Here is a 144179-nt window from a genome sequence, read left to right on the forward strand (position 1 = left end):
CATGCTACAACAGGCTCGCTGATTCCCGACATTGTGGCACCAAGAGGTGCTCAGGAGGGAACAGACAGCTATGCTGCATGAAAATAATTAACATGGTAAAAGTTATGTAAGAAAATGAAAAAAAAAAATAATCGGGTAGGTTTAATACATTTATTTAAAAGTCAGAACACATTACAGAACTAATATAACAATTTAAAACAAAAACATTTATTGTCCATTAATTATGTCCAACATACTTTTTTAAATTTTTGGAATTTCATTGCATACAATCAGGCGAACATCCGCAGTATTCAGGGTCGTTGGTTCGAAACCGAAAAAATTACTTGTTATTTTCAAATTGTTTTTAGCAGGTCTGCGAGGATTCTTTTCTTTCTGGTACATTTTTCGCTTGTTTGAAGTTTGTTCTTTCGTGGTTTGAATACCCACTTCCGTCGGAGTTATGGAGTTTGTTGCAGGATTGTAGAACTGAATATTATCACATTCAGGCGAATGAAGAGGTAGTCTTTCCTGATTCTTGGCGAACTCAACTACTTGATCGACTGAACTCGGTAGCACTGTTTCCTCCCTCATACAATAAACAGGGCACTGTCTGTAGACTTGTACTGCTTGAAAATTTCATGTTGTGCCTTGGCTAGGATGCCCGTCGAAGGTACTTAGGAGGTTGGAGCGAGTGGCTACAGGCTCGGGCTATTAAGGTCGGGGAGGGCAGGGGTGTAGGAGGTAGGTACGTCAGAGGTTGTACGTTACGGGGAAGCGCGCTGGGACACGGCTGTCAGGAGGGGAGTGGGGGGAAGGGATATCATAAATACCGTAGATGGCTGGAAGCACGCTTCAGTTTGTTGCAGGACACTGAAATCTTTATTGAAAATGCTATGTCTTTCTGTGAAAGCGACTTCGCGCATGGCTGGTCGAGTGCGGAGGAGGGTGAAATAATCACCATTTCTAGTGACGGGGAGGTGGACTACGGCACCATATGCGAGGAGACCTATCTCCACAACTGGTCGGAGATCGAGCGGTGTCGTCGCCAAGGCCGTCGTTGGACGCGGGAGGATCCGTGGGGGCGGGCTCCTGAGCGGGACCGCGCGCTGCTGGACCTCTCGTCGACGCGGACGGCGCAGCAGGTTTATGGGGTCTGCGGACCACCACCACTCATCCCCAATGCTGCTGTCCGGCATCAGTCTGCTACAAGTCGGACTGTAACACGCGGACCGCTGGAAGAGGTTGGGTAGGCCTCCACCGGACCGCGGGTTCGCTGGGTGATTGAGGAGTCCCAGTGTGAGGCGGGAGACTGGGGTAGGCGCCAGAAGTGATGACAACTCCAGAGGGCTAAGGGAGCATCCAACTTGCTGGTGAGCTGAGTGGAGTAGGGGGCCGGAGGTGGTGCATAAGCTGGGATGGGTAGCCTCAGTCTCTTTGCATAGCCAAAAGCTCTAACGCTCTTCCTGGTTGCGTATGCGGCGTATCCGCATCCATGCCCATGGGGGTCCCAGGGCGGTAGGGCCTAACAGCTAAGAGCGCTGGGTCAAAAAAGAAAAAGGGGGGAAACCCCTGTGACAGATTATATATGTAACACGCGGACCGCCACCGCCCCTCATCCCGATTGTCGTTGGGCGGCAGATGCCTCCTGCGGATGGGATAGCTCCATCGGCTACACCACGCCTGGATGGGTGGCTGACGCCGCTGATGGAGCTTGCGGGTCGCCGCAACGCCACCGACATCAGCGGTGTCAACACCGTCGACGCCATCACCACTGCCCACACCCAGTTCGGCTGCATCCCCTAACCCACTGTTGCAGTTTGGGTGGGACACACCATCGGAAGGGGACAGCAGGCAAGTGTGTGGGTGTGCCGGGCTGGGCGAGAGACTACGAATGTTGGAAGAGGGCATCAACGCTCGGTACGACAGCCTAGAGTATGTGCTCGATGGGTTGAGTGTTGAGGTGCGGCACTTGAATATGTTTTTACGTGGGCGATTTAGTGGCTGATGATGTAAATATTTTGAGGGGGTTTGTTGATTATGTGATTTTTTTGTTAATAAATGACTTTTTTTAAATTTATTTCTTTGAATTTATGTTTCAAGGTAACTGGCTATAGTTTCGAAGGTTTTTTTTATGTGGAAGAGTTAGTGAAAACATGTACGCAAACATTAAAATATCTGCTTCCATGCAGCTTTAGAACACGAGTACACAAACACGGATTTGTGAGAACTCTAAAAAATTTCTGGTCCGCTAAGATGGAGTAAAAAATTATCATTATTAAAACCATCGCATCCACAATGATAGTATTGATGACATATATTTAGTTTAAACCTATAAATGAATATGTCATTAAGAAAAAATGGTGGTCACAGCAAAAAATGAATGTGGATTTTGTGGATTTTGTGATTTATTTTAACAAAATTTGTGAATTTTTTGGTCTATTAGGGCCATAACAACACTGGTAGGAAATATAAACTCGACCTTACATACACTAACATACTTTAGAAACCTATACTCGATGACGACATCCATCAGATGAAATCAAGATGACGGTCTCCACTAAACAAGATGGCTGCTTCCAGTAGACTATAATGGTATAATTTTTATTTTGATAATAAATTTATTTTTAATGTCACGAAGTAACGAAAATTGCAATGGGTAGGAGTGGGGAGCTTGATGATGATGGCATCGTAACGAAAAGTGCAACGCACAGGAGTGAGGAGCTCGATGGCCAAGTCATCAAGTTTTTAATTTAAAATTTTATTAATACTTTAATAATTTTTTCCTGATTTTCTAAGTTAATATTTGAAGATTTTTAAGATGGTGTACATGAGATCATAATTCGGTGGAATGTTCTAGAAAACAAAATGGCAGAATCCAATATGGCTGCCGGGGTCGAAGGTGAAAGTTAAATCCAAGATGGCCGCAGGAAGTTACGTCATCCAAGATGGCCGGAGGAAGTGACGTCATCCAAAATGTCCACCAGAAGTGACGTATTCCAAGATGGCCACCGCGGATCCCCCTGATCCCGACCCCTCACCACCTGCCCCAGAACATACTATAATTACCTACTAGTGTTTTGTTAGCGATTGCCAAACACATGTCTTCAATGAAAACCAGTGCCTCATTATAAACGTTTGATGAGAATTGAATGTACGAATTTTGATTCGTTTCACGCAAAAGATGTCTTCGCTCATATATGTCAGCACACGAATCACACCCAACCAGTTCTGCGTGGCTCGGCCAATTAGGGCAATGGCTTCTCTTGTAGAAGGCCAGATAGTACAAGAAATGGTGACGTGTGCATACACTGTAAATAAATTTGTAAATTTACACATATGGTGATAGTAATTTTTTTTGTGTATTTTTACACACATTCATCTTTAAAATTACTACTACAGCATGTCAGTTTACAAGAATTGTTGGCTGATATTCAAAAATTCAATATTGGTGTAATGATACACATTTGCGGTGTAAATAAAGGATTCTTCTGATCGTTTTACACCCATAATTTCTTATTAAAATATCATTAATATAAAGTAAAATTACACTTTATGTTGTGATATTAACAAACCTACGGTTTATATTTTTACCCAAGCAGTATATAATTTAAAACACTATTAGCAACTGTAAATTTACTCACTTCTTTTGTCTGTGTGTCTTATCAGGTAACTCGAGCAAAACTACAACATCGAGTAATTTTGCATGAAATATATGTTGACTTTCTAAAAACTCAACATTTGTGTAAATATTCACAGTTGCCGTATAAGTTAAATTTTTTTTATAAAAAAAAATATTTCGTAAAATTACAAATAGAAATGTTTAGTAATTTTACATTACTATAGTGCAACTTTTAAAAACAAGTACACTTTGTGTGATTTTAAACTAGTTGTTCTAGATAACAAAATTAATTGTGCTATAGGCTTCGGTAAAAAATACACAATTTTAAATACTTTGTTTCAATAACTTATTTGTAAAATAACACATTTTTAGTATACGTAAAATTATACATACAAGTGTAAATATTAATCAAAGTTCTTATTTTTGTCAGAACATTGCATTTGTGTATACAAACTAACATCACTGTAAAATGTATAAAATTTATCCATTAAATTTACAACGAAAAAGGAATTTCAAAAATATAATCTATTTTTCAATTCATACTGATCAAAACCCATTTAGTTTACATTACGTTACAAACATCGTATTTTCGTTTATTCATGATTGTGTTTGTGCACGATGAGCGTGAGATTAAGATGCTCTATGCCTATTAATCAGAGGTTGTGGGTTCGATCCTCAGCTCGGTCACTAAGCATATAGAAAGTTATAATAAATGAATCATTAAAATTAATTAAAATTAAATCTAAACTACACATATTTCAATAACAGCTTTAGCCTACAAGAAGTTAAAATATTTTTTTGAAGTCTTACAAACTAACATGTTCAGTGTTAGTGAAAATTTAGTAAATGATGCAGTGAAATTTGGTTATGGTAAGATGACAAAAAAGGTGTATTGGTTATTTTTTTAACACGGAGTTAAAAAAGACCGATAGCTATGGCTTATTTATCAACCATAGCAACTGTAATTTTGCACCAAATGCATGTGGCAATAGAGTCTCCACAGATGTTAGTGTTATTTTACACCTACACGTGTTTTTTTGTATTTTTACTCTTGTGTTTAAGTAAAAATACACCAACACATGTGTATGTAAACTAACTCTAATATCTGTGGAGACTCTAGTGCCACATACATCTCGAGTAAAGCTACATATTTTTTTTTTACAATGTTTCTTATTGCAGTCTTAAGATGGTTCAGATTTTTTCGCCCCTAGATATTTGTAAAAAATTTTAAAACCTACTTAGCTGTGCACATATTAAATTTACACAATTTAAAGTAGCACGAAATGATTAAACATGGGTGTAATTTGCATTCTCATTATTTATTCATTAAAGTTTTTACACGTCAAATGCGCCACAGTTTGTTTTCGAGAGCTGTCACTTGCTGGCCTTTGCGGTGTTAGTCATCGCAGCCGCCGTCTAGAAAGGGAGCTCTAGGTTGGGCAGGGAGATGTTTAAACATAATTGTGGGAATTGTAAAATCCTTGGAGAGCAAATCAACCGGCTCTCGCACATGAAAACTGCGAAACACGCCGCGAGCAGAATAGTCGTCAGGACCTGAAACAATCACGAACAGCCTTTTATTAGAGACTGCAAGCAATATGTGCGATAAATATCACCGTGTTAAATATTTGTCATATTTGCTTACGTATACATGTGAATCAATGAATCAATCGTGTAGAATATTATGGCTTAAAGTTAAAAAAAATAAGGTTCAACGTGTTCAGTAGAACCACGCAAGATCTTGGGACTGGTGGTGTCAATATTTATGTTACCATGAGCATATTTCTAGCAAAATTGTTATCTTATTTCAGCACATACAACTTTTTGATTAGAGGGTCTGATATCAAAGTGAACCAAGTAAAAATTCTTTAATGTTGGTAAATTTAAATGGAATGATATCGTGATTCGGGATTTTGGTCTAAAATTAAAACTTGATTGGCCAACATTAAAAATTTTTACTTTATTCTTTAGGGCATCTGAACCTCCAATTATGATAAGTAACAAGTATAAAAAAGTTTGATATCATTTTATTTTGAAATATATTTAAACCATCGGAGCTATGGCTATGCAAAATATTTACACGATCATTTTAGAAGACATGAACACTTGGGTTCAGTTTAGTTTGGTCAAAATAAATATTGTGAAGTAAGGTATTCAAATTTTACAACTGATGAAAACTTTCAAATATATGTGTTTGGCACGCTAGATGCATCGACAGAACTGCAAACGACTATCCTGCGCCCACATGTGAGCATCATTATTCATGATAGATTTAGTAGACTGCCGGTCCTCAGCTATGGGATATTTAACCATCACCTGCATCCAACGTGTACACACTGTAATTTTTGTTAATAGAACAGAGTTATTTATGTAAAATTAGATATATTTGTACATTTACAAGTTTAAATGAATACAACTGTATCACAACAAAATAATGTTGTGTTGTCCCAGTACCTCTAATAGTTAACGTTATTTGTAAACCGTTCCCTGAATAGCTTTCCAGTATTAACTGCGCATATTAGTAAGCATTACTAAACAAAATAAAGTCTTATTATTGAATATTTGATTATATTTTCCCATGGTTAAAAACAATCACGCTTGAAAGAAACATCAATTAAACATATAAAATTATGCGCCAATTTTTGTAAGAAATACTCAGTTTTATACCGAAAAAAACGTATTCCACATAATGTAGAAATAACTGTAGCCATTTGTTGTACAATGTTACAATATATTTCTAGTAGTATAACAAACTATTTCTTGACAACTAGTTTCCAAAGGTTTGTAATGGTACAGAAAATATATTTTCCTGTGTAGTCGCGCTAACGCGCCGCTCTTATAAAGTGAGGGTCGTTGGTTCGATCTCGTGACCACGGTACATGTCCCACATTCATGAGCGCTGAGTTTGTAGCCAGGTGGTTTGGATTACACAATAATATTATAGTACCCGTCACCGTAAGCCTCCGAGACAGCCATGAAACGTTAAATCCTATCAAATAGGAAGGAAAGTCTAATCGACCATATTTTTTATATTTTTGTTTAAATTTTATGTCATATATTACGAAAATACCACCTATAAGTGGCAACTATATATTTATATATATACATATATGGTAAAGTCCAAGCTAATACCACTTCTTTTTTAAAATCTTATTCGCCTGTGATGAAGTTTTTTAAGAGTTTTTTATAGCTAAAAGCAAGCTCCCTCTCTGAAATATATCAAAACTTAATGCAATCACCAGTTGAATGATTACATTATTTAGAAACGTAATAATTTTTCAAATCTTAGCAAGTTATAGTCCTGATGGTAAAACAATAATATTAATTTAAATCTTAACGTTTATAGATATAAATAAGACAATACTTAATATTTTTTTTAAAATAGTTTCTACTTAATGTGATGACGTTAATATCAAAACAAGCCACCATCAGCTATTCGATGTTAACCTCAAGCATCAGTGTTAGCAGAATAGACAAAATTGGGTACATGTTTATGTAATTTATTCGTTATGATGATAATTGTGGATAAAACAACCTTTGGAGTACCGAAATGAAACGAACAGTTAAAGGCTCATTTGGCGAGAAATACCTTAGAGTGCTTTAAAGTCTTTCAATTTAAATGTTTTTTCCTTAATATAAGGTAATGCGGGCCTAAGATTCATTATGTGAACTTGAAAATTACCTTTACATGATAAAAAATCACACATCAACCTGAAAAAATTTGTAAAACGATGTTCCAAAAGACTAAAAACAATCTAACATTTTAAAAAACATATTTTCTGTTTGCAAGTTCAATTTTCTCTCTTACATAGAGGACATTTCGAATATATACAATAATTTTAAATGCTAACTCACCTGCATTTTTTCTCGACGTAGGAGCGTGTTTTACCTTCTCACGAACCTGCTAACGTAAATGGTCAAATTTGCTGGCATCTTATATACAAAACCATTGTGGAATTTTTTTTCCGCATTGTCAAAAACGTATCTGTAGGACATGATAAGGCTTTAGACAGTTAAGAGATGGAAAACGCCCAGCTTTAAAGGTGCCATACATTTGCGTGTCTTATGACATGCTGTGTGTGATGCAACATTACTTACACTTTTACATTGAGTAAGACTGTGCTTAGACGTATTTTTTAAAGCCTGGCCAGTTAAATCTTTGTTCCTTAAAAAAAAACTTATTTTCAGAAAGTTTTTGTATTATTTCTAACATGTCTGGCTTTATAAATAATGAAAAAATTAAACAAATATTATATTAGTTAAGTATTGTGGTTTACTTATCAGAATTATTTATATTAGTGATTTCATTCGGATTCTCTGTATTTCATTTCTGTTATTAGTAATTTTTTTCCATTTAGTGTAAATAAAATATAACAAACAATATGAAGTAAGAGACTCTGACACCAAACCAGGAACATCCTTTGTTTTTTTTTCTTTCTAAACATGAACATCCAATGCCACCAATTTTGCATTGCGAAAGTCACATACCAAACTAAGGATTTCGGCCTGGGCTGGTATTAAGTTCATCTGTAGCTACAACTGCATCCTGGGGACTGATTAATTATTATTTTTTTTAACAAGAGACATTCGTATGATTTAAACTTCTCGACAAACGTTTTGCTGCTGCTGTAACTTAACGCTTATCTCCTATATGTCTCATCCTTAGTTTGATGTGTGCAATTAAATAGGCATTTAATCTCAGTTCCCAATGCACGATTTATGCTTTTAAGGCTGTTTTGATAGCTCTGTTGGAAGATATACGTCATAGAGCACAGAGATTTAGACACAACATTGTGTTGTGCTAAATAAAATTTCTAATAATAATTTTCGAGTTACATTTTCCTTGTATTTCGCCAAGAGAAATATTTCATAATATTGTATTTTTTTATTTCTAAGGAGATGTAAAAGTCAAATGCCATGTTGGTTTTAACTGTTTTTGCCAAAGTGTTTAATATAATTTAATATTAAAACGTTGGGCTATCTTGAACATAGCACATAATTTTATAAAAAGCCTTTTTTTATTAGGTAACGGTAACTGACAGCTACAAATAGTTTCTCCCCTGAAATAATAATTAATTGTTGTTTAACATTGCATAATTTTTTTTCTGTCTGAATGACTACGACTGTAATGATACTGCCAATAGACACAATTTTATGGTAATATAAAAATTAAAACAATAAAATTTAAATATATTAATTTGTTCATAGTAAACTATGGTATATGAAAAAAAGACTTTTAATGTTAACAAGCCGGGGAGTATAAATCTGGCAACATACTCTTATAAATTACAGTAAATGTTCGTACTTTGAAGAGTTTAACTCAAAAAACGAAGATGTCTTTATAATTTCGAATAACAGAATCTTCGTGGAAACTACGCCGTATTTCGACTTCCAAGATGTATGTTTCGATCTAAAAAAACACGCGGACAAAATAAGACTGTTATTACTGTGGAATTAATTTGTTTTTTAAATGTACTGTTAATATGCCAGAACTATTCCTTCGGATTCATGTTTAACGTAAGTGAACTTAGTGTTTGTAAATTTACGAATACAACCGTAAATTTTCGAAGATCTCTGGATAATTTATAACCAGTATCCTTTGTAAACTGAAGGTGAACATTTTTAACATTGCAGTGGTCACCAATTACTCTGTATTGCATCTAAGCGTGATACAGACTAAATCGAATCTCGTGGATTACCTATGAAGTATGATGCAGCCTGATGCAATGCCTGAACTAATCAAATACAGGCAAATGTTCACCTTTGAAAAAAAAAACACTTGTTCACTCCTGCAACATTGCAGGAGAGAAACTCTAGTGACTATCATTGGAGAGGAGCACTCATAATGTACCTGGGAATCTACCACCAAGTGACATGCTATCGTTTACTCTTCTCCAGCTTCGTTTTATTTTTGGGCTTATTAAAATTTAACTTCACGCGCCATGATGAATTTTTTTAATTTTTATTTTGCTTAAAACATTTTAATGAAGAAATATTTTAGAATCAGATTATAGAAACAAATTATTTTTTGCGTCACGTGAATTTGTCTGCGTAGACTTCAGGATTATATCCAAAGGCGAATTAATAAATAATGAAAAAGAATTTTAAAAAAAAGGATAGATGAGTCTGATTTGTACTGTAGTTTTGCGCTTCATGGACAGAATTTATATTGTTTCTTGACACTCATAGTTTAATACTATAGCTATATTTTTGTAGACAACATTATATGGTTTTATTGTTTTTTCTTCAGTATGTATAAGTTGAACAACCGACACAGAGCTGACCATGCGAGAACCACGAAGAGCTTAAATGAAATCCTGCCACTTTAAATGTTTAATCTTGTAAATACTAACTTTAGCGGGAATTGCAGCCACTTTATTTGTAATGGGAAATTATTGAGAATTATTGGGATGAGAGGAATCAACACGCTATTTTCCTTTAGCTGCTCCGGTGAGAATAGTTGCCTTTTTAATGTCAATCCCCAGTTATGTGATGCGCGGCCTGGTATCGGTGCATCAAGGTTTCGCATCAGCAAAACCGGGACGTCTACCTTCAGGTCCAGTTTGTAGGAAGGCAGGTAACCCCTAGGCAAGGCGTGACGGACGCACCAAACGATGTCGCGTTTTCAAGTCAAGACAACGCCATCTATTGATGAAGTTCAAAACTAAACCGTTATTAGCGCCGTTATTTCGTTAGATGCCACGAGATTCACTAAGCGGACGGATCGCACCAAGGAGAAGGCTCAGACGTTAACTATATGACCGTGTAGCGGACACAGTGAAATAACACATACTCACTGTCTATCTGCCTATTGACTTACCTCTTATGATTTTTTTAATATAAAACTGAATAAATATGTGCTATTGTTTATCCTACCGTATATATTAACCATATAAATCACATTAATACATGACTACTATAATTTGTCTGTGTGCGCAAGAGAATACTTTTTTTTTTAGAGAATGAAATGATTTAAGATTTCATATTTTAATGAATTACGGGATTTTTATTAAACGCTTAAGCATGAAAATCTAAGGACTATTGGAGTGATATTTAATCAATTACAAATATGTCAGATAAACAAAGTACCATAATTTATGGTCGTAAATTTAAATATGAAATTTAATACAAAAGTAGGCTTTTTTTTTTTAATATTTTCTGAAAAATTTAAAATTTTTAATAACTGGGAATAACAGGAAATTGAACTTTTTTTTCGTGAAATTGTGATGGTGTGAATTATTGGTATAATTATATAATGATCACATATATTATTTTAGAGACTTTAGATATTGAGGTATAGTAAATAATGATAAATTTAATATGTTTGTTTAAGTAGCATTTATTGTATGTATATTGATGTGCTTTAAAATCATTTTCAAAGTCACAGAACAAATTACACATAGTGTATTAAAATAAATAACCAAAGGATTTTTGTGTTTGTTTTGGCACATAGAAGGAGATGTGACAACGGTTAAAGTTTAATTTCCTTTGCGTATATTTTCTAATTAATGTAAGATACCGTGGCTACGTAAATACAAAGAATTAATTTGAGACTATATATTTTACTGAATATGACTGATTAAAAATTAATTTATCAAAATTATTTTATTTTGAGATAAATTCAATTGACTAATAGCGAAAAAAATCGGACTGCCACCACTTAGCCTAAAATCGTTCAGCCTAATACCCTCTCTGAAACACTATTCAGCCTAAAGTCACACAGCCTAAAGTCATTAAGCCTAAAATCACTCAGCCTAAAGTCATTCAGCCTAAAGTCATTCAGCCTAAAGTCATTCAGCCTAAAATCATTCAGCCTAAAGTCACACAGCCTAAAATCGTTCAGCCTAAAGTCACTTAGCCTAAAATCATTCAGCCTAAAGTCGTAGAGCCTAAAATCATTCAGCATAAAGTCGCTCAGCCTAAAGTCACTCAGCCTAAAGTCGTTCAGCCTAAAGTCACTCAGCCTAAAGTCACTCAGCCTAACGTCGTTCAGCCTAAAGTTGTTCAGCCTAAAATGTTTAAGTCTTATGTTTTAAGTATCAGACTGCTGTAAAACCGTTATTTTTTATTACAATCGCTCAGTGATTGTAGTGCTATCTAGGAAGCAGTGTTGGAACTATTCTCGAAACCTAACTCTCGAGATGCAAAGCAAAATGTCTGACATCTGGTAAGGGATTGGGGAACCCACAGAATGATGATAAGCAGCATGTGCTCATATGTTTGCATGCATGAAATAGGATTAAATTCGAGCCGAAGAAAAATGACAGGAGAAACTTCAGTATAATATACCATATATAAAAATCACTAAACATTTGTATTTAGCAGCTATATTTTCTTAAACCTAAAATAATAACGTTGGAAGCAGTCAATATCGAACTGTGAACACAAGCTTTGCACAATTTATTTGTGAAATTTTTCCACGTTTTTACACATACATAATAATATAGGGGTGACTCAATAAAAGAACGTGTAAATATTAAATTTTATTATAAAGGAATTATAAACATAATCGTAACACACTAACAAATATTAAAGTTTATCACAAATTCGGTAACAAAGTAAAGATCATGACAGCGTATATACTGTACGAAAACTTTGGTACGTGGACGAGTTTTTATGGTATTGGCCATTGTTCTATTTTAGTACGACTGTACACTTAAATTTTTAAAACAATATTATTTGTCGTACTGTTATCTTTTAGGCATTACTATTATACTTATCGTAGCCTACTGTACGGGTACATGGTACCGCGTACAGTAACATAAGACTATTTATTAATTGTTTTATTATCATATATGTATTTCTTTATTAGTTATGATACTATGTTGTTGTTTAACCTTCTAATGTAATACGTCGAACCTTCAAACTACGGAACTGTCATGCTACAGCTTAGCATTCATAAACATTGAACTGACCATACTATCATCAAACCTAACCTGATTCCATATTTAACTCATTGTTGTAATTTCACTTCTGTTATTTATTGTAATTTTTGTCTCACCACAAGTATTTTATATTTAATTGTGTTTACATTGTGTTTTGAGGTGATTGTTAATCACCCACATTATTTTGTCTGTTCTTGGATGCATTGTTTACAGCCGCAGGCTATCTTGTAAAATAGCATACCGCCGTGGGCGGAAATGCGTCCGTGAATTATGTTATGTAAAAAAAAGTAAGAATAGGCGTCTCTTCGTCAGGGCCTATCCCGACGCCGGCCTTATCTAAATTAGCATTTTTGGCATAATCTTAAAAGATCAAGTAAATTCAGTGACTTAATATTAATTGGTATGGTGATAGCTACGAACGTGAGTGTTTGCAGTAATATCAGGCAGTAAAAAGATAAGTTACCAACAAATTAAGTTGAGGCTTATGCTATAAGCCAAAGGTAGCCATCTTGATCTTAGTAGCGTCCTTGGTACGGACTTTTATGCGATGTTAATGTTGAGACTGATGATTATTGCAAAGCTAATTACCCATATTAAGTACATTTTTAACATCTGATGGAACAGTATTATAAATTAATATTTTTATTTCAGTGTCCTTTACAGTTCATTCTACTCAGTGGTCTTAGAGCAGAACTCCTGCAAACCCTGAGCTAATAGCCGAGATGAACACAATATATCATAAATAAATTCTAAGATATTTATTTATTGCACTTAGATTGTTTTAAACACTGAGCTACGATAATTTTAAATAAGTTGAAGAGTTTGAACACTGAATTGTTTATCATACACGAACTTTTGGAGTGATGATAATTTTAAATTGACGAACTTTTGGTTGAATATAAATCTGTGCCTACGTATATCCTGAAAATTAAACTACATAAAAATAACCAGGAAAGCCACAATAATCCATATCAACCCAGAATTTTACTACTATACATCTACACCATATTTACTTCCCTTTAATAACACATTTAATTACCGATTATTTGCAGTTGAAGTGTTATGTTTTTTGTATGTATTTGTTTATAGTTAAGTGTATGTGTTATCGTTGTTGTCATTCTGTATTTAATTAATATGTGTTATGTTCCCATCACAATCCGCACACATCTGAATCATTAAAATTAATTATTATTCTCTAATTCATTTTTTTATGTACGTGTTCAATACTCCTAATCAACATAATAGATCCCTTTGGATAGTATAGCAACGGCGCCCAATTCATCACAGTTATATGTATTTAGCTATATTACTACCATTGGGAAACTGATATTATTGTAGCACCCTTCTACTTATATAAGTACTATAGTAATTATTATAATACTTTTAGCATTACATTACTACAAAAAAGTGGCCCACAACGTGGTGGCTCGAAGAGGAATTTCACTGTAAACACTGAAATATTATTACAAAAATGTCTTCGGGAAAAGGGTACGAACTTCGTAATCGAGCTGCTAGCCAGTCTGCTGCCATGGAGGAAGTTAGGGAGCTGGAGGAGTCAGAAGCCCCTCCATTAGACAATTACCCTGTCCCTGTTCAGGAGCAGGATGATCACAGATATGCTGCCACCTACAGTAGCAGTTTTAATGTACCAAAGGAACAGGTAGAACCTGCTGTTACCCCCATTCCTGCCAAGTCACCAAGCGACTCAGATGAGGAACAATCTGAGGAGGAGGAATTTCAGGTAGTCGTGACAGCTGAAACCAGCATGCCAACCGCTGGGACAGCAGCAACCACAGGTCCTGCAGTGAACTCCATGACTACTCAGCCCCCTAGGATAACAGATATGTCACAGTTGCTGCAACAGCTGAGATTGATAATACAAATCGAAGGACAGCAAACAGCTAGCCAGCTGAACAACTTAGTCAGTCATCAGCAAGAAATGCAGAGCAACTTAGTCAGTCAGCAGCAGGAGGTGCAGTCCAACCTGAGCAACTTATCAATTCAGCAGCAGGAGGTGCAGTCCAACCTGAGCAACTTAGCCAGCCAGCAGCAAGATTTGCAGGCTAAACTGATTAGCCAACAGCAGGACATGCAGGCTAACCTAACCAGCCAGAATGCAGAGATACGTCAACACATTGACAGCAAGATGGATCTGCTCAACTCCAGGTTGCAAGAGGGACTGACAGAGTTGGAAGAGAGGATAGAGACCAGATTGCAGGACCAGTCTCAATCAATGACTCAACTGTCAGAGCAGGTCCAGACTCAGGCATCCAGAGTTGACAATTTAGAAACCCACACTACCACCTTGGTGAGGGTAGTAGATAGGGCCAGACTGGAACAGCAAGGCCATGCCCAAGTATTGAGTGAGAGGTTAGAGGAGGTGGAGAACACAACCGCCCTACTAAAATCAAGATGGGACAGTGTGGAAGCAGAACTCAGAGCTGCGGCAGAAAAGAATTCACAGAGTGGTGATGCAGCCATGCAGCTACAGGCCACTCAGCAGAAAGGTGGGCTGCCTAGCAATGTGACTTCTGTCACATCACTCACCACTACCATGCCTGCCCCTACTACAGCAACTACACCTGCCGTCAACCACTCTCCTCAACCACGTTCATGCTCACCTACACACTTGGACCAGGTCACACTTATGCACCACCCCGCCAAACACTGGTCGGAGTCTATTCCCACATTCTCTGGCAAGTCACAAGAAAATCCCATTCGCTTCCTGAAGAAGTTTGAGGATTATGCCAGAACGTTTGCCTTGACAGACACAGAAAAATTAAAGTGTCTGAATTTTGCCCTCAAGAGCACGGCATTCTATTGGTGGGAGCTTCAAAGCACTCAGACTACTTCATTCGACCAATTCAAGGACCAATTCAAGAGCCAGTACTGGAGCTTGAAAGTACAAGGCAATCTGCGTGCTCAGCTACATGCTGACCGTTTTGACAGCAAGAGAGGTGGTTCTCTGGAGGCGCACATAGTCACCATGTACGAACGCACCAGGTACTTGGACATCGTCATGTCAGACGAAGAGTTCATCGCCACCATGCTAACACAGTTACCTGTCGCCTACCAAATACAAATGTCTGGCCATGCCTACAAAGATGTCACAGAGTTTCGTGATCACGTGTTGGCAGTAGACAAGTTACAACGCCTTCAGAAGGGTCAAGCCAGCAAGGAGGAGTATGAGAAGCCATCTCAGCCGGCCTACCAAAAGCAAGGACCAGTTAACACGTACTGGCAAGGTAGAAACAAAGACGACAGACAAGCAAATGTACATCTCATAAACTGTGAGAAGAGTACCAGATACTCTGAGTCAGAGCCGACTAACAACAGTTTCAAGTATGGATACAAGAAGGGTAGGAAATCATACCAGAACAAGCCCTATCCGAAGAAGAAGTGGTGGAACCAGCGGCCCAGGAGCAACAGTGAAGGTGAGGATGAGGACCGGCGGCAACAGAACAGGAAGGCGATGGAACGGCCTCCCAGGAAGTCAAGCTATAGGCATAGAGCTGCTGAATCAGATGGAGAAGCTGATTACCGCCCTGTAAACCAGAAGCGCAGCTACCCATCAACAGCTTACTACCAGCATGACTACCGAATGCCACACACCAGAGTCCCGACTGAACAGGAAGAAGGCTGCGGAAACAGAAGAAGTACCGGCCCACCTGCCAGTCATCAATATTCATTTCCCTATCCACCGCCATCACATCATTCACCCAGCCAGCAGAGCGTGGGATATTTCCAGCGTAACACGCCTATCAACCCCATTGCTACTGAGTTCCGGACTGCTGTGGCCAATGCAGCCCATGGTCCATCGAGCAGCTGGACCGCACCAAGTGGAAACCACCCTGCTACATCATCAAGTAGCAACAACCAACGGGACAGCCCGTTAAACTAGAGTGGGTCCAGGTTAAATCGCCCCGAACCACGACCCATTATCCAGACGAGGGGGAACATGCACACACGCCAGTAACCATTGACACACGACATGGTTACATTAACTATCACAAATTTATTTGCACTGTATTAATGAAGGAGAATGAGAGAGAGTTTCTCTTCAGAGAGATACATGAGGACGATCTACCTCAGATCAAAACTGTCTGTCCAGAGATACCGCTAGAGGTAAACGGCATCAGTGTACCAGCACTAATTGATAGTGGTGCTGAGGTCACCTGTGTGAGTGAGGAGCTTGTGAGACAGCTCGAGCAAACAGGTGTAAGGGTACCTGTCATGCCTGTGCCAGCATTGAAAATACTGGGAGTAACTTCAAGAGCCAGCCCAGTTGTCAATCGACAAGTGTTGCTGCACATTGAAGGTCTGGGACAGCCAAAACAAGTTTCAGCTTTAGTGGTGAAAGGCCTCGCTAAACAACTGATTTTAGGGACAGATTTCCTAACACAATTTGGAATAATTATTAATTTTCAATTATGGACTATAACTGCCAGTGACAGTCAGCACTCCATCCCATTGTCAGATCAATGGAGTGTGAAAGAAAATTTGGTAGGACTGTTAGCTAACATGCCTATGCTTAGGCAGATTAACAGTTGCAATGTCAACTCTAGCCTAACAGCCTCATTGGAAGACATTTCTACTGCCATCTGTGGTGTAAACACAGTACCACATGAGCAGATGAATGTGTTATATCACTTGCTAGCCAGTTATCAAGAGATTTTCTCTGATAAACCAGGTCTCAATAACATGTACAAAGCCAAGATCTGTATTAAAGAGGATGAACCGTTTCACCGTAAGTCCTATCCAATACCAGCAAAGTACCTACTGGAGGCTACGGAGTATCTGAAGCTTATGATAGAATGGAAGGTCATCAAGAGAGAGGCTAGCCCATATGCTAATCCAATAGTATGTGTTGGCAAGAAAGATGGTACAGTAAGGCTTTGCCTTGACGCCAGAGAATTGAATCATATTACCATCAAGGATAGAGAGAGCCCAGTGCAAACCAGTGATATACTAAGGTTGTATCAGGGTGTAAAATATCTCACCACCCTAGATTTGTCATCTGGATATTGGCAAATTCCCCTAGAACCCCAGTCTCAACAGTATACTGCATTCCTGTTTAGGAATCAGCAGTACATGTTCCAGGTCATGCCCTTTGAACTGTGTAATGCAGTTGCAGAATTCACCAGGTGCCTAGCAGCCACCTTAGGCCCTGAGTGCAGTGGTTTTGCACGAGCGTATGTTGATGACATACTGATTACGTCAACTACGTTTGAGGAGCATGTCCAGCACATAGGAACGGTACTACAGAAGTTGCAATCTGCTGGGATGACGGTGAAACTAAAAAAGTCAGTGTTTTGTAGGGATGAACTGCCATTTCTGGGACATATACTAACACCAGAAGGCATCAAAACAGCCCCTGACAAGCTTCAGGCAATTCAGGAGTTCTCTGCACCCAGAAATGTCAAACAACTCAGAGCATTTCTTGGGATAATTGGTTTCTACAGAAACTACTCAGACCGAGTAGCACAACTGGCATCACCTCTGTTTGAGTTATTGAAAAAGAACAAGATCTGGGAATGGACACGCAAGCATACAGAAGCTTTTCAAAATTTGAAACAATTATTTTTGGCGGAACATGTGATTTATCATCCGGTACAAAACAAAGAATTTTTCCTGTATACCGATGCTTCAGACATTGCATTAGGGTGCAAGCTAGCCCAGTGTAATAATGCAGGACAAGAGAGAACTGTTGCTATGGCCAGCCGCACACTCAACAAGGCTGAGCGTAACTACACAGTTACAGAGAGGGAAGCCTTGGCAATAGTATGGTCCCTGCAGAAATTCAGAGACTTGTTGATAGGTGAGAAAATCAACCTACTGACAGACCATCAAGCCCTCACTTGTCTGAAAGCAGGAAAATTATTTGGCAGCCGTTTGACAAGATGGTGTCTATTACTGAAAGAATACGACATACATATTCAACACATCAAAGGCACAGCTAATGTCACAGCTGATTGCTTAAGTAGACTGGCAGAATTAAATTCAGACACCCATCCAGTTGCAAGCAGACCAAAGGAATTTCTTGTGGCAATCAATCAGCCTAGCTCATTTCAAAATAATTCTAATTTGAAATTAATATTACAAGATTTAAAGGAGAAGCAAAACACAGATGAGTTCTGCTGCAAGATGAAGCAAGGATTAACTGATAAGCCTGCTGATCATCGAATACATCAACATTTCAGCATGTCAGCTGCAGGTGTTTTGTTTGCTCATCCTAAACAGAAACATATATTTTCTGAAAACTGGAAACCAGTAGTGCCCAGTTGCATGATTTTTCCTATAGTGAAGGAAATACATGAAACCCTAGGTCACATGGGAGGTAAGAAAGTATTGGAAGCTGTCAGCAGACAGTTGTACTGGCCGAACATGCCACGTACAATTACCTCTTATACTAAATCCTGTGACCTGTGTCAGAAATCAAAGGCACCCCCTGAGAACCTGCATGGAACTCTAGAGGCAATTCTACCCAGCCAACCTATGCAGCTAGTGTCAGTAGATTTGTTTGGTCCACTGCCACCATCTAAAGCAGGTGTACAGTATATTTTTGTGATAATGGATGTGTATACTAAGTATACCAGGTTGTTTCCAATTAAGCACGCAACTGCAAAAACAGTTTTGAGGTACCTGCAAAAATTTTGTAAGGAAGTGCAAACACCTAGGATGGTACTATCAGACCATGGTACCCAGTTCCAGAGTGAACTGTGGCAGACAGGCCTAAGGAAGATGAATGTGATACCTACTATGTCATCTATAAGGCACCCTCAAAGTAACCCTGTTGAGAGAGTTATGAAGTCTTTGGGGAATACTCTACGTGTTATGTGCCATGGTGCACAACAGTCATGGCGTGATCGCATACCTGCGATTGAGTGCATATTAAACCATACAGTGCATAGTTCCACCGGTTTTACCCCTCATGAAGCCCTAAGTCTGGATCGGTCGGTGGCGATTAACCCACTCTATTTACCTGAAAGAGACATTGATACGGATGTGACGGAATGGCCAACCGGTCAAGAGGTTGAGCACCTAATCAGTAAGCGACTACAAGCAGAAGCTTTAGCCAGGAGACAACGCAAGAGTTCATCTAGAGTGAAGCAGTTCCAAGTTGGAGACCGAGTGCTTCTAAGAACAGCTCCGGTGAGCAAGAAATGGGAACGAGTGACGAAGAAGCTGTTTCTGCTCTTCGAAGGCCCATATGTGGTAAGCAAGATCATACGTGGAAATTGCTACGAGCTGCAAGACCCTGTTACCAACCAAGTTGTGGGAAGGTATAATCTAACACATTTAAGGGCCTACAACCAGCCCAGTAATCTGTAAAAATGTGTTTGGTCAGAGCTCATTAGAACTCATCATGTATACTACTGTGGAAGATAGCCTGAATGTACAGTTGTTGTATAGAATACATTGGATGGTCCTATGTAAATAGAGGACAGGACATCCTATAGTGCAAATGTGTGATGTTTCACATGTTATGCCAGCAATGGTAGTGCCAGCCATGAGATGTTATTTTTGCTGTTATTGTGTTTTGTAGTGTCTATTGATACACTACACTGGCAGCCTACGAGTGTAAGGCCAGTTTGTCCAGTGATGAGGTATGGTGAAATAGTCCACCCACACTAGGATGTTATTGTGTGTAACAGTGTATAGCCAAAGAGCTATTTATACAGCATTGCATGGCGCTAGCACCACAGAGTTGGTGTCAACATTACAACATGTACACACGAGCATGACCAGGTGTCAGCTGTGGAATTAAAAACAACTGTGTATCCTGTATGAATACCCACTGACATGTGTGAGAATAGCTATCATGACCAAGTGTAACAGAATGTGTTAGAATTCGCTGACCAGCTGATTGTCCACATAAGCAAGCATGCACACAGCATATCAAATAAGCCACATATCACTCTTGCAACTACGAAGCCATGCAAACCCTCTATGAACTAATTACCTTGTTTGCGTTATCCATATGCTGAAATTATTGTCGCACTGATTGATGATTTTTAAGCTCACTTCAGAAAAATAAAATAAAATGAAAATTGCCATGAATTTGACTGTGTAATATCATGTGTAAAAAATTGCACAAATTTTGGTTATAATGAGTATTATGTTTGGCATTGTATCTTATATATTTATTTATAGTGAGCCATTTAAAAACACTTTGCTTTGAATGAAAAAAAAAAAACACTTGAATTTAAATTTGAATATTAAGCAGTAGCTTAATTTATTTTAAATTTGCCACTGAAAGAAATACAACATGGTTGTATATACTTCACACACCAATTTTGTTGTTGTCACACGAAAGTTATCATTTCTTGAAGTTTCAAACGACCTACTTGTTGGGGTCTAGTCTTCTGGCTGTGATACAGAACATGGAACACTGGTGTCGCGAGCAAGAGGAAATGATTTTCTGTGCTACCCAGTTGTTGCCTGTGGCCAAAGTGTGTAACAAGTGTCAACAAAGTGTGATGAAATCAGTGAGACTAATATCCTGAAATTATAATTTCACATCAACAGTGAAATGGAAAAAAAAAAATTATTGAACACTGCAAGACATGTGTTATGTGAAAACACAGTATGTACTGATGGTACAAAAACATATTAATACACTATTATTGTCTGCAAGTCTGCAGCATTTGAATTTAATTAAGTATGTTATAAGATGAAATAACATGAGATGAATTTTTATGAAATGAACTATCATTATTACTGTAATAATAAGTCATTTAATTACATTGCAATTATTTATGTAGTCATAGTGACATGAAATGTGTAAATGATAATAGTATATGATGTGTTAGAATATTCTTGTATATAATTCCTAAGTCCAAAAGCAAAATGTAAATAAGCCTTATTAGTTGTAATCAAATTAATTAGTTTACCAGAAAATAACTGAAAATAATTGCTATGTCTATGAGCAAATATGTAAACAAAAGAAATATAATCTAATATTTATAGCATGAATCTACTGTATGTTAGTACCGATACAATAACAATGGTACAAGATTACCCTGTGGCTCATGGTAAATTAAATATTAATAGGTTTAGGTTATAAACAAAACACCTAAACCCTCATAATTTATATATATATTTTTTTTATTGTTGTAATTAAATACTTTTCCTAGTATTTTAAATGGTTATTTGTGGTTGAATGGTTATGATCGAGGTGACCCGAGGCTACGACTGGAAAGCACAGATAGGACATTGTTGTTTTGAAGAAGTGAAATTTGCGAGTTACGCCCGAGCTATAGTTAAGGACGCCCGTGTAAGTGCGCCTTGAAAATGTGTGTGAACTAACCGCATACGCAACGACTGTGTAAGGACCCAACTCCGACGTCCCACGCTAGTCGTGAAACGCCCCGATGTCGGACCAGGAACACCGCCGTCGCCGTCAGCAGGCACTGTCTCGCCGAGACGCCGCCTCCCGCCAGCTGAGAGTGGTGTGGATTACGCCGCCCTTGTAGCTGTGCAGTCTACAGCTGGGATCTCGCGGCAGGTGGCCGTGAGACGGTTCGCCGTCCCCGCCACCATGTCCCCTCCCGTGGCGCTGTCAAGGTCGCCACGACTCGTTCCAGGGTGCTGTGCAGTAGCGCCTGACGCCGTGCTGGACCTGTACACAACAATGCAGGGCTTGCAATTGTTCTTTACATTGCATATTTTCGCTATCTTCACAATCGTAAGTACACTTACCGGTGTCTGAAATGTGTCCGTGCCTCGTAAGCCCTTCCAGACTGCCATCAACGACGGAGCAACGGAGAAAAACGTTGGAGTTTCGCGGAGCTGCGTGACGCAGGTCTTGACTGTACGACCGTTCAGCGAGAAGTGATCGCGCGACACAGTGTCGTCGCTGATTGGGTGTCGCGTTGGCGCGAAATTTTCCCTCCCTCCACTCCTGTTCCTAGTTCAACCACCGTGCGCTTTGTTTTTTTTAGCTCGCACCTGCTGAGGGAAAAATAAAATATAAAAAAGACGTTTGCTCGCCAACCGCCAATTTATCGCGTGACCAGAATTGACTGAAAGAAAGGGTTAAGATGAACTTTTGAAAACCCCTAGACTTATTAGAAGGATCTTTCACAAAACTTCATCTGGGACAGCATTCTGTACGGGTACATGGTACCGCGTACAGTAACATAAGACTATTTATTAATTGTTTTATTATCATATATGTATTTCTTTATTAGTTATGATACTATGTTGTTGTTTAACCTTCTAATGTAATACGTCGAACCTTCAAACTACGGAACTGTCATGCTACAGCTTAGCATTCATAAACATTGAACTGACCATACTATCATCAAACCTAACCTGATTCCATATTTAACTCATTGTTGTAATTTCACTTCTGTTATTTATTGTAATTTTTGTCTCACCACAAGTATTTTATATTTAATTGTGTTTACATTGTGTTTTGAGGTGATTGTTAATCACCCACATTATTTTGTCTGTTCTTGGATGCATTGTTTACAGCCGCAGGCTATCTTGTAAAATAGCATACCGCCGTGGGCGGAAATGCGTCCGTGAATTATGTTATGTAAAAAAAAGTAAGAATATGCGTCTCTTCGTCAGGGCCTATCCCGACGCCGGCCTTATCTAAATTAGCATTTTTGGCATAATCTTAAAAGATCAAGTAAATTCAGTGACTTAATATTAATTGGTATGGTGATAGCTACGAACGTGAGTGTTTGCAGTAATATCAGGCAGTAAAAAGATAAGTTACCAACAAATTAAGTTGAGGCTTATGCTATAAGCCAAAGGTAGCCATCTTGATCTTAGTAGCGTCCTTGGTACGGACTTTTATGCGATGTTAATGTTGAGACTGATGATTATTGCAAAGCTAATTACCCATATTAAGTACATTTTTAACATCTGATGGAACAGTATTATAAATTAATATTTTTATTTCAGTGTCCTTTACAGTTCATTCTACTCAGTGGTCTTAGAGCAGAACTCCTGCAAACCCTGAGCTAATAGCCGAGGTGAACACAATATATCATAAATAAATTCTAAGATATTTATTTATTGCACTTAGATTGTTTTAAACACTGAGCTACGATAATTTTAAATAAGTTGAAGAGTTTGAACACTGAATTGTTTATCATACACGAACTTTTGGAGTGATGATAATTTTAAATTGACGAACTTTTGGTTGAATATAAATCTGTGCCTACGTATATCCTGAAAATTAAACTACATAAAAATAACCAGGAAAGCCACAATAATCCATATCAACCCAGAATTTTACTACTATACATCTACACCATATTTACTTCCCTTTAATAACACATTTAATTACCGATTATTTGCAGTTGAAGTGTTATGTTTTTTGTATGTATTTGTTTATAGTTAAGTGTATGTGTTATCGTTGTTGTCATTCTGTATTTAATTAATATGTGTTATGTTCCCATCACAATCCGCACACATCTGAATCATTAAAATTAATTATTATTCTCTAATTCATTTTTTTATGTACGTGTTCAATACTCCTAATCAACATAATAGATCCCTTTGGATAGTATAGCAACGGCGCCCAATTCATCACAGTTATATGTATTTAGCTATATTACTACCATTGGGAAGCTGATATTATTGTAGCACCCTTCTACTTATATAAGTACTATAGTAATTATTATAATACTTTTAGCATTACATTACTACACTACATATAAAAATTCCGACATGATAGCAAGTGAGTACCTTGGGCGACAGACTGTGTTCCTCTTTAATATGGCAAACGATGGACCGCATAGAAGTGAAATTTCTTTGTTTTTCTTCTCTTAACAGAATCTCTAAATGAAGAACATCAAAAATGAACAGTAGAACAAAGAATGTGTTGCCTGCAAATGCATTTAATATAAACTTCTTATTGTAAGCACTGATTAATTGCTTACATATCACATATCTGTTTCTCAGTTTTTCGAGTAAGTTTTCATTTGTATAATTGCGGATTTTTTGACACTTTATATTGGGGTTTTTATTGTAAAAATATGTTGTATTTATATCGCTATTAATAGAATTACTCAAACGAAACCATGACTTAGATCGTACGCTCTGAAATATTTATTTTTATGAACGTAATGCAACATGTAAAATTTACATGCTCAGGTTTCTACGACATTTATTCATCGTACAGAGCACTCTGGCCGTCTCGATAATGCGCTGAGAGAGTGCGAAAGAGCGAGAGTACCAGAGAAAGCGATGCTATATACTTGCTGCACTCTCTCGTACTCTCTGCCATCCGCTATATTGTTTATATTTGTAGAACGTGGTTATTGCAAACGGTGGATATGTTAAAAATGGTGCTGAGACATCACAATATTTCAATGCAACAAAGCATTGCAGCTGTAATTTATTTTAATTTGTGCATACATTTTTTGCGCGTATCATGTGTTTTAAATACATACTAACATTGCTTAGATATCGCATTGTCCCAATTCAGAATGCGAGAGCACGAAATAAGGAAATAGCACTCTTGCCATCAAATAATGCGAAATGATGCCAGGGGATGGATAGAAAGAAGTCAAGGCTAATCTTGGCTTCGCTCTCTGAGGAATGTTAACAAAGGAAGGGGAAGAAAGGTTAACGCTTACCATAGCTGTGGATTTTCCGAGAAACGAGAGGGTGGCGTGAGGAAGCAATTTTGTTTACCTGATTCAAGAAAGAACTGCAATGTCCGATTGCAACGCATTTCAATAACCGGGATTCGCGCCTAGGACAGTTAGGGCGGAATTCATAGTGAACTGCGTTGTTTTCATTTCACAGTACAATAAATAAGTATTACTTATTCGAATGCTTTAAAGTAATACTTCATGAAGTAATACTTGTTGAAGTACAACTTATTGTGATTTCATAGTCACTATAAGACATAAGTACTTATTTCTCAAGTATTCATAAACAAATAAGCAATACTTACTGTATAAACCGTTCTTCGTCAAGTTTGTTTATTATGCATATGTTGTTAAATGCATAAGCCGATTGTAATTGTTCAGTTATTATTTCTATAGACATAGCCCATTTTTAAATTTCAGATTTCACATTTTTAGAACAGTTTGTTCATGAAAACTTAATTAAAAAGATAACTTTGCAGCTAGTTTGTAATCAGAACATCACCCTACATAACCTTTTTCATGTCTGCTTTGCGATGGATGTTGGCAAGTGCAACGATTTTGAACGACTTGTGGAGCACAAAATCTCCATTATTTGAACCAAAGCTGTGGAGTATTGAACGCTCCAGAATGCCGGAAAGCACGCAAAACCTACAAAAACATTTAAAAAAAAATAATAAAAACTTATAATAGTTAAATTTTTAATTTGAAATGAAAATATCTTTTAAAACAATATGTGAATATTAAAACACCGAAAAAGCTTGTTTCTATCATTTAAATTACAAAAGTATGGACAATTCACGACGCGAACAAAATGCATTAATTTTTTCGAAAACGGTAGCGTGTACGGCAAAAATGCTGTACGATTTTTTGTGTATTTCAGAATTAAGTTAATGACCACATCGCAACCATCGCTGAACCAATGACGATATAGGCCTGTGACTTCCCAATTGAACGCTTCTAAATATGAATGTACTAGTCTACAAAAATAATAATTCAAACACGGTGTGTGTTTTAAATGATGATAGTTTCAATGTGTATCTGACCGGAGTATGTAATGATAACTTGGCATCAGCCGAGTGAAAGTTTAAAGTAATTTTAATAAAGTAAGGGTTTGTTTTTTTACTATGTCCATGTATGAAATAATCACATGACAGCAATAAGTAACTATAGTGTCACAACATTTGGGAATTTCTGGTGATACGAGTAGTATTTGGTTGAAATCATCTAAAAAAGCCTAGATTTATTGGCATTTTTAGTGTACGCTGATTTCCGATTTCATCTAATTATATCAACCACTTGGAAAGGTAATATTAATGGGCTGCTTTTCAGATCCAGACGAACAATATGTTATGTGAAATCACTTGAGATCAATATTCATTCGACAATCTTATTTTGTGGTTATTGTTTCCTTTAATTAAATATATATATATATACAAATATATAGTCTATATATATCAAACTAATAAAAAAATAAAAAAATGCATAAATTTCTGGCTTGTACAAGAACTCTATCTTTGCTCAACAATGATAAGTTTACAAGCTAGCAGAAACTGTTTATGCATTTTTTTTATTTTTTTATTTTTTTATTAATTTATTTTTATTTTTAAATATTTTTTCTTGTAATTTTATGATATCAAAGAAAACATGTGGTGGTTTTCTCTGTGTGCTTCCGATTAATCTGGTCAATATTATGATGGTTTTCTCCGTGTGCTTCCGATTATTATTGTTAATATTATGGTGGTTTTCTCAGTGTGCTCCTGATTATTCTTGACAATATTTTGATGGTTTTTCCCGTGTTCTTGCAATCATTCCTGTGGTTTCTTCAAGTGTTTCTGACTATTCTGAGAAACCGCTCTCTGCATGGATTTTTTTTGGTCTAATGAGACATGTCATTTTATTTGGAGTTACATTTAATTCGATAATTTCTGCTACTAAATCAAAACTTGCAATATTTTTATCAGGTGGAATTAACAAATATCATTACTCAGTCAAATTAATATTACGCCATGAGACTTCTGTGGAGCACCAACATGCAAGACGAACTTCCTTTTCCTTGGAGTCTAGCAAAGCCATCCTTCTTTTGCGATCGTTAGTGAGCATCCCGCATCCCGCATAAAAGAACTAAATATTATTTACCTGCAAGCAACATGTGGCGACATCTGTTGTTGAAAAGCAGAACTATATGCATAAAGTACTTTTGCATGAGATATATTAATTCTCGCTGATGAAATATGAAAAAATTTCTATTTAAGTATTGAATCTAATTTAAAACACTCAATTGGTATCTGCCATTAGTCTCAGTAACTAATATGAATTCCGATTTGGGATCTGTCGCTGTATCGAAAGAACATAGGTGTAAGTTTTGCAGTAAAGAGTTTATCTTGAGAAAGAATAAAAGACAACACGAGAAGAATGACTGTGTTAAAAATCCACTGCGCAATATGATAAGTTGTGTTCGATGTAGCAAGTCTTTTACGCGGAGAGAGAGCCTAAAAAGACATGGCAGAACTTGTAGCGCCAAGCCTGCGTACAAGCTAGAGGACAACGATGAATCTACTAGCCTAAGGAAGAGTGATCTGCATTACGACAATAATTTTCTTGGCTCTTCCGATCTCGACAAAGAACTTAAATTGAAGAAGGTTGATGATTTACGGAAGAATGAAGACAATGGAAGAATCCTTAACGTGAAAAGTGAGAATATATATTCCAGCCGAATTCAAGTAGATCTTTCCTACTTTGTAAAAATGATGGACTCCTAAAAAGGAAGCATGAAGATGATGAAGACACTTCAACATCATCAACATCGAATTATTACGGTAAATTGGGTGAAACCGATTCCTTCTACGGTGATTGTTACAGTGACTCTGAGGCTGTTGACAAAGACATAGACTATGATGAAGCACCTAAAGCTGCCAAGATCGAAGAATGTGGCGGTGTCCTGAGACCGAAACGATGGAAACGACGTGATATATTAAATAAATCTGATCAAGCTTGTGATGATCACCATCTCAAACATGAAAGTTATCCTGAGGTTGGTGGTAAAACGGAAGACACCAGAGATCATAATATTTATTATAAACGTGCAAGGAAGATGGTGGTAGAAGAGAATGATTACACTTCATGGAAAGATCCAAACATATTGGTTGACCGGCTAAGACTTCTACATGGTTCGCTTTGTGCAGGAAACTATTCGTGCATCAAAGAAATATCCTTCATACTCAAGGAACTGAGGAATGCTGGCTACATACAATAATGGCTTTTTTTACTTGCATTTGTATAATGTAAAGCAATAAAATAAATAATTTAAATTATAAGAATTTAATGTTTTTATTTTTGTATTCTGATTTCTAACTAAGACTTAGATCTCGTAACTTGTGCTTCCTTTTAGCCTTTTTTTGTTGATAGAGCTTCCAAATGTGTTGCCTTTTCGATGATGGTGCTTCCAAATGTGCTGCCTTTTCGTTGTCGGTGCTTCCAAATGTGCTGCCTTTTCGTTGTCGGTGCTTCCAAATGTGCTGCCTTTTCGTTGTCGGTGCTTCCAAGTATGCTGCCTTTTCGTAGTCGGTGCTTCCAAATGTGCTGCCTTTTCGTTGTCGGTGCTTCCAAATGTGCTGCCTTTTCGTTGTCGGTGCGTCCAAAATGTGCTGCCTTTTCGTTGTCGGTGCTTCCAAATGTGCTGCCTTTTCGTTGTCGGTGCTTCCAAATGTGCTGCCTTTTCGTTTTCGGTGCTTCCAAATGTGCTGCCTTTTCGTTGTCGGTGCTTCCAAATGTGCTGCCGTTTCGTTGTCGGTGCTTCCAAATGTGCTGCCTTTTCGTAGTCGTTGCTGCCAAATGTGCTGCCTTTTCGTTGTCGGTGCTTCCAAATGTGCTGCCTTTTCGTTGTCGGTGCTTCCAAATGTGCTGCCTTTTCGTAGTCGGTGCTTCCAAATGTGCTGCCTTTTCGTTGTCGGTGCTTCCAAATGTGCTGCCGTTTCGTTGTCGGTGCTTCCAAATGTGCTGCCTTTTCGTAGTCGGTGCTGCCAAATGTGCTGCCTTTTCGTTGTCGGTGCTTCCAAATGTGCTGCCTTTTCGTTGTCGGTGCTTCCAAATGTGCTGCCTTTTCGTTGTCGGTGCTTCCAAGTATGCTGCCTTTTCGTAGTCGGTGCTTCCAAATGTGCTGCCTTTTCGTTGTCGGTGCTTCCAAATGTGCTGCCTTTTCGTTGTCGGTGCGTCCAAAATGTGCTGCCTTTTCGTTGTCGGTGCTTCCAAATGTGCTGCCTTTTCGTTGTCGGTGCTTCCAAATGTGCTGCCTTTTCGTTTTCGGTGCTTCCAAATGTGCTGCCTTTTCGTTGTCGGTGCTTCCAAATGTGCTGCCGTTTCGTTGTCGGTGCTTCCAAATGTGCTGCCTTTTCGTAGTCGTTGCTGCCAAATGTGCTGCCTTTTCGTTGTCGGTGCTTCCAAATGTGCTGCCTTTTCGTTGTCGGTGCTTCCAAATGTGCTGCCTTTTCGTAGTCGGTGCTTCCAAATGTGCTGCCTTTTCGTTGTCGGTGCTTCCAAATGTGCTGCCGTTTCGTTGTCGGTGCTTCCAAATGTGCTGCCTTTTCGTAGTCGGTGCTGCCAAATGTGCTGCCTTTTCGTTGTCGGTGCTTCCAAATGTGCTGCCTTTTCGTTGTCGGTGCTTCCAAATGTGCTGCCTTTTCGTAGTCGGTGCTTCCAAATGTGCTGCCTTTTCGTTGTCGGTGCTTCCAAATGTGCTGCCTTATCGTTGTCGGTGCTTCCAAATGTGCTGCCTTTTCGTTGTCGGTGCTTCCAAATGTGCTGCCTTTTCGTTGTCGGTGCTTCCAAATGTGCCGCCGTTTCGTTGTCGGTGCTTCCAAATGTGCTGCCTTTTCGTTGTCGGTGCTTCCAAATGTGCTGCCTTTTCTTTGTCGGTGCTTCCAAATGTGCTTCCTTTTCGTTGGCGGTGCTGCCTTTTCTTTGTCGGTGCTTCCAAATGTGCTGCCTTTTCGTTGCCAGTGCTTCCAAATGTGCTGTCTTTTCGTTGATGGTTCTTCTATTTTTAATGTTGTTTTGACTCTAGTATTATTGTAAATGGTTCTTGATTTGACTAGCGTATTATTCCATACGGTGCATGTATATAAGCGAGTCCTAGACAACAGGACGCTCAGTTTGTTACTGACGTCGTCGGTGTAAATATCACCTAGTTTGTTTCATCTGGTGCATTAATCACGTAATTACCTGTTCTTGCGAACTCGATGGCATCTTTACCGACTTTAACGACAAACTCGATGGAGGTTGTACCATCGACTGCGGGAACCATGACGTCAGCGTCGACGATGGTGGAGCAGATTCCGTTGGCAACGTCGATGTCAACACTGGAGTAGACTTCAACAGACGTGGTACCGCCAGCAGAAGAGACTTTAATGCTGCTAGTGCTGGCTGCACAGGGAAACTCAACGAACGCTGGTTCGTCATCAATGGAGACTTTAATGGATGCCGAATCGACAACATCTAACGAACATCGGTGCTGTTACTGCGACAAGATTTTCTCAAACAACAGCAATGCTCGACGACATGAGAATAGAGAATGTGCCAAGAACCTATATCGTAAAATGTTTGATTGTGAGAAATGTCATAAGCAGTTTGCCAGAAAAGATAATATGAAAACGCACATAAAGGCATGTAAAGGTCCTTCTGTTCGGTAGAAAGTAAAGGTTTCAGCGCAACAACGATGCATTGATGTTCATAAGAGTATGCCTGGAGATGGTGCAACTGCGGCAACGTCAGTATCTGGATCGGGTCTGAAAGGTTCGTCTTCATCACCACGGTATCCTTGCAGCTACTGTGATACGTCGTTCGCATTTCCTCATGATGCACGAAGACATGAGCGGAGCAAATGCACGAAGAATCTATCTCGCATGAAGTTTCGATGTGATGAGTGTCATGAATGGTTTACTCGAATTGATAATTTGCGATGGCATGCGAAAAACTGTAAAGGTGAAGTCCGTGTGCCTACTGCTGAACTACCTGCAGAAATTTCGACTCCTCGGTTTAGGTTTAAGGCTCGTGAGCGTACAAGCAAGAAAACCGATGTGCAGCAACCGATTGGTATGACGTCTGAACAGGAAAATAAACCTAAGACTGTGTTCGGCGCATTACAAGTGAACGATAATGGCTTCTACTTGGCGCAGTCTGCATTTCGTGGAACATTGAAGGACTACTATTATTTAAATACGTTAGGTGAGTCGAAAGACATTTGTAATTTTCTTGATGATATCAGAGAGTACATAATCAATCAGCTTACTGATGATGTAGCAACAACGGGCCTTTGAAATATAACTTGTGGTTGGACTGTATATATGGAAAGCCATATTCGTTCGATGACAAAGTGAAGAAGTGTGTATTCAAGGCATCGGCTGCAGTAATTTACAGTTCTAACGATGTGAAGCAAACTGTTAAAAACGGTATCCAGAAACTCTGTCAAGAAGAGGTGGACTATGTCTGTAAAGGTTCTGGCTGGACTCTGTCTAGTATAAACCGATTGGAGCTAAGAATTAGTCATTTCACACCGCTGCGGAACTAAATGATTATAAGATTGCTGGTTTTCGCAAATGATCCTGTAGTAGAATAGAAATTATGTAATAAATATTATGTTTGTAAAAGAACTTGTGGTGTTTAATTCCTCGAACCTGTTACTATTATGTTAAATTGATGTTATATTTAATTTTTTTTGCATCGTCCTAGATCGTACCAAGGACCTTAGTCGACCTAATCGATCAGTATATAGATTACAAATTTATTTAATGAATTTTGGAATTTTTCCCGAATTTCTAGCTAAATAATTATGGATTTTCAAGATGGCGGCCAAATGACAATATGTCGGGTGTCACAGCAATAATAAATGATTACTGCACTCTAGCGGATAAGAATTAAACTAACATGGCGTCAGCGCACTCTCGCCGACGATACACTGATGATGGCTTCCAGCAGATGAGGACAAGATGGCGGACATGACGTCATACTACCTGACGATATATATATGCTTTGAAAAAAAAAGTGGAGGGAGTCAGTATGCCTGCAGCTACCGCGGGGGAAGGATCGGTCGTCATTTTTATTTTTTTTGCACTCGTCGGGTTCGAACCGAGGACTCCGAGCTCCGTGTCGTAAATGTATGATTTTTATTAATAATTTATTAAAAAATTTTTATTTAAATTTTTTTATAAATTTTTAATTTTTTTCATTAAAATCGGATAATAAATTTGAAGATGGCGGCCGTAACGGAAATTGCAACGGTGACGTCATAATTCAAAATGGCGGATAACACAATGCCGGAATGTTCGAGAAAACGAAATGATGTCAACCAAGATGGTGGATCCAAGATGGCCGTCGGGGTCAAGGTCAAAGGTCAAGGTCACATCCTGATAGAGGCTTAACTGAGACTTGAGTTAAGGATGCTTAAGCCTCTATCAGGACATTTCTAGCCGCTGGGATTTTTAAGGACTAAAACGGGAAATTTTCCCTCGAAACGGGAATTTTTCCCTCGAAAACGGGAATTTTTTTCTTAAAACGGGAAATTTTGAGTCATTTTTGAGGAATTTTAAGGAATTTTTGCCGCCGTGACGTCACAAATCCAAGATGGCGGAGCCGGCTCTCGGCTCCACCGCCTGAGGCCTGATCTCGGACATACTATTATATACTACTCATATTATTTTGTCTTTATATTGGCCTCATACGTACAAGTTTCTCTGCGAAACCGATTTTCACTAAAACTTATAGTTTTCTCATAACAGGCACTTAAAGTTGAAATATATGACATTTCTTGTAGGTATTATTTTAGTAGCCGATCGATGTAATTTAGTCATTTTTGGTAGTTTACAAGTTCATTATGCATACTATTGAGAGATATATTTTTAAATTTTTAAAAATAATAAGTTATTCGTGTGCTTGAGCCAGAATATGAGAAATTTTCACTTTTTTCTGGAACCAAAAAAATTTGTATAAAACATATAAATACAATATTACGAAATACCTATCTGAATATACATTCATCTAAAATAAAATATGTGACTCTTACTGTATCAAAATCGTAAGCTCCAACGGAAGTAATGTATCCCCTGAAATTCCAAATATATCAAATGCAACCCGCCACTCTAGTGGTGCCGTGTTGTCTCACTCAACTGAAAATTTCAGGTAAGAAGACGACAGTATAAGTTCTTTGTAAAGGGGGGGGGGGGGGGACTAGCAGGTGATTTGGACCGGAAAGGATAAGGCATTTAGGAACACATTAGTGACACTGGAATTTCCCCAGCCTGTTTCATGCTACAGACAGGCAATAGCTCGTGTACCACTAGTTTTGAGAAGGGGTGCGGGAAACTTAAATATGATTAACTGTGGGGAAGGGAGAGACCAGCAAAGGAAAAACGATGCTGAAGCTGATGTTATATCCGTTTGAGTGGCCTAGCATCCACAGTACTGGATGTAAACAAAACCTTCTTAATGGTAATGGGACCAGATATTTGTTGCATTTGGTTTTTGTACGCCATATTTAGTTGGAAGAAACAAGGTTAAGTTACTTTTTAATGCTTCGCTGAAATCATAATATTCCTAGGGAAACGTGCACAATGTTTCGCTTTGCATACCAATCGCATGACAAGTTGTTATTGATGCACATTGTGCATTAATGTCTACCGAAATTGCATATTATTATTTCTATCTCGTCTATCAACTATAGAAAATGTAAGCTATCAACTACCTGACTAATGAACCTCAATATGGAAATATGAGTTAAATACAGTTTTCTTAAACCTACTCAATTAAACATTGTGTTTGATTTTTTTTTTTTTTCACGTTTTCATTTATGTATTTTATTATAGATGGATGGAAAAAGTAGGGCTACTGAAAGCAAGGGCAACATGAATTTAAAATTACTAAACGTCCACTAGACCTATATACTGTTCACTTTAAAGGCAGCCGCCTGGCTGGGGCTCCGAGGCTCGCAATAGATGGGGCGATAAGGTTGATCCGGCTATGAGTACCGAGTGCACTAGCACTTTTGAGTGTTATCAATGCTCCCAACTGGCGTGTATGCGGAATGACCGACACATTTTGTAATGGGACATTCAGTCGTTAACGTAAAATGTTATTGGTGAAAAATTTGTAGCAAAATTTAACGCATACTCAATCTAAGTTTTGTTTGTGCCCGGTTGGTATTTATGAAATATACTTCAGTGTGAAGAAGCCCTGTTTGACTATGTTGCAGCGCTCCAAAATGATATTTCTAGCATGCGTGTCGTCTTCAAAGTTACATTCTGCCCTCGTCTTGAGTGCGTTTTCTTTTTGTATAGGTAAACAAAATGTAGGCACGTGAAATAGTTCTGTCGAACAAAACGTGTTTTCAATTACGTTGCAATGAGTATTTGTCTTCATGCCAAGCGGCTCCCTTAAAAACAAATTATTATTATTATCGTGGAAAACAAACTTGCATACAGACAATTGTTGTTTGTAACTGCCGAAGAGAAACTTTGAACAAACAATTATGTCAGTTTGCTTATACGTAGCTCTCGTTTTGAGAAAATAGCTCAAAGAAAATACTAGGTAATCACCACACAATTGACTATCCTAATATATAGTATTACAATACAATTTTTTTGCCTCCTGAGCCGATAGAAACCAATTATATGTTTGTATAGGGCAAGGTATTTCCCAGGAATATTTAAGGGCCAATCTAAGGGAAATTGTGAATTACATTTTAATATGGGGCTTTACGAAATATATTGTAATCATGTCTACAATAGCCATTATGTTATAAATGTTTCGGTAAAATTACGTTTACAACTTTACTGTTCATGAAACTTTACAAGCTGAATGTGATGACCCTACAAATGTAACCTTCGAGTCGAATCTGGGGGAAAATGCTGGATGGAATATGACAATGCGACTTTTCGCGAAATGTATCGTCATAAGGCCTAATTAGATATTACATTGTAAGTTTTCTCGTTGCGTTCATATCTGCGTAGCTAATCAAACTTTATAAATTTAAATTAATTTTCTAGTAATAAAATCGTTTCTTGTAAACTTTAATGCTGTTCGGCACTTCAAACATTATAACAATAACAGCCATTGAAGTAATGAACGGTAGCTGTAAAATGTAATTTATAATACTTTGACTTTATAGTTGTTAATAATTCACGTCTGCTGTGTGCACACTGTTGTACGAAACGCATTGATTGACAGCAGTAATGAGGCTCATAACATACCTTTCTGTGATTATAATTTTTTCCTTGTTATTTGCGGGGGGAAGGTAAGAGACAGATGCTACTACGATCTTAGAAATATAAAATATAATATTCACAAAACCGTCTTCCTTAACTGTGGTCAATTCGTAATATAAGCAAAGTGGAGATGTTTATGCGTTACCCAAAACAGCAAATACCCACGATATTTTTGAGTAATTTTACGTATAGCCTTCTTCTAATAAGTTATCATATAACAAAAAATTTTTTTGCGATAAAGGTAAATTAAAAAAGTCTACGAAAACGTCTTTCAACGAAGCACAGTACTATTTTACCATAGCAACTGCATAGGAACGAGTTGTTTAGCTCCGAAATTTCTGTGCACTGGAATACCTCGTGCAGACGACTTCAGTAGCGTATGGTTCGCTTTACCTGTACGACGATGTCACTGATCCCTAGTCTCTGAAAATAGGAAGCGAAAGCTGCGAATTGAACTTACATTTGTATTATACACTTGCTCTTGTGCCGTGTATTAGGGATTTAGGCACGTTTTATTTAAAAATTTTGTAATCTTAAATATTTTTGGAAATATTATTTTTTTTTCTCATCTTATTTTCTTTACGTCCAGGCCCTCAGCCTCTGTTCTCAGAGGCGAGCTGATTTTCTTTCCCAGCCTCATGCTAGGCTAGCATTCTGGCTAATATTTCTCCCGCCTCCAGGCACGTGGGGGCCGGTAACTTTATTTCTTCGCGTGACTACCTTTTGCCTAGAGCAGCTTGTGAAGCAGTGCTGAGCCCTGCTAACTCTGTCACGAATCGGTATAAGGTTCACTAGCAGCAAGACACGACAGGAGGATCCCGTGGGCCTTGCGTCCCACAGACCATGCGTTTTTTGAAGCCATCCCCCTCCTGCTCTCCCACCCTTGCTTCTCAGAAGAGAAGCCAGGAGCGACGACCGCTCGGGTACGTTAACCGAAGTCAAGGCCATCTCAGGCTTGACAGCCGCAGTTACGATTCTGCACCTTAACGACATCTAGTGACGGCTGTGGTAACAAATGCCACTCGTGGGCGTCGGCGGCGCCGACACTACCGCGCTCGCGCGGAGGTAACGACAACCTCTCTCCCCTCCTTATGTCTCAGGCCGCTAGGTGGCACCACTGGTTACTCCATTACCCCCTAGCTTGACACTCTCGTCGGTCACAAGTCGATTTATTAGTACTTCCTCTCGCCACCAAAAGATAGCGCCTCAGTCGCGCAGTCACTCCAGTAAGATCTATTTTTTTTTATGCCGGACACCTTCGGGTGGACTCGGTCATTTTCGGCTCAGAGCCTACCCCCCCTCCCATTCTCTAGAGAACCCGCGCTTATGATATCCTGGTGATATCCCGCTCTGAACTTACTTCGGTGCGCGCCTCCTGACTGACTGGTACCGTTTGTATCTGCGATCTTCGGCGAATCATCGACACCGTATATTATGTAGTCTGCTCAGACTAGAGGGATGGAGTCCCTATCAAAAAAAATTATTAACCAGTCAGTAGTTTAGTTGAAAGTACCTAGAGAAATTTAGTATTTTTTTTATATTTTAACAGTACTATATAATGCCCGCAACACGTTTGCTTCATTTTAAAATACTCTCCTACTTGTTGTGCCTACCATCTGATTCTGTTAAGTTTGCAAACGAACTTGGTAACTTTAACAATGCTATACTATGCCCGCAACATATTTGCCTCTATTTGAATTACTTTTATATTTGTTGTGCTTACCATTTGTTTCTGTTTCAAACTTTCAAAGCAGTGCCAATATTCGAACCTCCGGTCCTGAAATTAATATGCAGGCATGCTAACAGTGAACAATAATTTAAAAAAAAAAAGTTTGTGATTAGTTTATAGATGTAGTTGTGGGCATTCCCATTTTGTACATAGCTTTGTAGTTAAAATAAATATAATCTTACTTTGCATTCATACATAGCATCGTAATAGTATTTTGTGAGTGGTGATAGTAGTGTCAGTGTGGTCAGACCACTTGACACCCACAAAGGCGATTCACGTTCGATCTCCGGTGGAGTCAGCCCCCGATTTTTCGCAAGTGGGAACCGTGGTGGACGTTGCCGTTGGCGGGCTAGTTTTCTAGAGAATATTCTGTTTCCGTCAACTCTCCGCTGTACGGCCTAATTTAATATCATCCTTCAAGGCACGTAGTTGCGTCCGGGCTCCCAGACAGAAATCTGCATTCGGTGTACAATACCTTCCCTCGGGTACCCTCCCCATTTCATAATGTTTGGTAGTATCATGTGAGATGATAGAACTTTGTAATATGCACGTACACTAAATTTAAATTAAAGCAACCTTGAACAAGTTCAATGAACAATATTCACACGAGTGTGCTGGCCACGTAACTCAAATTCAAGTTCAACACGAACCTGATTTAGGCCTGCAGCTGTGTAATCGGTTAAAATGATTTTACTACATTGGAGAGCTAATGAAAAAATTAGGCAGGGTAAGTAAATATATATTCATGAGTACACACAAAAAAAAATGGACCACTTATAACATGATGCGTAGCATGTGGGCCATCACCGATGCAGCAGCTCACAGCCACAGCGATCTGAGTTCTACCAATGGGTCATGAATGAAATTTCGAGTGTTGTATTTTAGAAAGTCGGCCATAGCTAACAAGCTAGCAGAGCCATTATTTATCATAGCCAGAAGCTACCCAGCATTGCCAGCAGTAAACGTGCAAACGGACAACTGTAGTTTGCTGCATGGGAACTTAGATAAACTCGGTTCCTATTTTAGAATACTACCTGCGCGTGCACGTCCACCCACGGCTTTGCTGGCGTTAAATATTCGTAGCAATTTGTAATAATGTTTTGCCTTGGAATAATATCTTAAAATTTGATTTTAAATGCCCCACGTTTAATCGGTACGAACTTCAGACCGTAGATTAAAATGACTAGTAGTTTCACTTCCTAATACGTTAAATTTCGAAAAAAAACTCATAAAACTAACTGATCTTATGACATTATTTGGAGTGACCAATTTAAGTTTAAATCACGTATCGATAACGCGTCAAAAATATTGAACCAGTTATTGAAAACATATTTCATCCAACTCCCATACCTTTGGAGATGAAATTTCTTATTTTTGCGTGAACAGCTTATTCATAACTGACTAGTACTCTACTTAATGTGCAAACGCTATAGTTTCATAAACCAACACTTAAAAAAAAGATTTATATGTTCATCATCTTTGCCATAATATGTTAATTTTCCGGGGGAAAACATGTCAGTTTGGAAATCTTGATTTGATACAATCTTATTCGACTATCTCTGTATGTACCACAAATGGCATATAATCATGCACTTCAAGTGCTATATGTAGTGTTAAAACTTATGCTACTCAATTAAATTATTGTGAAAGAATCAATTCACACAAGTTGTTTATTTATCCGGTTTAGTAATATTGATATTTGTCTAGTTAAAATTATCTGTTTAAGATTTTGTTTATTTACTTATAGCCTAATTACCCACTGACCAATATTAACATATTTTTGTTTGTTTATTAATTGATTTATTTCTTTAAAATAACGCTATTTATTTCATTTAATATTTTATTTGTTTTTCTCTATGCTAGAACATTCTCATATTACTATGCCAGTTGAATTATTACTGCTTTGTGAAATATTTCCTTACTGAGTGTCACCTATATTTTTATATCTTTGGTGCATAGTTTAAATGAGATTTTGGCTTTGTTAGCAAAAATTCCGTGCTGCTGATTCGAACCTTGTCCGATGAAGACGTGACTGAGGCGTAGTCATGTCTCAATTCATCCTAATTAATAGTTTAGAAACTTAGGGCCGTAATTATAAACGTCATTCGAATGACAACCAAACCAACTGCCCTCCAGCGCAATCGATGGTTTCGTAGATTATAGTCCTCTTCCGGAGGTCGGTTGACCGCCGGCGAACAACCGACCTCCACTCCAGGGTGGATGAGGTCTGGCGCTCTGCCAGCGATCCTCCAGCGGACATCCGACATCTCTATTTGTGAAAATGGCAACATATCTAATGAGGTTAGGTGGCATATGCAAAATGTTTTCAGCTTATACAAACAAATCGAGTAAACGGAATAATTGCTGGTACGAAAAAGATACTTTTGGGACATGGCAGACCCGTTTGATTACTGCTACGTGATAAATTTAAATAGTCGTACAGTTTGTAAATATGTGTGTATCGGTATTTGTAAACAAAACCTAACATCAGAGTGCAATATTTAAAAGAAGATGTTAATCCTACTTTCACAAAACCATATAACATGGTGTGATAATACTAAGTATCACAGAACACTGAAACTTTAGTTTAAATTGTTTATTTATATTTTTCAGTGTTTGTTTACTTTAATTCACGTAATTTTATTTATGTCAAATTTATATGTCTTTCAATTGTAATAAGTAATCTCTAGAGTTTGTTTTGTTTATTGCTCAGAGCAGTAGCAATGTCTCTATGTTTTGACAAAATTTTCTAATGTTTGAAAAAGATACGTGATTAAGAGAAGGTGATTGGTCTATGGATTGGTGGACCTTTAAAATGGAAAATTTAGGCATTGTTGGAATTTTGACGATATAATTTTGGAGAGAATAATGAAGAAGAAGGTTTTGTGTGCCATTTTTGTGGCTGGTGTGTGTGGCCGCGTCGGGCATTTACGACGCGGAATTCAGCTATATTTTCAGCAGATATTTCACTGAATAAGTGAGCTGTTGCGCCCTTGAGCCGGGGCGAATGTTACGGTAATATTTAATTACCGGGGCTACCTTTATCTATGGAAATATAAGGTACGAAAGTTTAATGTATTTAGGCCTGAAGTTTTGTGTTCCGCGAACCCCTTATATTAACTGTTTCGGCCTAGTAACTGATTGTTCCTGTTAATGCCTCTGGTTTTCGTCATGGCACAACATAATTATCTTAACTTTCACCCAGTAGTCTCGACTTAAAGATTCTTGTGTGATCCAAGGGAACTGAGTTAGTTGATTTTTAATTCACTTTAAGTATTATTATTTACCATACATGAACTTTTGCTTTCGGTTGTGCCCAACATAACTATGTAGATAACTTATATTTTATTTTATTTTATATGAGTTATGTGTAAGCAACCTTGTTTCCCAGTGTTAATCACCTTATGTGTGTCAAACTAAGCTTTAATGTTATTGTGTTTACACTTATTCATAATTTTAATAAATAAAAGTGATAATTTTCAGTTGTATTAATATTTGAAATGGGTAACATTGGGCATAAGCCGCAAATGAAAAACCACTTATAGCAGTGGAAATATTTATGAGTAATATAGTAATATTAAAGTGTGGCGCCCGTATAAAAATAATAATAATAGTTGTCCTATTACCTATAGCAACTACAATTCATTCATGAAATAATAGTAATTATATACAGACTAGTCATAGAAGTTATACATATATGATAGGTATAACACATGATCAGATGATTTAATTACAGAGTACAATTATAGAGTGGCTAACCCAACTTGGAGACAGTCAAACTGCGATTAATATAACTGTGGTAACGAGCAAGTAATTGTACAATGGATGTGATGTTTTCTTGGTGGTGTTTTGCAAATCAGTAGTGTTTGCAAAACTCGAATACAACAACCATGTGATTAAATACATGACTAATATAAAAACCATCATTTTCCAAATGCCACTTTCGCTCAGTAGGACAAAACAAAAATGGTACAAGAAGAATTATTAGGAAAGGTTAATGAATCACACTTTATTGGGAGGATCCAATCCTCTCCTAAACCATCCTACCCCGTTACTATAACTAGGTTATTATGTACACTACCTACTGACATTATTGCTTAGTTTTGGTGCTACAGTTGATAGAAAGCACGTTTTTTTTGTTTTAATTTTAGGTCTACTGTGCAAGATTTCCAACATGCAACCATAAGTTGAACTACAATTCTTTATGGAGTAGTTGACCTAAGTTGTGTAGTTGTTTGTGCTAATGGCATGTTCAGAGTTAACAGAGCTTTGTACTGTGAGTGGCCTATGGATAATATTTTCTGATACACTCTGAACTGACATTGCCACTATGCTTGGTTTTTGCTGGGAAAAAAAACGCAGGGTAGTAGTTTTTTGATTTTCCCTCCCCATCTTAAAGATCAGAAAATCAATTTTGTTTTAGAACAGTTAAAGATACAACTGCTGTTAGATCTCTAGTCAACATGGTTTTAAATTCATTTAACACTAACAACTTTATCCAAGCAAATATGCGTGAGTTGAGTAAGTCATTTGACTGTGTACCATAATATTTTACTATCCAAACTACAATTTTATTGTATATGTGTTGTTGAATTAAATTTTTTTAGGACATATATAATAGGACGAAAGCAATTTGTAGAAATATGACAAATCCTAATGCACCCTAACCTTTTTACATGTTTAAATTTCTTAATTCAAATTGCCTCAAGTTTCTGGTATTCCGTCACGTCGCGCTTATTTATATTCAAGTAAATAGCATTATTTCTTCAAAATGACAGTATGTTTAACACATACTCTAGTATTTACATTTTATAACCTTAAAACTATTTTCCGACTTTTGAGCCAACTAGCTCACAGTCAAAAACAATAACAAGCTAAATGCAAATGATTTTCGAAGGCGTTTTCCAAAATATCGAAAAAGTGTGGTTCGGAAGTATTTCAAACACAAAAATTCACAGCAACGTTGCCACATTTCAAGGTGAAGATCCATCCAACTCTCATTCTTCGGGCGGTCAAATGGCAGATGTTTATAACTAGAAAAGGTTGGATTGCCGCCAGTAAGCCGCTGGGTGGGTGACAGCCGGCGGCTTGCCGGCAGTCATTCGAATGTCGTTTATAAATTCGGCCCTTAATCTTCTATTATCAGCATAGTTTTGGCAGTAAACAAGTTTTCTACAGTTTGAGGTAAAAATACAGTGTTAATTGGTTTAAAATTCAGTTTTAAATTGTTTCTTTAGTGCACGATGTCAAGCGTCACCACAAGAGAAGCCTACGAGGGAGTCATGAAAAATTCGTTTAGTCAAATTGTCGACCCATACTTTTCGGAAGTGTATTTTGTACTAAAATATGTGAGTTAATTCACGTCATCGCTCAAACGTTACTGGTATTCTTGAATTCGTGCTTGACGTATAATCGAATATATCTTAAAATGTACTAGCCCAGAGGTCCCGAGAAATGAATTTCAGTTGATCTATTTACTGATTTACCCAGGGAATAATTCAAGTACTATTCACAAAAGTAAAAGTCCTAGTGAAGAATTTATTGTAAAGCTCTACAAAGCTATGCAATTTTAATGGTAATTGTGTCTGTTATATGTGTGGTTTATGATAGCCAATGTTCATTCCTTGGACGTAAAGTCTTTCATTATTTTATTTTCACATTATGTGATATGGTGACAAGAACATTGTTATTGAATTTTCTTGCCACAAGCCTTATTAAATTTATTATTAAATGTGTCTAATTGTTAATTATTTCGTATTGCAGTGATTATTGTACCGTATTAAGTTGTATTCTTAGGCTGACGCTCAGTGATGTGTACTCAAAAAATCTCACAGATAACAAATTTTCTGACATTGTTGAACTTGAACTGCAAAAAACCATGCAAAATGCACACACTTCACAATTATTCAAAAGAATTTAATATTATTGTAATATGACACACATATCGCGTCGCAAGAAAGTTACATCTTCCTACAATATACCAATGCGAACCCTAAAACTTATTAGTGCAATTCTTCAAGAAAAATTGTTGTTAAACATGTCATAGAATAATTACAAAACTTTGAATTATAGGTACACATACAAAACATATTAAGAAAGAAAAGGACGCCAGTGTCAAATGGTAGCGTGGTGGATATAACGTCCACAATTTATTCTAAATGTGTCTGTTAACACAATTTCAAGCCGTTCAGTATGGTTTTAATTTTTTGGCACAAAATAGCACTGAGTCTACAAATAACTGACCTGCCAAAATGTTTTTTTTTATTTATTAAAAATAGGTTATAGATTATTTTTGTAATTAATGCACACATTCATTTAGAATTGACCTCTACCAATTAAGTGAAATGTTTTGTATATTATTATTACATTTTCATAATGCTATGGCAATTCTCAACGTATTACTACTATTATTCTTTTTAGTATTTGCAACATATTTGTTGTGTTCGCCTTGCCAATTCATTATACATTTAAGTTTAATTTCTGTGGCTTTAGCTGTTATTGCCGCTGAATGAAAAGGTCGAAAATGTAGTGCTCATGGCACCATCTTCAGGTGAAATCTGACACTACCGTCCTCTACGATATATCGTATCAGTGCTGCCACCTAGGAATAAAATATGTTACTACATGAGATGCGAAGCGCACAAAACTTAAACTTTTATGCCATTGCGTATCAGAACCGTCACTCAGCCTAAATTTATTCAGCCTAAAATCGTTCAGCCTAAAAATACAACCGCTCACATACATTAACAGCCAAGATCAGAATTTCGTTCTGCCTAAAGTCATTCAGCATAAAGTCGCTCAGCCTAAAGTCACTCAGCCTAAAGTCGTACACCCTAAAGTCATTCAGCCTAAAATAACTCAGCCTACAGTCACACAGCCTAAAATCGTTCAGCCTAAAGTCACTCAGCCTAAAGACGTACAGCCTAAAGTCATTCAGCCTAAAATACATCCAGCCTAAAGTAACATAGCCTATAGTCACTCAGCCTACAGTCACTCAGCCTAAAATACATCCAGCCTAATTTTAGGCTGAAAAATTTTAGGTTCTGTGACGTGTACTCAAAAAATCCATAATAAGCCACGTTATACCTCAGTGTTGTGTAGTTAGATAACAGTATCCCTATTTAACATGGATAAATAAAATTTAATTTTTTTATAGTTTTTGTTCTTAAAATTAAGTATTATAAACGAGGCAAAATAATTCTAAAAATAAACGTATTTAATATTCTGCTTGTTTATTTAAAGGCGTTTCAGAAATTGATGTACCCTATGAGCAACAATGTCAGTCAGCAACAGGAACTATTTGCGTGACTAATGCTGATCGAACGTTCTGTGTCCTAACTTGTGCAGATATCAAAATGTGTTTACTTATTTGCGGTTAAAAGCAGATGAAACAGATTACTGACCACTTACTGTAGTCAGTTGCAACGTTGGCATTCGAGTAAATTATCTGCTGTCGTCAGTTCGTTAAGAAAGAAATACCAAAATCGAGAATGATAATTCACGTCAGAAAATTTAAATCGATAGGTTACGAGGTGCTCAATTTCGTATTCTCGAAATTGGCGACTATTCCTTATCATGTTGATACATGGCTAGAGCGAATAAAATGCAGCTATGAACCGTTTGATTTTTGTAATAATAAAAGCTCCGTTTACTTCCCAAAGACATCAAGGATTGAATTTCGTAACTACGTAAAAGCGTTTCTTAAATCTAACACTACTCAAGAATGTAATAGAAATGGAAAATTATTTAATTTAGAACTACGCCTACCATTTGAACAATTAATTAATAACATTTTTTTACCTTTAACATTTGTATTTAAAGACACTGGAACAGCTATACATTTATATTAAATACATATTCTGAAAGAAAAAAAAAATAATGACGTACGTTGTAATGTAAATGTCGCTGGATTTCTAGGCCATTTTTCGAATACGTCAAGTGTGTGGGTTGTAGCCCAGTTAAAGTTGTGGATTTACTCTTCAACGTTTCCGTCTACGTTACAGTCGCCACTTAAGGGTGGCTGTTTCTTCACTTTTAACTGAGTATATTCAGGAGTATGGCCTTCTAAGCGCTGTCTCGGTTGTATAATGTTTAGCGTGCCTATTCATACGCATGTGGTTTGTGTGTTGGTCTCTAACCTCGGACTTGCTTTATTAAAGATGAGTTAGACTACAAGCAATTTCAAATTAAGTTCTGTGTCATAAAATGGTGATTTACATAACGCCTTAAAGGATCATTATTTATAGAATTTACTTTTATATTACCGTTAATTTAAAGAAAATCATTTATATAACTATAGTTGATAGTTTATGAGTGGTTTTATCACTTCAATAAGTGTTTTTAAATAGTACTGAGAACCTAAAAGACCAAGATATATTTAAATATAGCATTACATGATAGTAAATCATTTATTTAAAATAAAATACTAATATTTTCTAATCCAAAACTCTTGTAATATCACATTTCTAGGCTTTTTGGAAAACGAATTTTTCTTAAAAAATTAAATAGAGTTTTATTGCAAAGACTAAATATTGAACGTTCAATTTAAATGTGTGTTTACCTCGAAGACATATGACACTATGTCCACTTTTGGGCAAAATGCAGTTTTAATCATAAACTTGACCACCGTAAAATCTACGAGACGTCACAAATTCACATATTTTGGATATAAAATAGTTTAGTTTATAGGTGAGGCACTATTTAAAATTGCTTTCTTGAAAAAAAAAATATGTTGTTTTTTTTTGTGACATAGTGTCTTATGCCTCCGAGGTGGAGATATAAACTTAAATAAAAAATCAAATCGCAATACGGCGGACGAGACCGTGCGTTTGAAGAGAGCACGTAGACTTGGCACTCGCGCCGTGTGAGCGGCGAGCGAGCGTGGGAGAGTTCACACACGCCGGCCATCAGCCCGCGAGGTTCCTCCAGCCCAATTACCGAGTGCGGTCGAGAGCAACAAAGCGCAGGATTTTGGCCCAGCGGGGCCCTAATTTTTTTTTTTTTTTTTTTTTTTTTGGCCCAGCGGGGCCCTAATGAATACACCAACACACAAATTCCCCACTCTCATAGGAATGTTTATTCTTAATTATTAAGTGAGCAGACTCACTATCGCAGAATAGGTGTCCGACCATGTGCCTGACCACGTCCTGCGGTGCAAATATTCAACATTGGACTAGCCAATGATTGACATGCCCAGGCTGGCAGCACAATGTGTCGGGCATACATGGCCGTGGTAACTGGGGCAGCCTGGGTGCTGCGGCCATATAACTTATAGTTGTAAGATGTACCTTTCTTTCTTTCAGCTCACCTGGCTGGCTGGCAGCCTGGGGGAAACGACGAAGTCGCCCCCTAAAAACCAGTCATGACCAAACACCCAAATGCGGACAAAAATGTCCAAGTGCCCGCCCTTGCTTAGTAGATATTTTCTACTCTTCCAACTCTTCTTCCTGAGCCATCCTTCTATTCCCGTAGCCAACCCGCATGTAATTAATGCATGAAATTTTGCATCCCGCATGTAAGTGCCCAGGGTTTTCCCTGTGTCTATGCAGGTTTTACCTGGGCCCAACTTATCTAGTTTTAGTCTAGAATAGTCAGTGAGGGGAGTTAGTCATGGCGCCAATCGCTGCCATGGCTGGCCAATCCCCTCCTAGCACATGATGCATGCACCCTCTCCCGCATGGCTAACCCCTGCATGATTAGAGCGTATAGGCTTCGGCCTGAGACGCACTTAGAGTCTGTCCCTAATCCAGACCCCTCCCAAACACACTTAGTTTTAATTTAGGTTAGGAAAAAAAAAAAATCAAAGCGCAGGTGGTGTGGTCAGGGGCGCTAGCGGTCCCGTCCCGCACCGCGCGATCCACGCGACGAACCATCCTCGTTCGACACATCCGTGACGACCGCACGACGAAGTCTGCAGGCGCGACAGACCATCGAATAGGAAGATTTTTCTTCTTCTATCGCATGAAGTACCAATTTTTTTATTTTTTTTTTTTACATGTAACATCTTAGCTCTCGGCATACGGCATTTGGTGGGAGTAATTTCGTGAATGCAACGGAAGTCGCATTGGAACGGAAATGTGTAACCACGGTGATGACACATTTGGGGCGGATGGCGCGAGCCAAAGTTCAGAAATGCAAAGTTAAACTTCATAGTGTAAACTGTTAAATGAATTTTAACAAGATGGGCAGTATTTTAATAAAAATATCCTTGTCGAAAATTAGTTTTCAAAGCCGGGGTTTAGCATTTTTGTCGTCTTTTTTGTTTCTTGAAGTCGTTTCATTATATAGTTTAAAATTTCTCTCGGCAAATCGAATGATTCGATGGTCGACGTAACAGCTCTGACAACGAATTCTAGCTACTGGTGCGGAGAGTACGCGTGATTCACGTCCAGAAATGAAGTTGAAAACATAATTTATATTAACCACGATTGGCATTATTTTAAAGAGCTCTACGCTAAATTTCGTGTCTGAGTTTCGTATTATAAGTGTATTTCCAAATTAAAACACATGAATTCGCTCGTTATCGAGGTTAGATGTTTCTCATCTCTGGCGAGTAGTGAAAGACTCGTTCAAATTTTTATACGAGTGCATTAGTAACACTATCCATATATTTTTAAAACCTATTTTTTTACTAAATTTATTCCTAAACTCTTTTAAATGTGTTCGTACACTGTCATTTGGTTTTTCCGAAAGAATGTTAAATTTCGAATACACACACACTCAAACATGTCGAATAAAAAGTAACCTGTAAGTATTGATGGTTATCGTATGGTTACGAAACGTGAAGGACCAGATCGCGATGTCAGGTTCGGAGCTGGCTTGCCCGCCCTGCACGGCCACTGGAGTCACCTGCCTTGTCACGTTCTGTACACTGTCGTAAGGCATGCCACGCGTGCCTGGCTGGATTACAAGGGTCGTCGCTACCCCCTCCCCGTACGCGCCGCAGCATTGTTCTTCCTCGGCGCTGTTATCTATCGCTGAACGGCCTTTTGAATTCCGCGGGCCGCCGCGCGGAGTGGCGAGAATGAACACCGTCCTTCTGGACTGTTCGGTCGTCGGGTCAGCCCAGGATGACGCGACTTGTCACAGCCGTTCTCGTCGGTTCTGGAAAGACGACCCACTGTACTTAAGCAGTGACACATGCAAGTAAAATAAGTCTTTATTGTATGTAGTCAGCTTCCCTCAGTTCTTTGATTATGAAGACTTCTTCGTTGAGGTGCGAGTAGTTTCTTCCTCGATGCCATCAGTAGTCTCAGACGATCAACCAATATGTAAGAATCTTCCCATGACGCATAATCAATCACTTTTGTTTCTGTCACTTCCTTGCATGTTTATTATAAATATTTGTAAGATCACTATCGTCCCAAGCTTGTTCAGAATAATTTATTTTATGAAGTCGTTTCCTTCGTTTTTGTCTCAGGGCTTCATCACAGTTTTTGATCTTGCCAGTTTTAGTTGCTTCAGCACAGTCTTTGGTCTTGTCACCAGCTTCAAATTCACTGTTGCCATCATCGTAGAAGTCAGCACATTCACCTGGATTACTGTAAAAATACGAAATCGTTGACGTCGAAGCTTCCTTATTAAGTGTCTATTATTATTCAAAAGTTTTGAGGATTGAATGTATTCTCACTTTTCATTGTAATCATAAATTCCATTATCTTCAGTATTCCTTGAATCATCAACGTCCTTTAATTTAAGTTCTTTGTTGATATCAGGAGAACTATGAACATAATCACGTTCAAGACAAGGAAAATTATTGTCGTCATACAGCACACTCTACTTTAGAATAGTAGCTCCAGCGTTGTTCTCTATCTTGTAAGTGGGCTTGACTTTACAAGTTCTTCCGTGTCTCTTTAAGCTTTCTCTTCGCACAAACGAATTGCTACACCGAACACAACTTATTATTTTGCGAAGTGAGTTTTTAATACAGTCATTCTTCTAGTGTTGTCTAGCATTCTTTCACCGGATAAATTTCTTGCTGCAGAACTTACACATGTGTCCTTTCGATACAGCTGCAGGCAACGAACCAGTGATCCATTTTAGCTTCTGAGACAAATACCAGATGCAACCTGATATTTTTGAAATTATAAATAGATACTTAATTGCTAATTCGAGTAATCTATCAGCGAGAGCTAATTTTCCATTTTTAAAGACTCTTGGCCAATTAATTCATCTTTTCAACAACAGATGCCACTTCATGTAGCGTGGAGGGAAATATTATTAATTTTACATGTAGGATGCAGTACCTCACGATCGCAAGAGGAGAGCTTCGCTAGACATCAACGAAAAGTAAAATCGTATTGCATGATAGTGTTGTACAGCTAATTAATGACATAGTAATCGACTTAGTAACAAATATTTTCGTTGGACTTCCACTTATTGTAATTGCGATTTAGAAACAATGTTTGTTTATCAAGTTGGAAATTTGAGTGTCCATAAAATATTTTGCATATAGGACGGGTTCTAAAATATGCTGTATTTTGGATGCAATCGGACAATCAAAATCGTGCCTAAAGAAAACGGAAATGACAACCGTTTCTGTCACAACGTTTTTTTTAATACGGCGAAGAGCATATGGACGGTCAAAAAGGTTATAAAAGTTAAATAACTAAAATACTGTTAATAAATGTTGTATGCGTAAACATTTTGTGTGAAAAATTAAATCATCTTTCTATAAATTAAAAAAAAAAAATCACTAAATATTCGTTTCATTGTGAAACAGATATTCTTGTTATTTAATTTATTCATAGCCAAAAAAATTTAAAATGCACAGTAACAATAACAAGTTCAAAAATTATATTTAGAACTGTGAAATATTGAGTTTAAAATTGAAAAGTTTGAGATAGTTCAGACCAAGAATAAACTTTGATAGTGTGACATGATTTAAAACATGTTTGAGGTTATCTGTCCAAATATATTTGATAGAGAAAATCGGAAGCCATTTTCCGTCCAATACTACTTACTACCTCTCCAACTCTAGTGTCAAATATATTGGATACAAGCTCAGATCAATCTCTTAATGAAGCAACCCCCAGCAGTCATTGCTGACTGACTAACAGGGATATCATAATCGCCAGTAGCGGACCCAGGGGCCGAGTACCGGGACTTGGCATCGAACCCCGAGGCCCGCGAGGAGTCCCAGGCCTCTGAATGCGGCCCCTAACCTCCGGTTTTTGGGCCTATAAATAATAAGTTTTGACGGGGATTGTGAAATAATTGACTTTTTAAAATTCGCTGCGAAACTTGATGACTACAAATGGCCCGAGTTAAATTTAATTTAATTTCGAGGGAAATTTATTTATTATTACGTTAAACTTGTTTGTTGTCCAACCCTCCTTGGTTTGGGGGGGGGGGGGGATGATTTAATATTTAGCTAAGCAGCTGGCCTTAACCGCTCAGGTTATCTTGTTGATTTTTTTTGAGGTGATAACGTCTTATAAATCGATGAACGCCGGCTGCACGCACGAAAAAGCATGACTCATTGACACGTTCCACCTGAGCCGAGCGTGCAAGAACTGGCCAACCACCGTGCGAGAAAATCTTCTATAATATCAAACAGTTTAAGGCGGGCTTTTTAACTAATTGTTCGTGATTATGTTTAAACAAATTATGTAAATAAATGTGCAAAAACTGTAAATAATATTTGAAAATTAAAAAGTATGGAATTTTTCATCAATGTTTTCTTCTGACGTTATCACGTAAAATTATCGTCCGTTCATTGACTTTACAGTCAACCAGGGGTACAACAACTAAATTTCCAAAAGGAGGGGGGGGCAATATACCTTATTAAAAAGAATCATCGATCCCCCCTTTTGAAGCGGGGGGTCCGGGGGGTCCTCCCCCGGGAAAATTTGTACTTCAAGGTGGAAAATGGTGCTATTTAAGCAGTCAAATTATCTAAAAATTGTTTACACAGCACTTTCTTTGCTCCCGTTTGCCCCCGTTTGCCTTCACTTCAAGGTTTCAGAGGGAAGGGGGGGCAAGTGTATTTTGCCCCCTTCCCCCTGTTGTTTCGCCCCTGCAGTCAATCCCCTTTTTTTATTAAGTTTGTATGCTCGGGTTGGGCTTGATTACTGCGTTAAGCTAGATGTTGTCTGTGGGCATTGGATACAAATATTTGACAATGTGACAGGGCGCCTTCCGTCCGAATCATCCCGGCAGCGTTGGTTCTCCGAACCGGTTGATTCACCTTGAGACTATGAAGACTACGGAGGGGGGAAATGTGAGGGGGAAAGGAGGGTCCACAAAGGGAAGGAGGGGAAGACTAGGCGAGGAGATGGCTATCTGCACAGCAACAACAAACAGTCTCCCGCAAGAAGTCGCCGAGGGAACCTCGCAGGCAGACATGTATTGTCGAGGTAAGAGCACGTGCGCGCCTCGTGGTTTGTTTTTTCAGAACGTTTCCAACGGTTTGCCGGCTGCGCTTGGTTCGCATCTAGTAAGAAGCTTAAGGAAATGAAATTTTTGCCAAAAGGTCCCGCCCATGACTGCAAATAATTTAGATTTACTCAAAAACTGTTATAGCTACGTGCTGTTTCACATTTTTTTTAATAAATGGGCGTAAATACGATAATCTCGCCACGTTAGCTTTTCTTTATTTTTGTGTTTATTTTAATTTTAAGGGCTATTCCTATACATTTAATACTCCATGTCCCTTGTTTTAAAATTGATCACAACATTTGTCTTATCTTGTATTGTCTGAATTATTTTTTATCTAATAGCGGTAAATGGACATGCAATTCCTTTTAATTATAACCACTTCCATTTAATTTTACAGTTCGCAAATATATAATACAATGTGTAAAATAATGAATATAATGTGAAAAAATTGGCGAGATAACAAAAATTTTACCAGAGCGCTATTTTGAAAATTATCTTAAATGACAAGAAGACGAAATAACAAACATGGCGTGTGAATGTGAGTTTGTGTTCGCTACAGTGATATGAAGGCGACTCACACACTGGTGTATCTTACGATGTATTTATTACCCCTACCGGCCCTACCCGCACATTTCCAACACCAAATTGCTTCTACGGGACTTTTATAAGTGACCATAATGGAATATTTGTAGTAATATACGATTCTAGTCCCTGAAGTAGAGTATTTGTATGTGTATTAAATATTTTGTTTCCAGATAGAGCAGTCTGGAATTTATGTGTCTGGCTATGTGGAGGCAGGTGGCTTCAAATTTACTATTTTTGGCGTGCAATACTTTCTGGAATGTTCTTTGGACACCATCATAATGTGTTTTCTTAACGAGTTGAACCAGATCGTAATTATGTGTATTATTTCTCGTGTAAACAATCGAGGGTCAAATATATGTTCATTTGTGGTTAGCCATGCGAAAACCTTTTATCCTGTCATTTAAACCTATTGTTAAAATACATTGCCACTTAAAGCAGTTTTTTTTTAAGAAATTTAAATTTTACGCTTATAAAATAGTTTTTATATACCTATTGATCATCGAATTAGGCTTACAAAACTGTAATTTTCCACTGTGAAAAAACACAAAATAAGCACAAAATCCCTATTGGAGGGCTTTTGTACATGCTTCGTTTAATGTAAACCAACTATTGCATCCTGACATATAAAGTATGAATCGCCCCGAAATGGTTTCCCGCCAAAAAGATGCTTATGATAGAAGGGCGCTAGAAAGACTCAAGAATACTTAAGATCATATAGTTTGCTATTTTAGTGTAATAAATAAAGTTTTTGGGTATATTTGTATAGTTTGAAATAACTTTCTACATTTTAATTTTTTAATACTTACATTAAATGTTCTGTTTTGTGTCATTTTTCAATTAAAATTATCTTATTTTACCGTCAGATTAAAGTGGTTCACATTTATATTAAATTATTTATAAAAATAATTTAATATTGAAATATAAACGCGCTTGGAATATTAATCCGTCCTTAAGATGTTACGTACCTAGAGAAGAACATTTATGCATTTTAAGAGTTCACAGTTTTCCAACCTAGTGTTCTGGTGATTATTTAAAATATTGGCCTCAAATTAAAGGTACTTTAAGTTGGAATTCTAGACCAGCCATTCTGATTTTGGTTTTCTTCGTTTTCCTCCATTCATCCAGATTTCTATTTGCTATACTTTCCTGAAATTATTCAAAGAAAATTCTGGAAATGATACTACGCTATAGTAATAGTTGTCGATGATACGTTAAAATATAAAAAAAAAACGGAAACCAATTAATGGTGTGAATACAGAACTTCGCTGTTATAGTTTATTATTAGATGTACACAACTTTTCCTATTGAAATAATTTAATTGACTGTGTTTGAAATATTACACCAGCAGTACAAAATTGAGACAAAAGTTGTCGTTATTTAGCGAGGTTATCATGGACGGGGATACGAATAAAAGAGGATTGAAAAGGTCTCTCCATGCATGGATGGTGAGGATATAAAAACCAATAATAAAAAAAAATTGTCATTTAAATATTTAACTTTTTTTTTAGCAAAATCTTGTATCGTTCAGATTCTAATTTTTTTAAATATATAATCTCGTCAATTCATGCATGATGTGGTTAGAAACCTTATGCCGCAATTTTCCTGGCGTGATTACGGTGAATTGTGAAGAATTTAATTCAAAGTGACTTGACTGGAATTCGAACCCAAGCCGGTCTCGGTGTAATGATGGTCAGCGTGCTTGTTCGACCAGAGTCCCACTTCTGGCTCGGGTGTTCTTCGAATCTTGTCAGTTAGCAAGCCGTTGCCTGCAGCTTACTCTCATGGTTGGCAAAAGGAAAAGAACAAAATAATTTCTATGTAGGTTCACGGGGACATTCATCACTGTCACTCTCGGCTTTATCAACGCGAACCCCGCGGTATTTTTGATCAGTATTTTCCGTGCCGTGCTGTGAAATCATTAAAGACACTGGCAGCTGATGAGCTCGAGGTAATTCCAGCTCAGCCGCCTTCCGCCTTAGAGCGAAATAGTCACACTTGTGCAATGCATGTTCTTATTTTTTTAAATGGTAATTTTTTTTAAGTTTACGCCTAACCGTCACAACTCTTTGAATTTCCAAAAGTGGTTCTTCAAACACATGTCTATGTCCTTTCTATAACGTGACCGACGGCCTTCGTCTAGACATGATATAACACATTTATTTGATTTTTGTAAGTGTCGTATGTGTTATCGGAGACGAAAATACCTAATGTCAGCCTGTAAAAGTATTTCTTCACCACGTTGCCGACTTCACTGGCATTGCTTGTTCACGTTACACAATACACATCATATGAGAGACGAACTGGGTGGTATTTTGAAGTGAAGCAGTGTGGTCTTCAGTCCTACGGATGACGTTCATAAGACTCGCCAAATGACAGTGGCAAGGCGGGAAGTTAAATATATGGTACACGAAAAATTATATTTATTACTTAAATTGTACAAAAATTAAAACTTTCTTCAAATGCATAACTAGCGAAACTTAAAAATCAGATAACATTTAATAGTTATTTATAAAGCGAAATCGTTTAGTGATATATGTACTTGAGATCTCTGTTAGTTTTTCATAAATGCACTCTGTTTACTAACGAAATATACTGTCGCGGGGATTGCGATGCAAGTCTGGGGCGTGGGACATCGGGGCACTTGAACTTGATATGTGGCGCTATCTTGCGAAGAACCACCTGTTGCATTTGATCTGCCTGGTGGTCGCCAAGGCCTGCCACGGACATCGCCCGCTTCTCTTGGTACTCGCGAGTGATGGCGCCGGCAGACTCGCAAGAAACTGCATTTGGTTATGCGGGTGACCAAACTGCTCACTACACTCGCTGTGCGCCCGGTGCGCGTCAGTGTACCAGCTGATCGCATGCATCCCGCACGTGCGCTCGCCACAGTCCACAGCAGTGGCCCTTCGCTGCCTCCAGCAGCTCTCGCGCTCCACACTCGCGCGTCCCGGGTCCCTTCGCTCCGTCCCCCGGGCTTCCTCCCCAACGCCTCCTGACGTCACCCGAGCGTGTCCAGCGCGCCCGAGCGAATGGAACATTACCCCAACTGGGTACGAGAAAATACGACAACTAGATAAGTAATAATAATAATAATGTTCGCAGGCTTTCACAGCCATTGTCTGAAGTAGCTTGGCTTCTGCGTTGTAGCCACGTCCTTGGCGAATAATTCACCGACGATTCGGTCGACATTGCAGTCGCCATCATCAGGGAGCAGTTACCTACTGATGATGGCGACTACAATGTCGACCGAAACGTCGGTGAATTATTCGCCAAGGACGCGGTTACAACCCTGAAGCCAAGCTACTTTAGATAAGTAATATCTTTTAAAATGTATAGAAGGTTAAATAAAGATTTACAAGTAAAATAATGTACATAAGTATCCAATAAAACCGTGGATGCATAAATAAATATATCTTCCTCACAGTATTCGGCTGGATTGCTAACATATCATTAAAAACTATGTGGGGAGAACTGGGTTCGTAAGGGAAAGCCCAATTAAGTTATATTACAGTTTTATTAATTTAAAATATTTACATTAATAATAAATAATTGTAATTAATTTCCGATCTCCAATAACTAGAGACCTGAAAAATTCGCGGATTCATTTCGTGATTGTCTAGAATCCAAAAACGTTTGCCTTTTTACTGCATCAGTGATTGGGCCACAGTTTATCTGAATGATACTCGACCAATGAAAAACCTTAAACAAAAGAAGTATCGAATCACTAGCGTCCCAGTTAACAGGTGTCACGAGTCAGTAGCCAATGAGCAGATGTAATTTTCCCGAGTGCATAGAGTATCATGGAGTATATCCTACAGGTCATTTAAATCGCGAATTTTTCCAGTCACTACCAATAACAGGCACTTAAAAATGTTTATTCGCAAGTCACTCAATGTCTATCAAGCTCTTCAGCTCGCACACCTCACTGGAGCTAGGCTCAACAGTGGTTCGCCCCTTACCTCGAGCCTGTCCACACACACACACTCTCACACACACAGTCTCGCGCCACTCGGTTGCACTCTCTCGATCCCGTCGCTCCGCGTCGCGCCACGCTCAAGGGGTCTCTCACCGTCGCACTTCCCTTTTTACTCGTGGAACTCTCCGAACTCTCCGAACTTGTTCGGAACTCACGCGGACGCTGGAGTTGCTGCTTAAGTAAAGTGGGTCGTCTATCCAGAACCGACGAGAACGGCTGTGTCGAGTCGCGTCATCCTGGGCCGACCCGACACCGAAACAGTGAGAATAGCGACGCTTATTCATGACACTCCACGCGGCGGCCTCTGTAAGCACGGAATTCTCAGGACGCTAAAGTTGATAATAGCCCGAGGCGGGAGACCTGCCAACTTTTACGGTTTTTCCATAATTTGTACGGAAAATAATTTATTTCACGGTTGTACGGAAATAATCAATATCTTACGCTTTTCAAATTTACGACCTTTTTTCGGTACTGGAGTATGTTTCGTTTGTTTTTCAATATTGCAGCGTATTCCGTGCGTATTCTGTCTCGTAAACAAGAAAAGGTGAAAATACGGGACGGAAAAATCGAGTTCACCAACTGGAAAGATGTACAATTCCTGCTAGTAGTGTACAATTTCCGTTTTTTCTCCCCGGAATAGAAACGATAGGGAAATTTATTTCCATGATTTCGACTTCTAGTTCCGTGGCGGAAATGGCGGCGTGTGCTGTTTCTATTGCTGTTGGGTTATGTTCTGTGCTTATTTTTTAGTTAAATGTTTGTGTGTGAAGATAGTTAGAACTTGGTTATGTTTTTTATGTCGTCGTAATGTCCACGAAGAAAAAAAATGTAGGCCTATGGACAGGTGTTTAGGTCGGCCTATTCGGAATTGTTCCCATGCATAAACAAAAGTGAAAAAGGCCAGAACCACGCAGATCTCCCTGAAGTCATAAGCAAGTATGAAAGGATTGATTCCATTTGGACCGAAGTTGGAAAAATACTTTGTGCTGATGGAAAACTAAAATATAACAAAATTTCCCATGTGATGCTGGCCATTCTTCTTGTTCCACACAGCAATGCTGAATGTGATAGAATGTTCAGTAGGCCTATTGCAAAAAAAAAAAAAAAAAAAAAAAAAAACAGAATTTAGATCTTCAGTGAGCAACATAACAGTACAGGACATTACAAGTTTGAAAATCAATAACGAAAAGATTTGCTACAAACAAGTTTTTAACCATGAATTTTTGAAGAGGGCTAAGCAGGCCACTGCAAAATGTCTGCAGAATTCCAGTGTATATAAGTGAGCGATTTAGACTCCACATCTTTAATTTTTAAATTGTGTGTATACCATTTGACTGTTTCAAAATTACAATAGTACCTTCGTAATCTGTGCAGTGGAACACATTTTTTTTTGGTATGTTACCTGTATTTTAATCTATTAGCATTAAGCTCTGTTTTTTTTTTTAATTTTCTTTGTAATGTGTACCATTTTAATCGGCCATTTAGGTAATTAGTAGTACTTATTAGATATGCATGCATTAAATATTGTTGCGTTTAGAATGTTTTTTGACTTGTAGAACATATTTGTGTAATACTGTTTCAATCATCGCGTTGGATTTACGCCAAAATTTAGTTTTTTTTCCTCCAAATCTTACTGATGGTGTCCCTGCCAAGTTGGCAGGTATGCGGGGACGATGCCTGGGCTGCAGAGAGGGGAGGGGAGTAGCGAGGACCCTTGTAATCCGGCCAGTCACGCGTGGCATATCTTACATCAATGGATGGCGCATGACGTCAGTGGCCGTGCGTGGCAGCCAGCCCGCTCCGAACTTGGCGCGCATCGCGTTCTTGTCTCTCGCGTTCGTAACAATATGGAGATTCATCTTTGTTTTTTTTGTTTTTTAACTGAAATGTTTTTCTATAGTTTGGAACAAAACGCAAAGAACAAATAAGCATTTTTCATACTTAACACACCTATATTTTAACAGTGCCACAAGTAATTTACAAAATTTGAATTTCATGAATGTTGAGAAATCGCTGTGCCAGTAGGAATCCTGTGCGGAGCGATACCTTTTATGTAGCGCCCTTATCATGCACAATAATCTGTTTATATCAATGTTAATAATCTGTTTAAACTTAGTTATACTTTAATATGCTAAAATATTAAAAAAATATCGAGAATATTTGTAAATACGTAAACAAAATTTCATTACACTGTCCATCACTGTGCGTTTTAAGAAAATTAAGCATTTGAATGAAAAAAAAAAAACCTTTATTGGACAGTTTATTAAACCTAATTTGTATTTGTTTTAAAATTATTTGTTCTATTTTTTTAATGAATTTCCGCTAGCGTATGTTAGTTTTGGAACTGAACATGTCAATTGAAAATTGGTTGTTTTTAAAGGTTTTATGTGTGTTTTGTGTCTCAGTCACTGAGAACCATTCATTTGAAGCTTTTTCTTAAAGTTATTTTTATTATCTACAAACATTAAGCATTATTTTATTTTTGCAGTGATTTTATACTAAATTTGCCGAATTTCATGCATCGTTTATGCACGTTTAAATTCCTGAGTGCTTCCATAAAAAAGAAAATAATGTTTACTGGAAATGTGTTACCATCCATTATTCTTTGATTGTGAATACAATTAAAATCTAAATGAATACTAAAATGGACACATACGAAACTTTTCACCAGTGAACACACATATATTATCCTACCTTAAATACCGAGAAGTGATACAATTTACATTCTGTTAAAACCGTTGTATTACTATCATGACTCGCTCGTGTGAGAATAAAACAATATAGCATAAATGAGCCTTAAACGAGTTCATATTTGTTCCTAGATTTTTACAAAATCATCGTGAGGCGAGCATTATTGTAAGGTACAGCCTCTTCACGCCAATTTGCTATTTGGGCTGTCACGGTTTTACAATTCCCGGAAACTTGACAGATGGCCTTTACTACTTCCTCTGCGATTGTTGTGGTCACGATGTTTCACAATTGATTAAGCTTTGATGTGAAGGACCCCAGTATCGTAGAAAGAAAGTATTTGTTAACGCCAACCATTATTTGTTTGGGAAGTGTAAAAAAACAAACAATAAAATATTTCTAAATGTGTAGTTTAATGAATAAAGTGTGAGGGACAGCCAAAGGAAGAATAGAAACAAACTAAACGTAAATTTAAATAAACCAACCTTTTTAATATGAAATTTTATTCTGTTTTCATTACCCCCCCCCCCCCACCTTTTTTTTTGTAGAAATAATTAAAATTTTGTGAAGTTGCTGAATACTATTTAGAATGTTGGTATCAGCAGTGTCATTTGAAAACATCAGAGAAACTCTAATATGTACATAAACGGGTCAAAAACTTTCAGATAGTTGAATCTATTATTTAGTTTATCTTCTTCGTTTAAGTCTTGTTTACAGTTCACACTGTAAAAATATATAATCATTGGGGAACACTTTACTGTTACCTAACGAGGATTGTTTCTACTTTATTCATAAGATTTCTAACATCCATAAATGTTTTGGGAGAAACTTGGTATAAACTAAGTACTTTAACCTGCCCATTTTTATAGTGAGAGTTAAATTTGTTGTTTTAAAGCGGAATAATCCTCTGTGATTCGGATGAGTTGATCGATATTTAGTGAACCTGACAGCAAATAAAGCTGTAGCAGTGAATAAACTGAAACATACTTTTATATTATAGCCACTGGATTACATTATATACGTGTGATTTTTTTAATTCTTGTGAATCGAATGTCTCTAAAGCCATTTCTTCCCTTTTCATTACACTTCTTTTTTCATAATTTGGTCTGAAGTTATATCTACTGCATTTTGTTAAAAAAAATAATTTTATCAAAATAATAATTTTTTTACACAGCAATTGATATATGATACAAATTATCTAGAAAATAGAGAAACCCGAATATAATTTGAGTTATGACGCATAAGCTAAAGCAGAATGGGCAATAGTAGTTAGTCAAACAAGAAACATTAAAAAGTTATAAAAAATTGAGTTCGCACAAAATGACTCTTCGCCTCAACGCACATAGGAGTACATTTTCGTCAGTGGCAACATTTTATGGAAATTTTCGGGTAACTCTATAATTTAATAAAAGGATAGTATATATAATTTTTACTACAGATGTCGATATTGCTTTTAAATAAGATAAAAATAGAAAATGAAAATTTGAAAAATGACTCTTGTGAAGTTGATAGCGGGGTTTTAAAATTGCATTCGCAATAAAACCCTTATAAAAATAAAAATCAATTATTAAAAAAATTATGAGACACTTTGCGCTCCTTTTGGTATCTAAGGATATAGCATAACTGTAATTACTGCTATTTAGTTTCTCGAGCGTGGTAGTACCTACAACTGATCGGGGTTTGATCACGGGCCTTCAGTTACTGAGTGAAGACTTTACCTTATGCGTTAACAATAAATCGCTCTAATAAAATTCACTTGGAAAAAATATTATTTGAAACTCGTAGGCCAAAACTCCCGTTGTACGATGGTTTAGTATAGTATATATCTGGTTTCGCAATACTTTTCACCCCCTCCCCTTCTTTTATATTTCATCCCACAACTTCTCCAATGAAATGCATTATTCTGGATGGGAAGGAACTATAGGAATTACTCTCGGCACAGAAGATATTTTAGGTTCTCTCAGCTTCCTTCTCATGTCAACGATAACAAGAAATGTAACTGTCCATCTGATTTACATATTTACATATGCAGCTCAGGAGATACCACAAATGACACTTCTTCAAGTTAAAAGCACATGAAAGTCGCAGTAATTTCCTTACGATTACTTTGAAATGTTATCTGGAAAATAAGTGCATTTTTGTAAGCCGTGTTTTTACTCCCAAAGAAACTGTTTCAAAATGTCTGCATGAATAATGGCTAACGTACTGAAATACAATAATTTGTTAGGCTTATAGAGATATTTGCAACGTAATTGTTGTTTCACGACTAACTTAATGTTTTGAAAAGTATTTATAATAGTTTTATTTATCAACATCAAAATCATCTAATTGTAACAATGATAGTATCATTTGCAATTGTGGATGTTTTATAATTCTGAATATGTTTCGATTACGCTCATGTAAACTTTATTGTGCATTAAAATTAATATAAACTGTTTCTTTGGCCACCACCAAAGTTCAATTTGCCATCTGCTTTCGTAAACATGGACACCAAGTAAATTCGTAATGCTGTATTTCATCTATCATTTAAAATCAAAATATTTGTCAAGGTCTCGCCAGGGATTGTATCCAAGCCAACGACTTGAATATGAAATCGTATAAGGTTTTGAATGGAACACTGTTAAAATATTTTTAGTTTCCAATTTTTTTATAATGTAATAGTCTATAGTTTGGTTGTATTGTATAGTTAACAATCAACATTTGTTATTTATTTCGACGTTCTATTTTAAGTATCCTCAAACCATTTAAGTCCAGAATATATATTTTATTGATTTGGATTGGTAGATTAAACTACATGTAATTATATGTTATATAGAACAAGGCTCTAAGTACTAGTTCTGAGGAACGTGGGTTCAAGATACATACTTTACGTATAACACAAGAACAGAAAATTATGTCTAAAATGACGGCTTCATTAGTAGAAGGGTTCGTTGTATTTTTGACTACATATACGAGACGTACTAAATTAGACAAAATTCAAGTCCTGAGATTCAGTGGTTGAAGAAAGAAAAATGGTATAGCTACAGACCTTCATTACAGAGAGCAGAATGAAAATTACATCATTCTCAAATTGATGTGCATTTCGTTGTTACATAGGTGGTGTTTATTCTCACGTCCTTCAAAGGTAGGTACGCGAAAGCCTCATTTGTAGACTCTCGCTCTACTTGCAGAAGGACAGTCCGAAGGTAAAATTACCTTTTCAATTGTTTTCCCAGACATTTTCCATTTCCTTTGCAACTTATGTAATAACTCATATGTATCACTTACCGACACTCAGCCCAAAACGGGGTCATAAAACTTAAAGAGAAAACATAGTGTCATGAACTACGTTTTAAAAATCGTGCATCATTTATAGAAAATTGCAATACCTACTGCGATGATTAGAAAGAAAGTGACTTCAACTGCGTCACAGCATGCCATCGTTGGACATAGCATAACTCAGCGTAGTTATCGTTGTAAAATTTAATTTCGTAAAAAACATTTAATACATTAAAAAAAATTGGTTGTCTGTTAAGTCGGTTTACGGACGATAGTTTAACGTGACAACGTCATAACAAAACATTGATGAAATGATTGCATACTTTTATGAATAAAATTGAATCATTTTTATTGAATTATCACTATTTTGTATGGATACACAGAAGGAGTGAAATGAAATCTACAATTTAATTAATAAATTAACTTTTATTTGCACTCATTAATTCAAATATGTTTATTACTTAAACGAAGAGATTATTTTAACTATAACTTTTATACATGTTTGCTATTTAACTTCTTCCGATCTGTGTTATTCTGTTAAAGATATGACGATGATAGGAAAAGTAGGAAACGAATGGGAGTATTTCAAGTTTAATGTGCCTCGAAAAAGTCAAATCAATGTTTGTTCCAATCGAGTGGAAGAGAGATAGATGCGGCGCAAGCGTACAATGAGCGTAACGGGACACAGCGTAACGGGACAATGTGCGCAATGGGACACTTTTTCGTGCGTGCAGCTGGCGTTCATCGATTTATTATAAGTTTTCACGTCAAAAAACATGGAACATAAATTACAAAAACCATGGTTTTTGTTACTTTTAAAATGTATTTGTGTAGTAAATTTTAAGATTAGATTTTCATTCCCATAAAATATATGACTATTTTTAAAAATTTACCTATTCAATAAGCTGCTACCAACTGACAGAAAAAATGTTAACTTTAAAACTAGATACTTGTCAGAGTAATCTACTAGGTGAAAAAAATAAGTATTCTTGTGTTTTTTATTTGTTTTATTAATCAAAACAATTCGATGTATCGAATTATATAGGTAGGTATATATTCTCGCTTAATAGTGTATGTACAAAATACAATGGATAGCTCTCTAAATCAGCGACACAAATTTTTATTTTTGAGATGGACTAAGTCTAGACAGTTAAGCAAAAGTGACATCAAACCGCACTTTACTAAATGTTAAAAAAAATAATACGAGAAGTTTTTTATGAGAAGTATTCTAACGCAGAAGGTATTTAATTCGTTAAGACGGTGTAAATGTAAATAAAATTCTTCACGACGTGCAGCCAACTGTTGTTTTGTTGGACCAGGAGGATATACGTTTATTGGTTCCTAATGCCGAAGTGGTTGTTGGCATAGGCGTACCCAGGGGGGGTGTTTTGGGGGTTCAAACCCCCCCCCCCCTCCCCCGAAAAGTCTTGGCGACCCTTCCCGTCTCAGCGGCAACTCCGGAGAGGACTTTTTCTTGCTTAAGAAGTTTAAAATCCTATCTAAGGAACACCATATCTCAGGACAGACTGAATGTATTGGCCTTACTGAATGTCCACTACAACATCCACATCGGCACGGAGAATGTGGTTACTGAATTTACCAAAAAAAAAAAAAAATAGAAGAATTCTTCTGTAAAATGTTTGTAAGCTTAAAAAAGTTTATTATAAACATTTATTTTTTGGTGTTTATGGAGTTTTTCTTAAAAATCAGAAGGCCCCCCCCCCCCCTTCCCCTCGATTCCTGAAAAATATCTGGAAGAACCCCCCCCCCCCGCCCCCGAAAACAAATCCTGGGTACGCCTATGGTTGTCGGTGTGTCCGCAGTCGTGGTGTTGCTGCTGGGAGCGACGGCCATCTTGTCGGGCGGACAGCGCGCCTCGGCACGCCAAGGCGGCTACAGGTGGGAGCCATTCAACCCTCAGCTGCCCATCGACGCCATGACGGAGGTGGTGGGCCAGTTCGCCGTGGACGTCCTGCAGGTGAGCCCGGGGCCTCGTGAGCTGCGCGAGGAACGCGGCGTCCAAACATCGCAACACGCAAAAATCACGTCCGTTCATAAAGCACGCGAGTTTCAAGACGTCGCACACTGGTCCCAAATCCCGAAAAGCTGGCCAAAAGTCGAAAAAAAAATGTTCTCTCTAGGAACTTTTGACTGTTGTAATAGTAGTAGTGGTACCTCTAGCACGTATTAACACCGTTATGGATGGTTAAGGGTCTCTACCTGGCTCAGGAATTCAGTTTGTTTCGAAGCGTCGAGCGTGTCGCTTTGTTAGCGTGAGACGCACCCAAAAATTCCTCAAGTTCAAATACATATAGAAAAGTGAAAAGTGAACCGATTAGGATTCTGCAAAATGGATTATTCTCTAGAACGTATTTAAATTTCAGATGTGTTTCCCTTAATTAATATTATTAATTATTTTAATAAATAATTAATAATATATTATGACGTGATTTCTATATCACTTTTGAAGAAAACATTTTTAATAAAAGCCATAAGTTAAAAGTCCCACAAGATCCCACTCTGAAACCAAATGGCATTTGTAGATCATTAATATTTTTAAAACATGTCAAAAAATTAGCTGCAGCTTTGGCTTCTGTTATGATTTTTATTCGATGATATGGATGCGCTTTTAAACCTGCATTTTTCACATACAGTTTTGCATTTTTTTTATATAAAATATTATTTACAATAAATTGGTAAAAACATTTTTTAATAACCTTTAGTTCTTAATTTTCATAATCTGCAAACGATACCAAAAAGAAATTTCTTGCACGAGAAAGAAAATTTTTCTATTTGTGATAACTGTATTAAATGAAAATATTAACATGGTGAATGAAATTGTTGAAACAAAGGTATCGAGAAAGTTTAGACATCAATACATTTTGCCACAAAATTTAAAAGATGTCATTGCGAAATTAGTATCGAAGTTTAGAAAAAAGTGAAAACAGGTTAATAGAATTGAAAGAAAATTCTTCGAAAAATTCGATATTTGGCTCAACGTTCCTGTATATTTCACAGTTGAAAATAAAGGTTCGGAGGCTTCCACGAACAAAACAATAGGGCGTCCTTCGTCAAGTTAAGACGATTTGAGTGAAAGGTCATAACGGAGGAAGACAGAAATTGTTCGAGAAGAGCATAGCGTCATAGCACTGGCCTGCGCCACACAAATGGGTCTCCGGGCTTCAGGAAATATATATGCTTCGAAATTAATTAAGGATGTCACAGAAGGCAGTCCATCAAAATCATCAAAGTACCAGAAAGCTATGCACGTCTTACAGAGATTACACTGTCAGGCAACGAAGCATTATCATTTGTTATAGAAAATGAACTGTCCAAAAGTCTGTATCAAGTAATACGTTATTTAAGCGTAAAAAGACATTGTTAATTGTACCCGCCTTATAAATATGTATTGGATTCTAAAAAGAAGTGTTGCCCTGAAAATTCAGAAATTTCTGTAACTGAAAGTGTAGCTACAGTTACACTTCAAGCATTGTTAAATCATACAGTTGAAAGTATTTCAATGGTACAATCAGAGGTAGATAAAATTCTTCCTGAAAACTAAGTTGTTAATTTAGAATTAATATGCAAATAGTGATGTGATAGCACTTCTGGTCAAAGCACCTACAAACAAACATTTAGCGATGAAGATGGCCTTAAATCGTATGCCAAAATTGTCGTTATTTCGCTCGTTCCGTTGCAAATCTATGATTAAGTCAGTTCACATGTCATTCTTGGGAAAAATACTCGATCTTCATCGCCAAGATTTTGTCGCCCAGTCAAAATTCAATTTGTGCAAGAAACTGCCGAAGCTACCAGACACGAAGTTGATAGTATCAAAATGCAAGAAAGAAACCTTGCGCCCTTTCAAACTGTAATGGATGGAAAACAAATTAACATCAATTTCAAACGTGTGTTAACAATGGTAGAAAGTAAAGTTTGTAATGCTATAACGAATACATCGTCAAGTATGCGTTGCTACGTTTGTCAAGCTACATCCAAAGAATTTAATGATATCGACAGTATTTTACAAAAACCCATCAATGAGGATCACTTCGAGTTCGAAATATCGCCACTGCATGCTTGGATACGGTTTTTTGAATGTTGTTTGCACGTGAGTTACAAATTAGAAATAGAAAAGTGGCAAGGGCGCAAGGGCGATAAGGAAAGGTTGAGAGAAGAAAAAAATTCATACAAGGTTTTCGTGACAAATTAGGGCTTATTGTTGATCAACCAAAACAAGGATATGGAAATTTAAATGACGGAAATACAGCTTGGCGTTTTTTCGAAAATTCTAATATTTCAGCTTCAATAACGGGAATTAATGAAGAATTGATAAAGCGATTTCATGTTATACTGCAAGCAATTTCTTGTGGTTTTGAAATCAATGTACAAAAGTTTCAGAACTACACTGAAGATACTACACATAAATTTGTCGAACTCTATCCATGGTATTTTATGCCTACAATAGTCCATAAAATTCTTATTCATGGTCAAAAAATTATAGACTCTTTGATTATTCCTATCGGACAAATGTCTGAAGAAGCTCAAGAGTCGTGTAACAAGTACATTAAAAGATTCAGAGAAGATTTTGCGCGAAAATGTGACCGAATCAAAAACATGGAAGACGTTTTTGGCAGGCTTTTGGTATCATCAGATCCACTGATCTCCAGTTTGCGGAAACTTCCTCCAAAAATACTTAAATCATTATCCCCACACGCAATTGGATTTTTGAATCCACCATCATTTGCAGAATAAAGTATTCATAGCTCTTCGATGGATGCAAGCGACGATGGTGGTGGTGATGACAATGAATCTTCAAAACTTTCGTCGCATAGCGACTGAGAAAAGGTAAAATTTTTATGTAATTGTAATAATTATTAGTTATTAATTAAATTATTCTAGTAATCTCTTTTCTCGACCTTAATATTTAAAGTATTACAATTTGCATTTAATTGATTATTTATCATAGTTATAAACATATTTTATTATTTTTAAATTCATTTTCGTTATCAGAAACCTTTAAAACTCTTACACACTGAATTTCTTGTCCAGAGAGTAACGTTTTCCAGAATATTTTGTCTATATAACGTTCACTATTTTTATTTATATATATATATATGATTCGTGTCAGCGCTATGATATAGTCGCCATTTTGATTTTTTCTTAATTATACTTTGGATTTATAATCAGTGACCTTTAAAACCCCCAGATACGAATTTTCATCGAAATTGATAAAGGCATTGACTTTTGGCCAGCTTTTTAGGATTTGGGACCAGTGTGCGTCGCCAACAGTTGGCGTATGCCGAATTAAATTTCTTCTGTAAAAAAAAAAAAGGAAGGGGGGATGGGGAATATAGAACCTCTTTGACTGATGTTTGCTTTCAAATCGTTTCCTCATGAAAAGCAGAAACGTAAAGTCCAAACGGAAGAAAGTTGAAATTTGGCCGATGCTTGCGTTACGTTTTTGCGTCTTGCGAGGTTTTTTAAACGGGTACTTTAAAACGTATTTATTTAAAATTTTGCGTTTTTTTGCTTTCTTGCGTTCTTGCATGGTTTGTAAACCCGGCCTGGAACTTCGCGACTTGCATTTCGGGAGTGCCTGGTTTCTAATCCCGGTTCATCAGTCCTGGTCTTCTGTTCTAACGTAGTTTTCCGAAGAGACTTTGGGAAGATTCTGGGATGGTTCCTCTCAATGGACCTTCACTAATTTCCTTTTTTCTCGTTTTAAACATTCGTCTCTTACGACGAGATGTAAATCCAAAAGAAATAACCCCATAAAATTATAACGAGAAGCCAATATCCGTCGCAGTTGGTTGAAGTTCCAAAATCAGTGCAGGTATGTCTATGTTCAAGTACTGCATTAAGGCATGAATGTGTATGGCATTTTTAACTGCAATATTGCATTAAGTTGAGCTTGTTCGACTCCCCCTGTTTAGCCTAACCGCTTTAAAACAGATGCATCATTTATCTAAAAAATAATATATATTAATAAAAACGTGAACTTGTACTTACAGTGCTCATGTTACAGTATATAAATACTTTAATTGTGTTGTCAGTAATTAACGTATGAACAAATGGCATTTGCAATCAGTTGATTTAAAAAAATTCCTACAAATCCTAAATAAACGCAGAAAATTTCCAAAGGCTATAAGGAGGGGAGGGGGAACGGGAATTATTTAATATCCTACATGATTCCCACTTTTCTGCTAACATCTTAAAATTCAACATTTGTTATAACAAAAAAATATCAGGAAAAATTTAAGGCAAGAAAATTTAAGTTATACAAATATATTACAAATTTGAAAGAAATCATTTCTTCTGTCCTAAAAAAAATTGTTTGAATATAATAATTGTTTATTTAAATGTAAGATAATTCATTAAGAATCGTTCAAAAATATTTAACAACTAGGAGGTTGTAAGGCGCCTAAGGCGCCCGTTGAAGAATGCTGAATACAACAAACACTTTAATTTAATAAACACGAACAATATGAAAAAAAATTCATTTTAATACTATGAATTACTATACATAATAATTAATACTATACATTTTCGTCATGCATTCACATTTGTGATGTGTTTTATTTTCGTTTTTGTTCGTTTGTGTTAAGTTCCAGCCTTTATTGGACTTAATATGGTCTCCAGCACTATATGTAGATAGGTTAAAAAGTGTGTGCAAGTGTGTGCCTATTGCGTGCCAAAGTGTGTTCAAAAGTGATTGCAAGTGTGTGCTAGTGTGATCATGTGTTTGTGCCATGCCATGCCGTCTCCTTTGCCGGACCCCCCCCCCCCCCCCCCCTCAAAAAAAAACCATCTCCACGTGCCTAGCAATTTCTTCTCAGACGTTTGTTTCACTTCAATATTTTTTACGTCTACGAGAGTAGTTGGATTCTTAGTTTTTTTCTCTCTCTCTGTCTAGGACCACGCGTTTTCGCAAGGGAACTTTGCGTTCTCGCCGTACGGCGCCACGTCGGTGCTGATAGCGCTGTACGAGGGCGCGAGGGGGGAGTCAGCCAGGCAGATCCACGACGCTCTGCGCCTGCCCTGGAACCACGACGTCCTCAGGATCGGCTTCAGGGACCTGCATAGGAAACTCAGGGTAACAACACAGTACAATAAATAAACAATTAGTGTACACTATTTTTTTTTACTTTTTTACATGTAACATCTTAGCTCTCGGAATACGACATTTCATATGAGTAATTCCGTGAATGGAACGGAAGTCGCGTGGAACGGAAAAAATGTAACCGCGGGGCTGCCATCAGTGGCTGATGGCACGTACTAAAGTTCACAAAACCAAAGGAAAAACTTTATATTATTAACTGTTTAATGAAATTTAACAAAACGTATTTTAATAAAGTTCCCTGTCAAAAATCAGGTCCAAGAATTTTTTACACTTTTATCGGACCCGTTTATTTATATAGTTTCTAACCTTTCGCTCTCTATAGTTGACTTAGCTGCTCCAGCAAAGAATTCTAGCGGCGCGTGCGGATTTTTAAGTGTGAATCGCGACAAATGAAATTAATTGAAAATACAATTTTCTTTGTGTTTATCATGATCAGCAATATTTTAAGGATTTATAAGTTAAATTTCATGTCTGAGTTTCGTATTATAAGTGTATTTGCAACAGGAGAACACACGAATTTGTTCATTATCGAGGTTAATCATCTGGCGAGGACTGAAAGACTCGCTCACGTTATTTGTTTGTACAAATATTATTAACAGATAAGTTCAAGCCCTCGAGTATCTTGTGACTCATCGCAAATCTTAATTTGCAGCTACATTTTGTTTAGTGTACCAAATTTGGTTAGCAGAACATAATAATCTTTGCTAATCGTCATATTTCACTTTTACCTAACTTTAAATCTTAAAAAATCTCTCATGGTAGTCAAATAATAAATAAGTGTATTTTGTGCCCTCTCATGGCAAAAAAAGAAGTGATAAAAATATATTTGAAAAAGGAAATAAGTATTTGAAACAGATAAGATAGAATGCGATTGCAAAAGATTTAGGGAAAAATGCTACAAATTTTATAATTTAATAAATAATATGTAGCAGACAAACAAAAATGTAAAACATTCCTAGTCTTCGTTGCTTTTTAAAGTACAGTACTATGGACCCTTAAATGTACGATACCCAGCGATGTATAAGTGACATTCATAAATAAGAAGCTATATTTAGACTTAAAAGAATTTTTATGTAAGATTGAAATAATTTTTTAGCCAATATGAATGTTTAATTAACATATTGCATATAAAATGCAGCCCCTGATTTAGATTTACAAGAAATTTTGATAACATGTACCTGTTCTTAGATCTAGTGTTTGAAAATAATGTTTATCGAAAATTTTCATTTTTTTTTTTACAGGTTCACTTCGTCCATGAAGGATTTCTCAATGGTTTGACGTTTAGCAAAAACACGACAGATTTTCGGCCAGAGTACTTACGTGCGCTCAGATTCTACGGGTATGAAATGAAGCCTGTGAATCGTGTTAATGAGTCTTCATTGACCACTCAGCGTCCAGAGACTACCATTAGCCCCACGGAGCCAGATGAATCAATTTCAGAGCCAGAAGTGCCTAGCACCACTCTTCCGATGACTTCGGACAGCGGGCAAACCAGTCTTGGAGATGGAACCACTGAAGTACCACTTGAAACAACAACATACAGGGAAAATTTCACAGAAAAAAACCCAGAGAGTAGGACTTCGGAAACTTCTTCTGCTACTGTAACTGAAGAGGCTGTAGGAACTGAATCTCAAATATTAAATAGTCATACTACTAACTCTCTAAGCACAGAAGACAAACTGGTAACATCAGAATTAACTGTGACTACAGAAGTCCAAAGAAATACTGAGATGTCTTATGAAAGTTCACAAATTACCGACACCACGTCTTCATTAAACGGGAAAACAACACAAAAGAGTAGCACAGAAGCTACTGTTTCAGAAGTCATAAGTGAACAAACCACGATAATAAGCGAATTAAGTACTACAGAACCATATTCACCGACGACAGAAGAGAGCCAAAATGTTTCTGACCAACCCTCGACAACTCGTATCAGCGAAGTTAACGCAACAGATGAGATTACTGAAACATTGGGAACTACGACACCAGAATATACTTCAACTTCAAAAGAGAATGCTCAAAGCTCTCCAACCATAGGACCAAGTGAGACAGTCACACCAAACAGCCTGCCTACAACAACTGATATAATCACAGATACTTCTGTTCTGTCTTCAAGCACAGAGCAAGTGTCGACCTCCGAGATTTCAGCAGAAAGCACAATGACGACGAGCGAGAAGGAACTGATCCCAACCACCGAGAACAGTCAACCAGAATCCACCAGTGGCGACGACAGCATAACGTCTAATACAGTCACCGAAGTGAGCTCGTCAACCATCGAACTAACAACAGAATCTACCCCCACGCTAACATCAGTGAACGAAGCCCCAGAGACGACCACCAGCCCTGCTGAAACATCGACGAATGCTGAGGGAACAGTGTCCTACAGTTCTACAATTACTGCCGGAACTCGTGAGAGGAACGCACGAAGCATCTCAACAACAGACTCAGAAACTGGGCGTGGGGACTTGTTAAGTGGAAATCAGAGGTTTCCGAACAAAATGATGACGGAGATGACAGGTGAGAAATTACGCCGTTTAATTAACCGACATTAAATTGTTTTTTATGATTACTTAACTATTATTTTGGTAAGTTCCAGACTTTTTTTTCTGTAACCTGATAGTTTTAGTATAAACATAACGAGCACAAAAAGTAAATTAAATAAATAATTAAACTTTTAATTTCTGGAGTCATTGAACAGCTAACAATTTCCGCCAAGCACGAATTAACAAGTTGTTGTTGGCCCCAAATACATATGTGAGGCTTTATTTGGAAGTGTACGAGTGTATAGAACTGAACACTGTCTCTGATTATCATTGTATCTCCGGTATTTTCGTCTAGACACGCAAAGTAGCGCACTGTCGATATCTACATGTTTTTAACAATCTTTGACCGCATAGGTATGGCTACACCTCGCTCAACACAGTCGCCTTGGCTGAGCGACGAAACAGCACATTGTATTTCACATATTCAGGTTAAATATTTCTTACGCATTTTACTAGTCGCGATTCAAAAGCATTCTATTTCACACAACATCCAGCGGCAAGAATGTTTCAGTTTTTCATATCTATTGCCAAATCATGAAAACTTTGATGGCTGTGTTGGTTCCATTAGCAATGTTCAGCAATAAGCAGTGCACTATTTTAATTATTAAAATTGATGATTTGGATCCAATTTTCCTCAAATTCGAATATGTAATTTGATTCTAAAAGATAACCTCGAGTCCGAATTCAGATTTCAAGACCCAGGAGTAAAATAATTATGAGCAAAAAGAAATACTTAAAATTCAAAAAACAATCATTCAAACCATATATATTTTTTAATCTAGAACGAAGAAGTAATCACTTTAACATGTTCAGGACATTAACAATTTAATTTTTTTAAATAAATTATCCTTGAATTGCTAAAAAAAAAAAAAACTTTCCGATAACTGTAACTGGTGGCAAATCCAGATAATAATAGTTTCTGTAAAGTAAAATAATGTACTTTTCAACTGTATACGTAGGTTCTTGTGTTAAAATTACCGTATTTCACTTCCCCAAATTTGTTTCTACGAATGTTTTTGATTGAACATTCAATGAGGATTTGAGGATTTAACTGGTTCATCACTAATCAATCATTTTCTCGTCTGTTCCTTCTCAAATTTCCTTTCATCTCGTATGGAACATATTAAATTTTGATACATTTGAAGAAAGCATACAAAATTTAATCTTGCTCAGAGACTTTCCAGTTTTTTTTTTAACTGTACAGCAGTGTTCATAATAATAATATAGGAAATTATTCATTCCTACGTACGTAAAAGAATGCTGTATCTATTTTCACGATGTTTTATTTAGATTTTCATTCAGCCTGTGTCATAATTTTTTGTAGCAGACACAAATACAAAGCTGTTGTATTTGAGTGATTAATTGCAGTTCCATAAATTATACTTCAAGGAGTCAGTGTTAAACAAACAGTATAAATTCTTGGTTCCTGGTAGTAATTTTTACATCTGCCAACAGTAAGTGCAAACAAAGAAGACAGATATGTGTATTCTTCCATAAAATCTTCCAAAGAGTGGGTTAATACGTATCTCGTTGCTCAAGGGTATGATTTAAAACCAGTTGCTAAGCTACGTCCGCCAACGTAGGGGTAGATACAAGCCTGGCATATATATACTTATATACGTGTTTTAGGTAGATTTCAAAGAAAGACTACCTATTGTAGCCGTTAACATAATGCGACTTTTGGAAAATTTTAATATAGTGTTTTGTTTCATCGTAAAAAAAAATCATCAACTCAAAAGTTTATATATATATATATCACTTAATTAGTGACACGAAAAATATCACAATTTTTCACAAATCACTTCCCAACTGTTGCATATAGTCTAGTAGTGGAAAATCTCTATCGAGTTCGTTAATGGGCAAAAGCCAATCAAAGGGATAGAAATGGAGGGTTTTTTGAAAACAGAAAAATCGCTGTAACTCCCATAATATGGAAAATATCACATCCGTTTGAACGTATTATAACTCTTAAGAGTAATACCAAAATCTTTTGTCTGAATAAGTTTTTGATACGACCAACCATAAATGCAAGAGGTTGAAAAAACAATGGTTGGAGGACAAAAAAAAATTGTAACTCCCTTCATAGGATCAACATCGAATTTACAATTTTTTTATTAATCTTATAATTATTATCTAAAACAATTTTTGATAAAATGAACCATTTTTGCAGGAGGTTGAAAAAAGCAAGGGTAGAATTTTAAAACTTCTTAATTTACATACCATGAACACAGTCAAATTCGTTCTAATTTATTGTAAAACCTTAATTTTTTTGTAGACCTAAGGGGTGTAATAAACAGGGGTTGAATACCAAATAATTCTTTACTCCCTTAGTAGGCACACTATCAAATCCGCACAGATTGTTTGTAAATCTTATAATTTTTGTCCAAATCTTTTGTCTGAAACCATTTTTGGTATTATGAACCATTATTACAAGGGTGTAAAAAACCTTTGGGTTGGAATGAAATAATAAATAAAATTTTCCTACCCGGCACACTATCGAATCGATTCTTATTTTTATTTAACTGCCTAAATATTGACTAAAAATATTCTTTAAATAATTCTTGTTTACCCAACCATTACTGCAAAGGGTGGAAATAACAAGCTATGAAAGTAAGAATTTTTTTTTTTAAATTACATATACTATCATATCCGTCATATCCGTTATAATTTATTGTATGAATCCTAAACGTCATCTAAAACTTTGGCTGAAACAGTTTTTGATGAAACGAATTATTACCGTAAAATCATGGGTTTAAAATCTAAAAATTACAAAAACACTCTTATTAATTTCGTTTGAATTTATTTTAAACCATGTTAATATTAACTTAAATTTTGGTGCAAAGAAAATTTTTATACGACCACGTTATTAGTGGAAGGGATGAAAAATAGTTTTTCAAGGTTAAAAAAATTTAATAATTACATTAGTTGACATGTAATATGAAATTCATTCTAAGCTATTCAATGCTGAGTTGTAAACTATTGAATCCTGGATACATTGAGTTGAAAATGTTCGTAATTTTTTTGTTGCATTGAAAATTGGCAAATATTTAATCTATAATTTTGTAATATTGGAGAACATAAATATTTTATGTACATTAAGTTTTTAAAATGTTTCAGAGGTTTATAGAAGTTTCCAAAACATTTCCAGAGTAAATAGGTACATCGTTATCTACCTACGCCTGTTAGCTGTGCCGAAAGGGATTTTTTTTGGTAATGCATTAGAAGATTTGCAGCAAGAAAATGTGAACATTCTTAGAAAATACTATTCCTGATAAAAGTAATATCAATCGCAAACGTGCAAAGACCTATCACGTACGAAAAATTGGGTCAAATTCCTGCGATAAGTTTCGAAAAGTTTGGAAAAACTTTATGGGAAAATATGTATCGGAGGTGCTGTCAAAATCAAACACATGAATCCTCGAATATTTATAATTTATATGATTAACTTTGTGCAAATATTCTTTATCTTCTTGGTCAAGATTAAATTTGTCAAAAATATTATTTTTTATAATATTTTTATGAATTTTTAGCTTGAACTTTAATTTAGTTCAATCGGTTTGTAGAAGTTTGCATAGATTCTGCGTGTACACTTATTTCATCGTTATTATTAGAAATCATTTATATTTACTCCGTAATTTGTTTATTTAATCAAATATGTATTAATTTAATTATATGTTAGGAAATATATTATGTTTTTCTCTAGAATCCCAAACGCGCTTCATAAGTATACCTATATTGTGCCTGCGCCCTCTCTCACTGCTCCGCCGTCGACTGGCGATTCCCGCCTTTCGTTGCGACTCCCCAGCTGTTCCACACTGCTTCGGCTAGTCTAGCAGTTGACTGCTCTTCTCCGTTGAACTCGCCCCCTGCCTCGTACTCGCCCTTCTGGTCACCCCCTCGGGTGTACATCTTCTTGATCTGGCAACTCCCTCCGCGAGGTTACAATCGCTGGACACGGGCGAGTTGCTAGTGTTGTTTGCAGTCACTTCAGATCTACCATCAGCCAACCAGCATGGCTGGACTGGATCAGGAGGGAGCGGGTGCGTCTCCACTAACCACGTCTCTTCATCCTGTTATCATTCGACGAGTAGGGCTGGGATCCCGACTATAATCACCCCCCCCCCCCCTCCCTGCTGTTCTTCGGCAACTTGTTTGTCCAACAAGGTGCTCCCTTGAAGTTATTGTTCGAAGCATCTCCCACCCGCCAGCCAGAGTGCCTTAAGTTAATTCTGCGACACCATGGGGGAAAATGCAGCACATGGCGTGCCTTTACATTATGCTATTGGATTACACTAGGCGAAGTTTTCAACAATTTACCACAAGTTTTACTTTAAAAAAAATGCTTAACTGTCCTAGTTTTAAAGCAACATGTCTATGCCCTGATACTGCATGTTATTGTGTAGTTAGTGGTTAACTGTTTATTTGGGTTTTATCATGTAAGTGGACAACTGAAGTGGCCACGTGCACTGCTGCTACAGGCATCGGCGGAGGGAAGGGGTTCAGCCTGACCCTGCAGGACGAGCTGCTGGGCGCCAGGCAGCGGGGGCTGGCCGGATCGGCAGGAGAGGCAGGGAAGGCGTCCAGGTCGCGGCTGCTGTTCCTGGCCGACGGCGCGGTTGAGGAGCGCGTGCCCGCCATGGCCTTCGCCGCCGTGCTGCCCTTCGCCTACGTGCCGCGGCTCGACGCGCTCGCTCTGGAGCTGCCGCTCGAGGTGGGTCGTCGCTCCGGGACAGTGTTGCAACACTTCCGGAACGATTCTCATGAAGGTTTACAACGTATTTGTGACAATTCTAGCGAAAGTTGGCAACACTTTCGAGACGATTCTAGTGAACATTTGCGACACTTTCGAGACGATTATCGCAAAGGTTTGCAAAACTTTTGGGACGATTGTCGTGATGGTTTGCAACAGTTTCGGAAAGATTCTCGTGAAGGTTTGCAAAACTTTCGGAACGATTCTCGTGAAGGTTTGCAAAACTTTCGGAACGATTCTCGCGAAAGTTTGCAACACTTTCGGAACGATTAAAGCAAAGGTATGCAACTCTATCGAGACCCTTATTGCGAAGGTTAGCAACATTTTCAGGATGACTTGATGTAAGTTTTTGGACATACGCCATTGCAATTAGCAAGTTAGTTTGCAACACTTTCGGAACGATTAAAGCAAAGGTATGCAACTCTATCGAGACCCTTATTGCGAAGGTTAGCAACATTTTCAGGATGACTTGATGTACGTTTTTGGACATATGCCATTGCCATTAGCAATGGCGTATGTCCAAATACTTACATCAAGTCATGCACTCCCATTGCACAAATCTTTCAAAGATAATATTTTCAGGATGATTATCGCGAAGGTTTGCAAAATTTTCTGGAAGATTCTCGAAAAGATTTGCAATACTTTTGAAACTATTCTCACGAACGTTTTCAACACATGTTTTTAGAAATGTATTGGGACGATTATCGCATAAGGTTTCCAACACTTTCGAGACTATTATCGTGAATGTTTGCAACACTTTCGGAACGATTCTCGCGACAGTTTGCAACATTTTCTGAAAGATTCTCGCAGAGGTTTTTAACTCTTTCGTGAATATTCTCAAGTACGTTTGCAATACCTTTGAAGGCGATTCGAGAAGGTTTACAACACTTTCGAGACATTTCTCGTGCAGTATTGCAACACTTGTGTAGTTATTCTCACAAATGTTAGCAATACTTTTACTTAGATACCTGCATACTTCACTTCCAGTTCGGACAGCCCTTGTGATGTCACTTCTGGGGAAAAGTACATTTAGGAATACATAGGCATACTCCAGGCGAATTCGGGCACTGTCTAGGTTGTGCTTCCCTTCTCTAGCATAATAGACACCAAAGTTTAATCATGCACTTACATTTATTCACTCCACATCTTCTTGTACTTTTATTAGCAGTGACTATTTATCAACTTTTGTTTTCCAGAACAAGTGGCATCGGTTGGTAATCCTAATGCCTCTGGGACTAAGAGGGCTTCAGGAACTAATTTACGACCTTAGTTCTTATCCGTTGGGAAGAGTTTTGAGATCACTACATCGAACAAGAGTCAGCGCTATAATCCCCAACATAATGGTCCAAGGAATGGTTGAGCTAACTCAAACATTGCGAAAGGTGAGATTTGTTTTATTGCTATGTCTGTAGATTCTAAATAATGTAAAATGATTACGGAGACTTGTGTGTATTTTTACATCCATGGTATTACGCTAAGATATGGGTAAGAGCAACAAATGCAAGTGAGGTGCCTAGATAAAATTTTAGTAATACGTAGCCCTTAAATAAAAGTAATGACGATAAAATGAAAAAAAGGAAACATTGTGCGAGAGACCAAGCCTTAAGGTATGTGTGGAGGGATTCCTCATCCGGAAGGAAATTTCTATAAAGTTAACGGAATCAGGAATGGTCTCCCATTGAACACAAGTACCGGTACTCCAACAAAATTTATAACCTTGTTACTTGATTGAAACCTGAACTTTAACAGTTGATCCGAAATGCAGAATAGCTCTCAGAACACATTACTCGTCCTGCATGACAGCAAATTCCCGTGATGCAAAGTTCTCCTACTTAGATAAATACCAGTATAAACCGACATTTTAATTATTGCTGCATGAATATAAACGAATCGTATAAGCCATCGTCTATAGTTCAAGAATTATCAAGTTACTCTCTTCCAAAAATATATTTTAACGTAATGCATTTATTGGCGAATGAGGCATACTAGTTAATGTACAAGACTTGCTTTTATAGCTGTTTGAAAAGTTAAATACTCTGACTCTGAGCAAATAAATCCATTATTTTATTTTTAACTAAGGATAACTATACTTTAAGTATAAAAAGTCACCCAACTTAGTCTGTGTTTGCTTCTAGGCTTTACCGTAAGTACATTGTGATGATGAAATGTCATGAATGTAATAATTAGGACAGACTCGCAATATGAAGGACGCGGATTCGAATCCCGATCCATCCATCCTTATGTCTGTGTTCCGTGGATTTCTGGCAATCACTCTAGTCGATTGCCGAAATGGTTCCATATCACAGGCCATGACTGATCCCGTCACAAATTTATTGCTGACGCTCCAAGTACTGCCATGATGTCTGTCAGCTGGTGCGCGTTCTTAAACTCAACAAAAAAGCATTTCATTACCACAATTTTATCACGCATGCAGGAACTGTACATTGAATCACACTGAAAAAAATTGAATATTTGGCGTATTTATAGTTACGTTCTTGCTAACGTAGTTATATATATGTGTGTGTATGTATGTATATATATATATATATGTGTGTGTGTGTGTGTGTGTGTGCGTGTTGGTGTGTGTGTGTGAACATTAAATAAAATGTCTACAAATATGATCGGTTTTATCCGGGGATCCGAATCAATGAGGGCCGGATAAGCGATGTTTCTTTTACTGTGGTCGCGTTACGTGACGTGATGTCCATCCGCAGATGGGCATTTGCAACGTGTTCGACCCCAGGCGCGCCGACCTGTCCAGCATGTCGCGCGACCCCGAGCTGTACGTCACGGACTTGGACCAGTCGATCGTCGTGGACATCAGCAGCGACCCCGGGCCAGAGGAGCCCCAAACCAGTGAGTGTCGACGAATGTTCGTAACCGGTACCAAGGTACCATTCTCTCTCTTCAGCTAAACTAAATCTCAAGGAATCGTCTTTGTTTTTTTTTAAGGAGGTATGTTGCATTCCATGTCATTATTTTATATGTACGTTCCACACGGTTATACTTGCTGGCTTTTTGAGTGGTTTATATTTAAAGAAATGAAAACTAATTGTACAGCATCCTTTTTGCATAATTAGCTGCCAAAGTTGCAGTTTCGTAGGCGGCATTCCGCGCGCGACCTGGAACTCTTCGCGGGCCCTTGGTTCGATGCTGGGTTCTGGCACACGACCCACGAAGGCCCGCAATAGCTGTGGTGACAATACAGTTTGCGGCACACTGTGTCGCGGTGTTGTCTGATCTCAAGAAAACAGTCTGAGGAGCAGCGCTGCCGAACTCCGTCTACGTTTCCGTGTCGTTGCACGACGTTCTACTCGCAAGGACGGGCGACCTCCCGGCACGGAGCGACACACGTGGGTCGCCGACCGAGAGTCGCTGCCCCGCGGCGGCGACAAGTCGGGAGTCACTGTCTCAAGGCCGCCAGGATTCACGGTCGCTGACTGCCGTGGGAGAGTGCCCCGAGTCGCCACGGAGAGAGAGACATCGCGTCACGACTGGTCGTTCCGAGGGACTACCTCCCAGCTCCCACGCTTTGCGCGCGAAGCACCGTCCCTTCATTCGCAGCTGCAGGCTGGAGCACCATGCAACTTACGTTCAGTGTTTTTCGGGGTTCGAACATGGGACAAGCGTGGTTGTGTTGTGGCGTTTTCAACTTCAGATCACCTGTTGCCTCCAGCTTAGTGTGAATGTGATTTTAAAAAAATATATACCGTTATTAAGTTACTGAACTACCCCAACCATAAATAATGTTTTTTTTTTCAACAAGTATGCTTAATTAATTTTTGCTCTTATAGTTGAAGGGTACATTTTTCTTATGACTTTAAGCGAGTTCATGACTTTTTCTTCTTCAATTTTATTAAAAGAAACTTAAAAGCCAATTTATATTTGAGGAGCAATCTATAAAAAACCAAACATGTTCACAAAAAAAATACCTAAATCAAAAATAATAATAGGCTATGCTAGTTCCATGCAAAATTTATTGGTGATATATTCATGCCCAAGCTTATTAAACTACTGATATGAGTTTTTCCACATCACTTTCCACCATAATTGGATAAAGTGGACATGTAGCTGGATTTGAAAGTTTTCTCCTCATTTCAAAACATGTATGAGCTAAAGAGCATGTAATCGCGTATTTTATAGCTCGAATGCATTTTCTTCTCAACTAATTTTCGAAATGAGGAACACATGAGATATTAAAAGAGGTTACATATAAAGATAAAATTATTTTTTATAAATTTTGTATTGTAAATTATGTCTATAACTTTTAAGATCGCAGATCACTTGATTATTTTAGTATGCAACGAATACTTTTAATTTGATTTAAATTTACATAAATTTTAAAAGTTAAGATTTTTTTATCATACACTGAGATGCACTATTTTAAATTTTAAATGAAGTTAAAATTTAAAAAAAACATTGCTGCTTACTAAAACCCTCCAATTTAATTATTTCTCAATAATCTTGTTAATTGACGAAACAGCTGAAATTTGTACAATGTAAAGGTATTCGAGGGGTGACATAAAAACTTAAAATATTATTTTTGTCTACGGTGTTTTTGATATGAAAAATCAGTTATTAATTTGTAAATTTACTTTTGCAATCAGTACGTACAAGTGGGTGACATAAAAACTTAAAATATTAGTTTTGTCTACGGTGTTTTTGATATGAAAAATCAGTTATTAATTTATAAATTTACTTTTGCAATCAGTACGTACAAGTACAGTTATTATAACAAATACTCGGGAAATATTGCGGAAGGAAAAAAACGTTTTTTTAGCAACTTCTTTTTTTGGTAATATTGTTTGTTTAGTAATATTTGAATATGCTTTACTTTAATGGGTCTTTTTTTATGGTTACTATCCAGATATGTCTACCTGCATAACAGTGGCGTAGGATAGGTTTTAAGATAGGATGAACTTAATTTTCACTTTCAATTGTGACTGGGCGGAATGGATTCATAACTGTAGTAGTTTGAAAACCTTTTTAAATCCCGGAATATGTTTACGGTATAGAGAAAAAAAATTGCAGATACAAGTCGACCACTAGTTCTAATGTAATTAAGTGCTGAAAACATTTTAGCAAAGTTTTGTGTGGAAAACGTATTGGTTTATGGGGAATATAATGATACTTGTAACGGTACACAATACCATGCTTACTGGTACGTATCAAAATTATACACATGCCTTGACCGCATCCATGCCTGACCACAGCTGAGGGAATGTTGTATGCAGGAACTAACGAACAATGTTGGCTTAGTGTGGAGGAACACCGTAATGGCATGTAAACTTGGAGAGTTTACAATTTATTTGGCGAAGATTTCACTTTTCTATCTTGTTTCGTTACTTCCAGCTGTGACTGGTCGAAAGTGCACAATGACTTTACGGACACGCTGTACATATGTTGGGAACGACTCGATATGAACGTGAAGAACGCCTCACAGACATGGAAATTCCCCAGGCATGGGAAGGAGTAAAGGGGGAAGGGAATATAATCTCGTCCACAGCGGAGTTAACGGGACTCCTGAGTGTGCGCTGCATTCCTCGGCTAGGGGTGCACGCACGCAGACTTGGGTTGCAACATCGCTCTTAAAAACCACAGATATTAAGAACATCGATGTTCACACGAAAAAAAGTATCGATGATAAAGAAACATCGCTCTGAAAACCGATACATGGATGTTTTTATATATTTTAGAACAATCGGGAAAAGCATGCCGAAATAATCTTAATTTTAGTAATATGACTATATGATAATAGAATGTAAGTAGTGTGACCAGAGATATTTTTAAACACAATTAATGCGTTAGCTATATTTACATCACCAAGTACCGACGATTACACACAGGCGCGAAATGAACTGTCGTACGTAATATCAATATACGCAATGATCGCGTGTATTTTAAATTAATTCAATCGAGACTAATGATATTACAAAAATAATATTTTAAATACCTACCTCTTCAAAAGTAGTAGGTACTGCACTGCACGATTCACGCGCGAACGTGACTTGAGCATCCACGAACGGAATGACATGAATATAATTAACGCCCTTATTTTCTTTGGAAATCAGCAAACTGTATTGTATTTAAAGGCATACCGAGGAAAAAAAACTTAAAAGTCGTTAACTTTTTGAAAGTAAATTTTGGCCGCCTTGATTTTTTTTTATGGTATTCGTTGCTGCGAATATTCACCATAAATGTTAAGATTGTCTATAACTTAATAAATAGGTACATACAATTTTAAGGACAACGTGTACAATATCAACAATACGGGTCGTTACCACAACGCCGAACGTACAATAACGCCGAATACCATCACGCTGAATGCCAAATTGACCGCAACGCCGACAGCTAGAAACCTGCTGTTTACCACAACGCCGAAATACAGTAACGCCGAAAAATGTTGCTGCGGGGAGGGGGGGGCCACAGGAGCAAAATGAAAAACTGAATGAATTTGTGTGCTAACCTTACCTAACTTAACCTTTGTGGCAGTCCTGCAATGACATTTTTCGGCGTTAATGTATTTAGGCGTTGTGGTAATTCGGCGTTGTGGTACACAGCAGTTTTCTAGCTGTCGGCGTTGTAGTCAATTTGGCATTCGGCGTTATGGTTTTCGGCGTTATTGTACGTTCGGTGTTGTGGTATTTCAGCGTTGTGGTGCATCCCCCAACAATATCACAAACAACAAGATTAATTTAAGATGTATTGGGGGGTCAGTTTTTATACATGAATAGGAAGTCAGGTTCTTCATCTAGCAAGGTGATATCACGTGATGGTCCCAAACGGGGCCTGCGCTGTCGGAAGACACACGAGCACACGCTCTGAATGTTGCAGGGGCGAAGAGTGGGCGACGCCGCGTGGAGCACTTCGTGGCGAATCACCCGTTCCTGTACTTCGTGGTGGACCGGGACACGCGGGTGCCTCTGGTGGCGGGCCAGATGGTGGACCCGCTCAACCCCCGCATCCACTGACCCCCCGTCCCCCCGGGGCAAACGACGTGCCAGCCAGCTGCCTTCCAGGCGACCCGGTCTCACGCGCCTTGACACGAAGATGCCCAACTTCACCCCTTCTCGAACATTCTCACTCTGCTCTGTACCAAGACTGTATTTCATTCTTTTTTTTCTTCTCAAAATGACTTTGCAAGCGTTCTAACACACTTAAATACTTATAATAAGATTTAAGGTCAGAAACTTACTAAGCTAGAAAAGAAATTGAAATTGACTACCACTTTTTAATACTTTTCATTAATTTAAATCTTTTGTTTTGGCTAAAAGACTGAAAAAAGTGAACTCTCCATTCAAATTACACAAAATAGTTTGCTATTTTGTTTTAGAATTCATATATTTACTAAGAAAGTTGTACAGGCTAACTACATTATTAAAATTATGGTACTCTAAGAATTCTAAAATTAATTAATTTTCCTATGCTGACACAAGTTAAAATAGGATTAGTTAAAATTTTAGCTACAACTCCATTTAGTTTAGGTTATCAAGTAACAATCATGTGAATGGATTTACGTAACAGAACCAAAGTTTTTAAAATAACAATGCAAATTAGTCAAAGATATATATTTTTTATTCTCACATGTAATAGCAATCACACTTAACTCTCCAAGGACACTTTGTTAATGTATATTGAAACAATTATGTATATAAAAGTAAATATGTAAATTATTAAAAAGTTTTGAAACTATAAAATGTTCTTTCTAATAATTATAATAGCCCAACATACGGAATTGCAGTTTTAGTGACATACAAGACAGTGAAAATAACTGCAGTCACAATAAAAATTACTACAATAACCTACACAGTGTAAAGGCCCTGCTACAATGAGATGGTACTAGCTGATGCTGCCATGGTTAAGTGCTACATAGAATGCTGTGCTGGCCCTTTAATGACATGTTTGTATGATGTTGAAGTAAATAAATAGCAGAGCTGTTATAGTATATAACCAAATTAGTGATGGGGTCATATTAAAATTTTCTCAAATAAAAGTCTCAAATTCGAATCCTAGAGAGTACCCCGAATATACCTTTCAAATCCAAATTAATGTCTCAAGGGTCTAAAATAAAATAAAAAAGTACAATAAATGAAAACAATAACTATGGTTTTGAAACATTATACTATTTAATTGGTAGTTTCTCAAAATAGGTTTACATTATGAATACATATTGTAATTTTATTTGTATAATTACATGTTAAGGGAAATGGTAACAGAAGAGGTATTAAGAAAAAAAATTGACCAACTTCAGAGATTATCAGTGTTGAATCTTTAATTTACTTTATTTCCTCAAATATTTTTTTCTTCAAATCCTTTGAAAACTAAGGATTTGATGCGATTTAAAGATTTGATTGGCACATACATAAACTAAAAACAAGACAGATGCCACTATTTTTAAGCATTGTTAATGTTTTTGCACTTTTCAATCATAACTAATCATTAATAAAAAAAACCTATATATTTGCAACATTTTCCACGCAACAAATCATTTGAGTTGTAGATATAAATGTGGCCAAACATTTTTTCCATGTTATTAATTGTATATGTACATTAATTTGCAGTAAATATTTTTTGGTCTTATAAAAATATTTAGATATGTTTTAATCAGCTGTATTAATCTGAAATCACTAGAAAATATGTCTTTCATTGCACCTGCATACAACTGGTAAGAATCTGATTTAAGCAGTCCAGAAAAAATGACGAATCATGTGTGCCTTGCTGGCACGCAGCTGACCATCTGACACCCACAAGATAAAAGTGGCTGTCTCCACCACTGTGTCACAGCACGAAGCCGCGCAGTCGGTCAGAGTGATGTCAAGTGTGGCAAAGTCAATCAAATTTTAAGTTTGAGAGCAGTACATGGCAGCACAGCCAACCATCCTATTGGCGCAGGGCTTTTACAATTTGCTATTTTGACTCACATGCGCGGAAAGGCAATAAAAATTTATAAAAGATTTTACAGTAAAATCAACAAAAATCCACAGTCACAATACGTAACTGAACAAACTGCTTCAGCCTGACTTTAACCCACATTCCAAACTTCCCAACAATATAACTTATTTGCAGTTCCTTCAGTTCAGCACCACTTGCATGGAAAAAAAAATTTTTGTAACAGGACAATCAATTTATCATTGTAGGATCGAAGAGGTATTCATCCTCCATGAAGTGTTGAGATAAAGAGCACGTTGTCATTTTCTTTTAACTCATAGTTCAACTGGCCCTGTGGAAAAAATAAAAAGGTACCTGTAGAATTTCACATCACTTTTGTACTGAAACAAGGCTCAAATTATTTAAAAAGCAAAACAAATTTCATACCATTTTTTAAAATGAAGTGTATAATTCTAAAGATTTTTTTTAATAACATATAAGATATGAGGGCCTCGAGAATATTGTGGTGTAAGTCAGGCCTCTACAAAATCTCTGAAAGTTTAGGAGCCAGTCTTACAGTCTTCTGCATATTTAGATTATAGGCATGCCCAAAAAAGAATGTTCGAGTTTCGATGGTACATATATTATAACAGTTTAATTTAGACTATTTACAACAAATCATACATCAAATTGAAGGTAAACTAACCTAGTTTTAATTTTTTATTTTTTTAAATGTTCAATATGTTCAGTTTTAGTTATATGGCACACATCCAACCTAAAGTCCAATTCTTCCCACACTCTGGTTATCACGTCTGGGGTAATGGAAGCAAATCATTAGGAAGTGGCGGAACATAAACACAATCTTTCATAAAGCCCCAAAGGAAAAAAAAATTGCATGGCATTATGACAGGTGAACGTGAATGCCAGTGAAAAAAAGCTCTGTTGTCTTGTAGAAACCCAGGTTACTGCTCTTCCTAAATAGTTTAATTTACAATTAATCAGGTTATCTTGTAGTAAATGCTAAGGTTAGTTTTCTTTTATATGTTGTGTCCAGCTGCTGTTGAAACTAAGATATGGTCGCAGCCGGACCATTCAGGGTTTGAACACCGAGCGGATGTTTTTTGTCACCAAGTTTAAGGGATTGGTACCCCAGAGAAGTAACTACAACTGCCATCATCAACTGGAAGACTCATTTATTCCTCACTTTAATTAACTAACTACGCTATGGTTACAGGACATCTACATGACATGTCTGTCTTCCGACATGCCCAGAACCCGAGTGAGTATGTTCCCTAGCCTCAACCAACCTCGTCTTGGCAACCACTCGCAACCAAACAAACTTCAGAGGGTCGCCTCCAGTCACGAGGCCGGTGTCTTCATGAAGCTCCCATGGTTCCATTGACACACACGCAGATCCATCCGTCCATTTGCACAGGGCATCAAACAAGTAAACATGTTTATTGACATGGCTGCTGATAAGTGGTTCCTTGACATCAGTAAGGTTTGTACAAACATCCTCTGCACATCAGCCTGCCGACTGCCTGTGTGCTTGTCCACATGAATCACTACAAACTACGTTTTTTATCTTACTAGCTACAGTACCCGACGTTGCCCAGATGAACACAGGGTGAGGAGGACCTTTTTCGAAATCAGATGTAGTTAGTAACTGTCTTCTTAACTTGAATGTCAAGTGTGCAAAATAATTTTTATCACTTTCAGATCCCGACAGACGTTCTGCCAGTGTATAGTTATTTACCAGTATATATGTAAAATATGGTGGTCTGTATGTAATCTAGACTATATAAAGCACTATAGAAAAAGCTGAAAAATAATAGATTACTAATATTGAAAAGATTCCATTATCTAGCTAATGCTCGGCATGAATTGCAATGCCTCATTCAGTTTTGTTTTGTAATATGTTTGAAGTAGTAACACATATAAAAATCATCTATCCATCTCTCTAAATATATATATTTATCTCTATGTACATATATATATGTATCTCTCTATCTCTATCTCTCGAAAAAGAACAGATATTTGAAATTTATGAAATGTTCGAAATTTTGGGGCGTTTCCCTAGAGGAGGGGGTTGTTGAGGACCCTGAATGGCTCGGAAACACTCAAAATCTAAAGAGAATAGATTTTTGAAATTTTTAAAACTTCGATATTTTGGGTCTTTGACTCCTTGTAGAGGGAGGTTAAATTGAGGACCCCGAATGGCTATGAAACACTCCAAATCAAAAAAAAAAAAGTATATAGGTATTTAAAAAATATTTGAAATTTTTCGAAATTTTAGGTTTTTGCATTATCCCCCTCCCCCCTTCCACCAATTTTGATGGATAAGACATGTTTGGGTAAATTTTCCACCATGCCCCGGACTCTTTAGTTCATAATGACTTAATTTTAATACTATTTCCTCCAATTATTCGAAATTTTGAGGCTTTCACTTTAGAGGAAGGGGGGGGGGGGGGGGGGGGAAGGTTCTGGAACTCGAATTGTTCGGAACACTCCATCTCGAAAGAATAAATAATTGAAATGCCTGAAATTTTCTAAATTTTGGGGCTTTGTCCCCAGAGGGGGAGGGGTGATTTTGAGGACCCTGAATGGCTGGGAAACACTAAAAATCTAAAGAGAATTATTTTTGAAATTTTCTAAATTTGGAGCTTTGACCCCTGAGGGGGGGGGGTGTGTGATGTTGAGGGGGGGGGGTGATGATGAGGGGGGGGGGGGGTGTTGTTGAGGACCCCGGATGGTTCGTAAATACTCCAAATCGAAAGAGAATAGATTTTGGAAATTTTTGGAAATTTTTGAATTATTGGGTTTTGACCCCTTGTGGGGGAGGGTAGTTTGAGGACCCCGAATGGCTCGGAAACACTCCAAATAGTAAAAAAGTATACTTAAATTTAAGCAATTTTTTTAAATGATTCAAAATTTTGGGGTATTGCATTCCCCCCCCCCTTAAAATTTGATGGGGAAGTCGACTTTGGGTAAAAGTTCCACCATGCCCCCTACACTTTAGTTCGTAATGACTTAATTTTAATACAATTTCCTCCAATTTTTCGAAATTTTGGGGCTTTCACTTTAAAGCAAGGGGGGCGGGGGGGGGGGGGGAGGGTGTAGGTTCAGGACCTCGAATGTTTTGTAACACTCCATCTCAAAAGAATAGATATTTGAAATTCCTGAAATTTTCGAAGTTTTAGGGCTTTGTCCCCAGAGGGAGGGGGGGGGGGGGTTTAGAGGATCCTGAATAGCTCGGAATCACTTAAAATAGAAAGAGAAAGAGTTTTAAAATTTTTCAAACTTTCAAAATTTTGGGGCTTTGACCTCAGAGGGGGGGGAGTGATGTTGGGGATCCCGAATGGCTCGGAAACACTCCAAATTGAAAGAGATATAAAGGAATATAAGAATGTAGGCATTGACTGTACACCTATCTACCATAATAACAATATGGACAAATAGAAAAACTTATTACCTACCTATGAATAATTTTCTAAATAAATAACTTTATATTTAAGAATTTACGTATATACATAATATTAAACTTCAAACTAAACACACCAAAAAAAAAAACAAAGGATGTTTGTGAAAATATTTTTTATTTAAGCCATAATGTTTAAAACATTTATAGGATTTGTTTATATATAAAACTGTGGTGGCCATATTCCGCTTATCCAAAGGAGTATAGAAATTAATAGAGATTTCACTCCCTGTACACACCACAAATCTTTGAATTAAGTACAAAAAAACATAGTCCAAAATGAAACAAAATGTATAAATATAACTACCAATTTGACAAAAAAATTTGTACTACTCGAATGACAATGTTAACATCCACCTGAAATTTAATATAAGTAGGTAGGTAAAAATATATATAAGAAATTAAATGAAATTAAAACATACATAAATAAAATTATCTCACACTCAACCAAACATAATGTTTAATATGAAATGAAGGAAGAAGGCAATTAACATAACTACTCTAATTAATGAAAAAAATCAACCTACCTGAAATAGTATATTTCAAATTTTTCAACAATATATTACATAATTGACAAATATCTGGTCTTGGGTCTCGGCAGCCCTAAGAGAGGCTTGACGCTCAGCAGATAAATTATAAACACTAAACCAAACTCCTTGCAAATAAGTAGGTACTGTAAAAAAATAAAAATATTGACAAATAGAAAAAATTAGTAGGCCCTACCAACCTATGAATAAATTTCGAAGAAATTTACAAGTTTAAGAATTTATGTACCTACATAATATTAAACTTGAAACTATCCACACAATAAAAACCTAAGAATGTTAGTGAAACTAATTTATTTTTATTTGTCATAATACCTTAAAAAACGTGTTTCCAAAATGAAACAGAAAGTATAAATAATGACCAATTTGACAAAAAAAAATTGTACTACTCAAATGACATTGAAAACATACACATAAAATTTAAAAGAATTATGGGTGCCATAGGTAGGGAGAAAATATATATATAGAAGAAATTAAATAAAAAAAAAACATATATAAATAAATTTACCTTGCGATCAACCAAACAAAATGTAACAATAGAAAAATACGTATTTTTAGAGGTATTTACAAAATTTCACTGGATTCGTACATAAAAATGAGCCTATTTCACTCTCCAGCCCATAAATTATCTCTATGCAAAATTTCATGGCATAGCAAACAAACACTCACTTTTATAATATTAGTTAGGATGTGCAAACTATAAAACGATTAATAAGAAAACTAAGAGTGACATCTACTGGTGTATTGAGGTACTACGATGCAGAGCTTTAATTTTTCTTACTCTCTACTTAATTCCTTACAATAGCAAAACGTAACGTAATGGCTTGAAAGCTATTGCTCGGAAGACACAGAGGAATGACACTAACAGTTTGTATATATATGACACACATTACATAAAATTAAGATATATTTTTTTAACCCGTTAAAATATTATTTTTTTAGACAAAAAATAGCCTATGTCCATCCCCAAGATATAATCTATCTCCTTGCCAAATTTCATTACGATCCGTTTAGCCGTTCAGCCGGGAAAAGGTAACAAACAAACAAACAAACATACAGACATACAGACAGACAGAGTTACTTTCGCATTTATAATATTAGTATTGATAATTTACGAAGTTATAATATGTCATAATTTTACAATAAAACAGATAATAAAGTGGTTTCCTATTGCCTAGTACTGAACCGGAATTCAAGCAGCTACTCCCGGTCACAACATATATAATTTAAGTAACGGGTTTTTATTCTTCCTAAGAAACATTTATGTGTTTACCATTTGTTTTATAACAAGAATTTATATTGTTTCATGCTTTTTTAATGTTTCTGATAGTCATTTTATTGAATTACGAAAAATTCGTTAAAATAGATTTTTAATTAGTTTGGCCAACTTATTTAAGTTTTTAGATGCTTTAATATAATTCTTCAGAATTGTTTATTTGTCTTTGTTCGTAAAATGTGCAATAGCAAAATTTTCCATTGTTATTTTTGTAGTACAGTTCTTTGTGTGAGGGCACGCTGTTTGCTGATGCAATAGTTTCGTAAGTTGCGTCATCATTGGAGGGATATACATGTATAGGTTGTGTGGTAATATCTGACGGGAATCCCAGAATTCTGTGTGAAATTAAAAAGAGATGGAAGGTGTGGAAGAGGGACAGAGACATGTGACAGCGAAGGAAGTCCACAAAGAGGGGAGGTACTAAATAGTTATTGTAAGAATAAATGTAGCCAATGGTAAGGCAGTTTTTCAGGGAAGTCCCCAGCTAAGTAGATTTTTGTGCCAGCTTGGTAATGTGCTGAGTTTCGTCAGTCATTGTCTGGACGAGATACTGATAGGCAGCATGTTGGGCAATGGCTCACAAAGTATAAGATTATATGAGTTTAGAGAATATTTTGCAGCTGTGGTCCAGGCTCCACGTGTAAAATTGACCTGTTTTCATCAATTGGACTTTGAAAATAGAATTTTTGACCACAGCCATTGGTAATCGCAAAAAAAAAGGCTCGAGTGATCGCAGCTTCGTTCTGAAGATTTAGTCCTGCTGCTTCGTACCGTAAGTTAGTGTGTAACAACAGGACATTAGTGCGAACTGTCTTGTAAAGTAGTAATTACCTTTCAATACCTGCAAACAGTTAATTTATGTATTATACTGGAAGCCCGGAACTTCATCATGTGAAAAAGTTTTATACTTTAAATGTACTGCTTTGTGTAGTTGCAAGCTGGCAAACAAAATGACTGTGAATTTTCAAGTATCAATAAAAATATGTTAATATCAGTTTGGTATGTTAGACACGGTATTCCAATATACTAATCAATGATAGTAACATTTCTTCTGGAACTGCAATAATTTTCAGCGTCCAAATCATTTTTTTTTTGCAGGTGGTTATATATGTCCACTTTAGACTGAATTTTGAGCTAGCCGAAGTGGTCTGGGGTGTGATAGTGTCAACCATTACAGACAATCCAACGATCAGGGGCTTCGACCTTCAACCACTCTTGTACAAAGAGATTCTAATGGGGAGGGCCTCCATCCTGTTGCCAAATAAAATTTATAAGTTCATCCTCTACTAATTGGAAAAAAGAGCCATTATTTTGTACTGCAAGTAAGAAAACAACAAAGCAGTGCCGTTGGCCGGGGTCTCGGGTTCGAGTCCCGCGGCGAGTCTAAGGGGCTGGTGGTGCTTTATGGTTTGTTTTTCCAGGAGGGCACCAGGTTAGCTCGTATGTCTAACCAATGGGATGGGTCGATGGGCCTCAGAGTGCTTCCCTAGACTCGGTGGCTGTATCTTAAGGGTTATATTAACTGCTATTAGACAATGGTGACACTCCCTGTTCAGCATAAGGTGGCTGGTGCCTAACTACAGATGTAATACACGCACTGGAACTGAAAATGTGTGGTACACATATTTATTAACGGACATATTTGGGTACACGATGTTGCACGACACTACTCTTGGTTGATAATTTGGACATAATTGATACACAAAATTACACAACACTACTCTTGATTAATTATGATTGTCTCTCCCTAAGGCAGTCCGTTAGAGGGGGGAGTTGGTTGGTTGTTCTGGAGTTGGCCTGGTCCGTAAAGTGACCGACCTTAAGGCGGCCCTGTGGCCCGTCGCCTTAAGGCAGGAATTACGACAACCGGGTTAAGCCCTGCACCATAAAAAGTGACCCGGGGTCGCGTGGGGAATTGACGTTACAAAGGATTTGGTTCATGACTACTATACCATATACCAGAGTGAAGAATTGGTGAGTTACTAAATTGAAGGTTCCCCACGGAACGAACACACGAACACATCCACTCCGGGCCGCGAGCTGATCTGGACTCCGGAGGGGGCTGTCGCACGGTGGGGGAAACTGTTCCGCCGCACGCCAAACCACGAGTGAAGAAAATAAATTACTGTTATTCGGTTTTTAATTGAAAACGTACTGGTTAATTGTACATGACCCTTGTTTGAATATTAATGCTGACATTAGATGTATTATGAAATATTGATTAAAGCTTTAGTTTAAGAAATAGAAAAAATATTATTTAAAAAGATGAGTCAACTTAAAGACTACTGACTAGTTGGTAAAAACAACTGGTTATTTTTATGTTTGTGGGTTTGTTCTGGATATTGCTTCAGCACCTTGTTTCCTACTTAAATTAAGGCTCTAGGCCGCGATGAGAATTAAAGGCGTTCATTAAACACTGTGCCCAGAGGGGGCTAACACTCGTGCTCTACGATGCACATTTCTTATCACGTGTTAATTTAAGGGGATGGCTTGATGAGCTTACTCAGTGAATTATTATCAGTTGTTTGCATCAGGTGCAGTTCCGTGACAAAATTTATACACTGGGAGTACTTACGTAACTAATTTGGTTTTTTTACCCGGGTTGAGTTTGCAAGGGGTGCGTTCCACCAGCAGGAGCCAATACTGGCGGGTTGAGGCCGGGCTTAATGGCCTCCGGTCCGTACGACATCAGCAGTATTTGCGCACTTATCTAAAACTGTTTGAGTTACTCTTTAGTTGTGACCTTGAACCAATACTCTACAATGCTTACAGACGATACTACCTATTATATTTTATATCGGGGATTTGCTTTTATGGACATAACTGTCTTTATAGTTTCCTGAAGCAGCTTACAAATAAACAGTACAATGTCAGTGCAATGCCACGCCTGCTATGCTCATCTGTTTTCACGCTGCAGTGTTTCTAGTTGTAAACATGCAATATTGCCATGAGTTTGGTGCACTATAATTTAGCATCTCTGCAGAAATTAGTCGCCAGCAAGAAAAGTTTAGGTGTTGTGATGACCTGGCGTCCTGTATTTGTCAAGCTCAAGAGTAAGTCAAGAAAATTTTCAGATTATAGTTTTCCAAACCAAATACCTAATAATTTTAAAATTTCAGATGTGAAATATGTACCAAACTAAAAAGCTGGATTTTTTTTTACTTACACCTCTATGTTCCATAGCACCTCATACAATCCTGCTATTATATTTGGTTAATAACTTAATATAAAACACTAAAGAAAAATACTTTGTGGATGGATAACACATAATAATTTTTCACTTTATGGAGTGTCTGGTATTTTTTTTATTCTTTAAATTTTCAATGACAATGTCCTATTAAGAAAAATAGTTTTTTTTAAGAATGCACAAATTCCTCTTCAACAATATTTTTTCAGTGCATGTTAAAATTTAGGTTAAAATATTTGTATAATGTAAAATTTATGCTGAAATATTAATTTTATTATAAAATTAATTTAAAGTTCCAATGTAATATGCTTTCTGAGCTTGAATGATTGTAATTCATACAAAAATAAATGAACAGCCAAATTAAAATTAAATTAAACTTAAAACTTTCTGTTGCTATGATTATAGCACAAATATGTTTCACTAGAGAACAGTACTACCAAATTCAGAAAATGTGGAAATAAAATAAATTCATTGTTCATATATTGGTACAGGTGAAAATCATGAAAAAAAAAAAAAACAACATAAAATCTGTTTGAGTGACCACCAGCTAGGCAGATTATGTCTATACTATGGCCTCCATAACTTTCCAAAACACTGGTGAGTATTACCACCAGAATTTTAGCTGAATCATAAAAAGGACAGTTTCTTCACAATCAAAATGTTACTTTTGAGCTGCAACATCATTAGTGTTCTAGAGTTCAATTTTTTTCAATAAGTTTAATGGCATAATTCGAAAATGGGTTTTCATAATGTGTACTGGTATAGGTAGGCCTATCATATGTCAGCTCAGAGGCTTGAGTTCAAGAAACCTTAAACTATCTATTGGGAAACCAACATAAAATTTTAATTATTTATAGGCACTTAGGTGTTTTATTTTTTTAAGAGGCCTTAGAGATTTGTTGACATTTTTATTAACACTGAAAACTCATCTTGAAGTTGGATACTAGAGGCAGAGGAACACTGGCATAACACTGTAGTGAACTCTTAACTCTGTAACTTGAAAGCAATAAGATCACATTCACCAATGATGCATCATCTAACTTTCACATGGTCATGTCAGCTCTGATCTTAGAGCAAATACATCCTTGACACTTGGATTATCAGCAAACTTAGAATACGTGGAACCCTCACGACCCCTCGAAACAACCAAAAACTAACACTACTTCCAGAGTGAACCAAACCAGGCTACCAAACCATTGACAGGTCAGTGGATCTCCTGAGGCAAGAACTTTACCTCTACCAGTCATTCAAAAACTGAATTAAGTATTCACTGGATCAGGGGCAAGAAAGGTGGACAGGCAGCTTACTTCTCAACAATAGTCAGTGTAAACAGAAAACAATAAGGGCCTAATTCAACTGAAGCCACTGTCATTATGCTTTCACTTGACCACTTCACTAACCCCAAAAAAATTCTGATGTGGAGTCACATATTTACCTGAAACACTATGAAGGCAGAAAGCCAGAAAGTTTGGTTTTGATTTATAAACTGCTAAAACTGATAGGTATTAATATACTGTAGTTTATGGTGAACCTATTTTATTTAGAATAAAATTGTGTGAGAACTGACCACACAAATTTTTTGGTAGTGTTTAAAAGTAGATAATAGATTTTCAGGCACCATCCTGCATCTTGTTCACTTACCAACAATTCCCAGTCAGCGTCATTCACTAGCACCAAGATACCTGGCCTCCTGAAAACACAGCAATATATTGACAAAGCACTACTTCAACTTATTCAGATATTTTAAATGATAAGATCTTGATTAGTAAATAATATTTTGTATTTGTAAATCACAAGAAACGTTAATGAGCTAACTTTTGTTGCCATTAGAGTGAAATCAGACCTTTCATTCAAAAAATTAAGAAATTTTATTTTAAAAAACATTATTAAAAAAACCATTTATTTTTTTAAAAAACCACTTGGTTTAAACCAGCCAACCCTGGTAGAATATATTGTGGAAGCTGTTCACTGTGAGCCAAGGCTTACTACAGTACAGTCTTGACTAACCAAGTTAATGTGAACTGCTGCAAAATCTCAATAATATGGATATTATAAGCATATCGCCTTGGTTTTTGGTTGGCTTAGTGGTATCATTTTTCAGGGTGATGTTCCTCCAGTTTTTCATCAGTGTTAGACCCTTTCACGTCACGCCCAACCAGTATATGTAATTTTTGAGGGTAGTTTTCTTTAACCTTCATTAACTATGTCCTCAAGTCTTTACTCACTATTGATGGCGCTTTATGTCGGCTCAGATAATAAGGAACTTCGGTTAGTCAAGACACTACTGTATTTGAAAAAATCAGAATTAGTGGGTAGCTAATTCCATTTAACCGACTTGCTCAACCCGCCACAAGAACGATTGCAACCCTAGCCTACTATTACGTCAAGCAGAAGGTGAAACCCTGGGTACAAACACTGTGTCGCCCTGCAGGAAGAGCTCCAGCCGCTCCGTCAGCAAGTTGTCCTTGAGCCAGACCAGCAGCTGCTTCAGCGTTGCTGGAACACACAGACCACGTGCGTGACGTGGGAGAGACGTGCCAACTCTGCAGCAGTCTCCGGCCGGCCGTGTCCGAATTCAAAAAAGGCGCTCGCTCTAAAACTCGGTTCACTCTCTGGCGAGTTCTCACTTCCATCCCTCGGCTTTACCCTTGGTGCATTGGACGTTAATGCATGCTCGTGGAATAAATAGCAAACTACATGTTGGACCTGATGCATTGTCAGAAGATATAAAAAATAATACATGATAAAGTGTGTATTATATTACTGTATATAGAATTTAAAATCAACTGGTGGCGTTATTGAGAGTTAAAAAATATTTACTTACAATATAATCCAAAGCGTGGAAATTTTTTTAACTAAAAATCTGACACCTTTAGAAACCAACATGTCTACCAAAAAGTGGACACGAGGGTGTGGCACGTGAACATCATCGCTCAATCTCCCTTTCAGCTTCTTTCCCTTGAGTTCAGACAGTGAGGTAGTTCACACTCAAACGATGAGAGTGAGCAAGCGAGCTCCAAACCAAACACTCAGGGATGCCAAAAATCAGGCAACAGTGTCAATGGCAATGCTTTAAAAAAATTTTGTTCCTAAGAACAAATCACTACAAAGTAGCCCCATTTTTACTACAAATTAGTTACCAGTAACACATTACATTGATTTTATTCCAAAATGGAAACAAAACATATAGGCCTAACTTCACATCCCAAAAATATTTTGTCTTTACAATTGCCCCCTAATTCAGTGTTTTATTCCCTTAAATTAAATGTAACTGATCCCACAAACCATCTCAGATATTACGGGAGCTTCTTACAAGGTTTTGTATCCTTAGGTAGCCTGATGGAGTGTTTCTTCTTATTGCCAAACAGTAGCTCTGCACCACCCCTGAAACAGTATGCAACACATGCTGAATACTGTCATTAAACTATAGTACCAGTATCTTACATTTGTGAGTAATTTATTTGATGCATTTACGTCAGACACACAACATCACACATAAGAACATTGATATAATTGAATAATTTATTCTTTACCCTCCCTAGCAAGGTTTCACTTAGTTTTCATGGATAACAGCCAGGGGCATACACAGAGAGGAGGATCCCATCCCCCCCCACTCCTGAAATCCTAAAAAAAATCTCTATCTTTCCCACCAACAATAGGAAAATAGGAAAGAATTTGAAAGCCAACATTGATCAAAGTTGTTCTAACAAATCCCCCCCCCCCCCCCCCCCCCCTTTTTTACATTAAATTCTGAGTATGCTTATAGTTACAGCAGTTTATAGTTACAAACATTGAGATTACCGATGAATCGTCGGCTACTAACAGCAACAACCAAATAAGAACAGTAAATAATCTGTCTCCTTTATCAATTGTTTCGAAACAATTTGGCAGTGATACTTAATTAGTATGTATAAATATTATTTTTATTTCTATGATTTTATTTGTTAATTGATTTTAAAAATCTTTTCCAGAAAAATTAACATGTTGGTAAACTACGTGATTTAAAAATAATTTAATTATTTTCATGAAAATTATTTTTGCTTTGCATTATGCTGAAATATATGAGGTAATCTTTATTTTATGTGATTCTACTCTGACAAACTAAAACTGTGTGTTAGAGAACAGATTAATTTAATAACGTGACATAATCTGATTTCCTTGACACTACACAACCTCCACAGCTCCAGTAAGTTCAGTGTTCTCAATAACAATTACAGTCTTGCACAGAGTGCTGCTCACAGCAGCTTATGCAGAGTTCATAAACGTGAGCAATGGCGGGAACGCCTAGCCAGTGAAATCTGTTGATGCTGGAACCCATCAATGTTGCCAGTCATAATACAAACAATTGGAGTACACTCACCTGTACATTTTGGTACGGTACTTTCAGGTACATTTAGTTCTCAGTTCAGGTGACATTCAAATACACACACACAAAAGAAATATGTAATCAAAATATTGCTGTCTTCTTTAATACAAATAAGACCATATGAGTTGTCCCCATTTCCGAACAAAAAGGTGATGGTATATGTCTCTCCCCCATTCCCCCTTTCCTTTTCCTCCACATACTCACTGCCATCTATCTGGTGACAAAGGTACATGAGTTGAATTTGGCAAACCGATTGGTCATGGGTGTTTGAATGAGAAGGGAAGGGGGAAAGGGTGAAGTGAGTACAAATTTATCAACGCTGTTTTCAGGGTAAATACAGCATCTTTAGTGTTCAAAAAAAGTTTTTTCGGAATTTATTATTAATTTTTGGAAAATCCGCGACATAAGAAAATTAACATATTCTTCCCTTTTGCGTTCTTCTCGCCACCTTTTGCATCTTCCACTCGTGGTCTCAACTCCCTCTGGTACCCCCTCATTGCAAACTGGTAACCAGGTGGCGAGAAGAACGCAAAAGGGAAGAATATGTTAATTTTCTTACGTCGCTGATTTTCCAAAAATTAATAATAAATTCCGAAAAAACTTTTTTTCAACACTAAAGATGCTGTATTTACCCTGAAAACAGCGTTGATAAATTTGTACTAGTTTCTGAGAAAAGACCTTCACCTATAGCTTACAATACAGTACCGGTGCATTGATGCGGCCGGCACTATTTTTTGCTTTCCTGTGTAGGTCTGTGTGTTTATGTGTTGGAGAACTTAAGTCAAAACGTGAGAATGGTCGATTAGGTTAGGTTAGCTTCCTTAAAAATACAATAAAAATTATGGTTGGTTAGGTTAGTATAGCTACATTAAATATACTGTAAAATATTTTTAATGGTTGCTTAGGAATTACCACATAGCATAGCAACCAATTAACACCAGTCCATTCCGAGGCCCGAATAGTTCCTAAGTTCACCGAAGTTCTACATTCACACGAGCTAGTTCAATAGGACACATAGGATACAAATGTTCATGAAAGATGTCCATATAAGCTTTCATATATTTACCATAGACTTAAGTGCCAGAGAAATTACAGAATTGTTGAACTACATTTAAAATAATTTAAAATGGTGTGGCCATATATGATTAAGTTAGGTAAGCTACATTAAAAATTCTGTGAAATAATCCACCATGTTTTAATAGCTAACCTAACTTATTCACCCCTTCTCAGTATGTGACTCAAGTTCTCCAAAACATAAACAAACGGACCGACACGGAAAAGCAAAAAATGGCAGCTGCCACATCAATGCAGTTATTTTAATGGAAGCTTTAAATTCTGATTTCTCACAAATGAGAAGGAATTTAGTAATGCTGTTTTCAAGTTAAATAAATAAATGTTGTTAGTGTTTGAAAAAAAAGTATTTGAAAATATTTATTATTTAATTTATGGAAAAGTAGCGACGTAAGAATATTACCAAGAATATTCGTATATAGTGAGCCGGGGAATGGCGGGGTCTTGGAGGGAAAGTATCGGAAATGTGATGGTCATCACTGTGACGAACAACAGTATTTAGAAGAAAGATTCAAGGTTTGAGAAAATAATGTATGCCACCGGGTGAAAGCCCAACCGCATGTTTGCACTTATAATCAAACAAAAGTTCATCAAAAACTATATTTTTACCTGAATTCTATAATTAGGTTAGTAAATTCTGTAGGCATTGTGGAGAGTACAAGCAACTTGCGGGTTGTCAGTCCAGCTTTAAATCTCAAAAATATTTTTGCCTTATTTATCACTTAGTCCCAAACCATGCAATAGTCCCCGTCACAAAAGTATTTGGTCACAATGTGGTCACAATCAAAGGTAGTTTATGTTTGTAAACAAATATCTCCAGCAGGTTGGCCAACAATGTACAATAAAAATTATTATTTTAGTTTGAAATACGATTTCGTTTGAATTTGAAGAATCGGAAACTAAAAATTTAATATAATGTCACTTTTTAGAAGTTATAGCTGATTTATAAAATGTTATTTACTTTCTACTTTCTAGGATAATTGCTATCAGAGTGATTTGTATCTAAGTGTTGAAGTGTTGTTGAACATGCTAAAAGTTTAAATGGCTGTTGACATGTGTTGTTTGTGATTTTTGGTTACAATCTAATGGTACTTTTAAAATGTCTCAAATGGCGATACCTAACAAGAGTGACGAAATTCTAACTCAGTCAACGATCATGAACACCAAGGAAAAAGAAAAATATATCGAAGAGTTCAATTTCCCGTATTGCGATGAAGCTGTCAAGTACGAGAAAGTTGCAAAAATAGGTCAAGGCACATTTGGGTACGCATCCATTCCCATATCATTTTCCTCGTTATATTTTACTGATTTCAAATTTATACTAGTGCGTGTGTCTATTTGTTGTTCAGGGAGTTGTCTAGATCCAGATACCATAATATTGATAATGTCACCTACATTCTTACAATACAAACTCGGGAATATGGGGGTTTTGGGCAGGGAACACTGACATGTTTGTTTGGTACAAAATACGTTTCACAAGATGATCTGAATAGGCTGGAAGAGTGGGTGGAAACTAATGGCATGAAAATAAATGTGGGTAAGACAAAAGTGGTCAGTTTTACCGGGAAGAGGAAGATTGACAGGAGGGAATATCGCTGGAGGGGAGACATGTTAAGTGAGGCTACAAGTTATAAATATCTAGGGGTGGTGCTGCAAGGCAACCTGGGGTGGGGGGAGCAGGTAGACAAGGTAGTCAAGAAGAGTAGACAGGCCCTGGGCATGTTGGGACGAGTGCTTAGGGGTAGAAGCAGCATCCTACGTGATAAGGCCTATAAAACTATGGTCCTCCCCATGCTGGAGTATGCCGCAGCAGTGTGGGACCCATACACGGCAGTACTTGAGAGGGAGCTGGAGGGGGTGCAGAGGAGAGCAGCTAGATGGGTGAAGGGCAAGTGGAGGAGAATGGACAGAGAAGGGAAGGGGGAGTGCAGTACCACAGAGATGATGATAGGATTGAGATGGGAGAGCTTAAAGGACAGAATACAGAAGGAGAGACTGGTCAAGATGTACCAGGTGCTGAGTGGAGTGGGAGAATGGGGAGAGCTGGGGAGACGAGTCAAAATGGGAATGCCTAGAAGTAGGAAGGAAAATACTAGGAAGGTTTTCAAAGAGAGGAGGAGAACAGAAAGGGGAAAGAATGTGATGGTCGTGAGGACGGTAGGGGAATGGAATATGCTGGAGGAGGAGTGTGGATCAGTTCAGAAGAAGAGTGCGGGGAAAGTAGGGAGAATGCTTGCCACTGGGCACTTCTGTGCCCAATTGCAGCTATATATATATAATATAATAAACTTTTGTGTTATTTAATACAGCCCTATCTGTTCTAGTCTAAAACATGATACCAAATATCTATTACCCACAGTATCATAAGTAGGTACTGTAAAAAAAATAACAATATTGACAAATAGAATGAATAAATTTCGAAGAAATTTATAAGTTTAAGAATTTATGTACCTACAGAATATTTTGTACTATAATTCCTCCTGGTTTAGTATATTTTGCAATACCACTTTTATGTAATTTGTTTATTACAGTGTTTGTAGGGCTCATTAATATCCTTAAAAAGTCCTTAGTTTTTCTTTCAATGAATAAGTGTCCTTAAAAGTCATTAATTTTATTAAGAATCCATAATAAACACTGATAGCATGCAAGTAATGGAATAATGCTGGTATTTTTATGTTCTATGTTTCTGACTTGGCAGCAAACTATGCTGTGCAAATGCGCAATATAATTGGCGAATTTTGGGCCAAGTGATTAGATGTTATGTGTAAAAAATAGTTTGAATTCTTTTTTTAGTTTTTGTACCTCAGCTTTAAGCTAAAAATGTGTGTTTTACTGTCTTACTTTGAAATTATGAAGTAAATGTAACTAGTGATAAAATTAAATGTTAGGGCTACAAATTTCAGATAGAAACTATTGTGTAAGATTTGTGTTCCAGAGATAATTCTGGACAAAAGGGGCTTATCTGTTAGAATTGAACTACGTATAGTGAAACCCCTCAAATCCGAACTAATTGGGGCTGTAGCCTGTTCGTATTTCAATTTGTTCGAATTATCTGAAAACTATCCATAACATCGTTAAAACCTTGTAGTCAGGGAAATGTTAGCTTAACATTTGTTTTAACAATAAATATGACCTACATTTGTTATGAATTTTTTATTTCTGTAACCATTTTCCTTTTTGAAGTATAAGAGAAATTGTGATATATTACCAACTTAAAACACATTTCACATCATTATAATTAATATACATAGTGAAATAAAATGTAGTAGTTTCTGCGTAACTACCTATATCTCTTTAAACAAATATAGATACTCTATATTCTCAGCTATTATATTTACTTTTTAACATAGCCTTTCACTAAAAATAATTTTCCTTTAGTTTCATTCTAACCATAACTCAGAAAAAAATATGTTTTGTGGTAGTGAGTGTGGCTACTATATATATATATATATATATATATATATATATATATATATATATATATATATATATATATATATATATATATAAAACGACTTGTTAAATGTTTTGAATGTGTTGTCATTCCTTATTTCAGGGAAGTGTTCAAGGCTCGTGATAAGGCAAACCCCAAGAGATTTGTTGCCATGAAAAAGGTTCTTATGGACAATGAAAAGGAAGGGGTAGGTAATTTTTTTTTAATAGTTTAGCTTATACACACTCAGAATATAAGTAAATATAAAGATTCACATATTTTAATACTATATTTATTTACACTTATGTACCACATTGCTCAGGACTTGAATTTGCAATGCTGGTAAGATTTTTGAGGAAAGTACATTATTTTCTTAAATAATTATATAATTTTAACGTCAGTATGTCTTCCCGAGATATTTTTTGTTTAATGTTTTTTTTATATGATGTGTTTAATACTAAGTATATATTATTTTGAACATAGCAGGTTGTGTACTATTAATTAGCCTTATTTTTGTGTATTTGTTATATCTAAATATTTTGATTGGTTCTTTTTCAGTTCCCCATTACAGCCCTTAGAGAAATTCGCATATTGCAGCTTTTGAAACATGAGAATGTTGTGAACCTGATAGAAATTTGTCGCACTAAAGGTATGAAAAAAAAAAGGTCATTGGTAAATTTATTTTTTAAATATGAAATATTATTAAAATGTCACAGGTATGTATCTCATATTCTGCCAATAAACTAAGTTACATATTGCAGAATGTCTTCGCAGACTTTTCAGATGCAAAGTAATTTGTTGTGCAGGGATTTTAGTTGTCTGTGTAGTGCAGTTTTTAGTTTCACTTGTTTTGTGTGATGGAATTTGAAATTGGTCTGGCTGGTGTGCTGTCTAGCAATGGATGCAGTAACTGCAGAACCCAGACAGAAACTTTGAGAGAGAGAATCTCAGGGTTTTGACTGTTCATAATTGTTTCTAAGTCTCTGTAATATTAAAGTTGTGCTGGTACGCTCGAGCTCAAAATTACTCCCACCGACAGTATTGTGAGTTGTGTGATAACTATTTTATCACTTACGCCCGCTGAAATAACTTGACGTGGAAGACGCTTGAGATTTCATTATAGTAAACCTCTGCAACTCTTTTGTGGTTTATCAGCTGTCCACATCATGCAAGTAGACTGACAAATAAAATAGCCTGTACTGTACTGTATCAAAGATAGCCACAACTTTCTCGTTGCAAACCATCGTGTTTTCTGCAGTGGGAAATATGTTGCCCTTAACACCAAGACAGTCTGATGTGAAGCAGGCACAGAACTAGTTCAGATAATCAACCTGCAAGCAGATGAAATAGCAGCTCATATAGCATCCCACAAAAAAAAAATTATACTTATGAAACATTACTAAAATAGTAAGTGCCGTGGGGAAATGGGGGCAAAATCTGGGGGGCCCAAGCCTCAAGAAGGCCGGTTGAGTTCCAAAATATTTTCTTTAGTCTTATATTTACCCAAATAATATGAAAAAAGTACAATTTTATTGCTGATAAATTTAATTTGAAACCTTACTATTTAATAGATTTTCTCTAGATCACGTTTACAGTTATGGTTATAGTTACTTTTAGTCTTTAGATTTTTTTTTTTTAACTGTGGGGTTTTAAAAATTATGCATTAATTATTGGGAAGGAGGCCCGGCAAAATTATTCACCCCCGGGCTCTTAGTGGTTCTTGACGACCCTGGCTAGTGCTTACCACTTTCTAGCAATAGCTCAGAAAAAAGACAGGGAACTAGCTCATCTGTTCCTGACCAAATGCAGACAGCCTCCAGGTTTCAATGTTAAGCTGAACTTCACTCATTTGTATTACTCATTTATTTAATTTAAATTCTTGTCACTTGTACCGTCACATAAATTAAAAAATTATCTCGTCTTAATTTGCCTTCCAGAGGCTGGCGTAACTAGATAGTCGTTATATGTAATGTAAACCTCAAACTCACAATTGGCCAGTGTCTCATGATCCACTATGGAAGCTGATCCAACACATGGCAATTTCGCATCCGTGTAAAATTGTGTTTTCTTGCTGTATGTGTCTTTCTACATGAATAATACATGTGCAAATTTGTGTTTAATACACATAGAAAGAGACACTCAGAAAGAAAACACAATTTTGCACAGTATTGCAAGCATTTTGAAAACATTAAAATTTATAAACCTACTAGCTGAAGTACCCAGCGTTGCCCAGGCTAAGCACATCGTAACATAAGGAACATCTCTACAGAGTTTCAAGTCTGTAGGACATACAATTGAAAAATGGAAATTTTGATTTTAAAGTCCCATATATTGCACAATCTCGGTGTATCACGTCTATGCATCAGGAAAACTGGGATGCCAATCTTCAGCTTAATTTTGGGGGAAGGCAGGTAACCCTTAGGCAAGATGTGACAGATGTACCAAAAAATATCGCGTTAAAATTTCAAGGTAACGCCATCTATTGACGAAGTTCTAAACTAAAATATTACTAGCACCTTTAGTTTGCTAGCAGCCGCAAGCTTCACTAAGTGGATGAGTTTCGCCTAGGAGAAAGATAGATGTTGCCAGACCTTACTATATGACCGTGTGGTGGACATAGATAAATGACAAAAACTCACTGTTTATGTCTACGACCTACTTCTTATGATTTTCTATAATAAAACTGAATTCACCCCTTTTTCACTCCCTTGGAGATATGGAATGTCATGATTATAAATGTAGTCTACGTCACTGTCCGGCCCATAAACAATATGCAAAAAATCATTTTGATCCGTTGCTCTATTGTGTAAAAGGACACATGCACTTTCACATTTACAATATTAGTAGGTATTTAGTTATATTTCCACCTTTAAATTATGAAATTAATTATAAAATTTTGTTTCAATGCTTTTACTGTTCTTGTACGAAGTAGCAAGATTTTATGCTTTGTAAGGTTAAATTTTGTTTAGAGGTGCATTTTGAATTTTGACTAAAGTAAAAAGTTATATTATGCATGTTATTGAATACCATAAAAGAAATGTGTTGGCATTGCTAGAGTGCTTGTTACAGCCACCCAGTTCAACAGGTATCGGTCGACCTTCTACCTGGTGTTTGACTTCTGCGAGCACGACTTGGCGGGTTTGCTGTCAAACGTGAACGTGAAGTTCAGCCTGGGCGAGATCAAGAAAGTCATGCAACAGCTGCTGAACGGGTTGTACCACATTCACAGCAACAAGGTTAGCATACTGCTTGATGGTGAATTATTTTGGCAGTGTCAAAAATATTCTGTAGGGGCGTGAATTTGAAATTTACTATCAAATTTAATTGCATAAATATTTTTTTTATATAGATGTGCTTTGTTATGTCTACAAGATTTTCAGGTGCATAAGTTGAACAGGTTTGTTCTTTAACAACAATTTTTTTTCAGTCTCTACTTATAGCTGTCTGTATTGGTGGAATTTTGAAATATCTAGATGTTTTTATTAACTCTCTTTTATTGTTTATTTTATAATTATAAATCCTATCCACAGTTATAAATTTTAATAAGAAAAATTTGCATAAAAATTATCTCTAATTTTCTAGGGATTTGGCTGATTGAATGTAGAAACATCTAAAAAAAAAATGTTACTAAATTAATTTTTTAATTCTAAAACATTTGGATGAGCTGGGACACAAGATTGAAAGAAGGCACTGTAGAAACAGGAGGGAAAACTCAAGACTAGAGAGATAAGGAGAACAACCGAAAGAGGGGTGAAAAAAATAATGATTGTAAGAATGATAAGGGACTGTAATATTTTGAAGGAGGAGAAGGTGACAGCGAGGAATGTGATGACGTTTTCGAGGAGGGTAAAGGAAAAGTAGACAGGACTGCTTTCAACAGGACTTGTGCCCAACTGCAGCAGGGTTTTTTAAATTCAAAAACTAACTGTATTGTCAATAAAATTAAGTCACAAGTTTTTGCTCATGGAAATATAACCTTTTATAAATATGAATGAACGAGTACTATTTGTTTGTTGTACTCAGTCTTCTGAATTACTGTTTTCTTTTTTATGGTTGTAATTATCCAGCACACCTTTTAAAGTTCAGTGCTTCTAGGTTAGAGCCACACATGTGAATTAACAACTAGCTAGTATTGTTACTGAACTTTCTAGGAATCAATATTGTGGTATTGTATTGTAATTCAATGTATAGTGTTTTTACCAGAGAGCACGTGTACGTTGGAATTATGAGTTGTGTGCATTGTGTTGTGTCAGATCCTCCACCGGGACATGAAGGCGGCCAACGTACTGATCACAAAGAACGGCATCCTCAAACTGGCAGACTTCGGGTTGGCCCGAGCTTTCAGCGCCAACAAAAACGGACAGGCAAACAGGTGAGGATCGCTTCTGTAGACACTGTGCTATGAACTCTGACAAGCAAGTAGGAATAATGTATCCCTTGTATAAATACCCTATTTTACATTAACTTTTTGATTCATATGGGGAGACCTGTTGACTCAGTGCTTGAAGCTTCTTGCTGGTGAGACGAGTTCTGGGTTCTGTTCCCAGCCAGGTTAGAGGTTTTTCACGTGTTGAAAATTTTCTTTCCGGGTCCAGGACTGGGTATTGATAGAGCCAGGATTTTATGATATTTATAGGAAAGCAAATTTTGTCATTAAAAACAGTTTATTTAATCTTTATCGTCTTCAAGTATTAAAACACATGCAAGTAACTACAGCTAAAATATTTAATATTATTTAATATATGTATTTAATTTTCCTTAGTTCATGAAAAGTTATAAATATGAAAATAAAAAGTACAGCTGAACATTTTTTTAATGCAACATCTAGAGCCAAGATTTTATGGTATTATACTGTGACAAGTTTTGTTGTTAATACTTTATTTTTATAGTTTTTTGCATTGATGTATAAAATTACTTAAATATAAAAAAAAATCAATTGTGTTATTGAAACTACTATGCAAACCTGCATGGATTTTTTTTATTTACCTATGTTACTTTGGAAAAAATATATATTTATGAATTGGTGGTTTAAGTTTATTTCTGGTACCAACATATTTTCAAATTTAGATTTTACTTTCTTTCTCTGCGTTATTACTACAATACTATTAATATGAATAAAAAAATCAATACCCAATGTTAAAACCTCAAAATCACTAAACTTATATCCTTGTAATGTTTCTCTGTAGGCCTTTAGCAATGACTGTAAGGTATCACTGGTATCAGTAATATACTGTTTTTATTTACTTTACATTGGGAAAAAAAACATACATAGTAACATAGAAACTAAATATTTATTTTTAAAATTAGTAGGTACATAATATTTTAGATTTTTAATAAAAAGCTAAACCAAAGAATAAAAAATTAGTTATTTATTTTTTCAGACAAAATGAGATAATTGAGGGCAGTATTGCTGAATTTAAAGTTTTGCTCTCCATTTCGGTGTTGACTTGAATTTTGCTGTTATTTTGGTTTTATCGCTAATTACCATATAATCTTCCCTTTAGGTATTGATTGTCCCTTTACCTCCATACTGTGGAAGGCAATGTTGGGCCATAGCAGAATCTTGTTCTTTTTATTAAAATGGAACAACTAAAACTTTGAAAAAAATCACTAGGTCTAACTATATGTAATTGTAATAAATAATGAGAAAGCTGCAGAAGGTAATCCATCCAAGAGCTTAGGTATAATGATAGACAAAAATTAAGAACGGTTAAAGCGTTGAAGCATATTTCAGGGTACGGTACTTGCAAAATTTTAAACATACTTTGCCCAGTAATCCCTTTTTAACTATTGCGCAGGAATGTTAATAGGAATTAAAAAGTCTCTTCAGTATAGAAATCAGAAATGTATAGAATTCATATAGGTACTTCAGAACACATCCCTACAATATGTTTACACCCTGAATACAAGACAGCATTCCACAGAATGTTACCAACGTTCTAAATGGCTAAATATTGAACTTGGTAGGCAACCAAAAAATTCATTATTCAGTAAGCTATTGCAACAGACACCTTATTGCTGTCACCTATCTAGATATGAAAACAACTTGAGAGTTCTAGCAGATAGAAGAACAGTTTACAGAAAAGCCTTTATTTACACAGCCAGCAAACTGTGGAATGACTTAACAAAAAATTAAGTCCAAACAAAAAATTCCTTTTGAATTTATCAATTGAGAAGTGCAATGTAAATTAAATCTAAGTTAGCCAAGGTAATTTAACTATATTAGCTTATTTTGTGTGTTTATTTTTTAATTTCTTATATTTTAAAACCTCAATTATTAATATAGAAAATTTTACTTTTAGGTTAATTAAATACACTTGTTTGTTGAAAACCATCCCTTGGCTAAACTACACTTGGGTAGATACACTGGTGAGGACGCGGGCTAATAGGTAATCACCCCTAAGTGTCATGAAAGGGGAAGGCTGTCAGGTGCTGGGTACCACGGCGGTCTCGCTGCGGCAGGTACACAAACCGCGTGGTGACGCTGTGGTACCGGCCCCCGGAGCTGCTGCTGGGCGACCGCAACTACGGGCCGCCAGTGGACCTGTGGGGGGCCGGCTGCATCATGGCAGAGATGTGGACACGCAGCCCCATCATGCAGGGCAACACGGAGCAGCAGCAGCTGACGCTCATCTCGCAGCTGTGCGGCTCCATCACCCCGGATCTGTGGCCCACCGTCGAGTCCCTGGAGCTGTACACCAAGATGGAGCTGCCCCGCGGCCAGAAGAGGAAGGTATGTACCATATTCACCAGGATAAACCGCGCCCAATTTTTCGTGAAACTTTTGTCGAAAAATCACAGTGTGTGGCCCATTCGAAACTTAGCTGCGCCGCATGGCAACGCTGCATAGCACAAGTTCCGTCAAGCTTCAAAATTGTTTAACCTGCTGAATTGTGTTTATGATTGTTAATGGCAATGTGATAAAAATTTTATTTGAAACATGAGAATTTGTTGTGTGTGCTTCCACAGCATTTTCTCAATTTATTTTGTATACAATATTTGTACATAGCATTGATTTCATTCATTTTTGGTGGCTGAGATGTCAATGGCTTTTCACTTCAGTAAACAAATCATCCAGTAGCCATTTTATATTCATGTCCCTTTTTTCCCTTCTCATCATGGTAAACATGTTTTAATTCACAGTTAATCCATAAACAAAATATTTACCACCTGCTATATCTAGAGACAATGTATTTATGTAAAGAATTGTATGGATATTGATCTATTTAATAGTTCTTTGTGGCGAGAATAAAGTACCAATAAAAAATAACTCTAATGTAAACACTGGTAAGATGATGCCATTATTTTTTACAGAAAACACTAAAGGTTATTTATAATTTTTTATAATGACTTAAGTCCAGACTTCAGAATAAATGTTTAATAGAATCTAGAAACATTCAGGGGTGTCTACCAACTGCCAAAATCAGGAAAAAAAGGAAAATGACAGGGATGTGACATGACTAGGAATCAACTGGGAATACCCTCTTTTATCGCATTATCGTCGCACTCCCGTAATCGTCGCACCCATATTTTAGGGCATCAAAATTTGGATAAAAAAAAACTCTCGCGTAAACGTTGCATGATGTTTTTGGTTCCGCTATTAGATCCCGAGCCTTTTTTTTTTGGGTATTTTTTCCGTATTAAACGATGTATTTTGAAATAGAAATCTAATATTTATTCGGACATTACCACTTACTTATTTAATTAAGTTTTCTGACATGTAAATTATCTTTTGAAGACTTTTTAAACGTTATAACCTTCATCTGTTCGTCAGCGTCGTCACGGTGTATCATTTACGAAAGCCAGCGCTCGTTGCAATCATTGTTTGGTTATGTTGCTTCCCGTATAGAGGGCGCACACGTAGCCGAATATAGATTTCTCGCCAATTGCATACAACGCGCGCTCTCTATTATGTGCTAAGTTAACTACATTTAATAGTCCGCACTCTTTCGTGTTGTGTACTACGGTAGTTACACGTTCGTTCGGCTTGCATTTGGATCCCAGATGTTTTTTTTATTTAAAGTTTAAGAAAGGTTTTTGATGTATTACTTATTAATTTAAATTGTTTGGTGTGCTCTTTTATACTTCACTTTTTAAATAAACGTACTTTCCATGAATGGGTTTTGTTTGTATGAATCACTTTATCTAATAAAAAAAAAATTCTGCATAATCGTTGCACCCCTACTTTTCAAACTTGATTTTAGAATAAAATGTGCAACGATTATGTGATTGAACACGGAAAGCCATGAATTTTTGAATAATTATGTTCATGTTAATGTTTTGTTGTGCTTTCGCACTAGGGTTGAAATAGTCATTCGGTGTGTGAGCATCTACTAAATATGGGTGCCACCACGTGGTTTAAGGGCACGTGGACCCGGCTATCCCCTCTTAGGGTCGTGACGTAGCCCAAGTGCATGAGGCTCGCAACCCCCTAACTACTCAAATCTAGCCTAACCACCCGCTCTCAGTGGCGTTCAAAATTATTATTGCAGCCCTCTCTTTATTATTTAATAGTTCCCAGGAACCACCAAGGATAGTTTTCGGTGAAACCATCAGAATTAAAGCAATCATAAATATTGTCACAATTTTTAGCGCTTCAGTTTGTTCTTTCTAGTTCATCTCATTGGATATAATGTCACTCCAGTTTTGTCTTTTTATGAAATCTAAGTATAATATTACATACCTGTGCTTTTTGCATAAAGGGTTAAGTCAAAAATGGTTAAAAATTGAATTATTTACTTTTTAAATTGATAAGGGAGATTAGAGAGATTATTTTAAAACAATTAATGAGTTTCCAAAGTTCTAAAGTAGTTAATAAAGCTTAAAAAACTGACTTCAAGAAACCTGATAATTTTCAATCTTGATTTTCTCAAAACTATGATTTTGGACTTAACCCCTTTTACGCAACAAGCATAATCATTATCGAGGCTACTAATATTGCTTGTGGCTCGTACATGATTGATGTATCAGATCTTATCTTTTCAAACTTTCACAACATACATCCTTACTCCAGTGACAACTTTGTTTTTAAGCACGCTGCCGGTTAAGCTACGGACTCGCTCAAGTAGGGAATAATGTATCACTTTGGTTACGCCGATGCATATTTACAATTGCAATGTTTTCATAGTTTCAGATAATCGTAAATAATTGTACATATTTGTACGCAAAGAAAATTGTTTAAGTTTTGTTGTGTTCATTTATACTATGCTAAATATTTAGCCCTTCAAATTTTTTTCCACATGGAATGCATTTGGTATGTGGCTTCAGGAAATATATATCATAGTAAAATATATTTAGCAATGAAATTTAGCGTGAAATAGGGTAATATTGACACATATTGTGTATCAGTTGCGACATTTTGTTATTTACAACATGTAGGTACCTTAATTTTCCCCCAGCTGTCAACTATGTTTAGGGCTTCGTGACCTTGGCAAGTGGCGGATGAAAAATCCCTCGGCTTGAATGAAAATACAGCCCTCTGTGTACAATATAGTACCTGCATAGTAGTGTAATCACTGCTATTACATGTAGAATATGCAACTGGTGGCAATTATTCTTAGTGTACAGCACCAGCAAGCAGTTGTCTGTGGTTGCATGACAATCCCAGATTCTTAGAACTCAGAAATATCATTGTGTAACATATGTACATACTGTATTTATCCGCTTTTGGGTTACATATTTTATGCAGATTTTTAGTTTAAAAAATATAATATTGCATGTGTGATTGAATATGTGTGTAAATAACTAACCTATGTTGGTTTCTAAGTAAGTATAATTTGTTTAATCAAAATATCCCAGCAGTCGTTTGAAGCTCCATGAGCAGTACAAACAAGCGGGAAACAAGGGTATAAAAAATAGCAGTCATCTCTTTTGTCTATTTGTTTAGTAATGCGGGTATGTGAGGGGTTATAAAATCTAGGGGAGGGGGGAGAGAAGTGGGCTTCCTCACACCCATACGAAGTAAACATAAAAAAGAACAGAGGGGCATCACCAGTGCTGTATTTCTTACGCGTCAATAAGCTTAGACATGGAGCACAAAGACTTCACTTGTATCCATGGAACTTTAGTGAAGACAGATATATGGTGCAATCTTTATTTGAGGGCAACCATTATGGTGAAAATGTTAGATTTTCTTGCCTAAAAACAAAAGTGTGACTTATAAGCAAGGCTGATCCTTCTGTAGGCAAATATGGTACACTTCTTTGTAAACAATCTCGTTGAGTTAGGATTGTCATACAAGAGAATTTACAAGTATTTTTGTATAAAACACCAACACAAGTGCTCTTTCCTTACTCATATTTCGTCTCTCTGAGAAATAAGGCTAGACTTGGTCGTCTATGACGATTGCTTGAATTGGTAATGCGACACATCATCAGCGATGACAGGGTCATAGGTAGTTTGTCAAAGGGTAAAATGCAGTAATTTAAAACTTGTTTCTTTAAATTCACTAAACAAACGTTGACTATTTGATTTTGTTTGGTAACTGAATAAGACTCAACTTTGCATATGCCACTAGGGGATTTAACTTCTGCCTTAGAAATAGAAAAACTAAAAACATTTATCTGGGAAATTGAGAAATTGTTGTCTTGTACAACTTTTAAAGATGTTTGATTCAAGGTGTTTGTATAGTTGTAATCTGTATCATCGTCCTGAGATAAAAAGTAATGTGTGTTCATTTGTGTGGCAGGTGAAGGATCGATTAAAGCCGTACGTTCAGGACCCGTTTGCATGTGACCTTCTGGACAAGCTGTTGGTTCTGGACCCAGCGAAGCGCGCGGACGCAGACTCCGCGCTGAATCACGACTTCTTTTGGACTGATCCAATGCCCTGCGACCTCTCAAAGATGCTCGGCAAGCACACGCAGAGCATGTTCGAGTTCCTCGCGCCCCCTCGCCGCCCGGGACACATGCGGCCGCACCACCACCACCCAGGGGGCGCCGGCCCGGCCTGGGGTGCCGCCAAGCCCTCTGCCACCCTCGACAGCGGCTACCAGGACCGCGTGTTCTGATGTGCTGTCCCGGCCGTCCGCCAGCACGCACACTATGTGCAGTGAAGCGAGCCCATGTCGTTGCTTAGCTTCTCATTCCTACAAGATTGGAAGTGAATCTGATCCAAGACTGACTTCACTGAAGAGATTTCACGTGGGTTTGTATAACTCAAGATTCCGAAAAAAATGTGACTTTAGTTTTTATTGTGTTACTCAAACTGTAAAGTTATAATAGCATGTTAATGGAGTCATACTGCAATCTGTTATATCTAAGACTAACTCTATATAAATATAGAGCTCTACTACAGTGAATGAGTGTATATTGCAATTTAAAATAACACTCTCAATATAATTACATACATATGTATTTGTAATGTAGGAGTTTGTTTTCACAAACCCTACCCACAAAAAATTTTTGGCTACTGTTTTCTGCTGCAGTGATTTCCACAAAACAGTTTTATTATCTTGGAATGCACACATAAATGCACTTTCTCACAGAAAATATTTCCTTTGCCATTTTTGGAAATCTTAAACTAAGGGTCTGCAGGTTACTGAATGGTTAGACTACTCTGATATCTCAGTGTTTGTAAAAAGCATACAGAAATTATACAGCTTGAGAATTTAACACATAGTTTTTTTTTTTCTACTACATACACATTGACATGGTGACCACCGTCCAGGAAAATTAGGAATCCTTAATTAGCCAGAAACTTTTTTGCTGCCAGAATTTGGTGAGAAACCCGTGAATTTTTGAAAGCAATTAAGAATTATTAGTTTGTCTCGTAAGTTGAAAAGAGCTTAGTTCATAAACTGCTCATCATGCCTACGAAGCTGCATCACTTATGCCATTTATTTTTTTCACCGTATACCAATTTTTTGAGCGCCATTCACAGCTTAGTTGAAAAACAAAGCACCATGCCTACAAACTGTATCACTTATATGGTTATATCTTAATGGTGAACCTCCTTAGCAGATGTGAGGAATGCAACATTTTTTTGTACATATGAAGATTTTAATTCGTGGTAATAATAAACAGAAGTCACAACCGAAAATTATTACTTTGATTGATTTTTCATGTGGAAGATTGGAGGCTCTATTTCAGAGTAAAACAAAAAAAAAATGTTGATGGTGGAAGGAAGAAACTAGACTAGCAGATGGTGCCACAATATATTCTTTTTTCATTAAATGTATTAATAAAGAAGTATTTTAAAGGCTACCATAAGATAAGAACATATTTCTGTTTATTAAGGTCAAATTTGACATTGTTCTACAGTATTAAAGTGAATTTATGTAAATAGTAAAAAAAATAAGAAACAATTAGGGAGGTACTTTTAAAACTCAAAATCTATTTTATGTCGATTACTGTGATTGAAAAGTTCTCTATGAAGTATTTTAAACTAACAAAAATATTGAGAATTTTAATTGCTTAGTTAATAATTATTATTTTAATGTTTAAAATGTTTTCAACCCTGATAGCTGTTGAATTAATTTTAGTTGTTCCCTTGTGGTATGCTATATTATTCATACAAGTGCTGTCCTGTTACAAATTTTGCTGTTCATTGCTACTGTCATAGTTCAAAAAACACAAGAGCAAGAACTACTTAATACACAATTCTCAGGAAATTTACTTTCATCACAGAAGTTATATAGTCTGACAGGAATACTATATATTTTACATAATATTAAATAGTTGATATTTTTAATTAAATGGTTAATTTAAGCTCTGATGCGACCATCATTGTTATCTACCATGTTTTATTGCATAATCATCGTAATTTTTATACTAAAATCAAGTTTTTAAAGTAGGGGTGCAATTTTTATGTGAAAAACAAAAAAAAATTTTTGTTAGGTAAAGTTATTCATAAAAACAAAACCCATTTATGGAAAGTAAGTTTATTTAAAAAGTAGAGTATAGAAAAGCAAGCCAAACAATTTAAATAAAGTCATGCAACAAAAACCTTGCTTCAACTTTAAATAGAAAAACAAAATCTGTGACCCGAATGGGAGCTTGAACCAACGCTTAACTATCGTCGTAGTACACACTTACCACGAAAGAGTGTGGGCCATCAAATGTTGTTAACTCGGTACTCGACAGAGAGCGTGCGTTGCATGCAATCTGCGAGATATAAATATCGATATTCAACTACGTGTGCGCGCTCTATACGGGAAGCAACATAACCAATCATGATTGATGCCAACTAGCGCTGGCTACATTTTTATAAGCGGTACACTGCGGTGACGGGGACGAACAGAAAAAGGTTATAATTTTTAAAAAATCTTAAAAAGAAAATTGACACATCAGACAACTTTGTATTTACGTTAATTAAATAAGTACGTGGTATTGTCCGATTAAATATTAGATTTCTTCTTTTAAATACATTGTTTTATAAGGAAAAAATACCTACACAAAGCGCTCGGAATCTAATAGCGGGACCAAAAACATGATGCAACGTTTACGCGAGAGGTTTCTTAATCCGAATTTTGACACCCTAAAATATTGGTGCAACGATTATGCAATAAAACAGGGTAAGTTGTACAAGTTTTTGTTTATGTAGTACCATTTTATGAAATTTCTTGGAAAACCTTAAAAATCCTGGAAAACATCTGGAATATGTTTCCGCCATTTATGGTGCTTTCCATGCACTGCTGAGATATTTTAACTAAACAACTTTTAATTACTCATGACATTGTATAAATATTAAAACCACCACAAGAGAGTTACAGTAAAACTTGCTTAAAACTTTCCCACATAATATGTTTTCCCGTTTATAACTTTTAAATAATTATTCCCTTGATCACTTCCGTATATCACTATTTTAAATTTTCTCATTTATAGATGCTCCCGCATATAACGTTCATCAATTCAGGAATAAAATAATTAATAAAGTTATCATTACACTCTTAAAATTTATTTATTGTTAATGTTTTAGACAATTGTTTCAAAAAAATTACAAACATAACCTTCAAAACATTTGCCCGACGCAGCACGCTGTTATTATATACTTTTTGACCAATCATCTGCTTGCATTCATATCCTTTGTGAGGCTGTTCCATCTGTAAAATTCACAAAAATGTCGCAGTATTTGTTTGTACTAAAAATTTGCATAAAATATGTGATCCGTACACAGGTAAATAAAGTTAATTCAGTCTGTACCCTTTGTATCTGTATAATCAGTCCCTGTCTGATATACTAACTAGGGCTGAGGTACCTTGAGATTGTACATAGAATTGCAGGGATGAAACCAGTTGATTTTGGATGAGTGTGTGTTCTCACTGTTACTGCCTTTCTTTTAGTTTTACCCTGATATTCCTAGTGGGCCACATGTATAATTTCAGGTTTGGTGACATTACCACGTAATCTTGGATTTTCCCTTATGTTAAGAAGTGTCTCATCTGATGTAGGTACTTTGTAATTAAATATTTTTTCCTTGTTTTGGGTCTGTAAAATTACAATGCTTGAATAGAGTGTTGTGGTTGACTTGCAGAACACTGAAAAGAGGATAAGGAAGATGATACAAAGTGAAAGAAACCCCATAGAGATTCACAAGTTGGTTGTGTAAACAAGTTCAGTAAACGTTCACTCCTGTCTGGACAGTTATTTCTCGCGCCCATACCAATCACATCATGTTTGCCGGTTGCTGGAACGTGCCTGGTAAGTCAACTTTACATTCTGCGCCATCATGACATCAATATAAATGTTTATACAAGTATTCAATTCGTATCAGTCTTCCTTATAAAGCGTCAGTTTTATATGGTGTATGCTCATTTATGTAAAACCTTTCAGTATAAATTTTTGTAAACAAAAATGAAGTACTTCTAAATAATTCATAAATGATAACACTTACTTATAACATGGTTGCTGTATTTATTAATGTTTGTTTCAAATGACCAAATTTATTACAGAATCTTTGTACACTTAAGATGGGACAAGACAGGTTAAAGATATATGCAGGGTGTCTACCGACTCTGGAAAACCTGGAAAAATCAGGGAATATTGTAATCAGGGAAAAATCAGGGAATTTTTTTAAAAATCAGGGAATTTTTTTTGGTAGGTTGTATTAATTTGGCAATACGTTTTTTGTTTATTGATCAGCTTGCATTGACGTAGCATCAGGTGTATCCCCTCCCATTTTTATTTTTTAATGGAAAATAACGAACAGTTGTCACGTCCATTTTCTTTTATTTACCATCGGATTCGGAAGTGGTGTCAAATCACGTGATATAAACTGGTTCTAGCTAGTCTGTTATCCTGCTGACGTGACTTGCTGCAGCATGTGCTTCCCACGTTTGTATTATACCGACAAGTGCATTTAATTTTAAGTATCTATGGATGCCCCCAACGTAAACTGGGCATTTTTGTTAGCTTTGAAAATACGTATCACAGACACTTTTGGTGAAGATTCGCCATCATTGCTAGAAATTGGTAGCTGTGGGCTTCATACGGTCCATGGTGCTTTCTAAACTGGAATTTCTGCTACACAATGGGACGTTTTTAGTTTTTTGAGGCACAGTTACTATTTGTTTAAGCATGTACCTGCAAGGAGGGCAGATTAAATTAGAATAACTGGATCAGAGCTTTTACCCAAGGAATTTTTTGCAATCAGATGGTTAGAAAATACTGCAGTTGCTGAGCGTACCATGAAAACGTTACCCCACCTAAAGAAATTTGTTAGTGAAGTTTATATTTCATCTGTCTCAATGTAGTGAAAAGTGCTCTTGAAGATAAACTTCTAGAAGTAAACTTGACATTCTTCCACTCTTTGGCATCAGAGCTGGAATTGTTTCTTACAATGTTCCAAAGTGAAGCACCCATGGCACCTTTTCTCTATGATTCACTGGTAGACATTTTATTAGCTTTGGCAGGAAAGTTTGTGAAACCAGAGGTACTGAAGAGCTTTAGGGAGAAACGCAATGTATCTCAATTGGATGTTGATAACCAGGAAAATATATTGACTGCTAACAATATCAAGTTGGGTTATGCAGTACGCCATGCCATCAAGAAAGAGAAAGTACCAGAAAAGTCAGTCCTGTTACTGAAAAATGATGTTAGGACTTGTCCAAAGATTATGGTAAAAAAACTTTAAGACCAAAGTCCCCTGAAGTACAAACTTACCAAAGGAATTTCCTGCTTATGTCTGTCTGTAGCTTTAAATTCAGGTGTGAGGAAACAGCGTGTGAAGTACAGTTTAGAATGTTGTCTTTGAATAAGGTGGCTATCAAGACAAGAAGCTGATAACACTGAGTGATCATATCAGTTGGTATGTTCCTCGCAAGATTCTGAAGCACTGTTCTCGTCTTTTTCTCGATAAGACGGGTGCCTTGATCACTTGTGGATGTTCATTCTTAAGGCAGATACAGTAGCTGCCAAAACAGGCCTTCTAAAGTTCGTGAGGATGATGTTGGTACTTTCCCATGGAAATGCATAATTGGAAAGAGAATTTTCAGTGAACTCTAATCTGCTGACTGAAAAATTGCAGGAAGAAACACTGATTGCACAAAGACAAGAGTACGACTTTGTTCAACGTTCTGGAGGTGTAGAGCATGTTGATATCACCAAGTCCATGTTACAGTATATAAGAAATTGGTACTTTCCCATGGAAATACATAATTGGAAAGAGAATTTTCAGTGAACTCTAATCTGCTGATTGAAAACTTGCAGGAAGAAACACTGATTGCACAAAGACAAGAGTACGACTTTGTTCAACGTTCTGGAGGTGTAGAGCATGTTGATATCACCAAGTCAATGTTACAGTATATAAGAAATGCTAGTTGTAGGCGTAAGGAAGCCCTGAAAACAAAACAAAAAGAAAAGAAAGCTACAGACAAGAAGAAGGCAGGAAAAAGAATAGTTGAAGAGGAGATCAAGGCATTGCAGTTGAAGAAGGCTCGAGTGTGGGAATTGGCTCGTTCTGAAGCAAGTGCAATAGTCGCAAAAGTTGAGTCACTGCGAAATTGATGGGAGCTTCCTTTTACCAATGTTTTTGCAAAAGTTAGTGTGTGAAATATTTGTAGCAGCATGTTTTATTTGCCATCAATTGAGTCAGGTAATTTTTTTTACTAATTTAAGTGTGTTGAAATACTTTGAAACCCGTCAATGTGCTGTTATGCAGGTTTTTCAGTTTCGTGGAATGTCGTAATTGTGTTAAAGAAAACCTGGAAAAATTCAGTTTTAGACCTGGAAAGCCTGGAAAAATCAGGGAATTTCATTTACTAAATCTGGTAAGACATCCTGTATATGATGATTCTGAGAGATGAAGTTCATTTTCAACATATTAGATAAGGAAAAGCACATTTCTGCCCTTTTGTGCTATTGCTTTAATAAAATATTACGATCTAAAAGGAATAAACAAACAAAAATTAAATTATATTTGTACCTGAGCCCACCACAGTCAAATACGTATGGTAATAATTTTGGCTGTCAAAGCCATCAAACCAAAAACCATTTTGTTGTAATGCAAGATGTACTTCTGCAACGAGGCCATTGATTTGGGATTACAGCTAATAATGTTTGGGTAGATTTTAAAGAAATACTACTTATTGTAGCTGTTACCATTGTGTGACTATCAGAAAATTATACTAATATAGTTTTTTCTTTTCATGGTCCATAGACCCCAAAAATATATACCGTGTATATCACAATTTTGTGGACACGATAACTGTCTCAATTTTCAACAAATCACTTCCCAACTGATACATAAAATCTAGTATTGGGAAATCTTGTTTAAGTTCGTTAATGGGCAATATTTGACCAAAGTGGTAGAAATGGGGTAGGGTTTTTTGAAAAACAGAAAAATCGCTGTAACTCCAATAATAATGGAAAATATCACATCTGTTTTAACATATTATAACTCTTAGGAGTTACACCAAGATATTTTGTGTGAATAAGTTTTTGATTCAACCAACCATAACTCCAAGTGGTTTAAAAAACAAGAGTTGGAGAACAAAAAAAAATCATAACTTCATTTGTAAGCACAACATTGAATTAGTAAAAAAAAATTTTTATTATCTTATGATTTTTATCTAAAACTTTTGTCTCAAACATTTTTTTGATTAGACAAACCATTGCTAGGGGTAGAATTTTAAAAAAATTCTTCATTCCCTTAGTAGGTACACTATCAAATCCGTTCAAATTGTTTGTAAATCTTTTAATTTTTACTTAATACATTTGTCTGAAACAATTTTTGATAATACATACCACTACTGCAAGGGGCGGAAATAACAAGGGTAGAAAGACAAAATCTTGTTACTTTTTTTTAATAGATACATTATTAAGTTCATAATAATATATTGTAAAATACCTAAACTTTATCGAAAACCTTTGGCTGAAGCAATTTTTGATAAGAGAACTATTACCGTAAAAATGGGTAAAAAAAAAAAAATTATAACTTTTGTAGCATCAAATTCATCGGTATTTCAGTGATGCATTTAGTTAAAATCATTCAAAATATTTTCGCTGCATGGAATGTAAGAAAATGTTAATCTTTTTTTTGAATATTGGCGAACATATAGGATGTTATGTAGGCTACATTAAGTTCTTAAAATGTTCCAGAAGTTTATAGAAGTTAACAAAATATCTTCAGAAGAAATAAGTTCTTTGAAATTTACCTACACCAGTAGGCTGTATCGAAAGGGATTTTTTTTTTTTTTACTCGCTACTTATGAGTGAACTACTTTGGAATAACGCGACAACCTGTTTTGCCCTTGGTATATTTGCCATAATAGTGGGGCGAGTGTTAAAATGTTTAGTTCTGAACCATCAGACTCTTCATTGGCTGGTTGTTGTCATCATGCTAGAATCAATGAAAGAAGTTAGATAAGCAAGACATTGTGAGATTAAAAAAAGTGTATTTTCTTCAGTTTGGGTAAACAATAGTTTGGTAAGTCATGTAAAGATACTAAGAACTGTAAGAAGTTAGGGATGTTGTAATTCTTAAGGAAATGTGGGTCTAAAATTTCTCAATTTTGAGTTGAGTGTTTTTTTTAATTAATAGTTATTTTATTACTACTAATTATACATATAGGAATGTAAAAGAACATTTTAAAATTCATTTTGCAGCATTTTTAATTTTTAAAAAATGGCATTTTATGGTACATTTAAGACCACAGATCTTTAGGAAGTCTGTATTTATTTGCACGGGATCTATAGTTATTTTATTTTGCATCTCCCTATCCTCCCTCTTCCTCTTATTGTCGATTATCGCAAACAACCTTCATCAGCATGTTATTTGTGACTCATAATTTGATGTTAGCAACAAAAATATTTTGAACTCATTAAAAGAAAACCCTTCAATTTTTTTTCATGACATTATCTGAAGTTTGATTAATTATGGTAATTGCAAAGTGATCACATCCATGCAAAGAAAATTAGGTTTACTGAGGACCAATCCATAAATTTTAATTTTAGTTGATGCATAGTAGTTATGATGAATTCAAGCTTCCTGAAGAAAAAGAATATTCAAATTTTAGCTGTTTGTTAACCAATGTAAAATACCTGTGAAATTTTATTTGTGTCAAAATTTAGCTAATTTTAAGCATTTATTTCACACTGTAGCAATTATACAGCTATTTTTACATAACTCAAATAGTATAAATTTGAATTAAAGTATATGTTTCCAAGTGATACATCCAAATTTTCAACTGCTAGATAACATTTTATTCACACCAAAGTCAAACTTTCCATAAGAACAATTAAAAATAGGTAATGATGACAGGAGTTAAATCATATCTAGGTATGTGCAGTTCAGATAATTTTAACTAAACCAATTTATGAACAAGGAGTTCTGGAGGAAAGGTTGCAGCGATAATTACCCTCACTTTTCCAATGTCCCTGTGTCTTGTTATCACAATGGTATTGATTCACATCAGCTTCTTCTAGGCCTAGTTACACCAAACAGGCTCTTGGCTTTCTGGAAATATCCTCTAAATGTATTTACAATGTGGTACTGACCTTCAATTCTTCATGTTTGGCAGCAGTGTCAAATTATTCACACTTCTTTGTGCATGCACAGCCAGCTCGTCTTCCTAAACTAAAGTGTCACCAGGGAGACGACAACCAAGTGTAAATTGCTTTGAACACCAGGGATATTTACCAGGCTCTTGTCCACACTTTTATTTAAGAGATCCAGCTTTCGGCTTTTACTTTTCTTCAGTCTCACGTATATGTCACCTGTGGTACCGTTTTTCTCCAGTTGTTTCCGCTTTATTCGAGATCTGTCTACAGTAGGTAAGACAAGGATCAGTTTGAAAGTTATTTTGTAAAGCTATATAGGATATATATATGTATTATAAAATTTTTAAAATATTGTTAAATTTTAATTTACAGAAGAGTATCAAACTATATGTGATAGTGTCAGAACAATCTTTGTGTTCATTCATTAGCCAGGTAACAGTCATAGGAAAAATTTATACTGTAACAAATATCAGATTTTAATTTCATAAATGTTAATGCACACATTTGGTCACATCAGGTATGTAATGTATGCAAGTCAAAAAGAAATGTAATCTTTAGATTGGATGCAAATTTGATGCCAAATGCTGCAGAAAAATTTACTTGTGGGATGACATTTTGGACTTTTATTTTATTATTGCATTTTATTTTTCTTTTGTTTTTTGTAAAGTTAAATTAAATTGTTTATTTATTAGGTTTTTAAATACATACAGTTTTTTTACATAGAAAATAAGTGTATTTTGTACAGTTTTAATAGTTTTTGTTTTAGTTATTACGATTTTAATTTCAATACCCATGGAATCTTCTCCAATCGCTTTAGTTTTTTATTGTCTGTTCATAATGCCATTACAATGGAAAACAATTGTTATCACAGCAATAAAAGGATCAAATAATATCATTACTATGTGTATCAATGTGAAGTTGTTTGACATGAAGGTTGGCAGTGATTTAAGTTTGTAGTGAAGATAGGTAATATCATCCCTTCTGCTGAGAGTGGGGAGTTTTTGTGATTAAGTTTTTTACAAGATACCAGGATTTCTCTCATTTTCCATGTGGGTGACATCATATCCTGTGATAAGAGTCCAGCAAGGTCTCTGTGAGTGGTGCCATAGCATGTCATAATGCAGATCTTCCCAAGTACCATATCATTTGTGGGATTTTTGATGTGTAAATATCTGAGCTCTCGGTATACAGCATTTGGTAGGAGTAATTTCATGAATGGAATGGACGTCCATTGGAACGGAAATGTGTAAACACAGTACTGCCATTTGTGAAAGTCTCTAAAATCTCAAAAAGGGATTGGGCGGATGTGCCCAATTCATCCATTTAAATTGCTTTTGTGAACATTGCAGAATTTACATCGTGCATAGGTATTTGAAAATAAAACTTTATAATAGTACAACTAGTTTGTTACAAATTTAGTCATAAAAAGATTTTCACATCTTAAGAAATGCATATTACTTTTTTGACAACCCTTAGTTAACATTTAAATGAATAGATAGTGCAGTATTCATCATACTGTATTGTCACAAGAAATTGTTAGCCTACATTTTGACGGCATGTTGAATAAAAGACTACTGTGATGGAATTTTTACTGTGAAATCATAATTGTTGAATAAGCTCGATAAGATTAAGGTTTGTTTGTAGTAAGCTAAAACATAAATACATATATTTAGTGTTTTAATATGTGTTTCAAAATGTTTCAGGTTAATTTTGTTTTAATGTAGCTATTGGACTTCTACTTTTAGTTTGAAAAATACTTAAATTATAGAACCGAGTTTGTAATGCTTTAGAGAACCAACAAAATGTTGTTCTAACATAATTTTTCTGGCTGATAAATTATAGGAACTTTTAAGTTTGCGATTATATCTTGCTAAAAATTTCAAGTTTGCAATATGTATTCTAGGATAGTTTTACTACCATATAGTTTCCTTTGGCACTCCCAATACGCTTAGTACATTGCCCGGTGTTCGTGGAAGTTATTATATATAAGTGCATTTTGCCACTTGCGGGTCCGGCACCTGGACGACTTCAGCCTGTGGCTATAGAAGTTTCAGCATTAATGTGCATTGGACTTTCAATCTGTTGGATTTCCATTTCTCTCTCAACACACCTAAAGAAGTATAACTTAAAAAAATGCAGGCGATAATTCCTAGGGGGAAATGTCACAGGTTCAGCCTTGAGACAGTTACATGCAACACGTTCAGTATTCCTGATGTTCAGCTAGCCCTGAGAAATCAATAGTACCATATTGTCAAACAGAATTATAGTTAGATTATAAAAAGGGTAAATGTTTACCTTTTTCACTAAAATGAATACTTTTCTTTTATTTATCAGGCTTGTAAAGAATTCTATCTGAAATTATTTTTTAGTTTCATATTTTAAGGTTATTTGCAACATGAGAACACATTCATTTGCAGGTTACCGAGGTTACAAGTTTATACATCACTGGCAAGTATTCAAAGACTCTCTCACATTTTTTTTAGTTATTGTACATTTAGGTATGATTACTACTTTCACATCAAGTTATTTGAAGATAAGTTAGACAAAAAAATGTATTATTATTTCATCTTGTAAGTCAGTTACAAAACTTTGGTGTGAAGGAGATATAAAAATGCCTCATTTAAGTATATATGCAAATGCTAAATGGCTACATTATTTTAAAGGACTATCAAAAAAATGATTATAAAGATTTTTTTTAATGTTTGTCTGCAACCGTGTTTATAAACAACTTCATGTGGTTTTTATTGTTTGTAAAAAGACATGCTTTGAAGGTGACAATTTAAAAATTGGTTATCACTAGTACCTTTTTTAGAACTGTCAAATTTGAGGTAAGTTATGACACTAGTATCGTGGCATAGTTTAAGGCCTCTGATTCTATCATAGATGCTTCAATGAGAAACCTAAGATTCATTGACTCCCGATCAGTCCCAAAATATCAGAAGTTCCACCTGCTTGCTTGGGCTATTTTGCAGTTAGAATAACAAACACCATTTTGTGAGAATTCAAATGTTTTCATAATTTTATTGTACATATATATATATATATTTTTTTTTTTTTTTACCTAACCCAATTTTTATTTTCCTTACTAATTAAATGTAAGTACAGTATGATTAGGAGGGGTCCAGGCTTGGGAGGGATCTAAGCATATCTCAGGCAGAAGCCTGCGTACCTAAACATGCTCAGTTTTAACCATGCCAGGAAAAATGTTGCATGTGTAATGGGGTTATTTGGGGCTTTTAGCCATCCATAGTGTAACCATTGAAGCATGTTTACATGGTTGTTGTTATTATTATTATTATTATTATTATTATTATTATTATTATTATCATGTTTTAGCTTCATGTGTATTTTGTTATATAACTAAGAATATGTATAAAATTTGTCTTTAATGCATGGTAATACTGAGTGCGATGACCCAGAAATACGCCACAAGTAACTAGGTGTCAGCGATATTTGTTATGTTATTCTTCTTTATCAAAATTAATTCATATATATTGTTCTGTCTATGACCGATTCAGCATATGGGCGCTATTAGCTAGAGTCTTTAAGTTTTGCATTCTCGTCAGGTAAAGAAAGAGTTTGTTGATTTATTCCTCCTAGTTGGTATGTTTCGCTGGGCAGACTTTTTTGGTTGTTTAAGAGTGATAAAAAAAGAGAGACTGGAAATTTGGATCGGCTAAGCGAGCGGAATTCCCCCGTGCGTTCTGCAGTTCCTGGATGCGGGAATTGTGCGCAGAGTACCAGAAGAGACGCTGCGATCGCATATTTAGCTAGCTTTTCTGTCAGTATTCGTAAAGATAGTCCGACTTTACCCCAAACGGGCTATAGGGAATCGTAATCTGCATTTGCGTGCTTCAAGACGACCGATCTTCTGCATGCAGCGATTCCTGTCGACGCTGGTGAGATACAACCAATATACAGACTTTTCAGCCCATCCTGAAAGATGTCCAGAAGAGTGATCTTCAGTAGTATTCCTCCTGGGTCGTAGTTAGTTTTTTTGTTCTGCAGCAAGACGGTACGAGTATCCTGAAGAGGTCGAGGACGAGACCAGAAGTCTTGGGAGAACGATGTCTCCTTTGTCCCTCCCCTGAACTAAGCCGGAGCATATTTCTTCAAAAATTAAAAATATTAATCATTTTAGAGTCTCACGTACTTACAATTAACTGATGAATAATTCATCAGTATCAATGGGTCATCAAGATAGGTAAATTTGCATGTAATTTGATTTAAAATAATTATTTCCTTTTTCTGTTTATTTGCTATAATATGCCTACTTAATTGATTATTAATTAAAATTTGTAAATTTACTCTAAGATTATTTGAGAATAAATATAAGAAATACCATTACATTGATTATTTGATTAGATGATTTTCTTTTGAGACCACATTATTATCAACGAAACAATGTTACATAGATCCCACATATTTACTTTTATTTAATATCAGTTCAATCACACGATAGAATATTACAATAGCAGCAATAGGTGCCATGGCTGATAACACTATTCTACTCCCTGCCTAAAGCCAGCTACTGAGGACCCTGGTAAGGCCTGGACAGCCATTGCGGGTTTCAGTCACATGCATGCAGGAAAATAGCCACCAGGGGTGGCTCCAAGGAGATATTTCGAGAAAGGCAATTGTACAAATAAAGGATGCAGTTGCAAAACATGACATCAAACAAGTCAGGTATTGGCCTTGGAACATTTACAAGTTCACAGTCTTAAGTACGGAACTTTAAAAGTCTCGTAAAAATTTTGATTGAATGAAAAATGTTTAACGCAATAGTTTTAAGAATTTAAGAAAGCATTAATATACTCACCAAAATAAAATGAAATTCTGGCTTGGGAGCGACTACCACTCACCTTCTGCAGACATGCTTGATTACTACTAGATAAGAAGGAAAGGTCCAGATGAGAGAGTTGGGTAGTGCAAAGAAAATCTTCCATGCAAGGGGTCGGGTACTTGAACCTTGTGGTCTGTATTAAATTTGTTGCACAGTTTTGAATACCTCCTGGGGTGGGTGAATAAACTGTCATTGACCTGCCCAGTTGCCTGTGATGAAAGAAAATATGCTACTACAGACAGGGGTGCAAATCTTAAATAATCTAAGCTTGAATGAAACAGCAATTTAAATATAAAATTATGCTACAATTTTCGTAAGAAATACTGAGTATTATCAGGAAAATGTATTTTATATATGCAAAAACAACCGTAGTCATGTCTTGAAGAAAGTTACAATATCTTTCTTGTATAACGATTTCTTGGCAACTGGTTTCCAAAGGAATCTTTTGTAAAAGTAGACAAATTTTTTTTTGTTTGTAGCCTTCTGTGATCCCAAAGGTCGCTGAGTACATTCAGGCCCACAGCCCGCTTACACCCCGAGGGACAACAACCAGCTTACCCTTTATTTTAATTTTGAAAATGTACCGTCTCAGTGAAAAAATAAATAAAATTAAGGACGAATGTTTGCATCAATTTGACAGTGAAACAACTATTTACGTATTATTTATGTAACTTACCCAACTTAGCAAAAATTTAATTTTAGTTACGAAAATCTAAGAGCACCAAAAACCCACCCTAACTGTAATAAATAAAAAAAAATTAGTTCAACCTAACCTTACTTTCTGTGAAACTTTCGTTGCATGGTGTGTGCGCATCGTAAAAATTTACTCTATTTTTTCAAACAAACCCAACCCCCCCCCCCCCCTCGCCAAAATAAGAAGTATGACTAAAAAAACACGAAAGCGGATTATTCGGGCGTCTGACTCGTGGTCAACGAATCTTAGATTTTACCAATGCTGACAAGCAGGAGCGCAACAACAGGGGGGGCAAGGGTATTTTGCCCCCCCTCTGAAACCTTGAAGTGGGGGCAAACGGGGGCAAAGAAAGTGCTGTGTAATCAATTTTTAGATGATAAAAACTGCTTAAATAGCACCATTTTCTGCCTTGAAATACAAATTTTTCCGGGGGAGGATCCCCGGACCCCCAGCTTCAATAGGGGGTATCGATGATTCTTTATAAAAAGGTATATCCCCCCCCCCCCCCCCGGTTGGAAATTTAGTTGTTGCGCCCCTGCTGACAAGGTACCTTAATGGAGGTAGTTTTAAGGGCGTGGTTTTGCTTGATTTCCTGAGATACTGTTCTTTACAACTGTAACCAGAAGCGGACTCAGAGAGACGATATGGGTGCACGTTCACCCCTCTCCCCTTTTTTATTTTGCTTAGAAGGGCAAAATATGCACTGGATTAAAATCCTAGACTATTTTTTTTAATACTTACTAAAGACGGATGTTAAGTTATTAAAAAAAGGTCAAAATCAGAAAATTTGCTGGTTGGTATTTCTTTTTGATACAAGAATTATTATGGAATGTAAAGGCTATTCAACGGCTGGGGGTAATAAACGTACCTAACCATATAAAAAAATTCTTAGGGAAAATCACAGGTTCTCTGTTTTTTTTTTTTTAAGAGAGTGTTCCATACTTCCGCCCCCCCCCCCCCCCCCTCCTTCTCCTTCCTTTCTCAGGCAGTCCTTTATCCTGTCTCCGATGATCGAAATTTTGACCCCACCTCATCCTGTGACGTAGTAGCATGCGACGCCGTGACTCCCGTAACGCTATTCCGTGCGCGTCACTCCCCCGCTCCAGGCGCAAACAACGCGCGGCGGTTTATTTGGTTTGCGGCTGCCGACGCGACGGGCGGAGATGTCGCCCGGAGTTCTTAGCGCCCAGCTGCGGTTCCTAGAAGAATTGTCCTTCCGTGTTAGAGCAGTCACTGTCTGCTCAGGCGGCGGCGAGTCCATTGTCAGCACTCGCCGGTCAACAAGAGAGACGGAACACGGCCGTAGCCAGGATTTTGTGAAGGAGTGTCCAGTAGATAACCGTTATATCATTCATTTTTTAACTCCTGTATTTGCCACATCGGCTGGAGAGGTAATAACATTGCAAAAATGGTGCCCTACCACGTCGAATGATGGTTAGTAAGTAGCATCTCCGTCGCTGAACACAGTCATTTCCATTAAATGCAGCCATTTAATACTGTTAGTAGAATCCACACTGCATGGCGCAGGCCATGAGCTAATAAAAAAAGGGTTTCACCTGGTCATCATGTAATCATGTAGACTTGGCAACTCCGTGGCTGGTAATGTGTCTGATAGATTTGCCACTTTTATGACATTACATGAAGAAACTGTTTAAGATATATTTAGATCGGCTTGTGCGTTGTACCTAATGAAGCGTTGTAGGGATTTATATTAAGTATGTGTATTCTTCATAGCGTGAAGCAGAAGACACTGCAGTAGGCACACTGTTAAAATTTTCACCTTAAGAAATTTATGAATTATATAATAGGTATGTTCAGAAATATTCGTAAATTTGTGGGTGCTATCGAGAATTTATGGGTACTGAATTTACTTGCTCTTTGAACACGAAATCAGGAGAACCATTTTATAGTAACAAAACCATGGAAAGGTTTTTAAGTCCATAGCATGTAGCACTCTCCTAATTTCCACAAGCACTTACCCTGCTTCGATCGGAATCAGGCTGTCTCCAAATGTCAAGGATAAGTACTTACTTTTGAAGCCTTAACCAAAGAATCATTTAGTGTGAAGGCTGTATTTATTGAGAAATTAGCCGTCGAAGTAAGTAGGAATTCTTTCGACGATAACGCAACCTGGTGTATCAAAAATAAATTACATTTCCGGCAGTTTTTTTTTTTTGTGTTTACAGGTTCTTCGCGATCAATTTTGTAAGCAATTTTCAAGCTGTACATGTTTAAAGTTAATCAATTCTAAATAATGAATACACTAAAGTGAGCGCTACAAACTCCTAAAACGTCACAAGGATGCACGTAAGGACGCAAGCGACTTGTCCTTTTACGAAAGGCTGCATTGGTGATTCTGCAAGGAACCTTGGAACTATTCGGAATGCCAGACAAAATGGCTGACATCATGTAAGAGGCACTTTTCAAGGATCTTTTAGTCTAAAGAATTCTTGAAAAAGGTATTCGGAAACAGCAACAGTTACCTGGTGCAGAAAGCTGTCTTCTTTTGACATGAATTATTCGTTTGAAAGTCCCATTCTAATAGCATGGGTGTAGCTAGGAATTGTGGGAAATAAGGAAGGTGAGATGGTGGGGCAAATGAAGCTACATAACAAATATAAATTTTAGTTAGATCTGTTTTTGGTGGTTTGAGGGGAGTGATATGGAATGCTCCCATAAACCACCCCCCACCACCCTTTCCAAAGGTTCAATGAAAAGCGGTTGGTCTGTTGTTCATCCGCAAAAAATATTTCAACTATAATAAACATTTTTGCCTATCTGATGAACTTCGAGTGCTTTTTTCAAAACATTAAATTTTTAAATAAAACGTAATCCTTATGAACGGTAGATGCTTAAACTACGTACTGCTTCAAAGAGAATGCTACTTACTATACAATTTTTCATATTCAAAGGCCACAAACTGAACCACATATTCGTTATTTTAATCTGGTTAGTGAGTTTCTTTATAGAAGGAGCCTCCCTGACTATGCGCTCTTACCTAATAGCGTTCGGTTTAGTCAGGATAGCGATTAACTGGTGACCTTGAAAGTATTTTTTTTTTAATCTCGTGTAGGGCACGTGCTGCAGTAGATAGCTTGTCTCTTAACGCCGCCCTCCTGCCGACACACCAGCGCTTCGCTGGCACCTCGTGACGTCACTCAGGCTTTCACCCGTCCTGCGTGAAGTCAATATCCCGGCAATACACGCTGTTGAAATGTGCGCAAGGGTAGGCACCAATTTCAGGTAGCCAGCGCTCTGGGCAGATAATATTTAGCCAACCCCCTTTATCTACTAGTTCCCAAAACATCATAAAATTGTACAAATTTAAGCTTATATATTATCAGTTTTAAAACAGAACATGATGCAACTAAATACTAAATACACAGGCTTTTGTCTTTTTTTTTTCTTATTTCAATTTAATAAATTGTTGTAACAGTTAATACGGCTGTTATAACAAACGAAATATAACATGAGTTTATGTATACTGTTATTTTGCTAAACAAGTTTTAAATATATTTCCAAAGTATTTGCAGGGCCGCAACTAGAGTCTCTGGCACCCGGGGCATGAATGGATTCTTGCGTCCCCCCCCCCCCCCCCCTCTTTTTATGCACATACCACACCAATAAAGCGGGGGTTCCGGGGGCCCTCCCACGGAAAAATGGTGCTATTTAAGCATTTCCCATACCTACATGTAACAGTTTCTGTGCTACTGTAACTTCCATGCATGAACCCACTACCAGTTGTAGTAGGAATTACAATGCAAGACGGCGATTTCGGTGCCCCCACAGCTTTGCGCCTGGGGCGTATGTCCCGCTTGCCCCCCGCCCCCCCCCCCCCCTAGTTGCGGCCCTGAGTATTTGTTTTAAGGCCTAATATTTTAAAGCGCACTGCAATAGTTAGTATAAACAAACATTACTCCTTGACATGTATTTTTGAAAATCAAATCATTACCGTACGTTAAAAACTCATTCCCCCCCCCCCCCCCCCTCATATTTGTTTGCCCTTCTCTTTGTTGTCCGCCACTCAAATTTTCCCGTCCCTCAAAAACTGGCGCTGTAGGAAAATGTCCGGTCGGCCCATGTGTAAATCGGGGTCTGCGGAAGGGTGGTGTTACTTACAAAATAACCCGGTGCAAACCCGTGAGAACAGTTGTCTACAATACTTCAGCGGTGAGAATGATTAAGTGATATATCTTTACATTTAATGCTCTCTTGTCACACGCTAGGATTTTATAAACACACACACATTTTCACAAGCAGACGGTTCTGTAAGTAGAAATGTTTGGAGGTGTTTTTAAGTTGCCTACTAGTGACCTGATTGATTTAGACATGGCCCGTTTCGTATAATTAAGATTTATCTAACCATTGTCGACGACTTGTTAGTTTGTATTTGGTTACGCTTGAATCTAGCATTCAGAATTTCATTCGTAAGTGTTACATTCCATAAAATGGTTTAAATTTGGTCGTAAATCGTGAATAATAGTGAAAATTAAATTTTTATTTGTCACGGAGTTCATCTCATTGCCTTGGCCAGCACATGTGTAAACTCAGTCTTAACCTCTCATTTAAAACTGTTAAAAATCTTTTGTAGCCATGCTAAATTTTTAAATTTTCAAGTAATATAAACAGAAAATGCAATTGTTTGAAACAAATACATCCTGTTTTCTATTTTCCATTAAAAATATCGACTTTATTGTTAAATTTTTAAAGTGACATTAAATACTACAATTTACCCTACATATTTAGATGGGAAACCTTTTCAAACGACTGTGGTGCAAAAAGTTTAGGTTTGATTTTCTTTCGTAACTATTGAAATCAGTTTTAGGATATAGCAAATAATGACTAAATCTACATTTTCTTTTGTGTGTGACACAGAAAACACCTTCCCATGAATATATTTATAGTACAACCAGTGTCACTAACTCACTGACATATTTGCGTACATTAGTAGCCATAGGCAACGTGGCTTCTTACACAGTATCATTATGTCTTCTCTGATATTTAAAAAAAAAAATTTGAAGTGATAACGTCTTATAAATCGATGAACGCCGGCTGCACGCACGAAAAATTGTCACGTTCCGCCTGAGCCGAGCGTGCAAGAACCGGCCAACCACTGTGCGAGAAAATCTTCTATAATATCAAACAGGTTAAGGCGGGCTTTTTAACTAATTGTTCGTGATTATATTTAAACAAATTATATAAATTAAATTTGCAAAAACGGTAAATAATATTTGAAAATTAAATAGTATGCAATTTTTCATCAATGTTTTCTTATGACGTTGTGACGTAAAATTATCGTCCGTAACCCGACTTTACAGACAACCCCCCCCCTTTTTTTTTTTCTTCATAAATTTGGAAAGAGGGATATATCCTTCTACCCCTTCCACCTTTTTGACTGTGACTGGTCGAGGGGGGAAAAGTGTAAAGTGGATGTATACTTATGTAAGCGCGCTAGAAGTTATACCTCCGTTTTACATATTACGAAACATACAATTGATCTGCAACCTTTGGTTTGACAAATAAACTTAAGTATATAGTTGACATCAAAAGGAAGACATAGCGTAGGGTTTGGCATATCAAAGAGAATCAACGAAGTGTTAAATATAATCGACGCCATGTGTATTCTGTCAAAACTTTCTTGACCCAAAAAAACATGAATAAAACCAAATATGTAGTCGGAATTGTGTTCGCTGGTTCCATCGTTAAAAATATATATATATATTACTAGTTGTTGTAGCTGTTAGTTCAATATAAAAAAAGGTATATGAGTAAATTTTTTTTTAATTTGTTACATTGAACTCCATATTATTCATTCTTTTGAAAATAAACCTCGTCAGTTGTATGCCTAATGTTAGTACATAACTGGACGAAACGACATGCGCATTGGACTTCGTCGTGTTATTTTTCCTTTGTATGATGCGCACGAATTGCACCACATACTAAAATCTTATAACTTCAAAACGTCACACTTAATATTTCCATTATAAAAAAAAATCATTACAAACGAAATACAACTCGTCAGGATAGATTACGTTATAGAAACATTACTCAGTGGCTGAAATAGCTTAGACATGAGTTTGATACATGCGGTTCAAATTCTAATCTTCAGTAAGCTATGGGAGTTAGTTCTGTTCTTAAAAGTAAAGCTTTAGCTGCGTTCTGTTTGGACTGGTGCATTTTTGATTGAACCCACAGTAAAGGTTCACTCTAATGGTGGCTACTAAGCATGTTTACCACTACTAAGAACATATGGATTCACTAAATCATTATTACTTGCAACTTTAAACCGAAGAACTTTGATTTTTAGTTCTATATCTAGCATGTCTATCGAAGATAAATTGTGCTTACCGCCCAACTGAGGATTTTTTTTTTCCATGTGAGATTACAACCGATAGCTGATTGAACAGTTTATTATAAGTTTTCCACACACTAACTAATCTGATCTTTTTCTTTGTGGCTGATAGCGGCAATGGCATAAGTATTTAGATGTGAAGTAATGAATACTTGTACTGCACTGTGTAATTGGAAGATAACAAAGAAAAATTTGGCTATTTAATTTTCACGCTAATGAAATACGTCTTTCGGAGACTACCTGAAAAGACGTGAACGTGTATTTTCCTAGAGACTTACGGTTTCCTTCGCAGCCACAGCCCGTGTAGCCAGAAGGTCTCGGTGGAGGTGATCGCTGATCAGGGCCGGATTAAGGGGGGGGGGCCCAAGGGGCCCGGGCCCTGGGCCACCCACCAGGAGTGGGCCTCCCACCAATATAGGGGTGAATATCACAAAACAGGAAAAATAAATGTATTGTTGCTGTGAACTGTGTACAATTATAGGGAACATTTAACAAGACATATCTAGCTTGATAAGAAATGTAATAACTAAACTTTATATTCTAAATTAGTTAAAATTATTAAAAATCATGAAAAGTTATTGCACTGGCTAGTTCTTCCAAAAATGTAGTGATGCACATTGCATTTATTTAAAATGGCTGATAATTTACTAATTTACACAGGTTATAATTATTCACAATAATATGTTTCGTATGTTTATTTTACTTGAAAAATTAAAAATTGCAAAATGTAAAAATAATAAAAATGATTTATTATTACCAGTGACCAGGAATATGATCATTATCCTAGCAAGTAGGTTTCATTTTCTAACTTGTTCATAGGTGGCAGCACAAACACAATGTCAGTACAAAACTAGTCTTTGTCTTCTAGAGAGTAGTGTTGTTATGAGTCCCTATGACAAGTGCGATCTCAGTTATGTGTAGTTTACTTGTTTAAAAGTTAATTATTATTTTTCCATGTAATGTTTATCAATATTCATATTCCTCGACTTTGACTTATGATACATCTTGGTAAGTGAAAAACTGTTTTATTATTCTAATTAAAATGAACAATGAATGCATGCTAACAGTGCTTTCAGTGTAAACCTAACCTCAAAAGACTTGGAGGGAAATCTCAATCTTAATATGATGCACTTTCCACCATTGCCCTGCCTATTTAGTCAGGACCACGGACATATAGATAGGTCTGGCAAATTACCTTCATTCTAAATAGGCTTAGTGAAGCTTGCGGTGGCCTGCGAACTAACGGCACTACTAGTAGTTGAACCCATCATTAACATTGTGTTATATGGGAGTTTCATGTAAATGTGGATATATTTTTTAAAACTCTGTTTCGTTTTAAACATTGGGTAAAGTTTTGAGGTTTTTATTTATTTGGAAGATTTTTAGGGTTTAATGCATAGCAATAACTTGTAACTTTGCTGCAACTGTCAGTTAAAGTTTTCATTTACTAAAGAAACTATGTATCACATTTTTTTAATAAATAAGTCTCTGGTGTAGTGTAATGGATAAAATCATGAGCTGGCAACTTCTGAGCTCGGGTTCGAAACCTGCTAGATCCCTTCCTGGTTAGATTTTCATTTTTTATTTCTCGCAAAATTAAACTCTTATTTACATACGTTAAATATGTTTAAACAGTTAAAAATGTATTATTTGATTGGAAGATGGACAAATGTTATGTTTTGTCTGATAATAAATAAAAATCAGAGTAGTTACGTAATTACTTGCTAGAATTTTTGTTAATGTTTATTTTATTCAAAATCTCATCTAATTATGTAATTTAACAGTATTTAACAGCAAGTATTAGTGTACTTTGCATTTTTTATTTCTTTTGTTATTTTCAGATTACCAGCATGGACAATCGTGAAGTAGATAGACACAGACATCGCACAAGAATTTGGGAGTCTGGTGCTTCTAAAAGACGTAAGGCAAAAGAAGCAACAATGAAATCAGCAGAAGAGGTGGCAAATATAAGAAAATTGGACCAGTTCTTCACTGTTCAATCAAGAAATGTGTCGGAAAGGAGTGATGATTTTCCAGAACGTGATCAACCTGACAATGCTTCAGTGGAAATGGTTGTAGATATCGGCGAAGAAAAGGCAGAAGTAGTAACTGGTCCAACTGAAGAACACATAGAAAAGGAGGCTGATAGTGGCACATCTTATGTAGAATCTGAGGGCCCACCAGGGGGAAATGACATTGGACTTTGGCCATCCATGATTTCGGAACAGATGCGGGATTACTGGATGAAAAGGGGTGTGTCAACAATCCAGCACTGTGATGAAAGTTTGTTCATTGCACACTCGGTTCAGCAACCTAGAAAGGACCGCAATATTCCAAGAATATGCACACTTGGGCTTTTTCGTCGTCAAAATCATAATGGAGAAGTCATAACGAGGAATTGGTTATGCTTCGCTCCTTCTAATGGACGTGTTTACTGCTTCACGTGCAGATTGATGTGCTTTACTACACTTACAGCACCTGAGTCTTCTCAGCTTTCGTCTAATGGATTCTGTGATTGGAAACATTCACAAGAACGTATACAAAGTCATGAGTGGTCAACAGAACATGTGAAGGCTACTATTGCTTTCAATTTGAGGTTAAAAGCAATTGAGCGAATTGATACGGAGCTAACCCAACAGGTCGAATGTCTAGAGCATTATTGGAGATCAGTGTTGAAACGAGTAGTAAATGTTATTCAGTTTATTGCCGAGCGTGGCTTAGCATTTAGAGGAGATAACGAGTTGGTGGGATCACCTAGAAATGGGAACTTTCTGGGTATTCTTGAACTCATCGCCCAGTACGACGACTTTCTAGCACAGCATATAGAAACTCAAGCCAATCGCGGCAAGGGTCACACAAACTACCTGTCATCTACAATAATGGAAGAACTTATCAGTGTAATGGGTGAACAAGTCCTCCGAGAAATTATTTCCAGAGTTAAGAAATCAAAATATTACTCCATCTCTTTGGACTCCACACCCGATGCAGCCCACATTGACCAACTAACCCTTGTATTGAGGTATATGGAGAAAGATGGCCCCGTGGAACGCTTTGTAACATTCATGGCAAACAAAGGCCATGGTGCTCAAGACATGTTCAATGGCTTAGTGAAATTTTTGAAGAGACATGACCTAGACCTGGGAAACTGCCGCGGTCAAAGTTATGACAATGCCTCTGCAATGAGTGGAAAATACAATGGTTTACAAGCCAAAGTGAGAGAAAAGAAAAATCTTGCATCCTGGATTCCTTGTATGGCACATTCTCTAAATCTGGTTGCTAAAAATGCTGTAGAAAGCTGCTCGAGTGCTATAAAATTTTTCTACTTCCTTGAAAAGCTGTTCGTCTTCTTCACAGTTCCAACGCATCGGCATCAGCTTCTGACTGAGGCTTTGAAAAATAATGACTCAGCATTGACGCTCAAACATGTCACAACAATACGTTGGTCCTGCAGAGCTGACGCAACTAAGGCACTTAAGCTTGACTATCAGCAGATTAAGAATGTACTTAAACAGATTGCGGATGACTTAGAAGAAAAATGCTGTGTACGGTGTGAAGCAGAAGGACTGTTAACACAGATGAATCAGCTTGAAATTGGTATTTACACCACCTTCTGTAATGATATCCTGCAAAGAACAGATGCTACTAGTAAAAATCTACAACAAGCGAAACTCGATCTAAATACAGCTGTGGCATCACTGACCAGCTTGAAAAACTATGTCGCATCAAAGCGTGACTCCTTCGAAATTTAATGAGAAGCAAGGCGTAGAGCTATCTGGTTCAACAGAGTATGTTCAGATGAAAACTCGACATAAGCGCCAAAATGTGCGTCTTAACCCATTGGATTATGGCCATATGGAAGAAGTACAACTCAGCCCTTCTGAAAAATACAGAACAGAAACTTTCTTGCCTGTTATTGATCAGTTTATCACTTCTCTTGACCAACGTCTTCAGGCATATAAATATATAGCAAGCCAATTTAGCTTTTTTAGCCAAATGAAAGAAATGTCTTCAGATGAGCTTAAGGCCGCAGCAGAGCAGCTCGTCAGGTCTTATTCAGATGACTTGGACATTACATTTATTGATGAACTGTGTCAGTTTGTAACATTTGCCAATATATTCACTGACGAAGAGCCAAACGATATCAGCACTGAACTTTTCATGTACAAGCTTATCATGAAAAAGGGTGTACAGGACACTTTCCCAAACATTGAGATAGCTTTAAGGATATATCTAATTTTGATGGTAACAAACTGCAGTGGCGAGCGCTCCTTCTCAAAACTAAAATTAATTGAAAACCGATTAAGGACATCAATGAAGCAAGAACGACTTGTTAATTTGGCTATCATGAGCATCGAGTCAGATATACTGCGTGAATTGGACTTTGGTGACATCATAAGCGATTTTGCAGCACGAAAATCAAGGAAAGTGCCTGGATTGTAATGGTTTTATAATGCTATTCATTTGCTGATTTGTAATATATATATATGTGTTATTTATAAGTTATGTTATACTATACTTTTTAATGAAAAAAATCAAATAATTCTAACTGAATTATTTGCGTGAATAAATTTGGTGAATAAACTTGTGTTCGTTTCATTTTGTGATTTTGCATTACATATTGCAACACCTTGAATCAATGAGCCTCCCACCCAAGTGGGCCCCGGGTCACCCACATCTTAAATCCGGCCCTGTCGCTGATGCATCGTGCTTGGTTAAAATAGTTTAAATATTTGGAAGGTTTACATTTATCTTTTTATTGGATGATATTAAGCGGGGTTTGTGTGTGTGTACTTGTGTATGCCAGTTTAAAGATATACTTCTTTTTGATGTATGACACTAAGTTATTTTGAAATTTATTGTGAAAAAATAGAATTAAATGAGTACTCAGTATTCAATATTTATATAAAGACGTGCAATCAAAATAAATATCCTGAATGTTTATTTTAACTTATAATTGTAATTATTCATTAAATAATAATGTAATAATTTATAATGCAGATTATTTATAAATACCGGAACATAATCTCACTTATATAAATACACTTGAAAAAGTTTATTAAAAAAATTATATCACTAATATTTGCAATAAATATTTGTTTTTCTTATATGGACCAGTATTCAATGTCAATCACTAAATTTATGAACGCTACTCATGCGTAGTTTCGCACCCGCCGCTAGAATTCGCTACCGGATCAGCTACGTCGATTATCGAATCATTCGATTTGCAGAGCTAAAGTTTAAAATATTTAATGAAAAGTTTCCTATAAAAACGAAAAAGAATTTTAAAAAAATACTTAAACAACCTGATTTTTGACTAGGAATTCAATAAAATAATGCCCCTCTTATTAAAATTCATTAAAAGTTAATACTTTATAGTTTCGACATACGTTAAATGATTTTAAATAATTAAGTATTAAAGGAAAAAGTACTATTATAAATTTTTATTTTTATTACCTTTGCGAATTCATGGAAATTCATTTCCTAATAAACGTAATAAAATTAATATTACTTTAAGTAATATAGGCCTACCTAGTATGAAATAATCCAATGGACTGAGCTGTCTATGTAATAATAATAAAGCAATAAGATATACAAATAAAATGTATTCACATATACTTGTACAGTTTGTATAATCTAGTAATTGAAAAAAAATTGAAATATTTCCTCTGCCGAATTTTTTAAACCATGATCTTTTAGTTAATTAACCGCGTACTATAATCACTATGCTACAAAGCCTAACATAAATTTTTAAGGAGAATATGTATTATGATAGATGTAAAACCAGTATTCTTAGGTGTTTTAATACTTGAAAGTACTCTTAACCATTACTTTTTTTAGTATTGCAGGGTAGTTTCACTATAATAAAGTTTGCATTTGGCACACTGATACGTATGGTATGTTCCCTAATTTTTATGGAAGTTACCAGGGGCGCAACAACAGGGGGGGGGGGGGCAAGGGTATTTTTCCCCCTTCTGAAACCTTGAAGTGGGGGCAAACAGGGGCAAAGAAAGTGCTGTGTAATTAATTTTTAGATAATAAAACAGCTTAAATAGCACCATTTTCCACCTTGAAATACAAATTTTCCCGGGGGAGGACACCCGGACCCCCAGACCACCCGCTTCAATAGAGGGGATCGATGATTCTTTATAAAAAGGTATATTGCCCCCCCTTTGAAAATTTAGTTGTTGCGCCCCTGGAAGGTACTATATATGTATATATATATATATATATATATATGTGTATATATATATATGTATATGTATAAATGTATATGGGTTTGTATATATGGGTATATATATATATATATGTGTAAATGTATATGGGTTTATATATATGGGTTTATATTCATACGCGTGCGTCCGTGTATCTTCCTGCGAAGTGAAAATTTCGTTGCATGGTGCTCGCACATCGTAAAAATTCAGTTTCATAATAGTTCCATTACGCACCGTAAGAAATATAACTTTAAAAAAAAAAATTCACATAAAACATTGTAGCTGAAAATAAAAAGTTAATTTTCATTATATGGAGCCTTGATTTAAGCACATGTTGTGGAATACTCAACTTGGTTGAGTTTTTAATTGCAGAGAATTTATTTTGAAGGCGCTAGTAGCTCCTTTACATAGCTTCAAATATTTGTTTGAACAAAAACGATGTTTATATATATACATATATATGTATATATATATGCATGCCTATATATGCCTATAGCCTGTGCAAGATTGTCAGAAACGCCGCAAGTTTTCGCTTTGATTATCTGCTAACCACGTGTTATCACTGAAATAGGAGGAAGTAGAATAGGCGGGTATGAAATCGTCTACTAAAAATAACATAACTTGACATTATTTCATGTCGCAACTTTCGGGTTTAATCACCGATAAAGAGCCCACTTGGCTGACGACGTGTGAATCAGACAAAGCATTCTGCTGTCGATCGTGTGGGAGAATGTCTCGGAAAACAAATGGAAAATATTTAATCTCTTTTCAACTAGCTCTTCTTTTTTTTTGGGGGGGGGGGGGGGTAGGGAAAGGGGATGATGTTTTGTATGAACGGTAAGGTACATTTTATAGACCTCGAAGATCATTTATATGCAAATAAAATTGTGTCTTCGTACATTAAATTTGGTTTGTACTCGCCAGAGATGTGCAACATCTAAACTTGGTAACGAGCAAATTCATGTATTCGCATGTTGCAAATACACTTATAATTCGAAACTTGAGCATGAAATTTAAAGTTGAACTTTTGTAAAACAATACTGAGCTATATAAATATCTATAAATAAATTATATATATACCTATACACACACACTCTCTCTCTCTCTCAAAATGAGTTTTCAACTACATTTCTCGACGCAAATCACTCGTATTACTCCCGCCACTAGAATGCGTTGCCGGAGCAGCTGCGTCCACTATAGAATCATTCCATTTGCAAACTGAAATTTTAAACTACATCTATCTATATATATAAAAATGAAACCCGTTTTCCTTGGTCACGGCATCACGCGTGAACGGCTGGACCGATTTCACTAATTTTTTTTTGTTGTGTTTGCTATGGTCAGGAGAAGGTTCTTATGAAAGAAAAAATTAAGAAAATTGTGCAGAAAATTAGAATATTTAAGAATAATGAATTCCTATTTCCCTTGGTCATGCCATCACGCGTAAATGACTGAACCGATTTCACTAATTCTTTTTTTGTTGTGTTTGTTATTGTCACGAGAAGGTTCTTATGAAAGAAAAAATTTAACGGAAAATTAGAAAATTTAAGAATACTGAACCACCATATATAAAATTATTTCCAAACTAACCCAACACGTTGTACAATATAAATATTTTAAAAGTAACCTTATGACATTCAGCTTTAAGCGTTTACAGTTTCCAGTGCGGCTTGCATTTGCAATGTCAATAAATAAATCGCAAGGGCAGTCGCTAAGTGTATGTGGCATCAACCTAGAAAATCCATGTTTTTCACATGGCCAATTATATGTCGCCTGTTCCCGTGTCGGAAAACCATCAACATTATTTATTTACGCGCCAGAACATAACACTAAAAATATAGTTTATCAAAAAGCATTAGAGTAGAGAGAAGCAGTGAGGGGTACAGAGACTATTAGTTGATTTATAGAGAGCGCGTGAGTAGTATATGATAGCCGGTCCTGAAACTGGCTTCTGGCTGTGGTGTGTGTGTCCTATCCGCCATCTTGGATTGTGACGTCACGGCGGCCATCTTGGACGAGCGTAACGTGACAATATGCGTAACGTGACACTTTTTCGTGCGTTCAGCCGTCGTAACGGGACACAGCGTAACGGGACACAGCGTAACGGGACAAGTATATCACGGCGGCCATTTTGGATCCGACATTTTTATGACGTCATTGTGTTCTCGAAAATTCCGGCGATGTGTTTTCCGCCATTTTGAATCATGACGTCACCGTTGCAATTTTCGTTACGGCAGCCATCTTTAACTTTTTTATTTATTATCCGATTTTAACGATTTTTTTTTAAATTTATAAAAAAATTAAATTAATAAAATTTTAATAAATTATTAATAAAAAAATTACATAAACGACACGGAGCTCGGAGTCCTCGGTTCGAACCCGACAGAGGCAAAAAAAAATATAAAATGACGACCAATCCTTCCCCCACGGTGGATGCAAGCAGAATGACCCCCACCACTTATGTCAATGCACATATACCATCAGGTAGTATGACGTCATGTCCGTCATCTTGAAATTTGGACGCCATCTTGGAAATCCGTAATTTTTATGTTAGAAAATCGGGAAAAATTCCAAAATTCATCAAAAAATTAACGTAATAGAATTCTGATTGATTATATCGATGTTCGTCCTTGGTTCGAAACCGGTGAGGGCAAAAAATAAAAAAAAATCAGATCCTTCCTCCACAGAGGCCACCTACAGACTGACCTACCACCACCAATAACTAGGTATTTACCATCAGCTGGTATGACATCATGTCCGCCATCTTGTCTTTGTCCGCTGGAGGGATCCATCTTGTTTTCGTCTGCTAGAGTGTGCTGGAGTCATGTTAGTATAATGTTCTGTTCACCATAACTTTGACCTTGACCTTGGACTTTGACCTTGACCTTGAAATTTGACCTTGACCTTGAACTTTGACCTTGACCTTGAAATTTGACCTTGACCTTGAAATTTGACCTTGACCTTGAACTTTGACCTTGACCTTAAACTTTGACCTTGACCTTAAACTTTGACCTTGAAAATTGACCTTAGCCTTTGACCTTGACCTTGAACTTTGACCTTGACCTTGAACTTTGACCTTGACCTTGAAATTTGACCTTGACCTTGATGTCCATCACGGATCCGTCATTTTATGTTCAGTACATGTTACCAGGAGCTGCCACATGCTAGTGGTCATTGCCACCATCATGTTTTCGTCTGCTGGAGGACTCCATATTGTGTGTACTCGTCTTTCCATCATGATAATTTTTTAATAACATGCTACAGTGCAGTAATCATTTATTATTACTCAGGTGCCCGACATCTTGAAATTCGGCCGACATCTTGAAATCATGTAATTATTTAGTTAGAAATGCGGGAAAAATTCCAATAGTCTCCGTAAAAATCAATTATTAATTTACAAATTGAATCGATGGATCCCTGTCCACGGTTCGATTCTTGACCAGAGACAGTTGTAACTAATTATTAAATAAATGTTAGGTTCTGTTTTCCATAACCTTTCGCGGAGTTAATTAATCATTCACTCTACGAAAAAAAAA

General features: G+C 36.6%; 3 protein-coding genes across 4 annotated transcripts; 2 read left to right on the forward strand and 1 right to left on the reverse strand.

Annotated features, from left to right (window-relative positions):
* The first annotated feature begins 51354 nt into the window (after positions 1-51354).
* On the forward strand, positions 51355-84078 carry LOC134542318 (mucin-3A). The gene is made up of 8 exons (XM_063386468.1): positions 51355-51436; positions 63789-63943; positions 68882-69061; positions 70330-71605; positions 76110-76342; positions 77578-77763; positions 79096-79237; positions 83216-84078. The coding sequence occupies exons 1-8, from the start codon at positions 51355-51357 to the stop codon at positions 83350-83352; spliced, it is 2391 nt and encodes a 796-aa protein (XP_063242538.1). The 3' UTR covers positions 83353-84078.
* Positions 84079-85250: 1172 nt separating this feature from the next.
* LOC134541971 (ubiquitin-related modifier 1) lies at positions 85251-99995 on the reverse strand. 2 transcript variants are annotated; one of them, XM_063385734.1, is made up of 5 exons: positions 99782-99995; positions 97049-97119; positions 96150-96231; positions 95377-95425; positions 85251-85601 (listed from the first exon to the last, which is right to left on the reverse strand). In XM_063385734.1, exons 1-5 carry the CDS (start codon positions 99817-99819, stop codon positions 85533-85535), a joined length of 309 nt encoding a protein of 102 aa, XP_063241804.1. In that variant the 5' UTR covers positions 99820-99995; the 3' UTR covers positions 85251-85532. The 2 variants fall into 2 exon arrangements, with proteins under 2 accessions (XP_063241804.1, XP_063241805.1); XM_063385735.1 differs by lacking the exon at positions 99782-99995 and adding an exon at positions 98096-98433.
* Positions 99996-100191: 196 nt separating this feature from the next.
* LOC134541801 (cyclin-dependent kinase 9) lies at positions 100192-114217 on the forward strand. Its single transcript, XM_063385493.1, has 7 exons — positions 100192-100435; positions 102729-102813; positions 103164-103254; positions 105675-105841; positions 106859-106977; positions 109068-109338; positions 113293-114217. Exons 1-7 carry the CDS (start codon positions 100272-100274, stop codon positions 113611-113613), a joined length of 1218 nt encoding a protein of 405 aa, XP_063241563.1. The 5' UTR covers positions 100192-100271; the 3' UTR covers positions 113614-114217.
* Positions 114218-144179: the final 29962 nt, after the last annotated feature.

This window comes from Bacillus rossius, assembly GCF_032445375.1.
Source record: "Bacillus rossius redtenbacheri isolate Brsri chromosome 4 unlocalized genomic scaffold, Brsri_v3 Brsri_v3_scf4_2, whole genome shotgun sequence".
NCBI classification, from domain to species: domain Eukaryota; kingdom Metazoa; phylum Arthropoda; class Insecta; order Phasmatodea; family Bacillidae; genus Bacillus; species Bacillus rossius.

Excerpts from the sequence above, each read along its gene's own strand:
- LOC134542318 (XM_063386468.1), top strand. The coding sequence starts at position 51,355 with ATGGCTATCTGCACAGCAACAACAAACAGTCTCCCGCAAGAAGTCGCC. Across the intron at positions 51,437-63,788 it reads GGCAGACATGTATTGTCGAG|TCGTGGTGTTGCTGCTGGGA; the intron begins GTAAGAGCACGT and ends GTGTGTCCGCAG. Across the intron at positions 76,343-77,577 it reads CTCTGGAGCTGCCGCTCGAG|AACAAGTGGCATCGGTTGGT; the intron begins GTGGGTCGTCGC and ends TTTGTTTTCCAG.
- LOC134541971 (XM_063385734.1), bottom strand. The coding sequence starts at position 99,819 with ATGCCTACAGAATTTACTAACCTAATTATAGAATTCAG. Across the intron at positions 97,120-99,781 it reads AACCTAATTATAGAATTCAG|GGGTGGTGCAGAGCTACTGT; the intron begins GTAAAAATATAG and ends ATACTGTTTCAG. Across the intron at positions 96,232-97,048 it reads ACCTAAGGATACAAAACCTT|CAACGCTGAAGCAGCTGCTG; the intron begins GTAAGAAGCTCC and ends TGTGTGTTCCAG.
- LOC134541801 (XM_063385493.1), top strand. The coding sequence starts at position 100,272 with ATGTCTCAAATGGCGATACCTAACAAGAGTGACGAAATTCTAACTCAG. Across the intron at positions 102,814-103,163 it reads TGGACAATGAAAAGGAAGGG|TTCCCCATTACAGCCCTTAG; the intron begins GTAGGTAATTTT and ends GTTCTTTTTCAG. Across the intron at positions 103,255-105,674 it reads AGAAATTTGTCGCACTAAAG|CCACCCAGTTCAACAGGTAT; the intron begins GTATGAAAAAAA and ends TGCTTGTTACAG.